The 114,971-nt window shown below is 38.9% G+C and overlaps 2 protein-coding genes and 1 pseudogene across 3 annotated transcripts; 2 read left to right on the top strand and 1 right to left on the bottom strand.

The window, feature by feature from the left end:
* The first annotated feature begins 438 nt into the window (after positions 1–438).
* Positions 439–76,537, top strand: NUP153 (nucleoporin 153). 2 transcript variants are annotated; one of them, XM_065885289.1, is made up of 22 exons: positions 439–599; positions 20,327–20,552; positions 29,969–30,217; positions 30,367–30,506; positions 30,588–30,716; positions 36,904–37,020; positions 37,107–37,151; positions 37,262–37,318; positions 39,829–39,975; positions 42,813–42,865; positions 43,129–43,255; positions 46,556–46,693; positions 47,336–47,434; positions 48,461–48,548; positions 59,921–60,046; positions 61,880–62,497; positions 65,298–65,492; positions 67,708–68,595; positions 70,531–70,887; positions 71,572–71,844; positions 74,825–74,993; positions 75,419–76,537. In XM_065885289.1, the coding sequence occupies exons 1-22, from the start codon at positions 489–491 to the stop codon at positions 75,498–75,500; spliced, it is 4,434 nt and encodes a 1,477-aa protein (XP_065741361.1). In that variant the 5' UTR covers positions 439–488; the 3' UTR covers positions 75,501–76,537. The 2 variants fall into 2 exon arrangements, with proteins under 2 accessions (XP_065741361.1, XP_065741362.1); XM_065885290.1 differs by lacking the exon at positions 59,921–60,046 and having other exon boundaries at positions 489–599; positions 75,419–75,500.
* Positions 76,538–82,254: 5,717 nt separating this feature from the next.
* Positions 82,255–88,302, bottom strand: FAM8A1 (family with sequence similarity 8 member A1). The gene is made up of 5 exons (XM_065886242.1): positions 87,523–88,302; positions 86,335–86,455; positions 84,606–84,729; positions 83,955–84,094; positions 82,255–82,467 (listed from the first exon to the last, which is right to left on the bottom strand). Exons 1-5 carry the CDS (start codon positions 88,247–88,249, stop codon positions 82,323–82,325), a joined length of 1,257 nt encoding a protein of 418 aa, XP_065742314.1. The 5' UTR covers positions 88,250–88,302; the 3' UTR covers positions 82,255–82,322.
* Positions 88,303–97,313: 9,011 nt separating this feature from the next.
* On the top strand, positions 97,314–98,690 carry LOC136129116 (small ribosomal subunit protein uS2-like; annotated as a pseudogene).
* Positions 98,691–114,971: the final 16,281 nt, after the last annotated feature.

Here is a 114,971-nt window from a genome sequence, read left to right on the forward strand (position 1 = left end):
GCAGCGGCAATAGACGCAACAACGGCGACTGCAGGGAAGACGACGACGGCTGGGCGGGCGCTGTGCGCAAAGGGGAGGGGTAGGCGGGCGGCGCCGGCGGCTTCAACTGCGGCAGCTACGGCTAGGGCGACGGAAGAAGAATCTCCAGCAGCCGGCGGTTGAGTTAGGCCTAAGCAGCGCCCGGAGCCGCCCGCACTGTCCTCTGCGGGGGAATCTACACAGAGACGGTGACATACACAGAGGCTGGGGTCCGCGGGAGGCTGCCGGACCGGAGCCAGCTACTCGGCCTCTGTCGCCGCCACCCCCTTCCCTGCCGCCAGCGCGCGTTCTCTCTCCGCTCCAGCTCGCAGCCCCGCGATTCCTGGTGTGCCTGTGCCCCGCTGTGTGGGCAGCGCGTGCGTACTTTTGGGCTGGGGCCGGGCGGGGGGGGCTCTAAGGCCGTCTCTGCCTCTCCCGCCCCGGAGGGGGAAGCCGCGGAGGCTCACGCCATGGCCTCGGGAGCTGGAGGCATAGGAGGGGGCGGTGGCGGCAAGATCCGGACTCGGCGTTGCCACCAGGGGCCAATTAAACCTTACCAGCAGGGGCGACAACAGCACCAGGTACGGGACGCGCCGTGGGGGCCTAGCGGGTCGGGAACTGGGCGGGAGTGGACGGGCGGCGAGGGGCCCCGGCGCCCCACGTGGAGCGGACGGGAGGGCCTGAGCGGAGGCCCGAGGGAGGCGGCGGGAGCTCTGGCCGCTGGGGCGGCGACGGGAAGTGGGCTGAGACGGGCCAATCCTGCGGCGCACACGTGTGGTTCGGCCGCCTCTCCCCAGCCCTCTCCGCCTGGGGCTTTCCCCCGACCAGCGCAGGGCGGGAACAGAAGTCCTAGGCCACGCTGGGCCTAGAATTCTTCCGTTTTCTGGCGGGGATTGGGGGTTTGGGGGTATTACTCACGTCCTCTCGAGGGAGAAAGAAAAAGATGTGGCTGGAGGCCCCTACGCCTGCTGTTTGCTAGTCTCCCGCGTCTTAGCGTGTGTGGGGAGGGGGCTGCCCGGAGGAATCTGCCTCCGGGGCACCCGGGGGTTGTCGGGGGCGCTGTTAGCGCGGAAAGTGAAATAACTTACAACGCGATTAATTAATTCTCCATCTCCCGGTGTCCCTCCCCGATCTGAGAGGACTGGCTTCGATTTTGTTTTGTTTGTTTGTTTCTTAACCGGTTTATAGTTAGTGGCACTGGGGCATTTTGAAAGTCCCTCTCCACACTTACGTCTCTTTTCCGTCGCGAGACTCTTTCCTCCCCACTTTTGTCCAATTCCCCCCCCCCCCGCCACCCCACCCCACCCCGCCTTTTATTTTGGAAGCTGGAATTGGCCATTCTGCACAGCTGACCGGGACTCCAGTTCTGATCTCACGCACAAACTATTTTAATGTTACGGGGCGTATTCTAGAAGTTTAGTTACTTTTGACATTCCAGGGATGTTGGTGGTCTTACAATCTAAGCACCCTGTGCACTCGTGGGTGTTTGAAATTATGAAAAGGAGTTTATCCTAATTGTAACTGAGACATTTGATTCTGAGACAACTCTTTTTAAAATTTTACTTGTTATGGGGATTGAGTAGGAATACGTTAAGAATATTCTAATAAACGTCACTTATAACACTTTTCAGGGATACTAAGGTAGGAGTAAGTGTGGGTCTTAAACTTATAAAAAACACAAAGGTATAGCAAAAGGGTCTGATACCGTGTAGCTTACTGTTAAGGGTAGACTTCCTAGATTGCATTGTTCTGGATGATGATGAATATTGAACACTTTAACGTGTTTGGTGCTGGTGTTAAATTGTATCCTTAAAAACAGAATTTTAAAAGATTTCAGAGAAATTTCTTAATAGTTAAAATTGTGGTTTATAATACTAGGTAGCTCTCTACTTACGGTTACAGGTCTTAGCCTTACTTTTACCTCCCACCGGTTTTCCCCCAGATATATACCAAAAAGAGCTTGGTTTTCAGATTCCTTTGTGAGGAGCAGGGGTACTTGCAGGCAGATTTAAGATTAGAATTCAGGTCACACGCCTGGCCATTTAACCTAATCCTTTGGTTGAGTGAAGTTAAACACACATGCTTTCTGTTTTTCCTGAAGATAAAAGTCTTTGAGTGCTTTCTAGATCTCCTCAAAAGAAAGTTACTACATAAAATAAAAGAAATTTGTAAATACAGATCATTGGATGGTCTGGGCAGAGTTTAGAAAGGAGCTCATATATTCTGAGTGGCAAAAGCCAAAAAATCACACCTTATTTTTAAAATGTACTTAGATAAAAATCTAATTTGGGGGAGATGATGCCTTAACAACGTAACACCTATGATCCAATTTGTCTTAGAGCTGGAATGATTTCAGACTGTGTGGTTTTGTTTTAAAGCCTGATAATTTCATTTCCCCCTATCTAAAGTACTTTCAGCTTTTTGCCCCACCCATTTAATTTAAAAAGAAAGTACATTTGTAGCTTTTGAATTGGATCAAAGGTGTTTGGGGGTTTCTTAATCAACACTGAAGGTATTAATATTGGCAGATACTACCAAAGAAAAGTATCCAGGAATATACAAAAGAATACTTAAAGGATTTTTTTTTTTAATCTTAAAATAAGGACTTTCTTTAATCCTTACTGGAACTTTTATGAACTTGTAGACTACCTGGTTGCTGTCAACTATCCTAGGCGGTCACCTCTCCGTTTTGCAGCAATTGCTGAGTCATCATGAATAGCAAGGAGCTTCATGACATGGCATGTTTTGTACTAATGTATTTTGGTTAAATGTCCAGTGGTTTCTGGGCAAAAATGAAGTTTTTGGGTTGTGTAGTAGAGGCTTGAAAGAAGAATGAGCGATCTGGCACTGTTAGTTAATGGATGTTTGCCATTGCTTGTCAGGCCAACCGGCTTGTGCAGTCATGCAGTACCTGTGACTTTCGCATGTGTTCAACTGACTTGTAATTTCCTGTTTTGACTTATTCTGGTTTAGCTCTGCTGAGGTATATCTAAAGTTCACATTTTTTTCCTGTTAACTTCTGATCTTTAAAATGGCATCTTGCTTCAAGTTGTGGAGACAAGAATCCATTGTCTTATTCAACTAACTGAAGGGTAGTAACTTAAGAATTGTAGAAGCAAAACTGAAGAACAGCACCAAATGATTAAGTTGATCATCTTCACTTGCCTTCTTTCCTACCCCCTAACTCTTAGCCCAGATGCATTTAGGAAATGGTATCATTCTTCTAGTGGGAGTGAACAGGTCAGTAAAGAGAATGTGCTTAGTTCTTGTCACCTGTTCAGTCTCCTTTCCCCTTTCCTTTTTGTGCAGATTGTCAGGCCCAGAAAGTCAGCTCTGGAGAGGTCAAGCTGCTTTTCTTAATAGCCACCACAAAAAACTTGAGCCCATGGGCAAACCAGAACCTTGCCTCTGGAAGAATCTACTGCCACCTCCTGGTGAGAAGGGAACTACTTATTTTTGCCCTTTTTTGGGGGGTGTGCTTCAGAGGTTTTGTCTTCTGGTTTGGAGCTAAGGGAATCCACTCATTTTATCTTCCTAGATACAGTTTGTCTTACAAGTCAGTTTCTGCATTTAGCTATTTTTAAAAAAGGGGAGGAAACCCCTTTATCTATTCAGTAGCTTAAATCAGGAGTCTGCAAACGTTTTCTGTAAAGGACCATATAGTAAATATTTTAGGTTTTGTTGCTGCAGGTTCTTTGTTTTGTTTTTATAACCCTTTAAAAAATGTAAAAATCATTCTTAGCTTGCCGCCTATATGAAAACAGGCTGAGGGCTGAATTTGGCCCACAGACCGTGGTTTGCCTAATCTTGGTTTATATGATAGTGTACTTTTTTTTTGTTGTTTTGGTAGCTTCTGTATGATACTTTGTCCCAAATAACTATGTCCTGCTTGGATTCTGATGGCAAAAGAGTGTTCTCAGTTTTGAAAAGGAGGGATATTTAATGGCTGAATACTTAACTCATTCCAGAAGTCTCTGAGTAGTTGTGACTTTTATTTTATCTTTATTTGCTTTATCCTAGATGTTTAATTAATACTGTTAGTGAAAATAGAAATGGAAATAGTTGATAGGAAAAAAATGTGCTGTAATACAGTCAGGGCCTCTGGATTTGAATCCCTATTCTGCCAGAACTTGGACAAGTTCTCTCTGCTTAATTTACTCATCTGTAAAGTGGAAATGGTTGGGAGGGGTTAAATGAGATAATATAAAGAAAGCTCTTAGAACAGAGCCTGGCATATAGAGTAAGGACTCATTTGAAATTGTTGTGATTAAGTAGAACCTTTTGATGTAAATGTTTTATCGTCTCTGAATTTTGCTGCCTCTTAGTAGAGGTATTTTTCTTTTATGTACCAAAGTTCAATCTTTTATAGGTTTGTACTAGATTTAAAAACTTGTTTTCTGAGTGATGAGGCCAAACCTTTAAACTACCTTAAACTACGTAAAAATACATTATTTTTAACATGTTCCTCATAGAAATGCCAGTCATTTAAGTGTATAGGAAAATAAATCCAAGTGTTAAATTATTTAATGCATAGTAGGTTTTTTTGTTTGTGATGAGAGGCCCTTGTGTGTGAAAGTTTATCAATTTACTCACCAGTTTTTCAGATAATGACAAAAAAGCCCAGGTGTTGTCTCCATTTCCTGGAAAGTCCTTTGATGAGGCAATTACCTATTACTTGAAGTAGAACGGTCTGATGTCACTAATTAAAACCATTTCATTAGACACAGAATATTATTGGAAAGATGTGATGAACTTGTATTTTCAAAAATGTTTTATTTGTAGCTACTTGGCTAATGGTCATGATTGTTTTATATATATATATATTTCCCTTTTAGATATCTGTTTTTGTTTTTTTAAGATATTTACTGGACTATAATTGCTTTACAATGTTGTGTTAGTTTCTGCTGTATAACAGGGTGAATCTGCTATATGTATACATATATCCCCATATCCCCTCCCTCTTGCGCCTCTTTCCCACCCTCCCTATCCCACCCCTCTAGGTGGTCACAAAGCACCGAACTGATTTCCCTGTGCTATGTGGCTGCTTCCCACTAGCTGTCTGTTTTACATTTGGTAGTGTATATGTCCATGACACTCTCTCACTTGGTTGCAGCTTCCCCTTCCCCCTCCACGTGTCTCAAGTCCATTCTCTACGTCTGCGTCTTTATTCCTGTCCTGCCCCTAGGTTCATCAGAACCTTTTTTTTTTAGATTCCATGTATATATGTTAGCGTACGGTATTTGTTTTTCTCTTTCTGACTTACTTCACTCTGTAAGACAGACTCTAGGTCCATCCACCTCACTACAAATAACTCAATTTCATTTCTTTTTATGGTTTAGTAATATTCCATTGTATATATGTGCCACATCTTCTTTATCCATTCATCTGTCAATGGACAATTAGGTTGCTTCCATGTCCTGGCTATTGTAAATAGTGCTGCAATGAACATTGTAGTACGTGACTCTTTGAATTATGGTTTTCTCAGGGTATATGCCCAGTAGTGGGATTGCAGGGTCATATGGTAGCTCTACTTTTAGTTTTTTAAGGAACCTCCATACTGTTCTCCAAAGTGGCTGTATCAATTTACATTCCCACCAACAGTGCAGGAGGATTCCCTTTTCTCCACACCCTCTCTAGCATTTATTGTTTGTAGATTTTTTGTTGATGGCCATTCTGACTGGTGTGAGGTGCTACCTCATTGTAGTTTTTTTTTTTTTTTTTTTTTTTTTTTTTGCGGTACGCGGGCCTCTCACTGTTGTGGCCTCTCCCGTTGCAGAGCACAGGCTCCGGACGCGCAGGCTCAGCGGCCATGGCTCACAGGCTCAGCCGCTTCGCGGCATGTGGGATCTTCCCGGACCGGGGCACGAACCCGTGTCCCCTGCATCGGCAGGTGGACTCTCAACCACTGCGCCACCAGGGAAGCCCCCTCATTGTAGTTTTGATCTGCATTTCTCTAGTGATTAGTGATGTTGAGCATCTTTTCATGTGTTTGTTGACAATCTATATCTTCTTTGGAGAAATGTCTGTTTAGGTCTTCTGCCCATTTTTGATTGGGTTGTTGTTTTTTTGATACTGAGCTGCATGAGCTGCTTGTATATTTTGGAGATTAGTCCTTTGTCAGTTGCTTCATTTGCAAATATTTTCTCCCATTCTGAGGGCTGTATTCATCTTGTTTATGGTTTCCTTTGCTGTGCAAAAGTTTTTAAGTTTCATTAGGTCCCATTTGTTGATTTATGTTTTTATTTCCATTTCTCTAGGAGGTGGGTCAAAAAGGATCTTGCTGTGATTTATGTCATAGAATGTTCTGCCTGTGTTTTCCTTTAACAGTTTTATAGTGTCTGGCCTTACATTTAGGTCTTTGATCCATTTTCAGTTTATTTTTGTGTATGGTGTTAGGAAATGTTCTAATTTCATTCTTTTACATGTAGTTGTCCAGTTTTCCCAGCACCACTTATTGAAGAGGCTGTCTTTTCTCCATTGTGTACTCTTGTCTCCTTTATCAAAGATAAGGTGACCATATGTGTGTGGGTTTATCTCTGGGCTTTCTTTCCTGTTCCATCGATCTATATTTCTGTTTTTGTGCCAGTACCATATTGTCTTGATTACTGTAGCTTTGTAGTATAGTCTGAAGTCCAGGAGCCTGATTCCTCCAGCTCCGTGTTTCTTTCTCAAGATTGCTTTGGCTCTTCGGGGTCTTTTGTGTTTCCATACAAATTGTGAAATTTTTTGTTCTAGTTCTGTGAAAAATAGCAGTGGTAATTTGATAGGGATTGCATTGAATCTGTAGAGTGCTTTGGGTAGTATAGTTATTTTCACAATGTTGATTCTTCCAATCCAGGAACATGGTATATCTCTCCATCTGTTTGTATCATCTTTAATTTTTTTCGTCAGTGTCTTATAGTTTTCTGCATACAGGTCTTTTATCTCCTTAGGTAGGTTTATTCCTAGGTATTTTATTCTTTTTGTTGCAGTGGTAAATGGGAGTGTTTCCTTAATTTCCTTTTCAGATTTTTCAACATTAGTGTATAGGAATGCAAGAGATTCTGTGCATTAATTTTTTTAATTAATTTATATTTTTGGCTGTGTTAGGTCTTCGTTGCTGCACGCGGGCTTTCTCTAGTTGTGGTGAGTGGAGGCTACTCTTCATTGTGGTGCGCGGGCTTCTCATTGTGGTGGCTTCTCTTGTTGCAGAGCATGGGCTCTAGAGCACAGGCTCAGTAGTTGTGACGCAGAGGCTTAGTTGGTCTGCAGCATGTGGGATCTTCCCGGACCAGGGCTTGAACCCGTGTCCCCTGCATTGGCAGGCAGGTTCTTAACCACTCTGCCACCAGGGAAGCCCCTGTGCTTTAATTTTGTATCCTGCTATTCTACCCTATTCATTGATTAGCTCTAGTAGTTTTCTGGTAGCATCTTTAGGATTCTCTATGTATAGTATCATGTCATCTGCAAACAGTGACAGTTTTACTTCTTCTTTCCTGATTTGGATTTCTTTTATTTCTTTTTCGTCTCTGATTGCTGTGGCTAAAACTTCCAAAACTATGTTGAATAATAATGGTGAGAGTGGGCAACCTTGTGTTGTTCCTGATCTTAGCAGAAATGGTTTCAGTGTTTCACCCTTGAGAACAATGTTGGCTGTGGGTTTGTCATATATGGCCTTTATTATGTTGACGTAGGTTCCCTCTATGCCTGCTTTCTGGAGAGTTTTTATCATAAATGGGTGTTGAATTTTGTCAAAAGCTTTTTCTGCATGTATTGAGATGATCGTATGGTTTTTATCCTTCAGTTTGTTAATATGCTGTATCACATTGATTGATTTGCGTATACTGAGGAATCCTTGCATTCCTGGGATAAACCCCACTTGATCATGGTGTATGATCCTTTTAATGTGCTGCTGTATTCTGTTTGCTAGTATTTTGTTGATGATATTTGCATCTATGTTCATCAGAGATTGGCCTGTAGTTTTCTTTCTTTGTAACATTTGTCTGGTTTTGGTATCACAGTGATGGTGGCCTCATAGAATGAGTTTGGGAGTGTTCCTCCCTCTGCTATATTTTGGAAGAGTTTGAGAAGGATAGGTGTTAGCTCTTCTCTAAATGTTTGATAGAATTTGCCTGTGAAGCCATCTGGTCCTGGGCTGTTGTTTGTTGGAAGTTTTTTTTTTTTTTTTTTTTTTTGCGTTACGCGGGCCTCTCACTGTTGTGGCCTCTCCCACTGCGGAGCACAGGCTCCGGAAGCGCAGGCTCAGCAGCCGTGGCTCAGGGGCCCAGCCATTCCATGGCATGTGGGATCCTCCCGGACCGGGGCATGAACATGTGTCCCCTGCATCGGCAGGCGGACTCTCAACCGCTGCGCCACCAGGGAAGCCCTGTTGGAAGATTTTAAATTACAGTTCCAATTTCAGTGCTTGTGATTGGTTTGTTTATATTTTCTATTTCTTCCTGGTTCACTTTTGGAGGGTTGTGCTTTTCTAGGAATTCCAGGTGGTCCATTTTATTGGCATATAGTTGCTTGTAGTAATCTCTCCTGATCCTTTGTATTTCTGCAGTGTCAGTTTTTACTCCCCCTTTTTCATTTCTAATTTTATTGATTTGAGTCTTCTCCCTTTTTTCTTGATGAGTCTGGCTAATGGTTTATCAGTTTTGTTTATCTTCTCAAAGAACCAGCTTTTAGTTTTATTCATCTTTGCTATTGTTTCCTTCATTTCTTTTTCATTTATTTCTGATCTGGTCTCCGTGATTTCTTTCCTTTTGCTAACTTTGGGCTGTTTTTGTTCTTGTTTCTCTAATTGCTTTAGGTGTAAGGTTAGGTTGTTTATTTGAGATTTTTCTTGTGGTAGGATTGTATTGCTATAAACTTCCCTCTTAGAACTGTTTTTGCTTCATTCCATAGGTTTTGGGTTGTCGTGTTTTTATTGTCATTTGTTTCTAGGTATTTTTTGATTTCCCCTTTGATCTCTTCAGTGATCTCTTGGTTATTTAATAATGTATTGTTTAGCCTCCATGTGTTTGTTACAGTTTTTTTCCTTCTATTGATAACTAGTCTCATAGCATTGTGGTCAGAAGAGAAACTTGATATGATTTCAGTTTTCTTAAATTTACCAAGGCTTGATTTGTGACCCAAGATATGATTTATCCTGGAGAATGTTCCATGAGCACTTGAGGAGAAAGTGTATTCTGTTATTTTTAGATGGAATGTCCTATAAATATCAATTAAGTCCATCTTGGTTAATGTATCATTTAAAGCCTGTGTTTTCTTATTTTCATTTTGGTTGATCTATTCATTGGTGAAAGTGGGGTGTTAAAGTCCCCTACTGTTATTGTGTTACTGTCGATTTTCCCTTTTATGGCTGTTAGCATTTGCCTTATATATTGAGGTGCTCCTATGTTGGGTGCATAAATATTTACAATTGTTACTCCTTCTTCTTGGATTGATCCCTTGATCATTATGTCGTATCCTTCTTTGTGTCTTGTAATGGTCTTTATTTTAAAGTCTATTTTGTCTGATGTGAGAATTGCTACTACAGCTTTCTTTTGATATCCATTTGCATGGAATACCTTTTCCATCCCCTCACTTTCAGTCTGTGTGTGTCCCTAGGTCTGAAGTGGGTCTCTTGTAGACAGCGTATGTATGGGGTTGTTTTTGTATCCATTCAGCCAGTCTGTGTCTTTTGGTTGGAGCATTTAATCCATTTATATTTAAGCTGGTTATTGATATGTATGTTCCTATTACCCTTTTCTTAATGTTTTGGGTTTGTTTTTTAAATCTTTTCCTTCTCTTGTGTTTCCTGCCTACAGAAGTTCCTTTAGCATTTGTTGTAGAGCTGGTTTGGTGGTGGTGAATTCTCTTAACTTTTGCTTATCTGTAAAGGTTTTAATTTCTCTGTGGAATCTGAATGAGATTCTTGCTGGGTAGAGTAATCTTGGTTGTAGGTTCTTCCCTTTCATCACTTTAAATATGTCCTGCCACTCCCTTCTGGCTTGCAGAGTTTCTGCTGAAAGATCAGCTGTTAACTTTATTGGGATTCCCTTGTATGTTATTTGTTGCTTTTTATTTGTTGCTCTTAATATTTTTTCTTTGTATTTAATTTTTGATAGTTTGATTAATATGTGTCTTGGCCTGCTTCTTCTTGGATTTATACTGTATGGGACCCTGCGCTTCCTGGACTTGATTGACTATTTCCTTTCCCATGTTAGGGAAGTTTTCAATTATAATCTCTTCAAGTATTTTCTCAGACCCTTTCTTTTCTTCTTCTGGGACCCCTATAATTTGAATGTTGGTTCGTTTAGTGTTGTCCCAGAGGTCTCTGAGACTGTCCTCAATTCTTTTCATTCTTTTTTTTTTTTTTTTTATTCTGCACTGCGGTAGTTATTTCTGCTCTTTTACCTTCCAGGTCACTTATCCGTTCTTCTGCCTCAGTTATTCTGCCTCAGTTATTCTGCTATTGGTTCCTTCTAGAGAATTTTTAATTTCATTTATTGTGTTGTTCATCAGTGTTTGTTTGCTCTTTTGTTTTTCTAGACCCTTGTTAAGTGTGTCTTGTATTTTCTCCATTCTGTTTCCAAGATTTTGGGTCATCTTTACTATCATTACTCTGAATTTTTTGGGGGAAGGTTGCCTATTTTGTGTTCATTTATTTGGTCTTGTAGGTTTTTACCTTGCTCCTTAGTCTGTAATATATTTTTTAGTCGTTTCTTTTTTTTTTTGGGTGGTGCTGTATTCCTGTCCTACTGGTTGTTTGGCCTGAGACATCTAGTGCTTGAGTTTGCAGGCAGTTGGATAGAGCCAGTTTTTGATGCTGAGATGAGGACTTCTGGGAGGCCTCACTCAGATTGATATTCCCTGGTGTCTGAGGTTCTCTGTTAGTCCAGTGGTTTGGACTCAGAGCTCCCAACCACAGGAGCTCAGCCCTAACCTCTGGCCTGGGAACCAAGATCCTGCAAGTTTTGTGGACGGTAAAAAAAAAAAAAAAGAGAGAGAGAGAAAAAGCAGTACAGTATCAAAGAATAAAAAAGAAAATAAAATTAGAAAGATAAATATATTAGGAAAAATAAAACTGTAGTTGAAACAACTGCAGCAAGTTAAAATAAAACTACAACAGAAAAAAAGGGGGGGCAACAAGCCAAAAGGGGAGAACAATAACAAGGTATAAAGAATAAAATAAAATTAGAAAAATAAAAGATTTATCAGGGAAAATATAAAAGAATCGGAACAATGAATCAAGAAGGTAAAGCAGAACCCCAATCTAAAAGAGGAAAAAAAAATTAAAAAGCCTTGGCTATGGGAGTCAAAAAAAGGCTTGGCGGAGTTTAAGCGGGGGTGGAACTGAGTCAGGAGCAGAGTTTAGCGTTGGGCAGGACCTAGGCAGGGTGACTGTTCAAGCGTGGGGCGGGGCCTCTGCTTAGGACCTGCTTGGAAGGGGTGAGGCAGCACCTCCAAAGGAGGGCCTCCAGAGTGTGGAGTTCCTAGGGCCCTGGTTGAGGGTGTGTGGGAGGGGTTTAGGCCCAGCGCATTGGAAGAGGTCTCAGAGTGGATCTCTGAGGGTAGAGGTGGGGCCCTGGGTGGGGGGGCAGGGGCGGGGCTTGGGCTCTGCGTGGCAGGAGGGAGGCTCCGAGGGCAGAGGATTAGGCCCGGGAGCCCAGCAGGTGTCCTGGTGCCCAAGTGGACAGGGAGAGCACGGGCCCTGTTCCCTTCCGTTCCTTTGTGCCCTTCCCCCACCTTCTCCCCTGTAGCCACTGGACCCCTAACCGGGGTGGATCCTGCTGCTGTAGAAACCCCTCCCTTCCCCTAGCCACACCTCAGGGGTGCCAGAGTTCCGGCCTTTACTTTTGCTCCCCCTTCCCTCCCTCCCAGTCCCTCAGGACCCATGCAGCTGGAGGGGCCCTTGGTGGGCAGAGGATCAGGCCCCGGATCTCAGCAGGCTCCCAGGGGCCCAAGTGGGCAGGGGAAACCTGGGCACGCTCCCTTTTGATCTTCTGCCCTCCCAGTGGTTCCCCAATTTACCCCTTCGGGCGTGGGATCCCTTCCCCTCCCCCAGCCGCCCCTCAGGGGCGCCAGTCCCGTCCAGCCTCCACTTCTCCTCTGCCTTCACTCTCCCCACGCCCCCTGTCCTACCTGGTCGCTGGGGGTTCTTCCCGTGTCTGTGGTTCCCACTGGTGCCTGGTAGGTGCCCTAGTGGTGAGGAGACGCGAATTCTGCGTCCTCCTAGTATGCCATCTTAACTCTGCCCTCTCTGTAATATATTTTTAAAGGATTCTTCTGTGTTGCTAAGCCCAGTTGAAAGTCTTGCCACCAGATACAATTTACTGTGTTTACTATTGGAAAAAGGATGGTAGAATGCCTCTTCCGTCTAAAGATATTTCAGTTTCCCTGCCCGTTTGCTTGTGACTTAAAGAATAAACTTTTACACCAATTTTCAAACAGATTGTGAAAGGAAAGTGACAGTATCTTATAGATAACTTTTAGTGGATTAAGTTGCTTTAGGCTTTTATTGTGTCTCCTATTGCTAGTTTGAAAGGTCTCTTAGGGACTCCTTTTCTTGTCCTTGTTGTTTGATTACTGTTAATTATCTATTAATACCATCTCTGTAATGTAGATCTCTAAAAATAAGAGACTAAGCCAGGTCATGTTTCTCCTTCCTGAATTAGTGTTAGTCTTAAAGGACGTTGAAAATTGTGGCCAGTTGTAATTTAAAATTTTCTTAGCTGCAATAACTATTATGCTCGTTTTGTTTTTTTTAATTAATTAATTAATTTTATTTTTGGCTGCGTTGGGTCTTTGTTGCAGCGAGCGGGGGCTACTCTTCATTGCGGTGGCTTCTCATTGTTGCAGAGCGTGGGCTCAGTAGTTGTGCCTTGTGGGCTCTAGAGCACAGGCTCAGTAGTTGTGGCACATGGGCTTAGTTGTTCCGCAGCATGTGGGATCTTTCCAGACTAGGACTCAAACCCATGTTCCCTACATCGGCAGGCAGATTCTTAACCGCTGTGCCACCAGGCAAGTCCCTATGCTCATGTTTTTTGAGTTAATCTCTTGATGTTGAGAAGAGAAATGAAAAGTATAAGGAATGGATTTTACGTGGCTAGAAAGATTTGGACTGGGTTAGGAGAAACTTGGCTGCTAAATGACTATCTGTAGGTTGTAAAATGTGACAAATAATAGCTTAGGTTAAATTCAGATTATTGAAACTAGATTCAGTATAACTGCATTAGAATTTGAATACTTTATAATAGAGATGCATTGTTAAAATAAGTAATGTTAGAATGGATATATAAAAAAGCTGAAACTAACTGAAAGATTAGAATGGCATCTAGGTTTTTAACTATTTAGTGTTTAAGATTTTTTTATATTTATAATTAGGTATTCTTTAAGTCTCATGTGAAGTCTTGGGTTCTTAGCCCTTGTTCTTCACTTGGGCTTGGATGGAGCAGGGGGAAAACTGATTAGGGAATCTATACGAAATGAGACTTCCAGAAAGTGTGGCGAGACTAGTGATACGGGAGTTGAGTGGGTAAGGAGAGAGTTCACAGACCCCTGTAAGAAAACTAAGGGTCAGTGACAAGCTTCAACAAAATAAAGGCAGCCGAAAGAACAGACAGAAATCAAAACAGCAGTGTATTCTGGGAGAATAGGGCTTCAGAACCTTAAAACTGAAGATGGGTTATGTTTGATATTTATAGTTAGCAATCCCGTAAAGTTTACATGAGAAAGATTTTATAATCTGAATACTACTATTTAGTAGAGGGTAATGTGAGGAAAGGAGAGTTGAGGGAATTCCCTGGTGGTCTAGTGGTAGGGCTCTGTGCTCTCACAGCTGAGGGCCTGGGTTCAGTCCCTGGTCAGGGAACTAAGATCCTGCAAGCGACACAGCGTGGTGCAGCCAAAACACAAACAAAAACACAGTTGAATAGAACTGAAGTCAAAACTCCAGTAAACTAATAGGGATAGAGAGCATTATAGAAGAAGAGGGAAGGCTGTATAATATTTATAAGGAGAGGTGTCTCTTGTTATTATGATATTACAAGTTGGTGAGACGATGTACAGGAATTTTTTTTCCGTTACAAATGAGTTCTGAGTTAGGATTGCAGAAGAGCCTTGCCCCACCTCAGCCTTTTTCATTAACCCTTGAACTCAGGTTAAATGAAATTTGAAAAGCTAATATATTCACAGTACCTTACAGATTGGATGTGCTTGATATGTGTATAGTATTGAATTTACTTCCGGCCCCCAAACTGAATATTTATTCTAGATCTCAGTGACATTTTGATAGTGTTTTTGTTGTGAGGTGTTTTGTTTTTGTTTTGTTTTTGCCATGTTTGCCAAATGAAGAACCCTTAGTTCTTGAGGAGAAAAAAAGTCCAATCATTTTACCCAGTCCAGGTTTAAAGATTCACTCCTGTAATCCTTGAATTTAACTTCATTACTTAGGATCATCTGGTGTAGACTTTGCTTTGGCTACGAGGAGTATTTTGAAGATTTTAATGCCCCATTTGTTTTGTTGCTTTTTCTGATAAGCCCTTCATTAATTTTTATTTCTTTGACTACTTTTCTGCTTCTCTTCATTTAGTTGGCTTTGTGTTATTTATCATTCCAGAGGATGGTTCAGTTTTCCCATGCTCTTGGCTAACTTCACAAGTTGTTTTTTGGAGGAAGGACTATTGGTGTGGCAACAAAAATAATATTTGTTTAAGTTGAAGCTGTTACATCGAGCAAATGTATTCTTTTTTTTTGAATTCTAGGATGATTGATGTCCTTTTTTGAAACTTGCCACGGCGTATTCATATGTGGGAATAAGAAGCTGGTTGACTAGTGCAGCTGTGGAAACCTAAAATCATGCACCAGCTAATCTGTGCACCGTACAGACCTGCTGCCTACCTGCACAGAGCTGATCCTCCGGGGAGGTGATAGACTGTGATTACCACCCCGTGTGACAGATTGCCTGTAGGAAGTACAGGGTGCTGTTGGTGCACTTAAGTGAGTGACTGTCCTAGACTTGGAGGATCAGAGAAGATTTTCTGTAGGAAAACTTAAACATCAAGTTATAATGATGGCAGTTATGCTTACCACTGAAGCCTGTGGAAGTGGAGAGAAAGCTATTCTGGTAAAGTAGGATTTGAGTATTCACTGCTTAGTAGACCTTTACTCAGTGTACCTCTTCCCCCTCATGGTTGGTTGGTTGGTTTGCTTGCTTATTTATTTATTTATTTATTTTTGCAGTACGAGGGCCTCTTACCGTTGTGGCCTCTCCCGTTGCGGGAGCACAGCCTCCGGACGTGCAGGCTCAGCGGCCATGGCTCACGGGCCCAGCCGCTCCGCGGCATGCGGGATCTTCCCGGCCCAGGGCACGAACCCGCGTTCCCTGCATTGGCAGGCAGACTCTCAACCACTGGGCCACCAGGGAAGCCCTGCTTGCTTATTTTTAATATCACAAAACATTCTTTCTTCAAGTCCATATAGGAAGCTGATTTGCCCCATTCCTGTAAAGACCTGAAGCATATTATCTCAATAACTCTTGAAAAGGTAGACCTTCTTTGGTGATTGTAAAAGGAACCTTTTCTTCCATAAGAAAACTATTTTTCCCCTTTTCTAGCTTCCTTCACTTTTTCTCAGTTTTCCATTAGTGGCTGAAGTACTTTGAAACTCATAAAAATTGCCCGCCAGGGAAGTACTTCTCCAAATCTATATGATAGACAGGGTCCCTTACATCTTCAGTCTACCCTGTTCTGTGCATAATCAGGAGATTCCTTTTCCCTAACAGCTTTTTAAACTTCTAATATCTGGCAGTTGGTTATTTACTACAAATAAGCATGTTAAGTCTTTAACTGGAAATAAAAGAGATTCAAAGGTAGCCTTTTATGTTTTACTTTTGTTTACTTCTATATTTGATTTTCAGAATTCATATTATAAAGTAGGTATTTATGAAAGTTGGTATAATGGTATGACATCTTTGATGAGATAATCTCGGAAACAGTTTATTTTGTAGTTAAGTTTATACTCAGGGTTATGTTTATCATGGCCTTAATTGGGAAACTTGTCAGAGTTTTTAGATGATTTTAGTACAGTGGTTCTCAGACTTTAATTTGCGTAAGAATCACCTTAAGAGCTTGTTAAAACAAATGTACATTTCTAACATGCTCTTAGGTGACACCAAACCAAGGCTGCTGGTCTGAAGATTCCAATTTGAGAACCACTTTTTTAGGCTTTTTTATAGTCACTAGATAAGCCACAGAACAAAAGGTTACACGTACATTCTCACACATACACGTACGTGCACACACACATGATTAAAGGGGAATTTTGAAGGATCGAAATAGTTATTTCAGGTCTATCAGATTTTGCATTTATTAACAGCGTTACGAGAAGCTTGGATGGCACGTGTTTCTCATTTCTCACTTTTTCAGGTCTTTGCATATATAAAATGACTATCCCCATTTTGCTTCCCTGCTTTATTGCTGCCCATAGCACTGAATCACCATATCATGTGTTACATATTATACTTATTTGTCTCCCTAACTTAGAATCTAAGCTCCAAGAGGGCAGGAACCTGTTCCCTGTTTTTTATCCCCAGTGTTCTTGCCTGACATGTAGTATGTGATCAATAAGTATAGATTAAATGAAGAAAAGCAATGTTTGCCTTTTACCTCTGTGAGCTAGATAAGATTTTAAAATATTCATCAGGGTAAGCCTCTTTCCTGGTCTGTTTATGTACTGTGTTACAGAGATAAAAGTTGGATGTAACTTTTGGATAGTGAGTGCTTCCCCAAGTGTGGTATATGTGTTCCATTGTTGCTAAAGAAGATGAATCTAACTGATACGTGGACTGACGTGGACTGACTTTTTATTTTTCATGTTAATTAGCAAACGAATTTAACAAGTACACTAAGGACCCAACAGGAAACAGTTCTCCAGATGGTTCAGCTGAAATATCTTTAAGAAAGAGTCTACTCAAAGATATGGTGGTGATTAAAGGAATACATGCAGGATAGCAGGATACCCAGAGACTAGCAACAGTGGGAAGCTGCTACCATCCCTAGGACTGGATGAATAAAGGGAAGAATCTGTGCAACTGGAGTGGAGGAAGGGCTACCTGGCTGGAGGTGTAGTTTTGGAGAAGGGGCGCTTGAGCAGAGGGAGCACAGGAAGAAAGACTTCTCTTTCCTCCCATACTCTAATATCTAATATCCTCCAGAATCTCTCATGAGCCAATCCAGAAGCCAGTTCGTTGAGACAGCCAGTCAGGAATGGTGTCAGGGCAGTGCAAGTGAAGACCAGTACAGCATCAAATTTGTGATTTGGAAGATTTTATTGTATAGGAAAAACTGTTTATTAAGAGAAATAAAATAAATAGATAGAAAGAAAACCATTAAATAACAGTACAGGTAAAAATCATGGCTACAGTTTGGGGAAATAGTTATTAATCCACATTGTATTCAGCACAGTCCACTATAAGATTTGTTTTTCTGATTCATTAAATAGCATTTTAGTATTATATATTTTAATTATTGTCTGACTAGTGCTCCACATGTATGTTTTCCAGATAACTGAATATTAAGATTTAAGTATACATAATTTTACTCATCTCTTGTAGAGGGATTTCTTCCCTGAAATGTATTGTGATTTCCTGAAATGTATCTAATTTCCTAATCTCTTTAATGAGATTGGTGGTTCTCAAACTATAGCATACATCAGATTCACTTGGGAAGGTTTGTGAAAACAGGTGAGCCCTATCTCCTGAATTTAGTAGGGTTGGGGTTGGGCCTTAGGTAATGCAGATATAAATGGTGAAGGGACTACATCTTGGGAACCACTAGTACTAGGGTATACTGAGCTTAATTTAACTTTTCTTGATGACTTAGGGTCATTTACCCTATAGAGGCATATTGAAGTAAGGGGATATTTCTTTTTAATAATGGTTCCAGGTCAATTTTAGCATCTGTATTTAATTTTGTTGTGAAGTGCATCATGCTGTCATTCATTGTGCCATTAGTAATTCCTCTCTCACTGTAATTTTTTAAAAAATTTATTTATTTAATTAATTTATTTTTGGCTACATTGGGTCTTCGTTGCTGCATGCAGGCTTTCTCTAGTTGAGGCAAGCGGGGGCTACCCTTTGCTGTGGTGCGGGGACTTCTCATTGTGGTGGCTTCTCTTGTTGCGGAGCACAGGCTCCAGGTGCACGGGCTTCAGTAGTTGTGGCCCATGGGCTCAGTACTTGTGGTGCACGGGCCTAGTTGCTCTGTGGCATGTGGGGTCTTTCCAGACCAGGGCTTGAACCCGTGTCCCCTGTATTGGCAGGCGGATTCTTACCTGCTGCGCCACCAGGGAAGCCCTCTCACTGTAATTTTGTACTAAGCTGCTCTGGGCTGAGACTAAATAAATTGGTTACATTTTAGTTTAGAAAAGAGAAGGTCTCCAAGCAAAATTCGTGAGTTTCAACGAAGGAGCTTTTTTTTTTTAAATCCATTTTGACTGTTCAATTTTTACTGATTATTCTCCACAATACCTAATGCTGCCACATAAGTGACCTTTGGTTAAGTACGGTGCTAATTTTAAGTTGTTCTCTATTTGCCTCCTTCAGTGACTAGAGATCACAGGAATCTCTGATACTTTTAGTAGCTAAACCCCTTAGAGGACGTCTACAAAAGATTTATTTTACACTAAGTTCTTGTTGTAGTGCCTTAACATCGCTTTGTATCAAAGTGTGTGTGTGTTTTTTTTTTTCTTATTTAAACTGTGTTATGTATTGAAAGCACTTTCAAGTCTTTTGGAATATGGGGAGGGGGTAAATATTTAAATATAAATAATTAGCAAAATAATAAACATGAATGTTTTTATAAATGTTAAATCTTGGAGTAGGTATAGAATCTTTCTTTCCAAAGAAACTAATACTGTGTAACATTGGCATAGAAAAGGGGAACAGTGAATTTGTGTTTTTCAGTAGTGAGTATTCTAGGGCTGCTGGCTTCATGTGTTGTTAGAGATCTTACACAATGTAGATCTGTTCAAAGTTTCTGTTTGGAGGAAAAGTAATTACTTTTTTCCCAGTTGTTACCTACAGCTTTTTAGATAATCAGGAAAATACTATTCAAGTGCTTATATCAGAGGTGTCTTCCATCTTTCCTATTGACAGAATTTTTCAAGGCCTCTTTGTCTTGGGTTTGCTTTCAGGGTTTATGTGTTCTGCCTTAACTTTACTGTTTTTTTTTTTGTACCTGCTGAGTCATTCTTCCCCTTCCGTGACTTTCTCCTATTCTGTGAAGGGAATTGTTGCCTAAAACTGATTACCTCACCCCAGCTTGTTTCTGCTAATTTTTTTTTCTCATTAGTAATAAAATTATCAGTGTATGTTTCTGTTAATATTTAGTAAATTGTGAAGTGCTTTCACATTACTTCATTTGATCTTCATTATAATTCCTATCAGGTAAAAGTAGGAGAGAGTGTTATTCTTATTTACCTAGAGTAAATCGTAGTACAGCCTGCCAACCCCGAAGTCAATGCTTTTACTCTATCCTAGATATACCACAGCAGTTGTGTTTGTACCTGGGCGAGTTACTTAACTTCATTGTCTCTCTTCATCTGTAAAGTGGCACGGTTAAAACCAATTTCATAAAATTATTGTGAGGATTAAATTGAATAATATGTTTAAACTGCTGAGAACAGTGTCTGTTCTATGATGAATGTTAATAATGCTGGTAGTTGTTATACCACATCTTCTTCTCCCTTTAAAAGTTACTGTAATAAAATTCTTGGTTTTCAGGCAACATTTGATATAACAAAATTTTACCATCAAAAAAAAATCTTAGATTATTTCTTGAGTTTATTATGTTGGATTAGTTGTCTTTTTGCGTTGAAAAAATTCTCATTTTTATTTGTCTAAATATTTGTTCTTAAAGAACGTGCAATAAAATACTTGAGGAAGCTGTTGAAGGTATTTATTGCTTCTTTTAATATGCTGGGATCAAGATGGATGCCTTTTGTCTGGGATTATAACATTTTAGTGCATATCTTATTACTAAATCTAAAATTTATATTGCTTAGTTGAAGACCTGTGAGTTTTTTAAAGATTAGAATAGTATGGCCATTTGGGACAATAATTGGCTCATGGACATATGCATATGAAAGAAAGAAAAAAGTAGGAATTTTATAAAGTATAGAATTTGTAAAATACATTACGTCAACATTAACTCACATAACTGAATTTTAGGAAACTTTGTTGGAAACAGTTGTGTTTTGCTTGGTATGGCTTTCTGTAAATAAGTACTTATTTAAATAAGATAAATTTCTAAAACTGCCTTACATGTTTTCCCCCCAGCAGGGCATTCTCAGCAGGGTTACAGAATCTGTTAAGAATATTGTGCCAGGATGGTTACAGAGATACTTCCACAAGAGTGAAGACGTATGTAGCTGCTCAACAGACACAAGAGAGGTGGCACAGTGGCCGGAAAATAGGGAAGATGACCATATAATATATGCTGATGAGGAGAACCCTAACATTCATGATGGGAGAATCACTCCTGAGCCAACAGTCAGTAATACAGAAGGTAAATGGAATGTGGATATTTTGTTGTGAATGATAGGTTTTCATGCCTTAATTTAAAATATGTTTATGTTACCTGGCTATGGTAAATCTAATTGTGTAGTACAGAAACGATGTTGGAGGAGGGTGATGATCACCTTCAAATTAGAAATCTTTTTTATTTATCAGCTTTTTTGTTTATTAAGGGAGGCTGAAATATATCAGTTGAGAGTGCAAGCTCTGCTGTTAGACTTTGGGTTTGAATTTTCATACCACCAATAGTTAGTCATGTGGCTTTGGTCAAGATAATCTTTGTTCTCCTCTGTACCTTCAGAAGTGGTTTTGAAAAAAGTAAAGTTGAAGCCCTTTGAGTAGGTCGTGGCACTAAAGGAGCAGCGTGGCAGTGCTTCCCACAGCACACGGACTTGGGTATGGTGTCACTGCAGTTGTCTTCCGTCCTCTGCAGCTAGTGCAGCTGGGCCACTTCATTAATCTTACCACTGAGTGACCCTGCGTTTTAAATGCTTTTTTGGATCCGTTTATGGCGTTTTTGTGGGGTTTACAAGTATTAAATAGCTTCAGTGTAACCCATGAATGTGACATATTTGGGAATATTACTCTTATCATTTCACTTTATATATTTTTTACAGCTTTAGTGAGATGTACTTCACATAACAATAGGACTCACCCACTTAAATTGTATAGTTTAGTGGTTTTTGGTATATACAGAGTTGTTCAGTCACCACAGTCAATTTTAGAACATTTTAATCACCATCCTTCCCTCCCCATCACCGCAAAATCCTATACCCATTAGTAGTCCCTCCCCATCCCTACCCCTCCAGCCCTAGGCAACCACCAATCTGTATACTGGACATTTCATATAAATGGAATCATAAAATATGTGGTCTTTTGTAACTGGCTTCTTTCACTTAGCATAATGTCTTCAAGGTTCATCCATGTCATAGCATGTATCAGAACTTCCTTTATATTGCCAGGTAATAGCTCATGGAATGGAGAAATTACATTTTATTTATCCATTCATCCGTTGATGGACATTTGTGTTGTTTCTACTTTTTGGGTATTATGAACAGTGCCAGTTTGAGTATTACTATGCACGTTTTTGTGTGGATATGTTTTCTCTTGGGTATATACCTAGGAGGAGAATTGCTGGGTCATCTGGTAATTTTACATTTTGAGGAAAAACTGTTTTTCTAAAGTGGCTACACCATCTTACCTTCCCACCAGCGGTGTATGAAGAATGCAGTTTCTTTACAACCTCACAAATACTAATTTTCCTTTTTTTAAAAAACATAAATTATACCTATTTTGGTAGACATGAAGTGGTATCTCATTGTGTTGATTTGCATCTCCCTGATGACTAATAATGAGCATCTTTTCATGCTTATTGGCCATTTATACATCTTTGGAGAAATGGCTATGCAGATCCCCCTTTTCCATTTTTAACTGGGTTATTTGTCTTTTTATAGTTGAATTGAAAGAGGTCTTCACATACTCTGGATATAAGCTCTGTATATGATTTGCAAGTATTTTCTCCTATTCTGGCTTCTTGATGGTGTCCTTTGAAGCACAAAATTTTAAATTTTGATGAAGTCCACTTTATCCCTCAAGTATATGTTTCTTTCAGTTTATATATTTTTTCTTTCACTACATGTTTTGACTTACGTATAATTATAAAAATGTTTTTGAACTCTGAAATCTTGTCTTGCCTAAATAATTGATGTGGATATGTGCCTATTAATTTTGGTATACTTAGTAACTTATTTTCCTGCCTGATTTGCTTATAAGGGAAAACTAGTGAGGGTGAAATGGGCTGAAAGAGTGATTCCTACTTGGGAGAAATGGCAAATCTAAGTTTTCTTAGTGATATTCAGTTTGGCTTAGTCTTCAAATCCTTGCTTATTTTTATTAGAGTAACTTAGGGAGTTTTAATATCTGTACTGTTCAAGATTTCTTTCTAATATATTACCAGCAACCATCTTGAGGTTTTATTTGGTAGATCTCTAAGGTGACTGCTTCTATATTGTTCTCTTTCCTGGACATCAAATGGGACCACAGCTGCTTTCTTTCTTTTGACTGGAGACTTTTAGTGTGCAGCAGCATATATCTACAGTGACTGAAACCTTCTTTTGCATCCTAATGAGTATGCTTGTGGGGATTAACTAACTTGAAGAATTTAATTCAGGTGTGAGATTAATGGCGTTTCTCATTTTATATCTGTAAAGTTCTTTTCTGTTTGTATTTTCATTGAAATTATGGAATTAATTCAGTGGTCTGCCAAGGTTAATTCCAACTTGGATTTTATTCATTATATTATTAGGTTTGTAAGGTAGCTTTTCTGTTATGTGTATATTACACACACCTTTGTGAATAACTTCTAAATTTAAATTATTGTGGAAATTTTCAAACTACAAAAGTAAGGAGGATAGTACAATGAACCTCCATGTACCTGTTACCCAGCTTCAAAGACAACGAGCTTATGGCTGACTTTGTTTTCTTTATTCCCACATCTATTCACCTACCTTCTCCGTCTAACTCCCCTGATTATTTAGAAGCAAATTGTGAACAGCTTTCTGATACTAACTTCAAAAACTTAATGGCATTTTTCCTCTGTCTTGTCTAAGAGCTGACTCCTGCTCCTATCTTAAAATCTGTATGTTCCAGGCAGTTCTCTTCTCACAATCTGCCTCCACCTTTCTCAAAGTATTTATTCAATAGTTGCAGTCACATAATGTGTGACTACAGTACTGTTGATAACTCCCCAGTATGGTGAATATAGATCTTACTAGATGTAGCAAATCAGTTTATGTTTACTCTGTGAAACATTACTCTTAAATTTGATAATGCATTCTCAGAACAACTTAGAGGGCTTCCCTGGTGGCGCAGTGGTTCAGAGTCCGCCTGCCGATGCGGGGGACACGGGTTTGTGCCCCGGTCTGGGAAGATCCCACATGCCGCGGAGCAGCTGGGCCCGTGAGCCATGGCCGCTGAGCCTGCGCGTCCGGAGCCTGTGCTCAGCAACAGGAGAGGCCACAACAGTGAGAGGCCCGCATACCACAAAAAAAACAAAAACAGAAAACAACTTAGATATACTTGCTTTTAAAGTAGTGTAAAATTATCAAAAGCTTAAAATAATTTAGATATAACAGTCCTGAGTGTTGTTTACTAAATAGTAATTTTACCACTGTAACTTTTGTATTAATAGTAACTGGAGCTGGAGAGTATAGGACATTCTTCAGATAGCACAGTGCAGTATGACAGTTATAGAATCTGTGGCCCCTTTCAGATCTGTTGTCTGCAACTGTCTGCTTATAGGTAACTCCTTGTACTGACTGTCTTAATGATGGTGAGCCATTAGGTGTCTAGATTTCTTCTGCTAGGGTAATGAAATGGATCAGTGAGAAGAGCCTCAAATAATGTACCTGTTAGATTTTTATTGATTCAGTAAGAGTTCAGGCCTCTGAGAGCCCCACAATGGCATGTTTAGTTTGCTAGTCAGCAGTAGATTGAAGTTGTAGACTACATTGGCTGATCGATACTATGTGATCATAGGTGTACTCTTAGAAACTGGGCATTTATGGCTGATGTGAATCTGTAGATGATGTGGCCTTATTTAGCCTTATTATCCCAAACTGCATCCTTTATTGGGCCTGATTTGGAGGTTAAGGAAGCTCTGTAAATATAAAAAACTGGCATTGCTATTAGCAGCATACCTTCCAGTAGAAGTATATCTTACTAGATTTCTTTTTTCTCTATAGCTTCTGTATATACTAGATTTAGTAAATGTCTGCCAATATCTAGAAAGTTGTCCTATCACTTTTATCCTATAGGATAAACTGCTGTAGGGATGAGAGAATGGGTAAGTAAAAAGCACTTTTAGGATATAACGTACTACAAAGTTAGAATACTTAATACTCTAAGAAACATTTCAGCCTGTATGTGTATGAATCCTGACTGCAGAGAAATTGAAATATGATAATCTTTAGATGCCAATAGGTTTAAATGCTGATACCAGTAGATTTCGAAGCTCCAGCCAGTTTCTGTCTTAACTTGAGCAAGCTTGATAAGAAATTATTACATATACATTAAATTCTAATTCCCCATTCCCCCTCCCCCCTGCCCCTGGCAAACACCACTGTAGTTTCTCTATGACTTTGACTACGTACCTTATATGAGCAGAATCATACAGTATTTAATCTTTTGTGACTGACTTATTTCGCTTAGCAGAATGTCTTCAAAGTTCATTCACATCATTGTAGCATATATCAGAATTTATTTCCGTTTTAAGGCTGAAGAACATTCACTGTATGTATTTACCACATTTATTTATTCATTCATCTGTTGATGGACGCTTAACGTTACTTCCACCTTTGGCTCTTGTGAATAATGCTGTTAGAAACATGGTTGTACACATCTCTTTGAGACTCTGCTTTCAGTTCTTTTGGATATATACCCAGAAGTGGAATTGCTGGGTCACATGGTAATTCTATTTTTAATTTTTTGAGGAACCACCATACTGTTTTCCACAATGACCACACCCATTTTACATTTCCTCTCAACAGTGCACAAGGTTTCTAGCTTCTCCACATCCATGCCGACATTACTTTCTTTTCTTCTGATAGTAGCCGTCCTAATGAGTGTGAAGTGATATCTCACTGTGGTTTTCATTTGCTTGTTTCTGATGATTAGTGGTGCTGAGCATCTTTTCGTATGCTTTTGGTTGTTTGTATATCATCTTTGGAGAAATGTCTGTTCAAGTCCTTTGCCCAGTTTTTAATCAGGTTATTTGATTTGTTGTTATTGAGTTATAGGAGTCTTTTATGTGTTCTAGATATTAACCCCTTATCATATATATGATTTGCAAACATTTTCTACCATTCTGTAAGTTGCCTTTTTATTCTTGATTGTGTCTTAGTGCACAAAAGTTTTAAAGTTTTATATAGTCCCACATGTCTTTTTTCTTTTGTTGCCTGTCATATCTAAGAAATCACTGCCAAGACTAATGTCTTGAAGCTTTTCTCTGTTTTTTTTCCTATAAGTTTTATAGTTTGGGGTCTTACGTTAGGTCTTTAAAACAGTTTGGGTTTATTTTTGTATATAGTGTAAGATAACGGTCCAGTTTCCTTCTTTTGCCTGTGGGTATCCAGTTTTCCCAAGATTATTTGTGGAAGAGACTGTCCTTTCCCCATTCATTGATTGGTCTTGGCACTGTGTCAAGGATCATTTGACCATGTATGCAAGGGTTTATTTCTGGGTTCTCTGTTCTTTTCCATTGGTCTGTCTGTCTTTATGCCAGCAGCATACTTTTGATTACTGTTTGAAAATAAGTTTTTGAAATGAGGAAGTGTGAGATCTCCAATGTTGTTCTTTTTCAAGATTATCTTGGTTATAAGTGGTCCCTTGAGATTCCATAAGAACTTTAGGATGAATTTTTCTATTTTGTCAAAAAAAGTCATTGGTTTTTTTAAAGGAATTGCATTGAATCTGCAGATCACTTTGGGTAGTATTGACATTTTAACATTAGGTCTTCCAACCTAAGAACGTGGAATGTCTTTCCATTTATTACATCTTCTTAAATTTCTTTCAGCAATGTTTTGTAGTTTTCATCATGCAAGTCTTTCACTTCCTTCCTTAGTTAATTCCTAAGTGTTTTATTCTTTTTGAAGCTATTAATAATGCAATCATTTTCTCTATTTACTTTTTAGATTGTTCATTGTTAGTGTATAGAAACAAAACTGATTTTTGTATGTTGATTTTTTTTTTTTTTTTTTTTTTTTTTTTGTGGTACGCGGGCCTCACTGTTATGGCCTCTCCCGTCGCGGAGCACAGGCGCTGGACGCGCAGGCTCAGTGGCCATGGCTCACGAGCCTAGCTGCTCCGCGGCATGTGGGATCTTCCCGGACCAGGGCACAAACCCGTGTCCCCTGCATTGGCAGGCGGACTCCCAACTACTGCGCCACCAGGGAAGCCCTGTATGTTGATTTTGTATTCTGCTACTTTGCCGAATTTGTTTATTCTAACACTTTTTTTTTTGGTGAATATTTAGGGATTTCTGTGTATAAGATATATCATTTGAAAACATAATTTTACTTCTTCCCGTCCAATTTGGATGAATTTAGTTTCTTTTTCTTGCCTTATTACTGTAGCTAGAGTTTCCAATCCTGTGTTAAATAGAAGTGGGGAATGCAGGCATTCTTATCTTATTCCTGGTCTTGGAGGAAAATCAGTCTTTCACCATTAGGTATGATGTTAGCTGTTAGTTTTTCATATATATGGCAAATCTATTGTTCTTTATTTCTACTTGGAATATGGAAACCACTGCTTAATATGTCAGTCATCCACAGGCCAGAAATCATGTGTCATGGTGAAACAATAGAAGCATTTTTTAAAATGTGATTTTTCAAGTGATTTTTGACTAAATTATTTTGTAGAATATGGATGGAGATTCTGGGTTCTGTTGTCTTCCTCTGAGAAGTATTGATTCTTGTTTCAGCAAGCAGTTGTTACTGAATGATCATTTTGAACTCTTATATAGTTTTATGTTTTATTAATGTCCATCTGTGGAAAATCTAAGGTGTGTGTTAAGTCCCCTAAGGTGGCAGGATTTAGCCTCCAAACTCTGTCTCCTCTGTGGCTTTTTCAAACTCTGTCTCCTCTGTGGTTTTTTAGGTGGGTTTACAGCAGGTCTTGTTCTAGGACATGGCCCTTAGTCTCAAGGGAAAGCTCTTCTGGTATCTCAGCTGAATGCCAGGGTTATTTAAGGAGGTGTTTATGGGGCCTCTAAATTCTGGCAGTCTTGGAACTTCACTGTCCTCAGCACTGCTTTTTTCCCCTAGCACTGATCAACCTTCTAGTAGCTGTTTTCTCAGTTTCATAGCAGCTGCTATTTGGTAAGCCTTAGGTGGTCTTGCTCTGCGTGTGTATAGCCCGTCCACGCTCTGGACACTCCTGTGTAGACTTCTGGAGGCCCCTTCCTGCGTAGTTTTCTACTGTTCAATGCCCTTAATTCTGATTTCTGCCTACTGTATTTTGCTTTGACTCCAACTCTCTCTGCCAGGTCTGGAAATGTTCCTAGACAGCTGGGTAGTGATAGGGCTCACTGTGAGTTTTTCTTGTCCGTTTTCTGTTGTCTGAAAGTTACTAACCTCATATATATTGTCCACTTTTATAGTTACTTACAGTAAGAAGGGCTAGTCTAGGGCCTCACTTATTCCAGCCTAACTGGAAGAGAGTCTTTTGGAAACTTCACAAATGATTCTAAAGTTCTTAAAAATACACCAGAAAATGAATAGAGAAATCCTGAAAAAGAGTAAGGGAAATGTGATGTAAGTCAGAGTAACTTTTACAGGTATTAAATGTGTTATAAAGCTATAGGATTTAAAACATTATGGTACTGGTATAGATATATATCGTTGGGGAAGGCCTCCTAGAATTTACTATGTGGTAGTGGTGGCTTCTCGATCAGTGAGGAAAAGATGGCTTACTTAAGAAGATTATTTTAGAATATAAACAGACTAACCATTTGGAAAACAATGAAGCTAAATCATTCCCTCAGTACTTCATCGTAACTGATTCCATATGGAATCAAGATTAAACATTATATTGAAATAAAAGCAATACTACCAAAAAGAAGAGAGTAAAATTTTTTATTTCTTAGTCTTGGAATGGTAGAAGTCTCTGTAAAAATACATATTATTTTCTGTATTACAAAGGACACCATCAAAAAAATAATGGTTTCAACCAACAGTGAAAAAAATTAGTTGTGATATTTCAGATCATGTCACACTAATCTTACTGATCAAAAAGAAACTAGTTTGGACTAGTTTTATTAGCAAGATAAACTATATCAATGAGCAGTTAACAGAAGAAATATAAATGACTAATGAATAGGGAAGGGTGCTCAATATGTCATTTAAATAAATGCAGATAGTAATGATGCCACTGGACACAGTAGATTGACAGAAATCAGAAAAGGTTATTATTATCCAGTATTGGAGAGCATGGGGGAAATATACATTGTCATTTACTATTTATGCAGTATAGCTTAACAGAAAACCTTTGGATCCACAGTATCTCTCATAAGCAAAAGTGAGCATGTACTCTGATCCAGTAGGACAGGGTGGTTCCACAAATTATTGTTTATCCATTGATTCTGAGGATACCTTGCAGTACTTAGGCTGCTTTATGGGCCCAATTTCAGACTTACTGAGTCAGATTTTTTGTGGGTCACTTAGGCATATTTCTTAAATAATTTCTCCTCATGTTTCTCTTACATATTTAAAGAACCATGGATTTATCCAAAAAGAATACAAAGTCTGCAAATATAAGTGCTTGTATGTTTGATAGAATATTGAGAAAACAATTACATAAATAATGATGCTAAATCAGTCTGATAAAATAGAATGTGGTCTTCACATGGAATGTGCTCTGTATGTGGAGACAAAATTATATGATAAATGAAAAAAACAAGTCACAGAACATAATGCATAAGCATGATTATGTGATTAGGGAAAATGTGTATGCATACAGAATGTCTGAGAGGATATACAAATTTTTTTGAGATATAATTGATTTACAGTATTATATGTTTCAGATGTACAACATAGTGATTCACAGTTTTTAAAGGTTATTCTCCCTTTATTGTTATTGTAAAATATCGCTTGTTTTCCCTGTGCTGTACAATAAATATGTCCTTGTAGCTTATACATTTATATGTAGTAGTTTGTATCTCTCACTATCCCTACCCCTGTCTGGTGCCCACCCACTTCTCTCTCTCCACTGGTAACTACTAGTTCGTTCTCTGTATTTGGGAGTCTGTTTCTTTTTTGTAATATTCATTAGTTCTATTTTTTAGATTCCTCATGTAAGTGATATCATACACTGCTTGCCATTTGCTGACTTATTTCACTAAGCATAATACTTTCTGATACTCTCCATGTCCATCCATGTTGATGCAAAATGGCAAAATTTCATTCTTTTTTCATTGACTGAATAGTATTCCATTAGAGGATATACAAATTTAATAGGGGTTGTTTCTGGAGGGATGGACTTACCTTTTTGTTTTATGACTTTCTTATATAGCTTCTTTGCTTTTATTTTTCCATGAGCAGATTTTATTGTTTTTTTCTTTTTTATTGAGCACATTTTATAATACCAATTCAAGGGAAATCAAGAAGCTTGTATTTTTAGAAGTGTATTTGATAATGAAGTATATTTTGACACTAGGTTAGGTAAATTTCAGTTAGTTGAAACTTTGTTTGGCTAAAGAATATTTTAAACTGGGCTTACGGGAGGCTTCAGTGTTTTGAATTGAAGCTATATTTATTATACAGTATATTTTCTTGAAACAAACACTGTTTTGTTTTGACAGTATATTGCTTTTTCTGAGTTGAGTATTCATAATATTAATGCTTTTCTTTTAAGAACCCTCAACAACTAGTACTGCTTCAAATTATCCAGATGTATTAACAAGGCCTTCTCTTCATCGGAGCCATCTGAATTTCTCCATGTTGGAATCTCCTGCGTTACACTGTCAGCCCTCCACATCTTCGGCATTCCCAATTGGCAGTTCTGGATTTTCCCTCGTAAAGGAAATTAAAGATTCTACCTCTCAGCATGATGATGATAACATCTCAACCACCAGTGGTTTTTCTTCAAGAGCTTCTGATAAAGGTATTCTTGGCATTTGGTAGTATATAATTTTGGTAGTAAAAATAAATTTCATGGGATAATTTTTTCTAACTTGGTTGTCATTTTCAATTTATAAAAATACAGGCCTTGTAATTAGTGGCATTACTATGAATTGCATATTTTTCTTTCAGATATAGCTGTTTCAAAGAACACTTCAGTGCCACCTCTGTGGTCCCCAGAGGCTGAACGTTCTCATTCACTCTCACAGCACACTGCCACCAGCTCAAAAAAACCAGCATTCAACTTGTCTGTCTTTGGAACACTTTCTCCTGTGAGTACCAATTTAATGTGATTTAACCATGTTAGTTTTGAGTGTTTATTGCTTATAATTTATCATTATGTTTTTGTGCAGTCACTTGGGAATTCTTCAGTTCTTAAAACAAGTCAGCTTGGAGATTCTCCTTTTTACCCTGGAAAAACGACCTATGGTGGGGCAGCAGCTGCTGTAAGACAGTCTAAACTACAAAACACACCCTATCAGGTTGGTTTGAATAGGAGGAGGATTCGTAACCATTTTTTTTTAATAATCAGTAAGTAACTTGGCACTCAAATAGAGTTTTGGTTTAGTTATTCTTTGGTGAACTGATAGAACTCTGGATTACATTCTTTTCATTTAGGGGTTATATTAATATTATTTGAGACCTAAGGGAACATTTTATACATTATTTGTGATTTATTTATTCATTCATTCACTCATTCATTCATTCATTCATTCATTTATGGCTGTGTTGGGTTTTTGTTGCTGCACGCGGGCTTTCTCTAGTTGCGGTATGTGGACTTCTCTTGTTGCGGAACATGGGTTCTATGTGCGTGGGCTTCAGTAGTTGCAGCACGTGGCCTCAGTAATTGTGGCATGTGGGCCCTAGAGTGTGCGGGTTTCTGTAGTTGTGGAATGCAGGCTCAGTAGTTGTGGCTTGCGGGCTCTAGAGTGCAGGCTCAGTAGTTGTGGTGCATGGGCTTAGGTGCTCTGTGGCATGTGGGATCTTCCCCAGCCAGGGAGCGAACCTGTGTCTGCCGCATTGGCAGGTGGATTCTTTTTTTTAAATTTATGTATTTTTTGGCTGCGTTTGGTCTTTGTTGCTGAGCGCGGGCTTTTTCTAGTTGCGGCGAGTGGGGGCTACTCTTGGTTGCGGTGCACGGGCTTCCCGCTGCGGTGGCTTCTCTTGTTGCAGAGCATGGGCTCTAGGCACGCGGGCTCAGTAGTTGTGACTCGCAGGCTCTAGAGTGCAGGCTCTGTAGTTGTGGCGCACAGGCTTAGATGCTCCATGGCATGTGGGATCTTCCCAGACCAGGGCTCAAACCTGTGTTGCCTGCATTATTAGCAGGCAGATCCTTAACCACTGCACCACCAGGGAAGTCTGTGTGTGTGTGTGTGTGTGTGTGTGTGTGTGTGTGTGTGTGTGTGTGTGTGTTTTAGGAAGTATGATGATTAATTCCTTTTTTAAAAAATTGAGGTATAATTTACATGTAAAATTTACCCTTTCCACAGTATTTGAATTTTAACTAAACACATACAGTTGAGTAACCACTTCTGCAATCAAAATACTGAATAAACATTTCCTTCACCCCAGAATATTACGTTGTGTATCTCTGTAGTCAGCCCTTCTTCCTACTCCTCTTCTTTTTCTTTTTTTTTTCTTTTCTATGCCTCACTCTCTCCCTTCGGCTCTTTCCGCGGCCCTTCGGGAGAGCCGTCTGCCTCTCTCCTCGTGTCGCCGCCTCCACCTCCCAGTTCCCCCTCCCACCTCGCCCTTCCTTCCGCCTCAGCCTCTTGGCACGTCCGGGCCCGAGCCGCCATTTTGTGTGAACTTCTGACTGCGGCGGGGGCTGGGAAGCCGGGGCACCAGGGGCGGGCAGGCAGACAGACAGACAGTCGGCCTGTCTCTGCGGCCCGTTTCCTTTTCCTAAATTCTTTTTTTTTTTTTTTAAATCGCCCTCGCACTCTCTCCTCTTTTCCCTTCCCCCCTCGCTTGCTCCATTGCGCGCGGCCCGCGCTAATTACACCGAACCACCCACCAGTGTCCGTGTCCCCCGGGTCTCCCACCCCCGGGCCCGCAGCGGTGTGTGTGGGGGGGTGCTCTCGCCCTGATGAGGGCCCCGCGCCTGTGAGCGAGTGACCCCAGGGGCGGGCTGCGGAGAAAGCAGGTGGTGAGCGGCCCGCTGAGGCCTAGGCCGCGCAGCCTAACGCGGAGGTCGGTGCACCCTTCTTCCTACTTCTACCTCTTGGCAACCACTGATCTGTTTTCTTTCCCTGTAGTTTTGTTTTTTCCCAGGATGTCATAAACTTAATCACATACTGTGTAGTTTTCTGAATGTGGCTTATTCAGCTTAGCATAATGTATTTAAGATCAGTCTCTGTATTTGCATATATCAATAGTTCCTTTTTATTGCTGAGTTATTGTTTATCTGCTCACCAGTGAAAGGATGCTTGGGTTGTTTCTAATTTTTGTCCATTGTGAGTAAAGCTGCTGTAAACATTAATTTTCATTTCTCTTGGGTAAATACCTAGAAGTTGGACTGCTGAGTCAGATGGTCAATATACATTAATTTTATAATAAACCATGAAAGTGTTTTCCAAAGTGGCTGCTACCACTTTGCATTCTCACCAGTGTTATAAGTGTGTTCTGGTCAGCATTTTTTATCATCAGTGTTTTGTTTATTTCAGGCATTCTAGTAGGCATGTAGTGATAACTCCAACTCACTGTGGTTTTGCATTTCCCTAATGATTAAATGATGTTGGGCATCTTCATGTGCTTATTTACCATCAGTATATCTTAGGTGAAGTACCTAATTCAAATCTTACTGCCCATTAAAAAAAAATCGAAAAACATTTTTCACTGAGTTATAATTAATATAGAATATTAGTTTTAGATGTGCAACATAGTGATTTGATATTTTTATACATTATGAAACAACTGCATTAAGACCAGTTACCATCCATCACCATACAAAGTTGTTAAAATATTACTGACTATATTCCCTGTGTGTACATTACATCCCTGTGACTTATTTATTTTATAGCTGAAGTGTACACCTATGAATCCCCTTCACCTATTTTGTCTGTCCCTTTTGCCCATTTTTAAAAAAATTTTTCTTATTAGTGAGTTTTGAGAGTTCATTATTCAGGATGTAAGTCCTTTATTAGGTATATGTTTTGCAAATATTTTCTCCCATTCTCTGGCTTGTCTGAACAATATCTTGTCAAGAGAAGTTTTTACTTTTGATGACATTCAGCATATTTTTTCTTCCTTTTATGGTTCATGCTTTTGGTATCATATCTAAGAAATTTTTGCCTAACCCAAGGTCACAGAGGCTTTCTTCTGTTTTCTTTTAGAAGCTTTATAGTTTTAGGTTTTAATTTAGATCTGTGATTCATTTTGAGGTAAAATGTTTGTGTGTGGTATGAGGTGTGGATCAAGATTCATTTTTTTAACATACAGGTTTTCATTTTTTCTAGTCCTGTTTGTTGATAAGACTGTTTTCTCCATTGAATTGCCTTTGCACCTTTTATGAAAATCAATTGACCATATATGTGGCTCTATTTCTGGACTTTGTGTTCTTTTCCATTGATGTGTGTGTGTGTCCGCGTGCACGTATATATATATACACCTATCTTTTGTCAACACTGTCCTTTTGTCTTGATTACTATACCTTTACATTAAGTCTTGAAATCAAGTAATCTGAGTCTTCCAAACCCCCCTGTCCCCGCCCAAGATTGTTTTGGCTTTCCTAGTTCCTTTATTTTTTCATAATTTTAGAATTACCTTATCAGTTTCCACAAATCTGCTGGGATTCTGATTGTGATTGCATTGAATCTAAAGATCAATTTGGGGAGAATATGCATCTTAACAAAATGGAGTCTTCCAGTCAGTGAACACAGTATGTCTCTCCATTATATAGGTCTTTTTATTTCTTTCATCAGCGTTTTGTAGTATTCACCACGCAGACCTTGCACATATTTTGTTGGATGTATACCTAAGTATTTTATGTTATTTGGTGTTAGTCAACAATAAATAGCCCAAATAGTCTATTCAGTAAATTGAATTCATAGTTAAAGTACTTTCCACCAAAGAAAACTTCAAGCCCAGATAGCTTCCCTGGAAAATTCTACCAAACATTTAAGAAAAAAATAATACCAATTTTATACAGACTTTTCCATACAATAGGAAGGCATACTTCCCAACACATTTATGAGGCCAACATTACCCTGATATGAAACCGGACAAAGACATTACAAGAACTCTACAAACCAGTATTTCTCTTGAATTACCTACACAAGGCACCCAGTATATATAAAAAGGATACTACATTATGATCAAGTGGGGTTTATCCTGGGAATGCAAGGTTGGCTCAACATTTGAAAATTAATGTGATCTACCATGGAAACAAACTAAAGAATAAAAACTGAATGAACATCTCCACAGATACATAAAACACATTTGACAAAATCGAACATCCATTCATGATAAAAATTTTCAGTGACCTGGGAATAGATGGGAACCTACTCAACCTGATAAATTTTGTCTACGGAAAATCTTCGGCTAGCATCGTACTCATGGTGAAAGCTTAGTATTTTCTTCCTAAGATCAGGAAGAGAACAAGGATGTCTGCTGTCACCGCTACTGATCAGTGTTGTGCTGCAAGACCTAGCCGCAGCAAGAATACAGAGATACAAGGCGCCCTGATTAGAAAGGAAGAAGTAAAAATGACTCCTGTTCATAGACAACGTGCTTATCTACATAGAAAACCTTAAGAAACGCCAAAAAAAAAGTGGTCAGAACTTACAGATGAGTTTAGCGAGGTCACAGAATAAAGGTCAACATACAAAATCAGCTGTATTTACATACATACATTAACAGAACAATTGGAAATTGATTGATTTTTTTAAAAACATCAATTTAAGGTAAATTGCATCATTCTGTGCTTTGTCCCAAGAGTTACTTGATCATAAAAGTCCAGTTTCACGTGTATGTTGTCATGGTGCTTACATTACAGGTTTTGACCTTTTAAAGGTGGAGGTGTAATAATACTTTAAGCCTGTAGGCTTTTGGTACTTTTGGAGAGGGAGATCCATTTGAAGATGACAATCCATGATACAGAAGTGACACAAAACAAGTATATATGAAGATTGTGTCTTGTCCTTAGGAGTAGTTTCTTTCCTAAGTAGAGGATGCTTCTATATGTAATTGACAGTAATTATGAGTCTTATTTCTGAGTGTGTTGTTCATGAAGGGCAATATTTTGTTACTTAAAGTGTTAACTGGATGTTGGAGTTACACAGGGAGTTTTTTCTAGAGCTTAAACTGGATCATATTACCCTTTTTCACAAAATTTTTACAGTTAAAATAGTTCAGCGTGTATTAGAAGATGAAGCATGCCTGTGATTCATGGAATAGTCCAAGTCAGAGTATATTTCTGCTACTTCCTCCTCTGTTCCTTGTATCAAATCCTATACTTTTTAATGCTGAGTCTTGACATACCCTTAGAATCCTTGTCAGCATGAGCTTCCAACTGTTCATCATTGATACTTGGGGTTAAATCTATTTCCTATTCCTTTCCTAGGGTGTTAGAGCTGGGAGGTATATTAAAGATTCTCTAATTCAGTTCCATTTTATTGATTTGTGAATTGAGGCCCTGAGAGGCCAGTGACCAGCAGAATCCAATGACAGACTGTTATGTTTTCCCCGAGGATTTTAATGTTACCTCATGTTTGCCAAAGCCTCTGGCCTGAACAGCAGTCCTAAACAGTGCACCAAGTTCTTAATAAAACTAACGTAGAATATTGCAGCTACTCTGAAAATAAAATGAATATTGGTATCAGAGAAACTTATTTAAAGTAGTTATTTTGATTCAAGTTTTCAGATATTATGAGCTATTTGTAGAAACTGAGTTATATTTTGATTGTGAGCATATATATTTTTTATATTAAGCATTTCCAGACTACATTTGTGGTAGTCACTTGGATGTTTTGTGGTAGTCATTTGGCTATTGGAATGTTATAATGCGTTCATGACAAAAGGAAGTGTTTCTGTTAGAATTTGTAAACATTGCTTGTGTGTTAAAGGGTACATGTTTATTCTTTAGAAGGATTTTTCCTTAACTCCAGTTTTAAGAACGTTTAAAAGTCATTTATTAAGAAATAGCCTGAGTATTTAAAATTTTTCTTATATTAAAATTTGAGAAACAAGTCAGTTTAAAATTTTTAATTTCCATTTCAATAAAAGTTTACAGTCTTGTTTAGCTATCTTGGATGTTACTATAGTTAGAAGTCATTTAATACCAAAAATAATTAATACTAATGCAGTTCTCATTAGTGTTTTTTGATTTAAATATCAGGGATAAATTGATCCAGGTGATACTATAACATTTTACCAGTTGTCTCATTTTTCACATTTAACATAGCTGACTGGTCTTTAGAGTAGCATGTGCTATTTTATCATTTTTATCTGATTGTAAAAGTAATTTCTCAGAGAATTGAATTTTCAATAAAGGCATAAAGAAAAAACGTTGAACATGAGCTTAATGATACCACCCAGAGATAAGTTGCTGTTAACAGTTAACCCTATTTCACTTCTCACATTCATTCTATTTTGTAAATATTTTCATTGCCTGAAATATGTGCTTTAGAGTTTATGGTTCCAACAAATAACTCAAGGTTTACATTATAGGCACCAGTCAGAAGACAGATGAAAGCTAAGCAACTGAACGCACAGTCCTACGGTGTGACTAGTTCAACAGCCCGGAGGATATTGCAGTCTTTAGAGAAGATGTCAAGCCCTCTAGTGGTAAATTTTTTAAATCACAAATTCAGGAGTGTAACAGAATTTGAGTTTAGTGAAAAATCTTAATTTTGTTATTTCACCATTAACAGGATGCAAAAAGAATTCCATCTGTTTTTTCTTCTCCTCTGAATTCCGTAAGTTGACTTTTAAATCTTTTTAGGAGATAATATTTTTATATATTGGTGATGAGAGTCATATTTTTTCAAAGTTTCCCATCTATTCTAATAGTGTTTTATTTTTTCAGCCTCTTGATAGGAGTGGGATAGATGCCACCACAAATTTTCAGGCCAGAAGGGAAAAGGTAAGACTTCTTTAGCATTTATCTAAGGTATTGGCAGTTTTGTTGTATTTATTTATTTATTGTGCATTACGCGGGCCTCTCACTGTTGTGGCCTCTCCCGTTGCGGAGCACAGGCTCCAGGACGCGCAGGCTCAGCGGCCATGGCTCTTTGATTTAAATATCAGGGATAAATTGATCCAGGTGATACTATAACTTTGGCCTAGCTGCTCCGCGGCACGTGGGATCTTCCCGGACCGGGGCACGAACCTGTGTCCCCTGCATCGGCAGGCGGAGTCTCAACCACTGCGCCACCAGGGAGGCCCTGTATTTATTTTTAAGTTGGGAAATATACAAATTGACTTTAATTGGTAGTCATTAGGGAACATATTTGAAAAAATAGATTTTTTACTTGGACGTTGTAGCCTCTTGTGAGGGCCTTACCACATGCTGTATATGTAGTAGATGCTCAGTGAATATTTCTTGGTTATTTGGCATTTCCATCTTCAGTATCCTGGCAGTCTTTTTTTTTTTTTAACATTTTAAAAATTTTTTGGGGGGTATAGGTGATTTACAATGTTTCGTTAGTTTCAGGTGTATAGCAAAGTGAATCAGTTATACATATGTCCACTCATTTTTTAGATTCTTTTCCCATATAGGCCATTACAGAGTATAGAGTAGAGTTCCCTGTGCTATACAGTAGGTTCTTATTAGTTATCTATTTTATATATTCCTGTCAGCCTTTATGAGTGACTCTTACCTTTTAATAAATGAAAGTAGGAGTGAACGGAGTTTGATGTTTTTATTAATTAGAAGTTCAGTGAACTAAAGCCCTCATTGAACATAGTTATCTTTGTAAATTTTCCTCATAAACAAACATTATGTCAAATTTGTTATGTGTGATGGGATTTCTAGTTGGCATATCTTCCGTCAGTCAGCCAATGTACTGTTCCAAGATAGCAGAGCTAATAAAAAATATAATATAGATTATACATTGATAACCTTTTTTAGTGTATTCTATTTGGTTAAAATTAGCTTTGGACGTTACTGTGGGGAAAAAAAAAGCTTGATAGTTAGAGTTAAAGAGGTATATTTTTTGTCAGTTATATTTGTGGCTAGTTAAATATCCTTCAGGGGAAGCAGATTCCCAGATCATTACTTGTGAAAGCAGTTATTATGATACCAAGTTCCCCCAGCAGTAATTGATTAAAATTATCATAAATCTCTGAATTAATTGTGGTAACTATATTCAATATATTGGTAAATTATAATATTGTTACTGAAATTCTGAAAGCTTAATTGAGTTTTTTCTTGGGATAGCATTGCTTCTCAGTTTTCCGTAGTACCCAGACATTTGTAATAAGGCAAGAGAGAATTCATTATTGGCTGCTGTGATGGGATTAATTTAAGCCATTAACTGCTTTTCTCAGACTCACTTATATCAGATTGCTTAAAAAGACGTAAAATTTAAAAATTGTGCCATAAGAGAAGTTCTCATCAATAAAAATTTTATTAATGGTTGAGTATAGTATCAGTAAAATTTTGGTAATGGGTGCTACGAAGTATAAAGACCAGAATACAGTATTGTAGTTCAGGTTTTACGGTTGTAATCAGAACAGTCTACAAAACAGACTTGTTCATTGAATTATAGGATCAGCACATTTGTGATGAGGATTTAGGGAAGAGCTAGTAACTATACAGGGGCTTTGCCCTGGAAACCAGTGTTGTTCACAGCTGCTGCTGGGTGAAAGGACTGTATTCATAGTATTAGTCTTCGGACAGAGTAGAAGCTCTTGGCTTTATAGTCGTCTTACGCCAACAGGATTTTTACTGTGTTTCAGTGTACCAAAAGAATGTTGACAAAACACTTGTGTACTTAGATAATGAAGTCAGTTCATCTTAAGATTTGGAATTCTTCACAGTGCTTTACTAATTAGACTTAAATTTTACGAGTTTTGATTTGGTTTTTAAATAACAAAGGAAGAAAATTTACTTGGAGAGAGATTTGCTCATTTTTTAGCAATTAAGATATTTTCATAGCTAGTTAAAAAATACAGCTGAAGAGAATGTAGATAGTAATTTGGGGAAAATGTGGCAAAATCAGTTTTATGTTTGAATAATATGTATGTTTATCAGTTTTATGTATGAATCAGTTCATATGTTTGAAATTCATCTTGTAAAAGATTATTCAAAATGCTCTGCAATAGTTTCCATTTTGTGTGTGTCACATGTGTGTGAAAAGGCATTAAGTCTAGAATAAAATAGTCTGTGAAACTGTTTTGAAATTATATGTGTATATGTAGGTATATGTCTAAATAAATAAGCACATACATAAATAATATAAATACCCCTACACACCCTTGGTTCTTTACTTTCAGTTTTTCCTCCTAGTATTTGTTTGCACCCACTGGGTATTTCTCTAGGAAGTACTCATAGTCTCTGGGTTACATTAGCTGTTGTCAAATAATTTTTAGATATGCATTGCTGATATATGAAAATAAAAGTTTGTCTTTTGATTTCTGCCTGTCTGTAAGGTGGACTCTCAACACCCCCCTGTTCAGAGACTCATGACCCCAAAGCCAGTTTCCATAGCAGCAAATCGAACTGTTTATTTTAAACCATCTCTGACCCCATCTGGTGAATTAAGGAAGACTAATCAAAGAATAGATAAAAAGCACAGTGTGAGTATGTGTTTATTTTCACTAGTCTTTGAATATCGATTAAAATGAATAAGAATAAGTAATGTAAAGTACCAGTAACTTACTACTGCAGTCTAGCAACTAGATAATGCATAAAGTTTGTGAATTAGTGATGATTACGAATTGGTATGGCTTTAAATGGTTGGCACCTTGGTCAAATCCTAAATTAGTGTTTACTAGTAAACACTAGTATATATTCATTGTTTAGATTAAATAATTTTGCCACACTAGCTTTATTTGTGTGTTTTGTTAATGTGATTGAACTATTTGAAAATAAATTTTAGATACCATGACTGTTCACCCCAAACTACTTTGGTATAGATCTCCTATGTTGTCATGTCTAAGCAAATTACTGTCAGTTCCTTCCTAATATTATCTAATATGTAGTTCATATTCATATGTTATTTATAGCTGTTTGGGGTTTTTTTGTTTGTTTTGCCATACCATGCATCTTGTGGGATCTTAGTTCCCCAACCAGAGATTGAACCCAGGGCCCAGGCAGTGAAAGCGCAGAGTCCTAACCACCGGACTGCAAGGGAATTAATTCCCTATGGCTGCTTTTGAGCCAGAATCCAAACAGGTTTCACATATTACTTTTGGTTTTGTCTTTCTAGACCTCAAATCTTCATGCTCACCACATTGTTTTTGTTTTTAAATAACTTCCTTATTGAGGTATAATTCTCATACCTTGCCATTCACCTATTTATTTAAAGTTTACAGTTCAGTGGTTTTAGTACATTCACAGTTGTTCATCTACCGCTACAGTCAATTTTAGAACATTTTCATCACCATCCCCTCCCCCTCACCCAAATCTCACATCCGTTAGTAGTCACTTTCCACCTCTACCCCTCAAGCCCTAGGCAACCACTAATCTGTCTCTATAGGTTTGCTTATCTGGACATTTCATATAAATGAAATCTTAAAATAAGTGGTCCTTGGTGTTTGGCTTATTTCACTTATGTTTTTGAGGTTCACATCATATATTAGAACTTCAGTCCTTTTTATGGCTGAATAATACTTCATTGTTTGGATATACCATGTTTATCCATTCATCAGTTGAGGGACATTTGGGTTGTTTTCACTTTTTAACTGTAATGAATAAATACTGCTGTGAACTTTTGTGTGCAAGTTTTTTGTGGACATAGGTATTCGTTTCTCTTGGGTCTTATAGCTTGGAGTGGAATTGTTAGGCACATTGGTATTTGAAAAGGCCAGGTCAGTTCTTATATGATGTGTCTCGTATCCTGGGTTTGTCTGTTTTCCTGTGTCATTTAAGTAAAGTGTATTTTTTTGTATTTACATAACATCTTCCTATTTGTGCCTTTGTTTATGTTTAATTTCATTCAATCTTCATTACTCAATTTCTTTAACATTTTCAAACTAAAGTTGAAAGGATAGTACAATATTTACCCGTTTCCTTTAACTTGACTCACCAATCTTTAACATTTTGTTATATTTGCTTTATCAAACTTTAAAAAAATGATTTGAGCATAATTTTGGACTTGCAAGAAAAATCTTAAGAGCTCCACATTTTACTACATTTCCTTCATGTTTTTCTGTGTTTTCTACAAACACATAACTGCAGAACAATTACTCAAACCAGAAAGAAACTTGACATCGGTACAGTACTATTATTTACAGATTTTATTTAGATGCCAGTTGTCCCAAAAGAAAGAAAATGCAAGATCATGTCTTGCACTTAGTTGTCATATCTCTTTATCTCATTTAGTCTAGAACAGGTTTTTAGGGTTTTTTATTTGTTTGTTTTTTGGTATTTCATAACATTTGATAGTTCTGAAGAGTAAAGTAAGCTGCGTGTTCGACGTCTCCTCATGATTAGACTCCAGTGTGGTACTTTTGGTAGTAATACCACAGAATAGAGTCTGAACTCTTCTCAGTGTGTCGTATTAGGAGGCACGCTCTACCAGCTTGTCCCACTCCTGACACTGTGATAACTAGTTAAGGTGGCGTCAGTGGGGTTTCTTCACTGTGAAGTTACTATTTTACCTTTCGTAATTAATAAGATAACTTTTAGAGGATAAGTATCTTTTTCACTCACCAGTGTTAGCATTATTGATGATATTTGCCTGAATCTATTATTTGTAGATGCCAAATGGTGGTTTTCTAATTACACTATTTCTTCTACCTTTATGAAGTTGGTTTTCTACTGTAGGAAGTTTTCTTTTCTCATTTTTGTGTGTATTTCTCTATTTAAGTCAGCGTGAATTCTTCATAAGATTATAATCTTTTATTAGCATTATTTATTTTGATGCTCATATTATCCCATATTTGGCCTTTGAACTGGCTCCTGTGTGTCCTTTTAATATTTCCCCATCATTTTTCAAGCACTTAGTTTCTTTTTGATACTATAAAACAACCCAGGCTCATCTTGTGAGTTTTCAGCCCCAGCCCTGTAATCAGCCATTTCTCCAAGGAACCCTGATTCCTTTAGATAGAGGAACTCTTAAGTTGCAGAGAATCATTTCAAAAGGAATATCCTTGTAAATTTGATTGCACATTTAATAGGCCATAATGAGAGATAAGTAAAAGTATTTTTGTGGTTGGTAAGTGTATTAAATTTGTACACTGCTGTTCTGTTGAAAGGACAGTTTGTGCTTAGTGACAGTTTATGTGTATAATCACACTGTAGCTCTTGGTCATCATTCAGGAGACAGGGTATAGGTTGCAGATTTTAGGATTCACTAACTAAAAAATCATCAAATTCCTGATTCCAAATATTAAAATTCACAGATAGAAGGGTGGTGTTAAGAAAATTAAATAAGCAAGCATGTAAATACATTGTGTTTATTCTTTCCTAGACTGGATATGAAAAAAATATGACACCAGGACAAAATAGAGAACAGCGAGAAAGGTAATGTCATCTTTATAGTGAAGCTTCTTTATACTTATTTGTAAGGTCTGTATTTGATTTGTATCTGCCTTTTTGAAGATTAAGAAGGTTAAAAAAACAGAAACCACACACACACACAAATCTGTCAGCTTTTAAAATGACATTCAGCTGAACATTTATTTTCTCAGTTGTTAGCAGTTCTAATTTTTTGGTGTTCAATTAGTTAACAAGTTATGGACCAGAGTAATACATCATTGGTTTTAATTTTCTTTTTCTTTGCCTAGCGGCTTTTCTTACCCAGATTTCAGTGTGTCTGCAGCCAATGGTTTGTCTTCTGGAGTAGGTGGTGGAGGTGGGAAGATGAGGCGAGAGAGGACACGCTTTGTGGCATCTGAACCTCAAGAAGAGGAGGTAGGGTTGTACTCTTTTTTTTTTTTTTTTTTTAAACATCTTTAGGGTTGTACTCTTAATGTGTTCTGAAGCATCGTAATACCTTGAAGTTTATTATTAAAAGCTTTGGTGTGGTGGTGAGGGGGAGACCTGGAGGTCCCCTGGAGGGGTGCGGTTTGGGGAGACACAGCACAAGAATAATCTGCCATTGAAACAGTTACTTAAAAGCGTGTGTGTGTATGTTAAGCTGTCAGGCTTTTTTTTTTTTTTTTTTTTTTTAAATTTTTGGCTGCGTTGGGTCTTTGTTGCTGCGCGGGCTTTCTCTAGTTGCGGTGAGCAAGGGCTACTCTTCATTGCAGTGCGCTGGCTTCTCATTGTGGTGACTTCTCATTGTGGTGGCTTCTCTTGTTGTGGAGCATGGACTCTAGGCGTGCAGGCTTCGGTAGTTGTGGCATGCGGGCTCAGTAGTTGTGGCTTGCGGGCTCTAGAGTGCAGGCTCAGTAGTTGTGGTGCACGGGCTTAGTTGCTCCATGGCATGTGGGGTCTTGGTTTCCCCAACCAGGGATCAAACTGGCATCCCCTGCATTGCAAGATGGATTCTTAACCACTGGACCACCAGGGAAGTCTGGAGAAATGTTTCCACCTGTGTAACCCAAACCCCTATCAAGCTGTCAAACATTTACATCACTCCAGAAAGTTCACTCATACACCTTCCCTGTCAGTGCCCATTGCCTCCTGCCCCAGGGACAGTCACTATTCTCATTTGTTCCATCATATATATATGGTTTTGCTGGTTCTAGAACTTCATATTGATAGTTAGTATGTATTCTTTTGTTCCTGACTATTGTGAATAAAGCTGCTGTGAACATTCTTGAACCTTCTTGTAGACATAGTTATTTCTCTTAAGGTAAATACTTCGAAGTGGAGTTATGAGGTTATATGATATGAATTTAACTTTTTAAGTAACTGACAAACTGTTTTCCCCAAAGTGATTGTAACATTTTACACTCCCACCAGCAGTGTGGGGCTTTTCTTAATCAAATACTCTTTTATCAGTAGTTGACTGTCATCCTTTAAATTTTAGCCATTCTGCTTTGTGTATGATGGTGTCTCGTAATTTTAATTTGCCTTTCCCTCTTGCTTAATAATGTGTTCTTCTTTATGTGTTTATTGGCCATAAAATCTTCCTTTGTGAAGTGTCAGTTAGATCTTTTGCTCTTTTAAAAATTGGATTGTCTTACTATCATCGAGTTGTAGGAACTCTATAAATTCTAGACCCAAGTACTTTGTCAGATACGTGTCTTACAAATATTTTCTCCCAGTTTGGCTTGCCTAATCCTTTTCTTAACAGTATTCTTTGATAAGCAGATGTTCTAACTTTGTGAAGTCTGAACTTAACCATTTTTTCCCATTATTTTTACTGTTCTTTGTGTCCTAAGAAACCTATCCCCAGGCTGCCAAAAAAGTCTCCTATGTTTTCTTCTAGGAGATTTATAGTACTGCTTTTATGTTTTTCCTAGTTTCCTTTTTGATTCCTTATATGATCTGTGGATTATTAAGAAGTGGATTTAGTCGTGATTTTAATGTTTTGAAATGTATTGAGACTTGTTTTGTAGCCCAGCACATGGTCTGCTTGATGAGTCTTGACGAATGTATATTCTGCGGTTGTTGGGTATAGTGTTCTCTAGATATCAGTTAGATAAGATGACTGATAGCATTTCTAAGATCTTTGTTCTTGCTGAATTTTGGAGGGAGTGGGGTGGGGAGATGTCTGTACTGTATTGTTGAGATATGAGTTAAAATTGTCAACTTTTATTTTGTGAATTTATCTTTTTCCCATTTATAATGTCAATTTTTGCTTACTTATTTTGAGGCCCTCATTGGTGCATACACCTTATATCTATTGTGGCTTCTCAGTGATTTGCCCCTTTTAATATTACTAAATGTCCTTTAAAAAAATCTTTGGAAATATTCTTTGTTTTGAAACCTGCTTTAGCCGGTGTTTAATAAAGCCAGTCACTTTATTACTGGAATTAGCCTTCTTATGTTTACTAACTGCAGGTTATATCTTTTTCCGTCCATTTACTTTCAATCTGTGCCTTTTCGTTTAACATAAGTCTCTTATAGACAGCATATAATTGAGTCTTGTCCTTTTATCTATTTTCTGCCTTTTAATTGGAATGTTTACTTATATTATTGGTACGGTTGGATTATGGTCTACCTTTTTTTAGATTTTCTATTTTTCCCACTTGTTTTTTGTTTCTCTCTTGTACCTTTTGAAAGCTGTCTTCTTTTAGGTTAAGTGGAAAAATTAAGAGGAAAAATGGATGTTTACCTCACACATTCTCCACTTCTTCCAGAAATCTGAATTTCCATTTGGTGTCATTTCCCTTCACCCTGAAGAACCTATAGAGCAGGTTTTATGGTGACAGATTCTTAGTTTTGTTTTCTCCAAGTGCCTTTATTACACACCTGTAGTTTACAGAGATTTGGTTTGCCAGAGATTTAGACAGTTTATATGCAGACTTGGGACTCCCCTTCTGTGGCTCTTCATTCCTGCATCTCCCCTTATTTTCTGCCTACTGTGATCACCCTTGTGTGTCCTTTGAATGCCTCAACCAACAGATTTGCAGTTTTCTTTCTGAATTTCAACTATCCAACTGGCATCAACTCAAAGAGAGCAGGAAGCTCACTCAGAAGAAGCCCGTCTCCTAAGTATCTTTTTCCCTACAGTATCTGCTTGCTTTTGGTTGCTTTGTAGTGTTTTCAGATGGATGTTTTTAATATATTGTCCGGAGTCTATAATTCTTATCTGTCAGAGCATTGGTCAGACACAAGCTCCTCCACCATTAGCAGAAGTGGAACTCTTTTTGTTTGTTCTCATCTGGGTCATTTGAGACTAGTGGTGGTCTTTGCTACATGGAGTTAAAAACCAAGGCAGTTCACCAGACTTACAGTGCTGACATTTATTAAATGCTTGTTTTACATGCCAAGACCAAAAGTGACTTTCTTTCGTATTAATACCACAACTATGGTATGGTTTTTTTTTTTCTCATTTTCACCAGTTAGGAAATTGGTACTGAGGACAGTTAGGTTCACAAAGTCTCATGGCTGACTGGTGGCACAGCTGGGATTCATATCTTGTTTATTTATTTATTTTTATTCAAGAGCTCACATTAACACTGCATAGTGCTACCGTATCCCTGTTTATTCTAGACTTACCTGTAACTATTGATATATCAATTCTACCTGAAAATAAGTAGAGTCAAAAGTATGACACGAAAGACGAAATATACCATTGTAAAACATGCTGTGTTTTAGGAAATAGAAGTCCCAGTATTACCGAAAATCTCTCTACCCATCACCAGTTCTTCACTGCCTACCTTCAATTTTAGTTCTTCTGTGATTACAACTTCCTCTCCATCACCCGCTACTCCTTCACAATCATTAACAAACCAGGTAAAAGACCATTGTACCAATAGAGGTGATTTTTGTTTTTTCTCATTCTTTATTTTTAAAAAAGCTAATCTGTTTAAAGCAATGATTAATTTTCACTATGGAAATTAACAACTCAGTAAGACGAGAAAAATGGAAATAGTGTTTTGCTTTTTTTTTTTTAATGTACATCATGATGGGAGCATTCTTCAATTCTTATGAATGCATTAGAGGAAGAGTTGATTATTAGTTTGTTTCCAAACAATGTTGCCAGTTAAAATACTTTTTTTTTTTTCAGTGAGAGTGGATTTATGTTTTTGTTTCTCAAGTAGTATTAACATTTTTAATATGCTCCTGAAATTTTTATGCTTTTTTCCCTTTTACATCTTCTGAACATATTTTTATAGATGTTATTTTTCCCCTTTAGATAAATATCTCCCTCTAAGGTAATGTATATTCCTCTTCCAAGAGGAAGCAAGATCTTATAGCAGTTAACTGTTAAGTAGTTTTCAGAAGTTAAAAAGTGATTTTTAAATTCAAAAGGGGAAAAAATGGCTTTTGGTTTCTTTGTAATAATTAATTTTGCTTAAGGTGTGTTTTTTTATTGTCAATTTCTTTTCTAAAAAACTATTTTTGTATCGTTTCTTTAATAATTTGGAAAACTAGGTACAAATGACCTCTCCAAACAGCACTGGCAGCCCCTTGTTTAGATTTTCATCTCCAATTGTAAAGTCTACTGAGGCAGATGTACTACCTCCATCATCTGTAAGTAACAAGCAAGGAATATTTCATATTTGTTGATTTCAAAGGCATACTGTATTTTTAAAATCAAATCTAAGATGCCATTGGTAGTCAGAAATACCACTTTTCTTACCAAAATAATTCCAATGTACAGAAAACTTTGAATGAACATCTATATATTTTTCACTATATATACATATATGCATATGCATTTTCTTATGTACCACTTGCAAGTTAGGATGCAGACATCTTGGTACCCTTAATACCTTTCCATGTATCCCCTAAAAAAAAGGATATTCCTTTGTATACCCACAATGCAGTTATCCTATCCAAGAAATGTAACATGATATAGTAGTAATAGTGTTCATGTTCAGATCTACCCATCAGCCCCAGACCGTCCTTTAATTGCTGTTTGTTTCTCTTGGTCCTGGATCCACTTACAATTAGGACTAATCTAAGTCATATTGAATTAGTTAACATGTCTCTTGAATTGACTTTAATCTAGAAAAGTTGGAAGTTCTTATGTCCCACAATATGTATTTGTTTCTTCATAATTAAGAATAAATATTTTGAGTAAGAAAATACATAAGTTTAATGTTCAAATTGCCCTACCTGTATTTGGCATGTGTATCATTTTAACATGTTACTTTCTGTTTTTACTGTGTCCTTGTTTTCTGTCACAACTAGATGTTCCAGATCATTTTGTAACTTCCCTGCCACATGCGTGAAATGCACTTGTTGGCCATAAAGTCTCATACTTTTTATTAGGAAATGGCATTTAGAAATCCAGAACTGGGCATTAGGAACACATTATTTTACGTATTGCTTTGAATGAAAAAATGCTTCAGAAATTTAAAATGCTCTTGTTAAACTGTGACACACCATTCATTATAAGCACACCAATTTTAGAGATTTAAAATAGGAGAAACTGTGAATCTTAGAACATGTGGTATTCAGTATATTTTTTTGACTTGGCATAAAATAGAGCTTCATATTTGATAATCATTTGAAGCTAAATGGACACTGAAAAGACACCTTCTCTTTCTACAGATTGGATTTACGTTTAGTGTGCCCGTGGCAAAGACAGCAGAACGTTGTGGCACTAGTGGTGCCTCAGAGCCACTTACAAGGAGTTCAGGTAAGGAACCATTTCCATAATATTTCACATAAAATTACGTTAGATTGATATTTTAAATTATCTTTTACCTTTGGCAGTTCTTGTAAATGGTTTCATTTGAATACAATTAGCTCTCTAAATGTGAATGGTTACAGTTTGGGTGTGAAAGGGATGGTCACAATAACAAATTTATCCACTGTCTTTGTTTAGTCAAAATAAAGTGATAGTTTATTATAAATGAAATCTTCCCTTTCTTTTTAACATCTTTATTGGAGTATAGTTGCTTTACAATGGTGTGTTAGTTTCTGCTGTACAACAAAGTGAATCAGCTATACGTACACGTATATCCCCATATCCACTCCCTCTTGCATCTCCCTCCTACCCTCCCTATCCCACCCTTCTAGGTGGTCACAAAGCACCGAGCTGATCTCCCTGTGCTATGCGGCTGCTTCCCACTAGCTATCTATTTTACATTTTGTAGTGTATATATGTCCGTGCCACTCTCTCAGTTTGTCCTAGCTTACCCTTACTCCCTTCTCTGAGTCCTCAAGTCCATTCTCTCGTCTGTGTCTTTTTTCCTTATTCCAGTCCTGCCCCTAGGCTCTTCAAAACCCTTTTTTTTTTTTTTTAAAGATTCCATATATATGTGTTAGCATATGATATTTGTTTTTCTCTTTCTGACTTCACTCTGTGTGACAGACTCTAGGTCCATCCACCTCCAAATAACTCAATTTCGTTTATTTTTATGGCTGAGTAATATTCCATTGTATATATCAATGGACACTTAGTTGCTTCCATGTCCTGGCTATTGTAAATAGTGCTGCAGTGAACATTGTGGTACATGACTCTTTGAATTATGGTTTTCTCAGGGGATATGCCCAGTAGTGGGATTGTGGGGTCATATGGTAGTTCTATTTTTAGTTTTTTAAGGAACCTCCATACTGTTCTCCAAAGTGGCTGGAGATTTACATTCCCACCAGCGGTGCAAGAGGGTTCTCTTTTCTCCACACCGTCTCCAACATTTATTGTTTGTAGGTTTTTTGATGATGGCCTTTCTGACTGGTGTGAGGTGATACCTCATTGTAGTTTTGATTTGCATTTCTCTAATGATTAGTAATGTTGAGCATCCTTTCATGTGTTTGTTGACAATCTGTATATCTTTGGAGAAATGTCTTATTTGGGTCTCCGCCCATTTTTGGATTGGGTTATTTTTTTTTTTTTGATATTGAGCTGCTTGTGTATTTTGGAGATTAGTCCTTTGTCAGTTGCTTCGTTTGCAAATATTTTCTCCCATTCTGAGGGTTGTCTTTTCGTCTTTTTTTATGGTTGCCTTTGCTGTGCAAAAGCCTTTAAGTTTCATTAGGTCCATTTGTTTATTTTTGGTTTTGTTTCATTTCTCTAGGAGGTGGGTCAAAAAGCATCTTGCTGTGATTTATTAGAGTGTTCTGCCTATAGTTTGATAGTGTCTGGCCTTGCATTTAGGTCTTTAATCCATTTTGAGTTTATTTTTGTGTATGATGTTACGGAGTGTGCTAATTTCATTCTTTTACATGTAGCTGTCCCGTTTTCCCAGCACCACTTACTGAAGAGGCTGTCTTTTCTCCATTGTATATATTCCTGCCTCCTTTATCAAAGATAAGGTGACCATATGTGCATAGGTTTATCTCTGGGCTTTCTATCCTGTTCTATCGATCTATATTTCTGTTTTTGTGCCAGTACCAGACTATCTTGATTACTGTAGCTTTGTAGTATAGTCTAAAGTCTGGAAGCCTGATTCCTCCAGCTCCATTTTTCTTTCTCAAGATTGCCTTGGCTATTTCGGGTCTGTTGTGTTTCCATACAAATTGTGAAATTTTTTTGTTCTAGTTCTGTGGAAAATGCCATTGGTAGTTTGATAGGGATTGCATCAAATCTGTACATTGCTTCGGGTGGTATAGCCATTTTCACAATGTTGATTCTTCCAATCCAAGAATACGGTATATCTCTCCATCTATATGTATCATGTTTTATTTCTTTCATCCGTGTCTTATAATTTTCTGCATACAGGTCTTTTATCTCCTTAGGTAGGTTTATTCATAGGTATTTTATTCTTTTTGTTGCAGTGGTAAATGGGAGTGTTTCCTTAATTTCTCTTTCAGATTTTTCATCATTAGTGTAGAGGAATGCCAGAGATTTCTGTGCATTAATTTTGTATCCTGCTACTTTACCAGATTTGTTGATTAGCTCTAGTAGTTTTCTGGTGGCATCTTTAGGATTCTCTATGTATAGTATCATGTCATCTGCAAACAGTGACAGTTTTACTTCTTCTTTTCTGATTTGGATTCCTTTTATTTCTTTTTCGTCTCTGATTGCTGTGGCTAAAACTTCCAAAGCTGTGTTGAATAGTAATGGTTAGAGTGGAAACCTTGTCTTGTTCCTGATCTTAGTGGAAGTGGTTTCAGTTTCTCACTATTGAGAACAATGTTGGCTGTGGGTTTGTCATATGTGGCCTTTATTATGTTGAGGTAGGTTCCCTCTGTGCCCACTTGCTGGAGAATTTTATCATAAATGGGTGTTGAATTTTGTCAAAAGCTTTTTCTGCATCTATTGAGATGATCATATGGTTTTTATCCTTCAGTCTCTTAATGTGATGTATCACATTCATTGATTTGCGTATATTGAAGAATCCTTGCATTCCTGGGATAAACCCCACTTGATCACGGTGTGTGATCTTTTTAGTATGCTGTTGGATTCTGTTTGCTAGTATTTTGTTGAGGATGTTTGCATCTATGTTCATCAGTGATATTGGCCTGTAGTTTTCTTTCTTTGTGACATCCATGTCTGGCTTTGGTGTCAGGGTGATGGTGGCCTCGTAGAATGAGTTTGGGAGTGTTCCTCCCTCTGCTATATTTTGGAAGAGTTTGAGAAGGATAGGTGTTAGCTCTTCTCTAAATGTTTGATAGAATTTGCCTGTGAATCCATCTGGTCCTGGGCTTTTGTTGGAAGATTTTTTTTTTTTTTTGCGGTACGCGGGCCTCTCACTCTTGTGGCCTCTCCCGTTGCGGAGCACAGGCTCCAGATGCACAGGCTCAGTGGCCATGGCTCATGGGCCCAGCCGCTCCACGGCATGTGGGATCTTCCCAGACCAGGGCACGAACCCCTGTCCCCTGCATCGGCAGGCAGACTCTCAACCACTGCGCCACCAGGGAAGCCCAAGTTGGAAGATTTTTAATCACAGGTCCAATTTCAGGGCTTGTGATTGGTCTGTTTATATTTTCTGTTTCTTCTTGGTTCGGTTTCAGAAGGTTGTGCTTTTCTAAGAATTCCAGATTGTCCATTTTATTGGCATATAGTTGCTTGTAGGAATCTCTCCTGATCCTTTGTATTTTTGCAGTGTCAGTTGTTACTTCTTTTTCATTTCTAATTCTATTGATTTGAGTCTTCTCCCTTTTTTTCTTGATGGGTCTGTCTAATGGTATATCAATTTTGTTTATCTTCTGAAAGAACCAGCTTTTAGTTTTATTCATCTTTGCTATCGTTTCCTTCATTTCTTTTTCATTTATTTCTGATCTGATCTTTATGATTTCTTTCCTTCTGTTAACTTTGGTGGGTTTTTTTGTTCTTTCTCTAATTGCTTTGGGTGTAAGGTTAGGTTGTTGGAGATTTTTCTTGTTTCTTGAGGTAGGATTGTATTGCTATAAACTTCTCTCTTAATACTGGTTTTGCTGCATCTCATAGGATTTGGGCTATCATGTTTTCATTGTCATTTGCTTCTAGGTATTTTTTATTTCCTCTTTGATTTCTTCAGTGATCCCTTGGTTATTTAGTAGCATATCATTTAGCCTCCATGTGTTTGTATTTTTTATAATTTTTTTCCTGTAATTGGTATCTAGTCGTATAGCGTTGTTGTCGGCAAAGATACTCGATATAATTTCAATTTTCTTAAATTTACCAAGGCTTGATTTGTGACCCAAGATATGATCTATCCTGGAGAATGTTCCATGAACACTTGAGAAGAAAGTATATTCTGTTGTTTTTGGATGGAGTGTCCTATAAAACCAATTAAGTCCATCTTGGTTAATGTATCTTTTAAAGCTTGTATTTCCTTATTTTTGTTTCGGTTGATCTATCCATTGGTGGAAGTGGGGTGTTAAAGTCCCCTACTGTTATTGTGTTACTGTCAATTTCCTCTTTTATGGCTGTTAGCATTTGCCTTATGTATTGAGGTGCTCCTATGTTGGTTGCATAAATATTTACAATTGTTATATCTTCTTGGACTGATCCCTTTGTCATTATATAGTATCCTTCTTTGTGTGTTGTAATAGTCTTTATTTTAAAGTCTATTTTGACTCATATGAGAATTGTTACTCCAACTTTCTTTTCATTTCCATTTGCATAGAATATCTTTTTCTATCCCCTCACTTTCAGTCTGCATGTGTCCCTAGGTCTGAAGTGGGTTTCTTGTAGACAGCATATATATGGGTCTTGCTTTTGTATCCATTCAGCCAGTCTGTGTCTTTTGGTTGGAGCATTTAATCCATTTACATTTAAGGTAGTTATCAATATGTATGTTGCTGTTACCATTTTCTTAATTGTTTTGGGTTTGTTATAGTAGGTCTTTTCCTTCTCTTGTATTTCCTGCCTACAGAAGTTCCTTTAGCATTTGTTGTAAAGCTGGTTTGGTAGTGCTGAATTCTCTTAGCTTTTGCTTGTCTGTAAAGGTTTTAATTTCTCTGTGGAATCTGAATGAGATCCTTGCTGGGTAGAGTAATCTTGGTTGTAGGTTTTTCCCTTTCATCACTTTAAATATGTCCTGCCACTCCCTTCTGGCTTTCAGAGTTTCTGTTGAAAGGTCAGCTGTTAACCTTATTGGGATTCCCTTGTATATTATTTGTTGCTTTTCCCTTGCTGCTGTTAATATTTTTTCTTTGTATTTAATTTTTGATAGTTTGATTAATATGTGTCTTGGCGTGTTTCTCCTTGGATTTATCCTGTACGGGACTCTGTGCTTCCTGGACTTGATTGAAAATTTCCCTAACATGGGAAAGGATATAGTCAACTATAATCTCTTCAGACATTTTCTCAGTCCCTTTCTTTTTCTCTTCTTCTTCTGGGACCCCTATAATTCGAATGTTGGTGTGTTTAATGTTGTACCAGAGATCTCTGAGACTCTCCTCAGTTCTTTTCATTCTTTTTTCTTTATTCTGCTCTGTGGTAGTTATTTGCACTATTTTATCTTCCAGGTCACTTATCCATTCTTCTGCCTCAGTTATTCTGCTATTGATTCCTTCTAGAGAATTTTTAATTTCATTAATTGTGTTGTTCATCGTTGTTTGTTTGCTCTTTAGTTCTTCTAGGTCCTTGTTAAATGTTTCTTGCATTTTGTCTATTCTATTTCCAAGATTTTTGGATCATCTTTACTATCATTACTCTGAATTCCTTTTCAGGTAGACTGCCTATTTCCTCTTCATTTGTTTGGTCTGGTGGGTTTTTTCCTTGCTCCTTCATCTGTTGCGTATTCTTCTGTCTTCTCATTTTACTTAAGTTACTGCATTTGGGGTCTTCTTTTCGCAGACTGCAGGTTCGTAGTTCCTGTTGTTTTTGGTGTCTTCCCCCAGTGGCTAAGGTTGGTTCAGTGGGTTGTGTAGGGTTCCTGGTGGAGGGGACTGGTGCCTGTGTTCTGGTGGATGAGGCTGGATCTTGTCTTTTTGGTGGGCAGGACTGTGTCTGGTGATGTGTTTTGGGGTGTCTGTGAACTTAGTATGACTTTAGGAAGCCTCTCTGCTGCTCATGGTTGGTGTTGTGTTCCTGTCTTGCTAGTTGTTTGGCATAGAGTGTCTAGCACTGGAGCTTGCTGGTCATTGAGTGGAGCTGGGTCTTAGCGTTGTGACGGAGATCTCTGGGAGAGCTGTCGCTGACTGATATTACGTGGAGCTGGGCGGTCTCTGGTCGTCCAATGTCCTGAACTCGGCTCTCCCACTTCAGAGGCTCAGGCATGGCACCTGGCTGGAGTACCGGGACCCTGTCGGCCACACGGCCAGGTATGTGGGGCGTTTCTTGCCTTTTGGGAGGTCTGAGGTCTTCTGCCGGCGTTCAGTAGGTGTTCTGTAGGAGTTGTTCCACGTGTAGATGTATTTCTGATGTATTTGTGGGGAAGATGGTGATTTTCACGTTTTACTCCTTTGCCATCTTGAAGGTCGCCCACTGTGTTTACTTTTGATTACAGCAGTTATTGTTACTCTTCTCTTGGTATCATATTTGATGTATTATTTCAGGAACATCCTGATGGTTATAAATTTGTCCTCCGTTGTGGGAACCAAGCAACAGGGAGCTGTGCTGTCGTTTGCTCCTGTCACTGGAACTACTCCTATTGCTGCAGCTTTGCTCCTAGGCCACCACTCACCAGATCTAGGCATGCTTCCAGGAGCCGTGACTGCTGGTTACTGATCCCAGGGCTGCCCACCAGGTCTCACAGAGGTGTCTGGTATTAACCTGTCTACCAGTGCTCTCAATACCAGACTCGCCTCTGTGCTAAGCAGATGTCGTCATCTGAGCAACAGGAGAGCTCCCTCAGCGGGTCTCTGGCCGTGGAAGCTCTATAAATGAAATGTTACAGGAAGTTCAAGGGTGGTCTACATTGTAATTACAGTGGATTCCATCTGTAGGTTTACTCTTGAGTTCACAAGCATTTTTATGCGTAAGGGTTATGCCAACCTCTGCAGATAGTGATATATAATTCCTAAACTCAAAAAAATGGGCATAATTGTGGGAAAGAAATGAATATTCAGACAATTAAACCATAGGCTTTTGCTGTGGTGGTGGTGGTTTTGTTTCAAGTATTGGGTGTTTGGGAAATGAAGAATAATCTGGGCTGAGTTACTCAGGTCAAGAATTCTGAGTAAGGGCATTTCTCACCCAGCAAACAGCCGAATGCAAGAGAACAAGAGGAAAAGCATGGCATACTTTGAAAATCGCAAATAATTTGTCATGAGATTGAGAGGTAGCTTTAAATTCTAAAAATTCTCCGAATGCTATGCTCAATAATTGGATTTTAATCTGAATGTAGTAGGAAAACATTGGGTGGTTTTTATAGGGGGTGAGATGGTGCCTTGGCGTAACAGCAGTGTGTTGAGTGGGCGTGTGGGTGAGAGTGGGGTGTCATATGCTGAGACACCAGTTAAGGGGCTGTTTCCTTATTCAGAAGTGTTTTGTTGACTATCTGCTGAGTTTGGGAATTTTTAAAAACTAGATCCTCCCTCAAAAGGTAGATTTAAAAAGCTATCAAAGAGCCAGGACCTATAAGCTAAGAAAGTCTTTGTCTTTGGATGATCTGGAAGACAAGAGCATAGGTTACAAGAGTGGCACAAAATAAGAATTTGACTGGTATGTTTTCAATCCTGATTTTTGTTGAATAAAACAGCCCTGTGTAAGAGAAAGTAATAAGCATATTTCAGGTGTACTTAACACATGGTTTTTTTTTCTTTAATGTTACTGTGAATTCAAGAAGAATAAACCAATTCAAATTTCATTTTCATGCCTGGTTATGAAGGAAAGGCATTGAAGTCCTTCAGTTTTTATTTAATGCTTTACTAATGGTAACAAATGAGTAATAGTTTGTTAAAACAACTTTGGTGTTTCATTACATCTGGGGAAATTATCCAGATTTTTCAGGAGTTTATTATGAGTGGCATATATAGAATTGTTCTTACATTGAGACCTCTGTTTCTCACCACTTCTGTCATTAAAAAGCTGATGAAAATGTGGAAGTCATGATTACGCTATGATAGGAGCTAATTTTCCCATTATCTTCATTTTCCATCTCTTTGAGTACACTTTAGGAAATCCTTAAAATTTACCTTAAGTTGCTAAAAGCAATTCAATTTTGATTATAAAAGAAGATAGAATGTGATAAAGTAATAAAAGCATTTTTCTTTGTTTTGACACAGTTGTAAGAGATAGGTATGGTGTTTTGTTTTTTGCACATTTTTATTAGGTGAAATTGACATAAGATAATCATTTACAGGGAACAATTCATTGGTATTTAATACAATCACAATGTTGATTGTGTCTAGTACAGTCACCACCTCTAACTAGTACCAAACATTTTTATCACTTCCAAAAGGAAACCTGTACCCATTAACCAGTTTTTCCCCATTTCCCCCCACCCCCCGCCCCCCAACTGCTGACAGCTACTAATCTGTGTTCTATGTATTTATCTATCCTGGAACCATACAGTGACTTTTTGTATCTGGCTTCTTTCACGTACCGTTTTCAAGGTTCATCTGTCTTGTAGTATGTATCATTACTTCATTGCTTTTGTGGCTGAATGATATTCCACCATATGGATACACCATAATTTATCTGTTTATTCGTTGATAGACATTTGAGTTGTTTCCACTTTTTGGCTATTGTGAATAGTGTTGCTGTGAATATGCATGTACTTGTATTTGTTTGAATACTAGTTTCAGTGCTTTGGAGTGTATACCTGGGAATGGAGTTGATGGATCAAATGATAGTCCTGTATTTAACTTCTTGAGGAACTACAAAACTTTCTCTCAGCAGCCGGCCCATTTTACATTCCCATCAGCAGGATTCACATTTCTCCATGTTCTCACCATGTTTACTATTTTCCAATTTTTGATGATAGCCGTCGTAGTGGGTATGAAGTGATACATCATTGTGGTTTTTGTTGTTGTTGTTTTTGCGGTACACGGGCCTCTCACTGCTGTGGCCTCTCCCGTTGCGGAGCACAGGCTCCAGACGCGCAGGCTCAGCGGCCATGGCTCACGGGCCTAGCTGCTCCGCGGCACGTGGGATCTTCCCGGACTGGAGCACGAACCCACGTCCCCTGCATCGGCAGGTGGACTCTCAACCACTGCACCACCAGGGAAGCCCTTCATTGTGGTTTTGATTTGCATTTATTTCCCTGAAGACTAATGGTGTTTAGTATCTTTTTTTTTTTTTGGAACAGAGAAAGGTTTATTGCAGGGCCAAGCAAGGAGAACAGGTGGCTTATGCTTAAAAAACCTGAACTCCTGTTTAGCATCTTCTCATGTGCTTTTTGGCCCTTTACATATCTTCTTGGGAGAAATGTCTGGTCAGGTCGTTTGCCCATTTTTAAATTGGTTTGTCTTCTTGTTGCTGAGTTGTAGCGTTTTTATGTAGTCTGGATACTAGATCTTTATCAGATGTGTGATTTGCAAATATTTTTTGCCATTCAGTCAGTTGTCACTTTCTTGATAATGTCCTTAGATGCACAAAGATTTCTAATTTTGGTGAAGTTCAGTTTTTTATTTACTTGTGCTTTTGGTGTCATATCTAAGAATTCATTGTCAAATCCATGGTCATGAAGATATACCTCCTAGGTTTTCTTTTAAGAGTTTTATGGTTTCAGTTCTTATGTTTAGGTCATTGATCCATTTTTTTGTTAAATTAATTTATTTATTTTTGTCTGCGTTAGGTCTTCGTTGCTGTGCACGGTCTTTCTCTAGTCGCGGCAAGTGGGGGCTACTCTTTGTTGCGGTGTGCGGGCTTCTCATTGCGGTGGCTTCTCTTGTTGCAGAGCACGGGCTCTAGGTGCACAGGCTTCAGTAGTTGTGGCTCGTGGGCTGTAGAGTGCAGGCTCAGTAGTAGTGGCGCACAGGCTTAGTTGCTCCGCGGCATGTGGGATCTTCCCAGACCAGGGCTCGAACCGGTGTCCCCGGCATTGGCAGGTGGATTCTTAACCACTGCGCCACCAGAGAAGTCCCCATTGATCCATTTTGAATTAATTTTTGTTTATGGTGTGAGGTAAGGGTAGGTAGGGTTTTTGAACTACTTTACCCACTGCTTTTAAATTGGCAAGCACTTTAGAAGAAAACCCTGATTATTTATATTTTATTATGGAAAATTTCTAACATTCCCAGAAGTGGAAGCGTAGACTGAGTCCCCATACACACTTTACTGAGCTTCAGCATTTGCCATTTTGTGACCAATCTTGTTTCTCTCTCCCTCCTTCCTTCCTTCTCCCCTCACACACACAAACACACCTATCAGGTATTTTGAAACAATCCCAAACATATTTCATCTGTAAACAGAAATATAATGACAAAATGATTATTGTACTCACAATATAGATCTCTTATTTTAAGTATAAGGATATGTTCGTTTTAGCAAGTTTGGGAACTATGAAAAGTAAAAATATCACTCTTTAGATATAAACAGTCAAAATCTTCTGGACTTTCTAACCTACTCTTTCCCATAACTATGCTTCTAAGAATGATTTTTTGTGGCTGCATAGCATTCCATCATGTCAGTGTTCTGTAATTTATGTAGCTAGCCCCTTTTATTAAGTATCATCCAGGTTTTCAATATAATAACTGAAAGATATTTTCAATCATAGGATGAATTTATAGAAATGAAATATTTGGCTTAATTAAACATTAATTTTTTTTAACATCTTTATTGGAGTATAATTGCTTTACAATGTTGTGTTATTTTCTGCTGTATAACAAAGTGAATCAGCTATACGTATACATATATCCCCATATCCACTCCCTCTTGTGTCTCCCTCCCACCCTCCCTATCCCACCCCTCTAGGTGGTCACAGAGCACTGACCTGATCTCCCTGTGCTATGTGTCTGCTTCCCAGTAGCTATCTGTTTTACATTTGGTAGTGTATATATGTACATGCCACTCTCTCACTTCATTCCAGCTTACCCTTCCCCCTCCCTATGTCCTCAAGTCCATTCTCTGTGTCTCCGTCTTTATTCCTGTCCTGCCCCTAGGTTCTTCAGAACCTTTTTTTTTTTTTTAGATTCCATATGTATGTTTTAGCATACGGTATTTGTTTTTCTCTCTCTGACTTATTCCACTCTGTGTGACAGACTCTAGGTCCATCCACCTCACTACAAATAACTCAATTTCATTCCGTTTTATGGCTGAGTAATATTTCAGTGTATATATGTGCCACGTCTTTATCCATTCATCTGTCTATGGACACTTAGGTTGCTTCCATAAACATTAATTTTTAAAGTTTTTTTTAAATCAGTGTTGTAAATTGCTGTTTAATCGAATACCTATTTCACACAGTGTTTGAACTCACCCCTGTTGCCATATCCTCTTCAGGGTTTCGGTCTGCTGAAACTGGTGAACTTATTGGTAACAATTACAGATTATATATAGTTTATATAATTTTTTGTCCTTCTGGAGGAGAGAGATGTACAGTATGGGAAATAGTATTTTTTGCTTCCTTGTAATGGCAAGTTAACCCTGTACTTTAAATCATTTGTTCATTATCTTTGAATTACAGTGACTTTTTTGGTGTTTTGTTTTTTTTTTTAAGATGTTGATTCAAATTGACTTTGAGAGATTTTTAATACATGTAACTTGCTTTTTCTTAGCATAATATCTCTTACAATTAAAAAAAATTACAGCTCAAGATATCACTGCAGTGAACAGTCCAAGCTGTAAGAAGAAACCAGATGAAGATTTCAAGGGCCCTTTCAAACCTGCAAAAACCCTGAAAGAAGGAAGTGTCCTAGATGTTCTGAAGAACCCTGGTAAGATAATGGCTGCCCTTGAGATAATCTAAAATCTTAATTGCAAAATCATGATCTCATCTTAATATCATTTGTTAATACTTTGTTGTACTTCAGGCTTTTAAAAAATGATGTCTAGTTTGATAGGAGATTGGCTTTTGAATGTAGATGTAATCACATGTAACTTTTTAGGTGCAAGACCTTAGAAACTATCTCTTTAGAATTTAAGGACTCTGCACTAAAATGGAATCTCTAAGGGGCAAGTATAGAAGGAGAAAATGTGAATTGCCTGTTAATTAGAGATGGGCCAGTAATTGGAAAAAAGTAAATAAACCTGATGATATACCTGGACATGTATCTCTCTGAGAGCATTGAACTGCCTTGTTCTCAGATTATTCCCCAGTTGTGGTATATATATAACAAAGCCAGGTGGAAGGGAAACATGCTGACTGTAACACGCACACACACACACAGGATAGTACTCACTTCAAATAAAATAAGATATGAATGTTAGTGGGTAAGAATTTGAAGATAATGAATAGAAGTCCTCAAATAGGAATAGGTTTTCAGTTTGAAAATCAAAGAGGATAGTATAATTCCAACTGGGATGTATACTATAAGAATATAAAAGTGTTTATAAGATAATCTAGTAGCTCAGAAAGAATTTAGATTTATCCAGCACATGTGTTCATGTATAACTGCATATGAGTTTCAATAATAAGGTTGGATGCTACAGCAAGATTTAGAGGGATTAGGTGTTTTTGGTGTAGCTCCCATTTTATAGATGGGTATTACTGCCTACTAGAGTCTCAATATGGACGGTTTTATGCAGTTATGGGCAGGACTCCAGAATGCCTGTGTTAGGGTGAACTAAGTGGTAGTCAGTCAGCATCAAATGCATATAGGTTATCTTCATAGAAGTTACACTTTGCATTCATAATGCCCACTCCTCCCCTCTTTTAAACTTTTTAAATAGCAAAAATTTGGAGAAGTTACATGTTCTCTTGAGGGAAATCAGGAAAATCCAAAAAAGTGGGAGGAAAAGAAAACTTGTAACACCTTGAAGCGGTTACTGTTAAAATTTTGCCAACCTTAGTGACTCAGGTTAATCATTAACAAAATAGTACATTTTCCTCCTTTGGGAGTAACTGAAGTATGTGGGATTGTTTTATCTTTAGGCAAAAAATAGCTCCAGGCTGGATTATTTCTTGGTACCACTAGAAAACCTCTTTAACAACCTTCTGTATCATCTTTCCCTCTGATTTTCTTTTCCCTTGATGGTAAAGGCTAGAGAAACGGGTGTTTTTTTGGTGTATGTAAAATAAAAGTTAATTGGTCCAGAGTAAAGGATTGAAAGGTCATTTCTACAAATACAGTGTAGTTTGAGTGAAACTCAACTGTTACCAGTTTTGATAGCACAAAGACTTTTCCTCATGGTTTTTTTCCTTATTTCATGGTTCTATGTGTATACCTTAATTAAGTCTCAAATTAGGTATTGGTTGAACTACAGTAAACAGATTCCTAGAGGAAGGTGATATACTATAAACCAAATATCTCTTGTAGACTTTTACCTAGGTCTGTCGCTTATTAAATATGTGATTAGTACTAGAAATATAGCTTAGGTGCAAAACTACTTTTAAGTAGTCCATCTTGGACTGTAATAACTCTGTAATTAAGGTAAAAATGTTTCCTCCCAGGAATAATATTTTTATCATTAACAGCTATTACTCTATAATTATTGTCTATATTAATATTATTAATATTTATTAATGATTAATAAATAATAGAGAGGCTTTCTAATCAAAACATGGACTGATCTTTTCCTTCCTGCTCCCCTCTTCCCCCGCACTGTAGGTTTCACATCACCAAAGGCAGATTCTCTTGCTGCTCAACCTACCACCACAAGCCTGGTAGTTTATTCAAGACCAGCAATAAGTAGCTTTTCTTCTAGTGGAATTGGGTTTGGGGAAAGTTTAAAACCTGGGTCATCGTGGCAGTGTGATACCTGTCTACTCCAGAACAAAGTTACAGACAACAAATGTGTAGCCTGTCAAGCAGCAAAATTGCCGCCAAAAGACACTGCTAAACAGACTGGAGCTGGGGCACCAAGTAAAAGTGGCAAACCAACTGTTTCTGCACCAGAGACAGGCTTTGGAGACAAATTTAAACCAGCAGTAGGAACTTGGGATTGCGATACCTGTTTAGTGCAAAATAAACCTGAAGCGATAAAATGTGTAGCTTGTGAAACACCGAAACCGGGAACTGGTGTTAAGCGAGTCCTTACGTTGCCAGTGGCTTCAGAAAGCGCTGTTACTGTGGCTGCTTCCTCCTCCAGCTGCACTGAGACCACTGGTGCCTTAGGATTTACAGATAAATTCAAAAGGCCCGTGGGATCTTGGGAGTGTCCAGTGTGCTGTGTTTCTAATAATGCAGAAGACAATAAATGTGTGTCCTGTATGTCTCAGAAACCAGGTACGTTTATGGCTGTTTGGAATAATTTTGTTCATTTCTTTACTAGAACATTTTAATTTATTCTCTGTAAAACAGCTAAGAATAACCTCAATATTTTAGATGTTTCAAGATGAGCATTTCCTCATATGTCTTAATTTTTCTGAACTGTCTTGAAATTAAAATGACTTGCTTGGGACTGGAACTGCATGTTCTCTTAGGAGAGGCTGTGTTAAAATCAGTCCAGCATTTACTTTGACCTCTTTTTTTGTATGTAGTTTTATCAGAAGCTTCTTGCTCTTCATGATCATTTTCAAAGTTGGCTAATATAGATGCAAAGGTCTTAGAACGGGGCAATCTTTCTCAAACCTTTACACAGAATAAAATATTCCTTTGTCTCTTTTCCTCTAAGTAGAAGTGAGCATGGCCAGTGGTCATTTACACAGCTGGTTTCATTGCATTATGAGAAGGCTGTGGCTGAATGTTAATGGTGATACCTGTACCTGTATGCGCTATCTGCCAGAGACACTGCAATGATCATAAATTACTGAATCATTAATGAAAAGTTCTATTAGGTAACCAGAAAAATGAAGTTAGAGTTGAGTTTTTCCTGTTTCTGTTCAATTTTGAAAGAGTTACTGAAGATTTACGTTGATCTTTAATTCATTTGGAATTAATTCATTTGACTCTGCTGTGTTTGTAATGCTATTATATAATTATTTGGTACAGATATATGGTAACATGGATACTAAATAAAACATGTTATGAGTATCCTGGGAATTATACTTCCTATTTTTATTGCATTATCATGGATGTGTGATTTTGTGTCTGCAATGGAAAGCTCTTGAGTTAATAGCCCACATCCCTCTCTTAACACCAGGGGTGAGCCATATTTCTGATTCCTGCTAGACATCTCTACAAGAATAAGATTTAAGAATCTTTTTTCCGAAATATTTTTCTCTTTCCATCTGGCATTCTTCCTCTTCCCCTTAACAAAAAAAAGAAAGAAAGCTCTTGATGCGTGTAGGAAACGAAAATTTATTCTGAGTTGATGGGTCAAACATATTTTTGATAAGTCACCTGGTGGCTTTTTGGAGGATAGATTTGAAGGCAGCAAAATTTGGAAACCAGAGGGCAGGTTAGGAAGCTGATCAATAATATAGGTAGAGATAGTAGTGATATGTACTAATAAAAGCAAACGGGGTATAGAATAACGTACGGTTGAAGATATGTTGATTTCAAGCTGCTGAAGTTGACAGATGTGTGTGAGGCCTTTGGATATACTGATAATGGACCCTCTGGACTGGAGATACAGATTTGGGAGTCATTAGCCCATAGTTTTCAAGCAAGTCATGGGAGTAGAGGTGGTGTGAGGTGAGTGAGCAGAGCACATAGAGCAGACAGCCTAAAACTGGACTCTGCCAGCTTCAGAGAGTAGCAAGAATAGAACTTCGGAGCAGTTAATCTTTTAAATGAATAGCCAGAGAGGAGAAGCAAAAACCACGTGGTACTAGTTGCTTTTTAGGAGGATGGATTTCAGGGGAACAAAACCAGAGGTCTCAATAACAAGGCTATTAAGCAAGAGATGAGGGGGCTTGAACCAGAAGAGCAGTAGAAGGGTCAGAGAAAGAGAAGGAAATAGATCGGAGAGGTGTATAAGGGAAGAGTTGTCATCTAGCCAAGGTAGCCAGGTGGATAGTGGAACTACCAACAGAGAGATACCACAGGGATGAAAGCCAGAAGTGTGGGCCTCAGGTATGGATGGGAAAGATTTTGTTGGTGGTTAAAATCATCAGAGTAGATGAGAGCTCATGAGAAGGGCAGTGGACCAAAGATGGCACAATTTTATTGGCAAGATGGAAGAGAACATACCAGTAAAACACAGATCAGGTAACTGGGGAAAGTGACAAGAGCTAGAGGACATTTAGAGAAGTGGGGTTACCAGAGTGAATGGCTCCCCTCTCAACACCGTATTTCTTCATGCAGCTGTGCCTTGCTGAGCCATCCTTCCTGTGCCGCCGCATCTGCCCACAAAATTGCTAGTTCTGCTTAAAAATGTAAATACCACCCCTGTGAATCCTTCTCCTATCCCATAGTAATTTCTTCTCCGTACTCTTGTCTAGATCATTTGTCACTCGCCGTCTTAGTGATGGTGCTGCTCTGCATTTATGTTCGTTTTGCTTTCCCCCCTTTTAGACCAGAAACACCTTTAGAAGTTAAGCAACATTTTATTCATCTCGATATCCCCAGAACCTAAGCACGGCATGGTGCTTAATAAACGTCTATTAAATGGCTGCCTTATAACAGAAATGCCACAAACATAGTAGGTAGTGTTGAGTTGAATTGCGAAGTGGATAAAAGAGCACTTCTGTGCAAAAATAGTCATTTCCAAGCCAGAGATCAGTGCTTTGAAATCTTGAAATGAATATTGCCTGGGCTGTGTGTTTTATGAGTCAGGCTGTTGCCTACAATTGAGAATGTGTGTTTTATAATCTGTGATGTGTAACACAATTGGATAGATTATTAAGGAAAATTCAGGCTTTTAGGCTCTGATTTGTGAGCATGGTTCTTAAAAACCATGGCTGTTCAAACTGGGGATTAAAAGGGGGCTCATCACTGAGCAAGGTGAGTGTGAGTTGCTCTTTTGTAAGATTAAAAGAAATCTGAGATGTCTGTACTGTTTTTAACAATGTGATGTTGAGATTTCTGGCATTTTCTCTTAATAGGAAACACATTAAAAACTGTACATTAGACTTAGTGGTGTCACTGAGATCTTGACATAATGTAAATCCGAATTTTCCTGTATTTCCCCATTATTTTTTAGGAAGTTCAATACCTGCTTCAAGTAGCAGCACTGTCTCTGTCTCTCTGTTGTCTGGAGGCTGCCTAGGATTGGACAAGTTCAAGAAACCTGAGGGAAGCTGGGACTGTGAAGTGTGCCTAGTGGAGAATAAAGCAGATTCTAACAAATGCGTAGCATGCGAGAGTGCAAAGCCGGGCACAAAGTCTGAGTTTACAGGTAAGGTGTTGGCAAAGTGCCTCCTTAGATTACCACTTTAACGTGAAATATTTACAAACAGCTTTGGTTTTAAAACTATTCATTCTCTGTTGAAAATTCATGTAAAATGAGCTGTTGTCCTGGACTTTTAGCTCATATCTGTCTCTGAATTATTATGCAGTTGAATTGTGTGCTAGTCTGCAGTGAAGATAAGTACATTTTCTATTTTATTTGTTTTCATTTGAGAAGGAAAATGCTGGTTGCAGCCCACTGAATTAATTAACATGGCTAAGGGGATACAACTGGTTTGAAAAACACTGCATTTGGGTTTTAGGAGATCACTAAAGCTCCTTATGTGGCTGCTACCTTATGGTCCCTTTCCCGTTTTCCCCACCTGTAGTACAGTAATCAGCATACCTTTAAACCTTCCTTTTGAGGCAGAAGTGCCTTTGAGATCCTTTGAGTCAGAGGTGATAACTAGTTAATTATTGTCTTTGGCACCTTTATTTTTAGCTTTCTGTCTAATATCACTTAAGGTATTTCAGAGACCGTGTGGATAGCCATTTGCTTTTGAGATTTTTTTTTTGGGTGCGTTGGGTCTTCGTTGCTGCATGTGGGCTTTCTCTAGTTGCGGCGAGCGGGGGCTACTCTTCGTTGTGGTGCGCGGGCTTCTCACTGCGGTGGCTTCTCTCGTTGTGGAGCACGGGCTCTAGGCGCGTGGGCTTCAGTAGTTGTGGCTCGTGGGCTCAGTAGTTGCAGCACGCGGGCTCTAGAGCACAGGCTCAGTAGTTGTGTGGTGCTTGGGCTTAGTGGCTCCTCGGCACGTGGGATCTTCCCAGACCAGGTATCAAACCCATGTCCTCTTCACTGGCAGGTGGATTCTTAACCACTGCGCCACCAGGGGAGTCCTGCTTTTGAGATTCTGATATAATTTTTCAAATAAGTTTCTTATGGAAAGAAAGTGGGGTGGGTAATCATTAAAGGGGGAAATCTGAAGACAAGCAATTTTTACAAGCCCTTGGCTGCCACTTGTCTTTATTTACATGTGGGTAAACAGAGTAATGGATGAATACCTTGGCACCGTTTAATGATTTTTGTGTTGAGCCAGTCATTCAAGTGCTTCATTTCTAGTTTATTCCACTACAGCGAAGAATTCTGAAACCAAGACTTTGTTCTTTTCAGTATAGTATTTTTATTTTTTAAAATATTGCTTCCAGGGCTTCCCTGGTGGCGCAGTGGTTGAGAGTCCGCCTGCCGATGCAGAGGCCACGGGTTTGTGCCCCTGTCCGGGAAGATCCCACATGCCGTGGAGCGGCTGGGCCCGTGGGCTGTGGCCGCTGAGCCTGTGCATCCGGAGCCTGTGCTCCGCAACGGGAGAGGCCACAACAGTGAGAGACCCGCGTACCGCAAAAAAAAAAAAATATTGCTTCCACTCATATAATTCTAGTTCTTTGGTGCTAAAAATCTTAATTCTTAAGTAAATAACACATGTGCTCACAGGATTTAAAAAGCAAATTATGACAGGATTCCCAGTGAAAAGTCTCTCTCTTGTCCCTATTGGCTCATTTTCCATCCTTCCTGCTCCACCAATGGTAATAGCTATCTGTGGTTAGGTTCTTGTAACTCTTTCAGTGTTTCTTTATGCACATCACAAGCAAATATACTTCTGTTCTCTCTATTCTTACTTCTCTCTCCCTTGTTAGAAAAGGTTGTATACCACACCGCCTTTTTGCACCCTTGACATTACCACAGATTAGCTTGGACTTTGTTCTTCCTTTACAGCTGCCTGGATTGCATATGGCATTCTGCATATCTTTGAGTTTATCATTCAAATAAAGACTCAGCTGTAGACTTGCTGGGTCAAAGGGTACATGTGTCTGTAATTTGGGGTAAATATTGGCAAGTTGCCCTCCACAAATTTTGTGCTGATTTACACATCCACCTGCCATGTCTGGAGTGTCTGTTACTCCTAGTCTCATCACCAGCACTGTGTTATCAAACTTGTTTGATGTCTGTCAGTCTGATAGATGAAATGTGGCACATCAGTGTAGTTATGAGTATCGAGATGCTGAATATGGGCAACTTGGTTCATGTTTACTGCCATTGTTAAACTAATACTCTTCGAAGTAGGCCTTTTCAGAGTTGTCCCATGTCCCTTTACTTTTCAAGGTTAACATTCTGTTTGAGAGCGTAATATTAATTCATTTTCTTTTTGGTGTTTCTTATATTTTTGAAGGCTTCAGCCCATCTTCCTCATCTTCGAACCCAGCAACCTCATCCTTCAAATTTGGTATTCCATCATCCTCTTCTGGGCCTTCTCAGACTTTAACAAACACTGGAAATTTTAAATTTGGAGATCAAGGAGGTTTCAAAATAGGTGTGTCACTAGATTCTGGGTCTGTAACCCCTTTGAGTGAAGGCTTTAAATTTTCTAAACCAATAGGAGATTTTAAATTTGGAGTTTCATCTGATTCTAAACCTGAAGAAGTTAAAAAAGATAGTAAAAATGATAATAATTTTAAGTTTGGACTTGCTTCTGGTTTAAGCAATCCGCCTTCTTTAGCTCCATTTCAGTTTGGGGTGTCTAGTCTTGGGCAGCAAGAAAAGAAAGAAGAACCGCCGAAATCTTCATCTGCAGGCTTTGGCTTTGGTTCCGGTGTCATTAACCCTCCCCTTGCTGCTACTGACACCACAGTGACCTCTGAGAGCAAGAGCAGCTTCAGTTTTGGAACCGTGGACACCAAGAGTGTCCCAGGGGCTCCTTTCACATGTCAGACGCCAGAAGCAAAAAAAGAAGAAACCCCTGCCTCCAAAGGAGGGTTCGCTTTTGGCAGCGTGGACCCTGCCCCCCTGCCATCTGCCTCGTTGTTTGTTTTGGGAAGGACAGAAGAGAAACAGCAAGAGCCTGTCACGTCTACATCTCTAGTGTTTGGGAAAAAAGCTGACAGTGAAGAGCCAAAGTGTCCACCAGTGTTTTCCTTTGGGAACTCAGAGCAAACCAAAGACGAGGGTTCTTCCAAGTCTTCGACCTTTAGTTTCAGTATGGCAAAGCCATCTGAGAAGGAATCTGAACAGCCAACGAAGGCCACTTTTGCTTTTGGAGCTCAAACCAGTACTACAGCTGGTAGGTATTAAACATTGTTGTGTTTTTTTTTTTTTTTTTTTTAACAAGGTGTCAACAAAGGTAGCAAGTCAAGGAATGGTTTATACTGGAAATAGTTGAGAGAGTACCAGTAATAGAACTCTCTGGGAAGCAGCCGAGGATTCGGCTCCTTCAGAATCCCCTCCGTGATTCTCATGAAGTTATCTGCATATCTAATTTTGAGAAACACAGCTCTAATGGAAAGCCCACAGTATTTGCACATTTGTCCATGACTTACTCTCTTCTCTTTGGGCTTTTATAATCAGAATTGACATATACTGTTCAGGAAAATAAGCATTTTTTTCTTAAGCTCATGAAATATTTTTTAACTAATAAAATCTTTATGTACAGGCCTTCATTTACAAATAGAGATAACCAGTCTTCATCTGGCATTTAAGGAACATAGACAACAAATATAAATCCCTGAGAAATAGAGGTGATTATGAAAACTAAGATCTGGAAGAAAAAAATGAAATAGTATTTTTAAAAGTTAAAGAAACATGGTTTGTGAAATAAAATCATTGTGTGGACTGAGGAGCAGGGGGCGGGGGAAAACAGCTGATAATTGGATTAGTGAACTGGAATTTCCCAGAACACAATGCAAAAGAACATGAACACTTTTGAATAATAAATTAGAAACACAAGAAAATGAAAAATTAACCTGAAAAAAAAAGTATGGAATTCCACACATAGGTGTGGGCAGTTTTTGTCTATAAAATTCTACTTAAATTTTAACACACCCTTCAAAGGAAACAAAAACTAAATTATACATTATTATTTAGAAAGGAATAAAAATGAGATAGGGTCTAATCGAATTTAATCCTGGTATCGCTATACTGTTTCCATTGAAATAGACATTTTTAACGTCCTGTTAAACCACCTGAAAGTGAGCTAACGTGTTCCATTTTCTGTAAGTTATACCAGTGCCCATACCACAATGTGACCAGCCCTGTCTAGTAAATAGTGTTGGAACTGAGATGTTATTGGAACAAGTTTAAAAAACAAGTCTTCTACTGAAGGTAGCTGGATTCAGGGTCACCATATAAAAAATCTTTCTCTTTTCTCCAAATCAAGAATAAATAGTTGGACAGCATTTCCCATTTGTATTTACTAACATTTCCAATTTGTATTTTATAATATCAGCAGAACCTGCAACATGCTAAAGAATTAAGAGAACATAAAAGGCGTGTTTTATACTTGCTCCTGAGTGAGAACATCCTTTACTCTCCACCTCACTCCCAATATAATTGCAGTTCTTAGAGGAATTTTTGTGGAGCTTGACAAGCTAAAATAATTCTAAAATTCATGTGGAAGGGAAAATATATAAGAAATTTTGGGGAGAAGGGTACACATACAGTCAGGTAGGTTTGCCCTACTAATATCAAACAATACTACAAAGTTACAATATTTAAAATAGTAACAGTAACTGTAGAGGTTTAGAAGTTTAATACGTGGTAAAAGGTAGAGTTACAAATTAGTGAGCAAAAGGGTACACCAGTCAATAAAGGCGGCAGAGAAAATTGGCCATTGTTCAGATAAATTGAAGTTACAATCCTGCTAACATAAATGGCGAAATCAAATTTATAAAACTGTAGCTATCTCCTATTGTCTGAATTTGTTATCCAAAGTATCCAGTTAGATTTGGATTTAAGGAATATTTTTTATTTTTATTAATCTGAATGCCAGAGGTTTTGCTATGTTAGACAAAATTCATAAGCCATAAAAGAAAAGATGGATATATTTGACTGTATCAGAATTTAACATAACAGATGTCCATTTGATGAATGAATCTATATTAAAAACTTAATGATTCTGTTTTCTAATGGACTCGTATTAGACTTTAGGCTAGGAAAAAATGCTTTCTGGTATTACTTGTTTTTAAAAGTTTTTGTTTATTTCTTAATTTCTGTCTTATAGATCAAGGTACAGCAAAGCCAGTTTTCAGTTTCTTGAACAACAGTTCCTCTAATTCAAGTACACCAGCCACTTCAGCTGGTGGTGGCATATTTGGTAGTTCCACCTCATCCTCCAGTGCGCCTGCGGCTGCCTTTGTGTTTGGACAGGCCAACAGTCCTGTGAGCAGCTCTGCCTTTGGGAACTCTGCCGAATCCAGTACATCTCAGTCTTTGCTATTTTCTCGAGAGAGCAAACCAGCAACCACGTCGAGCGCGGGCACAGCCGTCGCCCCATTTGTCTTTGGTCCGGGTGCCAGCAGCAGTGATACTGCCGCCTCTGGTTTCAGCTTTGGAGCTCCCACCACATCAAGCTCTGCAGGTACTTTTAAAAAAGAAGAGACATGTTAGTTTGAATGGCTTTCATTGTAAGCAGATGAACTCTTAGCAGATAATACCACAAAAGAGCATGGCCGCTTTTAGGTCATCTCTACCCAGCGTGTTGTAGTTATTCACTCTGTGGAATGATGTGCATTTTGTGTATAGTTTAAGTAACTCTTGGAAGCAATATTTCTAATCTCATTAGGAGTATAATCTTTAGTTTTTTCAAGTGTTTCTTGTCTTTTTGGGGGGTTTTGTTTTGTTTTTCTTTGCAATGTTAATTTGTAAATAGCCAGACGCTGAAGATTATTTTAATAGACATTAGTCCTCATTATGCAACGGATACATAGTCACAGCATTAGCTGATTTCTGCAGTGTGTCACACTTCTGATGGCAGATCAGTTGTCTTCTTAGATTTATCTCTTTAAAGACCTAAAAATTTTGGGCTGTTAAGATAGGAGTCTTGTTAATGAAGTTTTTGTTTATTTGGATTTTATATGGTTTTACTAAATAATGGTAGAATTGTATTCTTAATCAGTATTCAAAACTTGTCTTGATAAGATCTGTTCAGCAAGGTAAGAGTCTGGAAAGAAGCTTGAAATGTGCTTTTCAGTTTATAGCGATTTCTTGAGGCTTATCTCATTTTAACCATCATGGTAATTTCAGTATTTCTGTGGGCCTCTAGGATCCTCCTTTGTATTCGGCACTGGACCTTCAGCACCATCTGCCAGTCCAGCGTTCGGTGCTAACCAGACCCCAGCATTTGGACAAAACCAAGGTGCCAGCCAGCCTAACCCCCCAGGCTTTGGGTCTCTGTCATCTTCAGCAGCATTATTTTCTGCTGGCTCTCAGCCTGCGGCACCTACTTTTGGGACAGTGTCGAGCAGCAGCCAGCCTCCTGTGTTTGGACAGCAGCCTAGTCAGTCTGCATTTGGCTCAGGAACAGCTCCTAATTCCAGTAAGTATGTAGTACTCATGTCCTTTGTTTCCGCATTTGGGTTCTGTATGTCTTAAATACAATGTTTTTCTTTGAACTTTGAAACCATGCATGTCTTTTTTTTGTTTGTTTTTGTCCCTTGTACTTGGCAGAACAGAGATGTGTATTACCTATAAACAGCATTCCCAACTTTCACACAGTTAAGCACTTCTTTTTGGCTGCATTGGGTTTTCGTTGCTGTGCGCGGGCTTTCTCTAGTTGCGGTGAGCAAGGGCCACTGTTCGTTGTGGTGCGTGGGCTTCTCATTGTGGTGGCTTCTTCTGTTGCGGAGCACGGGCTCTAGGTGCGTGGGCTTCAGTAGTTGCGGGACGTGGACCCTAGAGCACGTGGGCTTCAGTAGTTGTGACGCACGGGCTTAGCTGCTCCGCGGCATGTGGAATCTTCCCGGACCAGGGCTCGAACCCGTGTCCCCTGCATTGGCAGGCGGATTCTTAACCATTGCACCACCAGGGAAGTCCCCCTCAATTTACTTTTTTTTTTTTTTTTTTTTTTTTTTGCGGTATGTGAGCCTCTCACTGATGTGACCTCTCCCGTTGCGGAGCACAGGCTCCGGACGCGCAGGCCTAGCGGCCATGGCTCACAGGCCCAGCTGCTCCACGGCATGTGGGATCTTCCCGGACCGGGACACGAACCCGTGTCCCCTGCATCGGCAGGCGGACTCTCAACCACTGTGCCACCAGGGAAGCCCTCAATTTACTTTTAAACACACCTGTTGAGATTTTACTTCTACTTGTATTACTTTTTAACTTCCGAGTGGTCCTCTTTGTTCTGTGGATGTCTCCTTTTTATATCCTTCTGCTTTTGTTTTAGAAGCGTTTTCTATTGATCTCTTGAAGATATTAATGATGCAGAGGTTTTTTTCCCCCTTCTTAAAGCGTTTGCTTAGTCAGTTTTCTCCAAATTGCTTTTCTTTATTATTGTTTTGGTCTCAGTGTTTCTTATGAAATACTTTCCTCACGTGTTTGGTGCTTCTTGCCTCTCCACTTGCAGTGTCTGGGGTTTGTTTTAATTGTAGTAAGCGTGTTTAACGTGAGCTCTGTCTACTCTTTCAGCAGAGTAAGTGCGCGGCGCAGTGTCGTTACCTCGGCTCAGTATTGTACAGCAGAGTTCTAGGATGTACGCGTCTTGCATGACTGACACTCTATAACCTTTTGAATAGCAGCTCCTCGTTTCTTCCCACTCCCAAGCCCTCCTCTGCAGCCACCATTCTTTTAGCTTCTGTGAATTTGCTTATTTTAGATTCCTCACAGAAGTGAAGTCATGTAGTACTTGTTCTTCTGTGATTGGCTTATTTCACTTATGTCCTCCAGATGCATGCATATTTTCCCATATTGCAAGATTAACATTCCATTTTATGTATATATGTCATTTCCTTTATCTGTGTATCTGTCTATGGATATTTAGGTTGTTTCTACATCTTGGTCATTGTGAATAATGCTGCAGTGAATGAGAGAGTCCAGCTATCTTTTTGAGAGCCTAGTTTCAAGGCTTTTGGGTAAATACCTAGAATGGGATTGCTGGATCATATGGTGGTTCTGTCTTTAACTTTTTGAGGAACTTCCATACTGTTTTCCATAGTGGCTGCAGCGGTTTACATTTCTACCCACAGTTCACAAGGGCTCCCTTTTCTCCACGTCCTTGCCAACACTTGTTATTTCTTACCTTTTTGATAATAGACAGTCTAAGAGGTGTGAGCTGATATCTCCTAGTGGTTTTGATTTGCATTCCCCCCGATGGTTAGTGAGGTTGAGCATCTTTTTATATTTACCCGTGTGTTGTCTCTGGAGAAATGTCTATTCAGGTTCTTTGCCCGTTTTTTAAATTAGGTTATTTGAGGGGTTTTTTGGTTTGGTTTTGGTTTTTGTTTGTTGGTGGGGGGGGAGGTTTGCTCTTGAGTTGTAGGAGTTCCTATGTATTTTGGATATCAGCCCTTTATCAGATATATGGTTTGTGAATATTTTCTTCCATTCTACTTATAACTTTATGAGTGCAGGACACCTAAATACCACTCAATAATTCATTGTATGTGGTTAGGGCTTACAGATCTTGAATATCATTGTAGGTTTATCTAATAACTGGCTTGTCCTCTTGGGAAGAACTGGATGCTAGTACAATATCTTTAGGTCTTTCCTTTCAGACTGCCAGATTTCCCAGAGAAGATTCTTCCGGTCTCCTTCCTGAAGGGTATATATACTCCTGATTGCCAGTGGTATGGGAGCTGAGTCAGGGCAGAAGGCTGCCGCTCTCAATATTCATTGTGTCAACCTATTCTGAATGCTTCTGTTTTCAATATGGTATCTTTGCCTTTATGTGTGATGTCCCCTGGTCCAGAGGCCTCTCCAGAGACTAAAGTTCTATTCTTCTGCTGGGTAGAGGAGATTTATTATCCTGTTTGGTGCTGGGGAGGGATTGATCTAGGTATCTGCTTCTTAAACAGATACTCTTACCATTCTGCTGGGGTGTTTTCAGTCACACCTTCATTCTCACTTCCGGAAGTACCTGGAACCTAAGCCTTTTGGGTATGTTTAGTATAAATGGAAAGACTTCTGTGCTTTCCTTTGCTGCTAGTTTAGTACTTGGCTCCAGTTAGCCTTCCAGCTTCAAAATTTTGTTGTGTTGTCTCCTCTCTCCATTTATTGTAAAATTCCCTTTACTGTTATGTTAACGTAATTTTGAAGAAGATAGAGGTAAGTATGTTTGTTGATTCCACGGTCTTAGCGAAAAGTCCACTTTGCCCTTTTTTCCTTGGTCATGGGTGAGTTAGGTCACTTGTTTGAGGGTGTCAGGTATATATTGTGTGAGTGGAGAAAATACTTAATTTTCTTTAAGTGACCATAAGAGCTTTAACCCTTTACAGGTTTTTGTATGTAAAGGTCAGAGTCATTACTAGAGGAACCATCATTTTTACCTTAATAAAGCTTTTCTGCTTCATCTATTGCAGGTTCTGTTTTCCAGTTTGGCAGCAGCGCTACAAATTTCAACTTCACAAACAATAATCCATCAGGAGTGTTCACGTTCGGGGCAAATGCCAGCACACCTGCAGCCTCAGCCCAGCCCTCTGGCTCGGGGGGCTTTCAGTTTAGCCAGTCTCCAGCGGCGTTTTCTGTGGGGTAAGAGAGCTTTTTGTTGAAATGGAGAATTTAACATAGTGAGGGTGTGTGTTTGTGTGTACGTGTATAGGATCACCAAGGTGCGGTATGGTTGAGGTAAAATCTATGTTCTCCATCAGTTTACCATATTACAATTTTGGAGGATCATGGCCTAAGAAAACTAGCAGGAGGGAGGGAGAGAGAGAGAGGGAGTGTGTGTGTGTGTGTGTGTGTGGGTGTGTGTGTGTGTGTGTGTCTGTCTGTCTCGGGTATGAGGTGTAGCAGAAAGTAGCAGGGGGTGTGTGTGTGTGCGCGTGTCTCTCTCGAGGGTATGAGGTGTAGCAGAAAGCAGTGTCCCCCACCCCATCACCAGTCACATTTAGTGTTAGGATTGTGAACTTGCATCTGAGCATCATGTCACATTACAGAGTTTTTGTTTTTCACAGGTCAAATGGGAAAAACTCATTCTCTCCTGGAACTGCAGTTTCTGGTCGCAAGATAAAGACTGCTGTTAGACGCAGGAAATAAAGATCTTGATGGTGTTATACACACTGTTTTAACAACAGCTGGTGCCCTACTTTCAGATTCTGGATTGTACTACGTGCTGGGTTATCTGAGGTCAGATCTTTAATTTTGGAATTTTCCTCCTTTTTTCTTTACAGAAGCCCCAACCTCACCTCTCCCACCCCCTTTTAAAAAAATAATAGCTAGACTGGTGACTTATTCTTCAGCAAAAATGTTTTATGATCCAGCAAATTATTCACTGGTTTGGCATAGGCTGGCTGAACCCAGGAATCAAGCCCGCTCAAGAGAATGGCTTTGTATACAACCTCTTTTTCTGCACCACCATGTGCGTTGATATGCGTTTTATGGAACGCATTGAAATTGTAATTATATCTGAGGAATTCTGTATAGATTAGAGGATGTTGAAATGAATGATTTCTATGCTGAGTTTGTGCTGGTGTGTGTGTGAAGTGAGTGAGTTGGGTGTATTGTGCACTAAAATTTTCTGATAGAGGAAAAGCCTGATTAAAGAATGGTCCATGCTAAGGAGTTGCTAGATCTAGTTCTTTCTCCATTTAATAATTATATGCTATTTCTATATTGGCATTCTTCTGACTATCACCTGTCTTGCCTTTTTCATTATTTTATTATGAAACTTGTGTAAATACAATTTTGTTTCTGTACTTTTTTGGCATAACCTAAATCTGTGAACTTGAAATTTTAATTTTGTGTTAGAAAGTTTTTTTTGTTGTTTAGTCTTGTCTCAGATTTTATTATGTAAATCCCATTATTCAAAGTTGCCTAAATCCATTTGGAAATCTTTAAAAAAAAAAAAATTGGGGATTCTTAAAGTGAGTTTATTGGCTTTTCTGATCCAGTTTTTGTTTGGACCAAAAAACAGTATTGTACAAAGTATTAAGCATATATTTTTATATTTACTGAAATGGACTGTGGTGACTTTGGATAATAAGGAAAAGTTTAATATTAAAGCCATGTTTATTACAGTATAATTAACATGTTAAACCATGGGATAAATGCCATCAATAAAAAGTTATGAAATACGTTTTGTTCTAGTGTTAAATCCTAGTGAAGGTATGAGTGTTAGTGGAAGGGAACCTTTTTATGAAGGTTAACAATGGTCAGTTAGAAGAAAAATTCTGAAGAATACATTGAAGTGATTTGGACAACTCCTAACTGAAGGGGAAGTGTCTGAAGATAACCCTGCTTTATGTCTGGTGCTAGGAATCGCACCTACTTTGCATATAAATTGATACCTTTTTAAAAGTTGAAAATAAACACACGCAGCCATTTCTGTTTGTATCTTCCTTGATAGGTGGCTAGACAGTGTTTTATTGATAGAGTTCTTGGAGATGCATGCCCAGAATAGCCCACAAAAACTTCAGTGGTCATTTTGTGGAATTTCTTTTGGATTATTTTATCGATTTTTTTTAAACTAGATTTCTTTCCTATGGTCCATAAAAGTGCTCTTGGGACAGCGTTTGATGATTGTATTCTTCAATCTGTACATATGATGATTCTGTGGCGACTTTTACTTTGCTGAACTTGTGGTTAAATTCAGTACTTTAAAATGTTTAAGAGCTTTTCTGTGTTTCCAGTGACATGGCTTCTCTTACTGAAAATGTCTTAGGCCATCATCAAATGCTGGTTTCGGAGTAGGAATTTTGTGTTTATAATTCTCACCTTATTAAATAATATACATTTGACATGAACCTCTTCTGGGGGCAGATGATGGTGAATGCTAAAAGAAGTAAACTGGAAACCTGTGGGGTGTTGATGCTGAGAAGTTAATGCCTAACTAAACTGCATGTTCGTTCACTCTTAGCCATTCTTTAGGTCGATATGGATGGGAATATTAGACTTTCTATTCTGGGAAAGATTTTTCATTAAAAATGTGCTGGAAATATTTCATTTTATTTAGTAATTTTTTTTTAAAAAGCAAGTAACTGAAAACCAAACTTAGGGTGGCTTATTTTATAAATGAAATCTGGCCCCCAGAACTGAGATCTCTAGGGCTAGAGTATTTGGGACTTAGGTAGGACTTGTCTTTTCATGTCAACTGCTTTAACTCTCAGGCTGCACATGGCAGCTGTAGAAAACATTCGTGGTAGCAGCTCCAGCCTCAAATCAGTCCCTGCTTAAGCCCAGCAGAGGTATCTCTTCGTCGGACTGGTACAGGCTGTAGACCCACCCCTGTGGCTGTAATAGCAGCCTTGGGTTCCATGCTCCACACACAAATGAAAGTCAAGCGCTGTTTGTGGAAGAAGGGGAAACGTTATGGAAAGAAAACAATAAAAGCCCACATCTCGTGCTGGATCAATGAGGAATTGTTTTTAACTGAAAATAATCTCTGAAGGTAAGAAAGGCATATGCAGAAAGATGGAATCATCAGGTATGTTTATATAATTTGATTTACAAGAGGGTCCGTTGTTCTCACTGAATGTACATCAACATGCTCGGTGGGGTGGGCCAAATGTATATCCTGGGACCTGCTCACCAGAGACTGATGCATCACTGGGTCCAGGTAGGGCCCCAAATCATTACATGAGCACCTGGAAGACTTCTGATGCATGAGGTCCAGGCAGGCCACTCTCAAGTGGTAGGTTGGTTTTTTAGTAATTTACAGTTTGGGGCACCAAGAAGTACAATTCAGACCACTGAAATAAGTCTTTAGTTATTTGTTACAAATTTCTCTTGGAATTATTCACGGAATTAGGATTTTATTACTTGAAATAAGTGTTGGACTAATTTTAGGAATTTGTAACCAGGCCATAAACTTCCTGGTTGAGCCTGGGGAAAAAACTTATGTTTTCTTTAATTGTATCACTATGTCGTCATGTGCTGGGCCTGTTTGGAAACTGGCGAATTTGGTACAGTAAAATTGATAAAAATGGGTGTGTTGGGTCTAGCTACACACACCAGCTATAGGTACCACGTCAGAGCTTTCATTTCCTTGTAATATGGGGCAATTTTTATATGCTTACCTCAGACATCCACTGTGGTTTCCAGAATGTGCAGTAGTTCATGGCTGAGGTCCTGACAGCACATTGTCTACAGGATTCAGACCACGCCACAGTTTAACTACATTTAAGTTTATCCTTTATTATCTTTGTGTTTCTCGAGGAACCTGTTGTGTGTCCTGTCCTAGTTTTGTTTGCAAAGGTCTGAATAGGGAACGCTTTCAAGACCAGACTAGGATTAAATTGCCCAGCTCAGTCTTCTACTAGCTACGAGACTCTGACTGCTGGTTCCTCATTTGTAATGTGGGTCCTTAGTATCTTGCACTGCGGTTGGAATGGTTAACAACTGTAAGGAACGGACAGGATTAGTTTAACATTAAAAGCTTAGTCATCTACAGCTAACTTCTGAGTGACTTGCTAAAAGAATATACCTCAAAGTGGATGATTTTTTTTTTTTTGATAGACCTCTATTTCTGAAAGCATTCATCTCCTGAAGGCAGAGAATGCTAGAGCAGCTGTATTTGGAAGCAAGAGATTCTGGAGCAAACCTCAAAGAAACAGGCAAAACACAAAAGCATTGGTGACCAGGTATTTATTGAGACAAAGAATACAAATTGGTGGCAAATTATTAAAAACAGAATGTTGAATTTTCATTTATAGGCAGGCCATCAGATACTGTTTGTGGATCAAGCCATACTATAATGAACTGCAAAGAAATACGCACACAGCTTGAGATGAGGAACTTTACCCAGGCAAGCACGTATTGCAAACATTTTGGCCTTTGGTATGGGCTGGAGGGTGGGAAATGGCAAGTAACTGAAGTATTTGCCAGATTTTAGGAATACTGCTATTATTTAGGAATATTCTTTAAAAGGAACAACAGCCTGTTTTCATAGGGGTAAGTGTAGAATAAAAAAAGTTAATACATTCCCATCAAAAAGCCCTTTATTCCCAAGTAGTTTAATTTTCAACTCCTGTCTTCCTTTTGCTGGAAGTATTTATGCCTAAGTGAAACGCCCAAACAAGTCACTTAAGGGAAAAAAAATCCTTCTTTTAGTTAGAACAATTTTTACCATCATTTGAAACATTAAAGACTTTTATAAATTTAGACAAAGCCCTCAAATATAATGTTTTTTCAATCCTAAATATTTGGGAGAAACTTAGGTGACTGTTTAGGGAGAAAGAAGTAACTTCTGAAGCAGTGCCACGTGAGTACCACACAGGTGCTTTCTCTCTAGCCAGACTCCCTAAAAGCACAGCTTGCTTGCCGCTGCTCCCTCACCTAGCTCAGCCCAGCGTGCATTCAGTATGTCAGACTTTTCTCAAGGTGCAGGAGCCACTCGGGCTGCACATTTCGTAACAGGTAGAGTTTCTAGATGCCTAAATTAACCGCATGACCTGTGGTTTTATATACGGTATGTTCACTGAAATAGTATTCTCAGCATAACAACTCCTAATTTTTGTTCCCTTATTATCTTGTAAAAGTGATGAATAATGTTAATACTATGAAGACAACTTTCTTTTTGCCTTTTTAGGCTGTAGAGCTTCAGTATGAGAATTCTATCTTGACACAGAAAATTCAGCATTTCTGTAAATGAAATAAAGTATACTGAAAATAGGGAGGCCCCAGCCCCAAGAGAAAAACACGTGGCTCCCCCTTCTTCCCCATTTTGTCATTTTCCCCCCCAACTTGGGAATCAGAAATCTCCCTAAAAGTGCTGCATTCATAAACAGACTTGGATTTTGTTGTAAAGGCAGACAAAGTAACACTTTTTACTTGATAGGGCTACATAGTGTAACTTGAATCCTGAGAAATGCATCTACATAGATATTAAAGTATAAAACAAACTGGACTACATATTTCCTTTTGTTTTACTGTATAAAAATAGCCTAAGTGGTGAACCATCGAGGAAATTATACATTAAAGGTGTATTCCAGAGCTACACGTCGGAAGGGTACGTTTCAACTCCAGTTCCCAGTCAGGGGCAAAGGGGGTGTATACTCTGATGCTAATGTATACACTACTAATTGGTAAGTTTATGTAATATTTCCTAATAATTTCTCCTCTAATCTAAGAAGTTAGTGGATGGTTTGGGTTTGTTTACTGTGAAGGACCATAACACTTTCTCTTCCCAGAAACAGGTGAATGAATACAAAATACTAAACGATCTGTTTAGTATTTTGACACATTTAACTAATAGGCTTTCTGTGATGGATTTACTATAAAGTTATTTTGAAAAGCATTGTTTATGAAAACCATGGTTCATGGTTTATGAAATTTTACAATAAGAAAAGGCATTAAGGACACTGTTACGGTTTCTAAAAACAAATTGAAAATATTCACGTTTTAAATGTCCAAAAAAAGCCCACTTTAACAACTGATATAGTAATAGCAAATGTATTTGCTGTTAAGACCAAAATAAAGCCTAGACTGATCCTGTAAGCACCCTAGCTATGAACTGTTCAACACAGTTTAGTATTTTGGGGGAAAATAACAGAGATGCAGAAAATGACTAAGAAGCAAAACTTTTAGTTCAGATATACCTCAGCACAGCTAACTGGGCCATCTAACAAAAAGCACATACACACACTTAAAACTCTACAACTATGCAATCGAAGAATAAATTTAAATGGCAATACACAAAGTGTTACTTAACATTTCCCTCAAAAACATCATCCCTGGCAGGCCCCAAATGAGCTGTTGGCCCACAGAACCAAAGAACTTGGAATAACATCTGGAAATGCTACTCTTCCTTGTCACAGAGAACAGTCCCTAACGGGAAAATTGGTAAGTATTTCACAGGTTACTAGTATTTAATCATGAAATGCTAAGATTATTTAATTCCTTGAACAATATAATAAAAGGAAACTAGTATGTGGATATCCTGTATATAAAGAGAAGTTATATTCAGAACACTGAAAAGGCACTAATACGTTCTTCATGCTGCGCACATACTGGGAATATTGTTTTACAGTAAATATGCAACAGTTTGATGGGACTGCTTTTCCCCACATATTTATGGTTTGGTTTAGGGCACTGAAAACACTTGCACATGAGTTTCAATTTAAATTTACAGTGAAAACTTACCCCTCCCCCCAACCCCATTAAAAGCAATCACTAACTTACCTTTTTCTTTAAAAAAAACAAAAAAAAAAAATCAAGGATAAGATAGCAATATGACTTAATACTTTTTCATCATCATGCAAGATCTGCCCCCAAATACATGTTTGGGCATTAAGAATAGTTATAAAGTTACATCATTCCTGCAGTAAACTGCAGTACAGATTTTAAAATTTCAAGTCAGAGAACTGCTAGGCCGGCCTCACTTTCCCCTCTCTCTTGCAGCTAACTCACCAGCTCCTGGGATGGGCGCTAAGTGGCTTATCAAATGTGTGTCCCCACTCCCTCCCCACAAAAAGCAAAGACAAAAGTTTCCTTAAGAAGTGTTAACTAAAAGATGAGTGTGTTCACAAAACACAACTGGACATTTTCCATCATTTTGGGATAAACCAAAATAAGCTTTTAAAGTTTCATTTGGAGATTTCAAAGCTGAAAATGCTTTCAGCAAGTTCTAATACCTTAGATCTTAAGTATATACTGTCCGTTGTTGATTATGACACTACTTGCCTTCGGTTCAATCTAAAAATTTTAACACTTGAACTTAACAGGTTTTTCTGCTGGAGAAGTTCTTTCTTTGACATTCAAGTAAAATCAATACGTTCAGCATAGTCACCTGCATCACACTGGAGCGACTGCTTTAATTTCTAAATCATCAGTTAATGTAACCCAGGGATACTGATGGCCTTGATATATAGTTTAGTCTTGTCATTATTCCAGAGAGTATGGAATTCAGGGCTTTTGGGGGCATCATCTGACCCCATTTCTTTTTACCACAATGGTTCCTGCTACAATGTCATAGGCTGTTCGATTATGCTGAAAAAACAGCAGTGTGATGAAAGCAGGGAAAAAAGAAGCAATAGAAAAATTCTTGATCAAAGCTCGTATAGTGGACCTAAAAAATTAAAGCAAAAAAAACCAAAAAACAGATAAGTCGTATACCAACTACATATAGATTAATAGTATTCTATCAAGTTCAAGATGTATTTAAAACATTCAGAGTATAATTAACAGAGTTTTAACCTTTGATAACTGAATTACTTTCAAGCAGCAAAGTATGATCAAACCACCAGGACTAGTTCTAAAGACTTTGTAACATAAAAGTTAGTTCGACTTTAGAACTTACACATGAAAAGCAATAATATGTCTTAGAATGTGAACTAAAAGTTTACAGTATTTCCTAGTATTCTGACAGAAGACTAGAATAACTATTCCCTTTACTGCCCTTTCTATAGTCACTCAGTACCTCTATACTTTTAGTGTGTTTTCACCATCTTCTAAACTGAGTACACTTAGGCAGTCCCATTTTCTACCTTCTGTGAAGAGCACCAGCATTTCAAATTACTGTATTTGTTTACCAGATCTTTCTCTGTGGGCTTCTGTGATTAAGGAAAGCTTTCAACAGTAGCTCAGAATGGAGAATTGTCCTACTAACATTAGATTTCTGCCTTTCGGTGCACTGAACGGTTATAGGATAACACAGCAGCTGAATGTGGGCTCTGAATCCAGACTGCTTGGTTTCAGATTCATTTTCTACCAACTACTAGTTGTGTTACGCATCTGTAATAAGAGGGTAATAGTACCTATAGTACCTAACTTTAAATTAGTTAATACATATGCAATGTTTTTAAAACAGTGCCTGGTTTATGAGGTGCTCAGTAAATATTAGCCATTATTGACTCATTAAAAGTAATAGCCAGGATTATTAGAATCACAAAAATGTAAGGAAATTTTGAAGATGTGAGCAAATTCAAGGCTTTTTCTAGAGTCTCTTGTTTAAACAACCCAACTCTGAATCATTCTGGCAGCAATTCCAGCCAGTATCCTGTTTTGCTCAACTGATTACCACCTACTCACCTCCACAACTTCCATTATCACTATCTGTACCTTCCCCCAGAGCCAGATGCCAACAGCTAGCCATGAGTACTGGAAGTATTACAAGCTCTATCACTTAGGAGCAGGATGCACGCATGTATAGCTGTCAAAATTCTTATTGCCTATTCAAGATGGGATAATGACAGGTATTACCAAATGGAAGCTTCAAGGCACAGCAGTAACTAAACTCCAATATCCACAGATCTAGAGAATAATAAAGCTAGGCCTGGAGCACTGATATAGAGAGTAGCCACGCCCAAATCCTCCTCATTATTGTGACCTACAGTTCATAAAATGCTTACCTTTGAAGATATATACTGAAGAGAAGTCGATAATCATTGAAAACTTTGTTTTAAACTTAATAATGTAAGCCTATTATATGCCATGAAGAACCAACATCCAAAAATACTTTTATCAAATGGTATAACTTGTGAAAATAATTTTTAAGTACAGTAATCAATACAATTCGTAAGTACATAATACATTAAGCTAAAAAAAAGAACTTACGTTGTAATGCTAACATTTGAGGAAGGAATCACTAAAACCCGACTTGGCGCAATAAGCACTGACGTATCGCATGTCACAACTCGAAGCCCTAGCAGGAACTTCCCTGGGGTGGCTCCACCTGCTCCCCAAATGCAAATTATCTAAGGAAAGAAGGATAATTTTATAATAATTTACTGGCTCAACTATACCAATTTTAAAGGTAAATTTTCCTGCTGTATGATTCATGTTTTAAATTTTTCACGTTGGAAAAATTTCATAGAATACTTAAGGGTTAACCTTTTAATGCATTTCTGCAGGTCTCTAACATCTTCAATACCACAGGATATCTACTGTAATATTTCTCTATGACCCATTGTATTTTTTAGCAAGTTGCTTCTATGGAAAGATGGATTTCAAGTTCCACAACCAACTTACAATATATTTTTGGACAAGACTGAAATGTATTATAAAGAAATGTATTACAAATGAAAAATGTCTCCATTCTGAAAGTTCTAACTTGGAAAGTATTATGTTAAAGGAAATTTAGAAAAAATAAAGACATTTGACAAATACATGATTAAAAATAAAAATCTCCACTACTTTTTTGTCTTGGGCTGATAATCTAAAATTAGATTGTTAAAATATTAATATTTGCTGAAGTCAGTAGCTTACCTCATAGAAACAAACTAATAATCTGTATATAAGCGCCACAACCATCATTTTCTGCAAGTCTTCCATTGATGTGTCTTCATCTATTTCTTCTATTATATAATGCATAGCAAACTTAGAGATATCCCTACAAAAAAATAGTTTTCGGTTACAAAGAATTAGTTACCAGAGCAGTTGCATTGATTTCTTTTTCATTAGTGTAAATCAAAAACTTTAATTGAAATTATAAACTAATCTTTAGGTTTCAAACACAAAACATTCATTAGCTTATTCAACAAATAAGCAGCACGACCCTGAGCAGGCGCTGTACTGGCCTCGGGGATAAAATGGCAAGTGAGTTCAGCATGGTCTCTGCTTTCACAGAGTTGCTAATCCAGCAGGTAAAGCAGAATAACTAATAATGAAGTGGGAAAAGGGCTATAGTAGAGAACCATTGGGTACTTGGAGACACGTACCAGGCACACTTAACTTAGTGGAGCCTTCCCAAAAATGACATTTAAGGTGAGATCTGAAGGATGAAGAGAAGTTGGCCAGACTAAGAAGGGAGAAATTTCAGAGAGAGGGACTAACAAGAGAGAAAGCCTTTAAGCAAGAGTATGATGGAAGCTGTAGGCAGTTCAGTGTGGCTCAAATAACTGTGACAGGTGAGTGATTAAGAAATAAGGGTATTTGTTAAAATATATGAGGACATTAATAAGACTTACCCTGATGGCAATGAGAAACTACTGAAGGATTTTAAGGCAGGAGAGTGGCAGAATCAGAATTTATGATCTCTTTGGTTTTCTATCAGAGACTGAATTGAGATAAAACAGGAGACAGTAAACTGAGATACCAGTTAGAAGACTTGTGTTATAATCCAAGCAAGTGATGGCAGTGACTGGACTAGGGAGAAGCAATGATGAAAAATGAAATTCTGACAGTGAAAAGGAAATGGTATGGGTTGAAGGTTATTCAAGAGACTGAACAGAGTTAGTTGGTACTTGATTGGATGTGTAGGGCATAAGGGAGGGAGAGACAGGGAAGAATCATAGTAACATTCAGGCTCCTGGCAGGGGCCCTGAAATTTAATTACCAGGGTCTGAACTTGACTGTCGCTTACTGCCTTTGTAAATTCTGGGCTTAACTTTTTGTAAGCCCAAATTTCAATCTCTATAAAATGGAGATATTAACCTCTACTCTACAGTGGTGGCAAGGTTAAGAATCCATACAAAGGCTAGCACATGGGAAGTGCTCAGCAAGTGATAACCGCTATTATGATTGTTAATCTGAAAGGAAGATTATGCAAATAAATAGCTCACTTTGCAGTTCACTTGGAACTTGCCTGACAGTATATGCAACCCCATTTGGAAATGCCATCTAGCTGATTATTAATAGTTCATCTACCAAAACCTCTTGATGCCTTTGTGTTTAGATACTCCACTCTGAAAATGACTAAGAGAAAAATTTGCAACTGGCCTAAGAAAATAGTGAATAAAATCAAACCAGGATTGGAGGTTCCTTTCACCTACTTTTGATAGGTGAAATTCCCCACATCTTGCAGAATTAAGTATTTTTCTCTCTTTTGTAGTTATTTTTTAAAACCAACAAGAAAGCAAATCCAACAAAGCTCCTATAAAGAAATCACTGACACTGGCACACAGATTATCCATAAAGTCACTTGCAGGCATGAAAAAAAAATTAAAGATCTCTAGACAGTGGACATTAAAACCTTCTGCAAATGGCCTTAACTTACTTTATTCCACTGAGGTGCATAATGCTTAAGACAATGGTTGCTTTTATAAAGAAGAGAATAAAGAAATCCACCATCTCTGCCATGAATCTGTGGGCCAAGGATGGAATAACATACTCTCTACCTGTAAATTAAAAAAAAAAAAAGTTAGGAAACTAATCGTTACACATAGGCCTTGGAACCCAAGCTAGGTAATGAATGTAAAGTCAAGGTACAACTTGCTGATAAAAAAAATTTTATAACTGCAACAATTATTGACTTCAATAGGGCATGTTATTAAAACAGCAACGCTACTTCACGATTTACTGAGCAGTTTAAAGCTTGTTTTCACCCCCTTAATGTTTAGAAGTGATTTCACAGATAAATTTATTTCAAGTACTCAATACATTTCACTAGGGATTCAAATGAGGAGACTCCAGGTGATTACAAGCCTATGACACAAAATTAAACTTTTTAAGCAAAATATCAAGTGTAGACAGTACGAAGTAAATCCCTGAGCCCCTCATCTCACCCCTTAGTTTGTCTTTCTATGTAACAAATCCAGGGATTATCAAGCTGCCATCCTAAATTTTGAATCAAATTCAGGCAACTAGGTCTTGTCCCATATTATCTGTGGCTGGATAAAGTAAACAAAAAGTCTATAAATAATACACTAAAAAGTGTAAGTGACTCAGAATATTCTAATTCCCAGACAGAAGTAAACAGACAACACACAAGATGAAGCCAAGGCCCAAAGGTTCATAACTCCATTTGCATTCCTGAAAAATCTCCTTTAATATCCGTCAGTTTCACTGTCCCTAATTCATAAAACAGTTATATTAACTATAGATAATATAGTTAATACATCCATGCCTGGATGCTTTCCAGCATCACCAGTCAAAACTTCCCCTTCCCCCAAGCCGGGTTTGCCGTCTGAGAGTGAATTAAGCTTCGGATCTCACTCCACACCGTGGAGACGAAGGCTAAGAGGACGCTTTGAGGAGCAAAGACTTCTTTGCGCATGGAAACCACCAGACCGGGGGGCCAGGGAACCGATTTGGAGCGCTAGGTCTAAGGGGAGGCGCTCGCAGGGCCGCGCTGTACCCCCTGCGAGCTGACAGACGCGCAGAAGCCGCGGCGAGCGCGGCGGCGGTGACAGCGAGAGGGGCCCGCCGGCCCCGCCTCCAGGTCGCTCCCCGAAGAGCCTCTCACCTGCCTGCCGCCCGGTCTCGCTCGGAGCTCGCGAGGCAGCGGCGGGTCCTACCCTCGTCGCGGGGGCTGCCCGGGCCGGCGGCTGCACGTGAGGCGCGCGGGCTCCCGGGCCGGCGACCGGAGCCGAGGCGGTGAGGCCGGCGGAGGCCGGCGGCTCGGGCCCGGCGGCCGCGGCGCTCAGGAAGTAGAAGGGGTTGTAATAGCCCAGCTGCAGGGGCGGCGGCCCGGAGGCCGGGGCGGCGGCGGCGCCGGCGCCCGCGAGGTAGCTGGGCGCAGGCGGCTGGGGGCTGCAGTAGGCGGGGAAGGCGGCCAGGCCGCTGTGCCAGGTGAGGTAGCCGCAGTAGGACTGCCACAGCCACTCGTGCACCTGCCGGGAGTACTCTCGGGCGCTCAGCCGCGCCGGCTTCTCCCGCGGCGCCGCCGCCTCGGGCGCCTCGCAGCCTGCCGGTGCCTGCGAGCCAGAGCCGGGGCCGGAGCCAGAGCCGGAGCCCGCCTCCCTGCCACTCTCGGGCTCGCGCGGCGGCTCCGACTCCTCGGTGGCGGCCGCGGGGCGACCGAGGCCCAGGGCTGGGGGCCGGCCCGGAGCCTGGGGTTCGGCCTGCGGCCCGTCCCGGGGCCGTGGGGCGGCGGCGGGAAGGCCTCTTCGGGAAGGAACGGGCTCGTGGTCCCCTCCGCCGTCGTCCTGCCCGGGAGGGCGGCCTCGGGCTTTCTCCGGCCCCTCCGCCATCGTCGCCTCAGCAGCACGCTCGGGCGGTCCTGTCACTGCGCCTGTCTCACTCCCCCACTGGCCCCTCCCCAACCGCCCGGTAGCCACCGCTGCAGCCGCAAGCGTCAACAATTCGCCACCGGAAGCGGAAACCCACCCCCTCGTCGGCGTCGCCGGCGCGGGGCGGAGCCAGGAGGCGGGGCGTGAGAGTGGGCCTTGGTGCTCAGAGCCTTGGGAGGCAGGAGGACTCCTCCTCGGCTGGGCGTGGGCTTATCGCTTGAGGGGCCCAGACTACCACCCGTCCCCCAGACACACACCTCTTGTGGTTTTAATGAAGTTGGAGGCCCGAGGCTTCTCCAGATAATCTCACGGGATGTGGACTCAGGCTGCTCCGGGAGAAAGAGCTGATGGAAGAAGAAGATTTCAGAGAGAGGTCCCAGGGCTCGGCGCCGCCTTTTCTGTTTGGGACCGCGACAGTTTTGGTCTCTAGGCACAGGGCTTGTTACTTGTTTCCGCCTGCGTTCATTCCAGTTAACTGGTCCTCGCCCATCTGTACTCAAGGTGATATGAGGCATATCCCCTTAGAGGATAAGAAATTAATAACCAAACCATACTGGGATCTATCAAGATAGTATGGCTCAACGGCAGAGATCTTGATTGTAAGAGAAAAGAGGAGTTATGTTGATTTAAGAGCTAGACTCTGTCCTTATCCTGGAGCTGACCTGTGTCCATAATATCTTACTCTCCACTGCTGCAGACACAAGCCTACTTCAGCAAAATTGTGCCTTTCCTCAGACCCGTTATCTCAACCTTTGGTGCCTGCCTTTTATTTTCTGTTAAGGCAAGGCCCCGTTCATATCCCAGGGCTTTGGAGCCTCCTCTGAGTACAGAAGCCCAGGCACGATTTCCCCTTCCTCTGAATTATATATGGCACCTTACATATGTATAGTTTAATACACCTTCCTATGTCCTTAAGTTGGTTAAGTGACAGGAATATATCTTTGTATCCCCAGTCCCATACAGGAGATCTACAGGGGCCAGGTATCGTGGGTTATACTTGTTAACAATGATTCCCATAATCACTCTTGACTTTGCTCTGGGAGATGAAAGTAAAAGGCTTAACTTTTGCCCTGAAGGAGCTAATGATTTGGTTAAAGGGAAAGACTTTCATGAAACACTCGAAGACCTATTTAAGACAATACCAATATAATATGAGTCCAAAATAAGGGAAAGATAATGGTGGCCCATTGCTAGAAAGGTTACCCTTAGAGATGTGATTTTAAAAATCAACTCCGGGACTTCCCTGGTGGTGCAGCAGTTAAGAATTTGCCTGTCAATGCAGGGGACATGGGTTGGATCCCTGGTCCGGGAAGATCCCATATGCCGTGGAGCAATGAAGCCCACGAGCCGCAACTACTGAGCCCACGCACTGCAATTACTGAACCTGGCACTTCTAGAGGCCGTGCTCCACAACAAGAGAAGCCACCGCAATGAGAAGCCCACGCACTGCAATGAAGAGTAGCCCCTGCTCACCGCAACTAGAGAAAGCCTACACGCAGCAACGAAGACCCAACACAGCCAAAAATTAAAAAAAAAAAATCAACTGTGAAAAAGTTGTAACATTTAAACATGCATTTGGGAAGGGGAGGAAGGAGAAGCAGGAACAAATAAATGAAGACGGCATGGAATGAGTGTAAAATATTGTGGTTATTGGAGACACTGGTCTTTGTTTTGCATACCACTGATTAGGTAGCACCTGGCATAGTGCCGCTCACATAGCAGACATTTATATTTATCAGTATTCTTTGCTGCAGTTATCAGAAATCCAATTGTAACTGATTTAAGAGAGAAAAAGTAAATGAATTTATTGACTTGCATAGAAAGTTCAGGAGTAGTTTAGATTTCAAGGATATCTAGTTACAGATAATCATAACAGCTTCAGGAATCACCTGTTTTTCTCTTTCTTTGACTTCGCTTTTGAGAAAGTAAGAGTGTTTCTGTTTCAGTGATAAACCTAATTCTAACTGGCTTAAGCAAAAATAAAATTATTGCCTTTTGTAATCAACAAATTCAGAGGTTCTACATAATATAAGAAGGTTCAACAGTACATCTAATAGACATTCCAAAAGAGAGAAAAAGAAATAATGGCCAATAATTTTCTAGAATTGAAGGAAGATGACTCTTTACATTGAAGAAGCACATCAAGTCTTAGGAAAATAATATATACATATAACACATATATGATGAATATAAGCAAAGAGAAAAATAATGATCTTAACTAGCAGCAGTTAAAACGTAACCTGACTAGAAAGAAATGACATTTAGACTGGAAGCCATATTGTCAAAAGTAAAAATATGCCAAAGATAGTGGAACATATATAGTACAGAGTATATAAATATATATATATATATATATATATATATATATAAATAACCTGGACAACGTAGTAAATCATCACTCAAGAATGAGGATGTGATGTAATGCACCACTGCTAATCCAAACAACACCCTGATCAACCCTAGTCCTTTCCCATCATACTCAGCCAAGGACTGAAGTCTCAGGGATATAAAAAGGGAAGTATTCATGAGTCAAAAATATAAATGGATTCTGGAAAGAGGGCAGTACATGAATCTTGAATCTCCATGAATCACCACATCAAAACAGACTGTATAGTGAAACCAAAAATGCATGAGGCAACATTTACAACTAAACTAGGTAACAGATAACTCCACAAACCCCAAAATACAAGTGTGGGATCAAACCACAAATGCAAAGTTGCATAGTGTTAATGCTGAAAAAAATCAGATAAAAACTGTGAAGATATTAAGAAAATTATATAAGACATGAAAGAAAAATCAGAATAGGGACTTCCCTGGTGGTCCAGTGGTTAAGACTCCATGCTCCCAATGCAGGGTGCACGGGTTCCATCCCTGGTCAGGGAACTAAGGTCCCGCATGACGCGGCCAAAAAAAAAAAAAAATCAGAATTAAAAATACCTCAGAAATAAAGTAACAACTTGGGAAAGAATTAGAAGAGAAAAAGTGGTTTCAGAAAATACTGAACTAGAAGGAACATAGGAGTAAATACAGATGGTGCCCAAGAGAACTAGAATTTGAAAATGAGATTTTAAATAAATATAGAAACAGAAATGATTTTAGAGAAAAGATAAATATTGAAGATAGGTAAAGAAGATCCAGTGTACGGATTAAGAGTTCTTGATAAAGAAAACCAAAGCTAGCTAACAGAATACAACGCATAATTCAAGAGAACTTTTCCTGAAGTAAAATACATATATTCTATTTATATATATTCACATATATATTCACATTTACATATATATTCGAAACCTCACACTGAAAGAGTATACTGTGTGCCCCTGAAAGCACTGAGCATGAACAAGATGTATTCTAGTCAGTAAAATTACTAGACTTTACGTTTTGAAAAATGGTCATTTAGGCCAAAAAAAATTTATGAGAGAAAATTGGATTACCATAAGACTTCAACATTAACACTTTATGTGAGGAGAAAATGGTGAAACATTTAAAATATTCAAAGAAAGAAAATGAGAACCAAGTACCCTGTATCCATCAAAACTGACTTGAAAGTATAAAAGCCTTGGGGCTTCCCTGGTAACGCAGGGGTTGAGAGTCTGCCTGCCGATGCAGAGGACACGGGTTCGTGCCCCGGTCCGGGAAGATCCCACATGCCGCGGAGCGGCTGGGCCCGTGAGCCATGGCCGCTGAGCCTGCGCGTCCGGAGCATGTGCTCCGCAACGGGAGAGGCAACAGCAGTGAGAGGCCCGCGTACCACCAAAAAAAAAAAAAAGTATAAAAGCCTATTGGTTATCAAAATGAAAGGGCTCAGACTGTTACTTGAGTGCTTCCTGAGGGGTGAAGCTTGGCAACAAAATTACTGACAGTGACAGAAAGACAGTTAGTGAAACTTTCAATATTACTTATAGAACTAAGACTAAATGAGGCTTTGTTTCAGTCAGGGTCAAGAGAAAGAAACTACACAATAATTTGAACAGAGGACATTTACTATGAATATTAATGGAATTGGAATAAAGGGAGGCTGACTAGCAAAAGGCAAAGAGAATTCTTACCATATAGGAACAGTAGATACAGGGAACAGCCACCACTCCTGAACTGAAATAGAATGGCCAAGAAGCACCCTTGCCCCCATGCCCCATCCACCTCGTTGTTGGAGAGGGCATGACTGTGGCTCCCTGCTGTGGCCTCAGTGCGCCCCGTTAGAAATCCTCTCTGGAGTTCTTGGAGAACTAGCCACAGCAAGGTGACTTTATCAGAATTCACCGCAGAATGCCCAGAGAAGCCACTTACAGGAAGGTGCTATACCAGCAGCACACCACTTCATGAAGCCATCTAAAAACGGTGTACTGGGGGAAGCTGCCCTGGGAAGCTGCCGCTTGTTGTTGGCTACTGGGCGCTGCTGAAAGGAACCACACACTCTGCAGGAGCCCAGGGAGATAAAGTACAGGAGAATCAGAAAGAGAAGCCTCTTCCTCCTCCAGTGCCTCCCTGCCCCTACTCCGGCCCCGCCCCCTCCTTGCAACAGTACCTTCTGCTAACAAAGCCTAACATTAAACCAGCTGATATGGGAGAAGTATTTATAGAGTTCAGCTCCATTATTGCACAGCAAACAAAGATTTGGAGCTGAGAGCCACAAAAAGTATAATCTGAGATGGATTTGTATTCTGAAATATTGGTACAAAATTACTGTAAAACTGGAAAGGAGTTTGGGAGGAGCATCAACAAAAATTTAACTTTTCAGTATATTGATGGTGGCAATATTAGTATTTTGAGAATGTATGTTTAATATGGGGTAAAATGAGTAATTATCATTAGTATGAACTATCTAGTTTCCTGCATCTTTTCAGTAGCAGTGCTCATTCTTATCATCTGGAGTGTGGTTTTGAAATACCAAGTCCCACTTAAAGAAACAAAGGCTACTTGGAGAAATGGGTGATTCTTGATCTGGGGTAGGAAATGTATAGAATGAGCATAAAATATCTTGACATACTGAAGAGCAGAGGAACTATTAAAGACTTCTAGGGTCATGTCCAAAGGACCCAGGAGCCAACTTGAAGAGGCTCCCCATTGGCCAAAGATGGGACAATTTGAGTTTCAATAAGGGTAATAATTAGAATGGACTGAAACCCATTAAATAAGTCTAAATACATAAATTCATAATAATAATGTAGTCTTACCAGAGGGATTAAACCTGAATCTGATCAAGTTGAATCTGATCAACTGCCAATTTACAGGAAATAGAGGACAAAGACACATTGAAAACACCATGAGTCTGCAATCTGCAAAATCCAGACTGTGGGGAACCCTGCAATCAGACAGAGGAGTTCAACAGATAAATTGTAAGAAAAAGAAGGGAGAGAACCAATAGATTAAAGGAGACTTAAAAGACATCAAATTATCCTAAATGATACATTAGAACAGTTAGACTAATTGATATTTTCAGGACACTAAAATCTGTAACAAGACAAGGATGCCCACTCTCACCACTTCTATTCAACATAGTATTGGAAGTCCTAGCCACAGCAATCAGGAAAAGAAATAAAAGGCATCCACGTTGGAAGGGAAGAGGTAAATTTGTCATTATATGCAGATGACAGGATACGATATATAGAAAACCTTAAGACGCCACACAGACACTACTAGAACTGATAAACGAATTCATCAAGGTAGGAGGATACAAGGTTAACATATAGAAATCAGTTGCAGTTCTTTACATTAACAATGAAATATCAGAAAGGGAATGTAAAAAACCAATCCCTTTTAAAATCGCGTCAAAAAATAAAATACTTAGGAGTAAACCTGACCAAGGAGGTGAAAGACATATTATGCTGAGAACTATAAAATATTAATAAAGGAAATTGAAGATGACTCAAAGAAATGGAAAGATATCCTATGCTCTTGTATTGGAAGAATTAATATTGTTGAAATGGCCATACTACCCAAAGCAATCTACAGATTTAGTGTGATTCTTACCAAATTACCCATGACATTTTTCACAGATCTAGCAAAAATAATCCTGGGCTTCCCTGGTGGCACAGTGGTTGAGAGTCCGCCTGCTGATGCAGGGGACACGGGTTCGTGTCCCAGTCTGGGAAGATCCCACATGCCGCAGAGCGGCTAGGCCCATGAGCCATGGCCACTGAGCCTGCGCGTCCGGAGCCTGTGCTCCGCAATGGGAGAGGCCACAACAGTGAGAGGCCCGAGTATCACAAAAAAATAAATAAATAAAAATAATAATCCTAAAACTTATATGGAACCATAAAAGACCCAGATTCGCCAAAGCAATCCTGAGGAAAAAGAAAAAAGCAGGAGGCATAACCCTCCCAGACTTTAGACAATATTACAAAGCTAACAGTAACCAAAACAGCATGGTATTGGTACAAAAACAGATACATGGATAAATGGAACAGAATAGAGAGCCCCAAAACAAACACACACACACACATATAGTCCATTACTTTGACAAAGGAGGCAAGAATACACAAAGGAGAAGAGATAGTCTCTTCAGCAAGTGGTGTTGGAAAAGTTGGACAGCCACATGTAAATCAATGACATTAGAACACACCCTCCTCCCACCATACACAAAAATAAACTCTAAATGGCTTAAAGACTTAAATATAAGACACGACACCATAAAACTCCTAGAAGAGAACATAGGCAAAACATTCTCTGACATAGATCGTACCATTATTTTCTTAGGTCAGTCTCCCAAGACAATAGAAATAGAAACAAAAATTTTAAAAATGGGACCTAATCAAACTTACAAGCTTTTGCACAGCAAAGGAAACCATAAATTAAATGAAAAGACAACCTACAGGCTGGGAGAAAATATTTGCAAATGATGCGACTGACAAGGGCTTAATTTCCAAAATATTTAAAGCGCTCATCTGACTATCAAAAAACAAACAACCCAATCAAAAAATGGGCAGAAAACCTAAATAGACATTTTTCCAAAGAAGACATACAGATGGACAACAGGCACATGAAAAGATGCTTAACGTCACTAATTATTAGAGAAATGCAAATCAAAACTACAAGGAGGTACCATCTCACAGGGTCAGAATGGCCATTATTAAAAAGTCTACATATATGAAATTCTGGACAGGGTGCAGGGAAAAGGAAACCCTCCTATACTGTTGGTGGGAATGTAAATGGGTGCAGCAGCCACTATGGAAAACAGTATGGAAGTTCCTCAAAAGGCTAAAAATAGAGTTACCATATGATCCAGCAATTCCACTCCTGGGCGTATATCTGGACAAAGCTATAATTCAAAAAGAAACATGCACCCCAATGTTCATAGCAGCACTGTTCACTATAGCCAAGACATGGAAACAACCTAAATGTCCATTGACAGATGAGTGGACGAAGATGTGGTACATATACACAATGGAATACTACTCCCCCTTGTGGTTGCCAAGGGGAAGGGTGTGTAGGGGAGGGAAGGAACGGGAGTTTGGGACGAGCAGATGAGAACTATTATGTATGTAGGATGGATAAACAACAGTGTCTGTATAGCATAGGGAACTGTATTCAATATCCTGTGATAAAACATAATGGAAAAGAATACGAAAAAGAATATATATATATGTCTAACTAATAACTGAATCATTTTGCTGTACAGTAGAAATTAACACATTATAAATCAACTATACTTCAATTAAGTATTTTTTAAAAGACATCAAATTAAAGAGTAAGACTATATTACAGTGTCTAGAGGTACACTTAAAGACATTTTTAAAAGTGGTGATTGTCGGGCTTCCCTGGTGGCGCAGTGGTTGAGAGTCCGCCTGCCGATGCAGGGGATGCGGGTTCGTGCCCCGGTCTGGGAGGATCCCACGTGCCGCGGAGCGGCTGGGCCCGTGAGCCATGGCCGCTGAGCCTGCGCGTCCGGAGCCTGTGCTCCGCAACGGGAGAGGCCACAACGGTGAGAGGCCCGCGTACCGCAAAAAAAAAAAAAAAAAGTGGTGATTGTCAAAGTCAAGATACTGATTACTTTTGGGGGAGGCAGGGGGTTTGTGATTGTAATGGAGAACACAGGCTTCTGCTGTGACTGACAAAACTCTTGATTTGGGAAGCGAATACAAGTGTGTTCACCTTGTAATCAACCATCTGTTTATTAACCAAGATGTTAATGAAACATTTTAACCAAGCTGTTAATGAAAGTGACAAAAATGGAGAATTTTTCACTCAAACACCTAAACTCTAAAGGGTATATACTTTAGTAAGAGGGAAATGGAACTCAAAAGCAAGGAATGAGATGCAAAAAGAAATGACTTTGAGTAAATTAGATCATGAAAGAATATAATTCCTGAGTTAAATGAATTTGAGAAAGAGAGTCTGGAAAAGCATAGTGAATTGACCACATTCACTCATTTTCTTTCCAAAACACCCACTGAAGTGAAACAAAGGAATAGTTATAAATGACAAGGTGGCTGCAGTTTTGCAAGACAGTAGGTCATTGATTTGAGGAAAGGCTCAGAACTTGAAGGTATAAGGTACTTTGGGAAGTGGAAAGTGCTTACAGGAAGCTGATGAGTAAAAATCTGTATGATGAATAGTGACTCCTTATCCCCCATTTTTTTCCCATTCCTCTTTTTGAAATTCCATCAGCCAAAGCCATGCCTCCTAAACTAGATATTGGAGTATTATTCTTTCGAGAAACTGAATGGTCCCAGAGAAAGCCTTCTATATGTTGCCATTTGGAGGCCCAAGAGCAAAAAGTTTGGTTTACCAGCTTATCACTCTCACCTGAAACCTATTAGTATATAAGTGTAGAAAGAAGTCACCCCAAACAAACCTATTAGTCCCCCAAACAAAAGTGAAATCTATAAATATGAATTGCAGAGAATAATATTGATGAGTATTTGACAATTAAAAAAATAGTTGGATAGGTATACAGAAAACCAAACAAATTTTTAAAAGAAAGGCAATCATTAATACCGGGAAAAGCTAGCCTTTCTGTGTTACCCTAAAAGGGGTCCATATGGCATTGTTCTGAGTTCCCATCTTAACTCAAAAGGAAACTATCACAATGTCCAGAGCCCCCGATAGCCTGAAAATGGAGGAGGGTGTCCTCAAATTCCTTGCAGCAGGAACCTACCTTGGTGGCATCAACCTTGACTTCCGAATGGAATACAGCATCTGTTACCGAATCGGGTTCATTTTGCGGGACGTGCAGCAAGCCGAAACGCTGAGACACTGCAGTTTGCAGCCAAGAGAGGGTTTATTCACAGGGCAACCAAGTGAGAATACGAGGATATGGGCGGACAAATCTCAAAACCGCCTCCCTGAAGGGGAGCAGGGCGGTCTGAGGCGTGGGGAGAGTCGGGAAAGGTGATTAGAAAAAGGTGCGGTAATCGTCGTTCTGCGCAGGCGTAATAAGCTACAGGCCTCCCCACGTTCCAATGAGGAGGCACTCAGCACAATCTGAGGGTGGAGTCTTCAGCCCTCTGATGTCAAAGGTCACCGAGGGGGCACTCGTGCATGCCCTGTTGGAGGGTGGGTGGTCCTAACCAGGTTTAATCAGCTCAGATGGAACTAGACACAGCTGACTCCAAGTCCCAAGTTAGGCTACCTGCTGCTTGGAGGACATGCAATTAAAATAACCTTGATTAGTGAAGGCAGATGAAATGTATTTAACTTATGATTACCTGTGGTTTCCCATCTACGTCATAAATCTGAAGAGAACCTGGGAGAAGCTTCTCCTGGCAGCTTTTGCTGTTGTTGCCATTGAAAACCTGGCTGATGTCAGTGTCACGTGAAATACTCCAGGAGTACCGGCCAGTGAGCTGTGCTGAAGTTTGCTGCTGCCACCGGAGCCACTCCGCTTCCTGGCTGCTTCACTCCCGGGACCTTCACTGGCCAGATGCGAGTGGCTTTCTGACTTCTAGTGGTTACTGATCCCAGGGTTGACCACCAGCCTCTCACAGAGGCGTCTTATGTTAACCTGCCTACCACTGCTCTGTATAACAGACACTCCTCTGTGCTGTGTGGACACGGCCGCACCGCGCACCAGCGGGAGAACTCACTCAGCTCGTCTGATGTAGTGGATGCTGCTTCAGGAAGTTCTGCACATGTACGGCACCATCTCCTGTGACCACCCCTGGGAAGTCAGGCCCGATCATTACTTCTACAGAGATCCTGAGGAGAGTGAAAAGGAAGAGCAGGCTGCTGCTGAAAAGGCCGGGACCCAGGGAGAATTTCAGGGGGAATGGACCGCTCCAGACTCTGAGTTGACTGCTACTCAACCTGAGGTCACAGACTGGTCTGAAGGAGCACAGGTGCCCCCGAGTCTGTCCAGCAGTTTCCTGCTGAGGACTGGAGCGCTCAGCTGGCCACCAAAGACTGGTCTGCAGCTCCCACCACTCAGACCACTGAATGGGAAGGAGCAACCACTGAGGGGTCTTAAGGTGTTCTACAGACCAGCTTAAGACTATTTCTTAAATAGAAAATGGAAATAAGGGTGATGGAAAATAAACAGCTAAATAACAGAATAGCAAAAAAAAAAAAAAAGGCCCTGGAAAGGAAACATTAATCATAATTACGACTTGGCTTATAATTGAATAATATTTACAGAGTCATAATAATATCAATACTATTATTTTAACCAAAATTTGTGATGTATTTACTATGAGAGAACAGAGGAAGAGAGAGAATAGAGGAAGTGGGGGAAGAGATAAGTCGGCTAAATGCTGATCTCCTTATTAATACAAGTCAATAGTTGACATCTAAAACTGATATATAAAAAAATCAGGGGCTTCCCTGGTGGCACAGTGGTTGAGAGTCCGCCTTCCGATGCAGGGGACGCGGATTCGTGCCCAGGTCTGGGAAGATCCCACATGCTACGGAGCTGCTGGGCCTGTGAGCCATGGCCGCTGAGCCTGCGCATCCGGAGCCTGTGCTCTGCAACGGGAGAGGCCACAACAGTGAGAGGCCAGCGTACCGCAATTAAAAAAAAAAAAAAAAAGTGAAAAAATCAAAGTAAAAAAAAAATCAAAGTAAACATATTCTTTAGAAATACGGAAGCAATGAGGTACCACATCACACCAATCAGAATGGCCATCATTAAAAATCTATAAATAACAAATGCTGTAGAGGGTGTAGAAAAGGGGACCCTCCTACATTGTTGATGGGAATGTAAGTTGGTACAGCCACTATGGAAAACAGTATGGAGGTTCCTCAGAAAACTAAAAATAGAATTACCATATGATCCAGCAATCCCACTCCTGGGCATATACCCAGACAAAACTATAATTCAAAAAGATACACGCACCCTTATGTTCATGGCAACACTACTCACAATAGCTAAGACATGGAAACAACCTTAATGCCCATCAACAGATGAATGGATAAAGAAGATGTGGTATATATATATATACGATGGAATATTACTCAGCCATAAAAAAGAACAAAATAATGCCATTTGCTGCAACATGGTTGGACCTAGAGATTATCATACTAAATGAAGTCAGAAAGAGGACAAATACCATATGTTATCACTTATAAGTGGAATCTAAAATATGCCACAAATGAACCTTTCTACAAAACAGAAACAGAATCATGGACATAGAGAACAGACTGGTGGTTGCCAAGTGGGAGGGGATTGGAGGAGGGATGGAGTGGGAGGTTGAGGTGAGCAGATGTAAGCTTTTATATGTAGAATGGATAAATGACAAGGTCCAACTGTATAGCACAGAGAACTATATTCAATATCCTACGATAAACCATAATGGAAAAGAATATTTAAAAAGGAATGTATATGTATGTATAACTGAATCACTTTGCTGTACAGTAGTAATTAACACAACACTGCAAATCAACTATACTGCAAAAAATTTTTTTAAATACAGACGCAAACGTCAGATGAAATAGCTAAAAGAATGGAAGGTACATAGGGTCACCTTCGTGGAAACTAAATGAAGGGCCCCCTTCTCCAAGACACATAAACCTGTAAGAAAGTTATTTTAATATCTTGATTTTGTAAAAGCAAAACCAAAAACGCTATCGGACTTCCCTTGTGGTCCAGTGGTTAAGACTCCACGGGGGCTGTGGGTTCGATCCCTGGTTGGGGAAGTTCTGCATGGCACGCAGTGCGGCCAAAAAGGAAAAACAAACAAAACACACAGACAAAAAATCACTGCCAATTGCAAGAAAATAATGTCTGTGCTGTTAATACACCTGCAAGGGTTACGCAGTGAACTCTCTCCACAGCAACAAGCCTGCTTCCAGGGAGCAGAATGGGGTCTGCAGTGGGGAAAGGTGGGGCAGAATATTTCCAGTTTTCGTCTACAGTTTGATTTTTTTAAACTATGTATATCTATTACTCTGATGGGGAAGAAAGAAAAAGTGAAGGGAGGGGCTGGCTTCAGGTATGGCTAAATAGAGAGGATTCAAGTAATGTCACCAGGATCTGGATTCTCTCAGCAATGCAAGCGCTCCTGTTAGGATCAAAAGATTGCTTCAGCCTTCACTTTCTCTCTGTGTTCCTAGTCTTGAGAAGGAGTGAGCTTTCTAGGGGTGAAAAGTTGTGGGTCGATACATGGAGCCTGGACCAGTTAAGTGGCAGGGAAGTCACTGAGAACAAGACAACAGCAGCAGGAAAGAACATTAACAGAGTCAAGTAGGAAGAGAAGATTCAAAAAAAGGAGAACGTTTAAAATATAGCAGAAAAGTCGAGGAAAAGGAAGATGGAGAAAAGACCACGACATTGACGAAGACATTGCTGACTTTGAGAGGATAGTTCCATGGTGCAGTGGCAGCCCAGTCATTTTGTTACAGTGGTTTTCAAAGTCTGGTTCCTGGACCAGCAAACAATAGCCACACCACCTGGGAACTTGTTAGAAATGCAAATTCTTGGGTCCCACATCAGACCTTCTGAATCAGAGACTCTGGGCCCGGGCCCCACCAAGCTGTGTTTTAATAAGACCTCCAGTTGCACACTGAAGTTTGTTGGCGGTGTGAATTGGTAAAATCTCGATATAGGACAATTTAACAATATTGGTCATAATTAGAAATGCATATACCCTCTAGCTCAGGGTTTTCACTTATAGCAATGTGCCCTACAGTTATCTGCCTGCAGACAAAATGACATATACAAGGTTGTAGCATTATTGATTGGAAACTAAATGTCCATCAATGGGGACTGGTAAAATCTACAGTGCTGCAGCTATTCTATACAATGCTATGTAGCTATAATAAAAATGAGGAAACTCTTCACGCACTGATGTCCCCCAGATAGATTATACCCATATCTCCAGATTAAGCTGCAAAAACAAGGTGCAAAATAGAATGCGTGGTGTGCTGTCATTTGTGTAAAATAAGAAAGGAACAAAATTATCTATCTATCTATATAATGCAATGACTATGTATGTTGACAAAACCTCTGGAAGGACAAATAGGAAATAATATGGTTATCTACTGAGGGGGATGGAAACTAGGTTATAAGCAAAAGGGTGAGAGAGTGCTTGAACTGTGAGACTTTATCACTTAATCAAAAAACATTTATTTTGAAATTCTCCAATGAATTCATCTCTGTATTACTCTACAGCAGGTTATCATCAATTTTATTTTTTTGGCCGAGCCTCATAGAGTGTGGTGGGGTCTTAGTTCCCCCACCAGGGATCGAACCTGGCCCAGGCAGTGAAAGCACCGAGTCCTAACCACTGGACCACCAGGGAATTCCCATCATCAATTTTAGTGCAGACGCTACAGCACTGCCTACAATGGCCTCCCGGCCTCCAGGGTTCTCTAGTCTTGACTTGCTCCAATTCATTTCCTACACAGTTATAGGAAATGTTATATCTGCCTCTAAATCCAGATAATCAGTCAAGAGAAAGACAGAGTCTTTGATACCTTACCCGAGTCCAGCAAATCCTCTTCCCGAGGTGATCCATGCTGGAAAAGATGAATCCCCATCCAAGGTGAGCAGGTCTCTGTACAGATCACACATGTGGAACCTCAACAATATAACTGCATTAGAAGGCGGCACAGAGCTACACACATAAAGTATCAAGGGGGCCATTTTATTTCTTCTTCTGTAATTGTTATCAAATATTTCGAATTTCAGATCCAAACTAGAAAATTTTACTTTAAACACATTTGATATTTGTAGTTAATATGTAACAAGATCACAGAAAATAGGCTTTATATCTTTACCTAACCCTTCTTACTCTGACATCTGAGGTTTGGGAGCAGAGGGAGAGGAGAACAGCTAGTGTTTGGTTGTGTAGTGACAGCTTCTGTGTGTGTGTGTGCGTGTGCGTGTGTGTGTTAAGAACACTTAACGTGAGATCTACCCTCTGAACATTGTAAGTGTACGATACGATATTGTGAACTATAAGCCCGATGTTGTACAGCAAATCTCTAGAACTCTAGTCTTACACAACTGTCTGTTCTACCTGCAAGAAGTGTGGATCCAGAGGGCTTTCTATAGGAGGTGATTTTGAGCTGAGTTGAGTCATATAGTTATTTATTATAAGGACATAGTAGGGAAGGTTACTCCAGGGAGAGGGAGGAACAAGGATAAAATCGTGCAGAGAGCTAAGCTGATACTATGGTCTGGAGTAAAGGTAACTCTGGAAAAGTAGGGACGGGCTGGATTATGAAGGGCTTTAATCCCTTAGGAGGGAGTTTGGACTTTATCCTGTAGACAACAGAAGCTGTTGAAGACTTTTTTTTTTTTTTACAGTGAAATATGCAGATCTTTATTATACAGTGCAGTGAGTTTGGGCAACTGTGTACACCAAAGTAACTACCACCCCAGTCAAAGTACAAAGCATTTCAACCCAGAAAAGTCTCCTGGGTCCAGTGGTGTGCAGGAGATAGCTCCCACACAGGCAATTCCAGACATCTCATCCCCATATCCTGTTGTTATCTTAAAGAAGGCCATGATGGGAAATCAGCAAATACTACACACCAGAGATTGCCCCATGCCCCCCTGCCCCCGAGAGCCAGTTTTCCAGCAAACTGTAGCTCATGTCCCTTCTCAGTCAATCCTCCATGCCCAGAGAGGCAAATCAACATAGGTTTACTTCTGCTTGTTCTTGAACTTCACGCAAATGGAATAACATTTTGTATCTTGTTTTCTTCCATCAAAATGATGTCTGTGAGATTCATCAGTGTTGTGATTTATTAGTAATTTGTTCCCTTTCTGTTGCTAAGCACCATTCCAATGTACAAATAAACTGTATTTTTTCTAATTTCTTGTTGAAGGACATTCATTTGTTTCCAATTTGGAACTATTAATTTTTATTTATTTTTTTCACCTTTATGGAGGAGTAATTGACAAATAAAATTTTTATACTTTAAGTGTATAACTTGATGATTTGATGTACATATGCATTGTGAAATGATTACCAAATTCAAGTCAATTAACAGCCATCAGCTCACATAGTTAACTCTTTTTCGTGTGTGTGCTGAGAACACATACAGTCTACTCTCAGCAAATTCCAAGTGTACAATTCCATATTATTAACTATAGTTACCATGCTGTACATTAGATCCTCAGAATGTATTTATCTTATAACTGGAAGTTTGTACCCAATTTTTAAAAAGCTACTGTAGGGCTTCCCTGGTGGCGCAGTGGTTGAGAGTCCGCCTGTCGACGCAGGGGACACGGGTTCATGCCCCAGTCCTGGAAAATCCCACATGCTGCGGAGCGGCTGGGCCCGTGAGCCATGGCCGCTGACCCTGTGTGTCTGGAGCCTGTGCTCCGCAACGGAAGAGGCCACAACAGTGAGAGGCCCACGTACCGCAAAAAAAAAAAAAGCTCCTGTAGACATTCTTGTGCAAGTATTTTCATGATCATATGTTTTCATTTATCTTGGGCAAATACCCAGAAGTGGAATTTATGGGTCATAGAATAGGTTTATTTTTAACTTTGTAAGAAAGTGCCAGAAAGTTTTCCAAAGGGGTCGTGGTGCACAAGCAATGTATGAGAGTTCTGGTGGCTCCAGATACTTGCCAGCATTTGATGTCACAATGCCTTTTTACATTTAACCATTCCAATGTGTATGAAGTAATATCACTTCATAGGATTTTGATCTGCATTTCCCTGAAGGCTAATTATATCACACATATTTTTGTGGGCTTGTTAGCTATTCCTTTATCTTCTTTGGTATTGTGTCTGATAGAATTTTGCAGAGTATTTGATAGAATTCATCAGCAAAATGATCTGGGCTTGGAGTTGTCTTTGGGGAAGGTTTTTGATAATGAATTAATATCTTTAGTAGATATTCACGTTTTGTAATTCATTTTATTAGTTTTGGTAAGTTGTGTTTTTCAAGGAATTTGTCCATTTTTTTCTAAGTTGTGGAATTTATTAGCCTAATGCTTTACTTTTCATAATATTCCCTTATTATCCTTTTTAAAATTTTTTTTATTTACTTTTTTATACAGCAGGTTCTTATTAGTCATCAATTTTATACACATCAGTGTAAACAAGTCAATCCCAATCGCCCAATTCATCACACCACCATCCCCACCCCATCACGTCTTCCCCCCCTTGGTGTCCATACGTTTGCTCTCTACATCTGTGTCTCAACTTCTGCCCTGCAAACCGGTTCATCTGTACCATTTTTCTAGGTTCCACATACATGCATTAATATACGATATTTGTTTTCCTCTTTCTGACTTACTTCACTCTGTATGATAGTCTCTAGATCCATCCACGTCTCAACAAATGACCCAATTTCGTTCCTTTTTATGGCTGAGTAATATTCCATTGTATATATGTACCACAACTTCTTTATCCATTGGTTATAGGATTTGATTTTACTGTGATTGCATCCCTCCTACCGTCTCATTGTGGCTTCTCCTTTGTCTTTGGATGTGGGGCACCCTTTCTGGTGAGCTCCAGTGTTCTCCTGTCGATGATTGTCCAGCAGCTAGCTGTGACTCTGGCATTCTCACAAGAGGGAGTGAGAGCATATCCTTCTACTCCGCCATCTTGGTTCTGTGTGAGCTGTTGAAGACTTTTAATCAGGGAGATAAACCTGGTCATATTTGTCTTTTATAAATATCTCTCTGGTAGTTGTGTGGAAGATGGGGTGGAGAGGTGCCAAATTGGAGACTGGGACTCCAGTTGGGAGGCCACAGTCTAGATAAGATGAAGAGAACCTTGAACCAAGTCACTAGTGATGGGGCTGTAAAGGAAGGGGGCATTGGAGTGAAATTAAGAAAGCCCAATTTGCGAAATTTGGTGACTGAATGGATCTGGGGAGATAGAGAGAGAAGCATCACATAGTTTCTGACTTGGATGCCTGAGTGAATGCGCTGTGATGCCCTTTGTGGAAATGAGAGATGGCAGAAGGAAGTGCAAGATGGCAGAAGGGAGGAGCAGTAAGGTGCCTGTGAGATAGCCAAGGGGTACTGGCTGTTGAATATATTGTGTCTGTAAAGATACAGATAGAAGAGTCATAACCATTTACAGGTGGTCCTTGGAGTGACGACTAGATGGAAAACTCTATGAAATGAAAAGAAAACCAAGGACAAATACCAGGGAAATATTGAAGAAGAAGACAAAAAGACTGACAAGAATAGCTAGTGAGGTGGAAAGGAAACTAGGATTGAGTGCCAGGAAAGATTTTCCATAAGAAAGGACTCTACCTGGTGTCAAAACCATAAATAAATTAAGGAGGGTGAAAACTGTGGTGGGCATTTTTCTTTTTTGACCATCCTACCTCATTTTCCCTCTTTTGATAAGAGCACCCCAATTTCCTCTTACTGAATAACCTTCTCTCAACATGTGCAGCTGTGGTAGAACTTTCAGGGCATTCTGCTCTGTCATTCTAAGCCATGGGATTGGTGTGTGACCTAAGCTCATCTAATTGGACATGCTGACCTGGGACTTGGACACTTGAACCAAGTGATCCAGGAGAGATCCTTGATAAGATGGTTGATTAGCTCTTGCTATCTACACATTTTTCTTTAATTTCAGAGACTGTGATATCCTTCCAGTAAGTTCCTCTGATGTGGAAGTTAGCAAGTGCTGGTTTATGATCCTTCTAACTAAAGAACCTTAATTGGATTCAGCCATTAAGAGGTCACTGATGGCTTTACCTGAGTAGTTTCTTGAGGTGAAGGGTGAAAGGTTGATTGAAGAGGGAATGGAAGGTGAGGAAGTAGACATAGTAATTGTATACTAAACTTCTGGGAGTTTATTTTGGAAGAGAAGGTGTTAGGGAAATAGCTAATAATTTTAAGCCATGTTTGAAGCTGCGTTTTGCTAAGATAACTGAAAAGAGAGTTCCTAAAAATCAGGCAGCTATGAAACTGTGGTTTTAGTGTTGATTTCTCTAATTTTTAGTGATATTTAACTTATCAACATATTTCAACTGTTCTTATTAGTAATATTGACAAACCCACACCTGATGTCAAATTGCTTTTTAAAGTGTACTTTAGAATAAAGGTTTGTCTGATCTGATACATTGATAGAAAACAATTTGAAAAAAAAAAGTATAACCACTGCCATAGGTGTCATCTGAAAAGATGTCCAATGCACCAAATAAAAGATTAAATTTTAAGATAATTTGATTTCTAACTTTTAGAAATACACATAAAATAAGGCATCTTTTCCGACTCTAGCCAAACTTGGAGTGAGTTGCTCTATGTTTTTCTGCCCGCCAGTGGTTGTCAAAGAGCATTAAGAAATTTATCAGGTTTAAAAATATTGTATATTATAAGAATACATTTTCTTCAAAACAGACTTTTTTATTTTAGGAATTCAAAGTGATTTATAAATGTGTCAGCATTCACTAGAGGCACGTGCTATTCTTGAAAATGGGCGGACTCATAAAGCAACATGAATCTCAGCGTAAACTGACTTCAGACAACCAGTAGGTGGAGGAATTTCCAAAGCTAAGAACCACAGCACTCCCCAAACCCGCCTTCAGAATCTGAGAATCTTAAAAGTCATCCATCCAGTCTTTTCCATTTTATCCTAACAGAAACCACGGACTGTTGACTAGCTTCACGTTATGTACGTTGACTAGCTTTGAGTTACATATACACATAGGGCCCAGGAAATTCCAGTAAAAGGAAAGACTATTTTAGGTTAGGATTAGATTTTACTGGTGAAATATGAGCATTGGAGGTAAGGTGAAAGCTTTTAGGTATGTATAGCATGAGATAAAAAGCTGAAAATAAGTAGGGTGTATGAAGAAAATGACTATGACATAAGGGAGGAAAGAGGCCAGATAGAGATAGCCTTGATGAGATGTTGGAAAGTGTTAGGATTTGCATAAAGGTCAAGGAAGGAGGCTGAGTTTGGCTTTGGTCCAGGCAACAATGGAAAACTGTTAAGAAAGACAAAGAACAAATATTTTAAGCTATCGAGTGTCGGTACATCATGATGAACGTGAAAAGAATTGATTTGCCTCTGTCGGCTTCTCCTTTATTTAACAACACCGGAAGCAACCAATCCAGGGGGAAAAGCCACTGAACCTTTTGAGCACGCAGGTCAATTTAGTCCGCATCTTCCTAACTCAGATTCTACCCTTGGAACTTCCTCCTTGACCTTGGCACATCCTACCACGCTTCTTCCTAAACTCCCTCCAAGACCCCATTATTATTTACTTTATTTACATGATTTTTTCTTATCATTATGATAAAGCGGGGTCCCCTGCCAGGCCAGTCTGGAGTTGTAACATGTAGGACATTAACTGAAACTTCAAATCAGCTCCATCCAGTGCCCACTCTGTTCTTGGCCCCCCTCACTCTTGCGGTCAAAAGAATGAAAAATTCCACAATTCTGCTGGTTTCTTCTCCATTTTCTCTTATCATAGAGTTTTGTTGACCTGTATACTCTTTTCTAAATTTAATACCCTGGCTCAGTTTATTCTCACTAGCTAACCATGATAACGTACCTGCTTTTTATACACTAGCCTGCCCCACTCCCACCCCATCAGTTCTGTGCATTGAAAGGCCGTATCATGTTTTTGCCTATTGGACTGGAAACATTACTGATGGTACCCAGTGTTGATGAGGTATGGAGAAACAGGTTCACTCACAGTTTGTGGAAATGGAAGTCTGCACAACTTTTTAAAAGGACAATTTGGCAGCATCCATCAACATTAAAAAATATCAGACTTGTGACTCTTTAATCCCCCTTTTAGGAATCTACCTTATAGACATAAGAGCACTAGGGTAAAAAGATGCAAGTCAAGCATATTTTCTGTAGGATTATTTATAAGAGTAAAACAATAAAAAGAAATGAGCTAGTCATCAAAAATTAAAAGATTAGAAAGTAGAATGATAGTATAACTTGTCAACAAATCCAATAACTAGCTCTTTGAAGAAAAAACAATACATAAAATTCTGGCAATGTTAATTAAGAAAAAAGAAGAAATTATAGCTATAGGACATTAAGAATGAGAAAGAACATATAATTTATAATACTGAAACAATTAAAAAAATAAACAGAATACGATGTTCAATTTCATTCCAACAAATTTGAAAACCCAGAAGAAACGGATTATTTCCTAGAAAAGATAGATTGCCAAAATTAACTAAAGAAGACAATATCCAGTAAGGGAACCTCAGTCTTACAACCTCAAGGAATTGAAGACTGACTGGCATCTTGATTTGATTTCGGTCTGTGAGACCCTGACCAGAGCACTCAAATACATCATGCTCAGACTTCAGACTGCATAAACTAGAGATAGTAATGGCCATTACGTTTGTAGTAATGTGTTATGCAGCAATAAAAACTAACACATACACATAAGGAGTTTTTCTGAGAGTTATATTTTCAGTGTGAATTACACTCTTCATTATAAAACAAACTTTATTGTTCTAATATATTTACTTTGAATTTTATTGTATTATATATATTATTAGTATTGTGACTCCTGCTTTCTTGTTGTTTGCATTTATTTAATATCCCTTTGCCCATCCTTTTAGCTGTAATATTTTGAGATGCTTTGTTTTAGATCTGGCTTTTAAAAAGTGTATATAACTGTTGAATCAAGTTTTTCTATTCTCATGATATAATTTGTCACATTTATACCTATTTTTATACTATCTTTGGTCTATTTTTTCTCTTGCTCTATTTTTACTTTTTCATTCGTCCTTTTATTTTCTGCACTTTGTATATAATAATTATTATTATTTTTTGCTGCTCTGAGACGGTATTTATTGGCTCCCTATATAATTATTTTTTGTGTTTTCTCTTTTCTAGTGTTTTAGAAAGTATGCATTTATCTTTAAAATAATTTTTAAGAAATTGAAAATAAAATGTAAGTTTCTTTAAAGAATTCTTCAAACTATAATTTTGCTCAAAGCAGGGACCATGACTCTTGCCCCTTGTATCCTTAGTACCAATTACATAGAAGTACTTAAAAAATGTTTAACTTGCTGAATTGAAATCACTAGGTTCTAAACACTTGTGCTGTTAGATTTTACCACTCTTTCTGTAAAATAAACATTTAAAAATATCATTTGATTTTGCCATTCAGACTATGTTTTTCAAGTTGATTATAAAACATTTTCTTCATGTATACTCTTTTGAAACGAAAACCTATAATCTGAATCAGATAAAATAAATTGATGAAAAGGTAATTCTCTTCTTTTGAATATATTTTTTAAATTATTGAATGTTTAGTAATCACTAAGAATTATGAGAAATTTAATAACCAAATGCTCATGTTTACTCCGACAAATTCAAACAATAAGAAGAATCAAAAGTGGAAAGATTCTTTCCTCCAACCCCATACTCTGAATATAGCCTTTGTTGCCGTTTTAGTGTGTATCTTTCTATATTTTTCTCTATGCTATAATGATGATGATAATAATAGTAACTAAAGCTTCTATGACCTGTACTGTGTGCTGTGAGTATATTTATTTACTCCCTAAAACAACCCAACAGCTAAGTACTATTATTATTATAGCTATGTTAAAGATGAACAAACCAAAGTGTAAAGAAGTGATTTTTTTCCTCCCAAATCATACAGCCAGTAAGTGATAAAACTAGGATCCAAGCTCTCAACCACTAAACTATACTAAACTGTCTCTCATCAAATATATATTTACATCTTTATATACAAATATAGTTCTTTAAATTACATACACTTTAATAAAAATTTTCTTACAATCTGTTTTTCTGATACGTGCTCATTTTAATGTACTCTGCACATCTTTCAAACTCTTTAGAGGTATTTCTAATGACTGAATCAGTAAATCAGGGGTTTCTGGATAGCATATTAGTTTTGGTAGACTAGCCTTCTCTGATAACTAAATCCAAATATGTAACAGTTTAATCACAAGGTAATTTTATTTCCCATGTAACTACCTAAAGCAGGTCAGGTCAGTGAGTGGCTGTCTTCCATATTGTAACTCAGGTACCCAGGCTCCTTCTAACTTATTATTCTTGCATAACAAGAGCATATTGTCATCTGCATGATTGAGGCTGGTGGCCACATCCAGGATCTGGCTGGTGGAAGGGAAAGGGAACATGAGAAAATATGCTCTCTTAAAAGACTAAGTCCTGAAGTGGGATTTACATTACTTAATACTTACATTCCCTCAAGGAGCATCCAGTCACATGGCCAACAGACTGCAGTGGAGACTGGGAAATGCAGCCTAGTAAGGAAAGAAGAATAGATCTTGGTGGTCAACTAGTGACTCTGCCACAGGCAGTTTTGTTGTATATTTGAAAAACATTTTAACACACTGATCTCATTTTAAAAGAATTACATGTCTTTAAAGGTGTCACAGGCATTTGTCAAATGGGCACATCTCTGGTTTGTGGCCGATCCAGAATGAAAACCGTATCTTCTGATTCCCCGCCAAAGTTCTTTCTGATTAATGCAAGACTTATTTTACTTTTTAGAGGAGTTAATGAAGTGTGAGCTTTTTTCCCCGAAGATAAATTCTATTGGAAATATGTCTGTCTGGTAGATGAAGAGAGACTTATTTCTGTAAACTAAAGAGTATGGAATTAATTTGAGAAAATAGTTGTCTAGCCAGTTGGTAGAAACAGCCTGCAGAATGTAGACGATATTGTTGGTGGAATTATTTTAGATGTTAACAAAGGAGAGAACATTTTGATAACTCTCTAGAGAACCAGATTTTAGTTGTTAATGATGGGACATCACTCCCTGAATTCCACATCCACTGAATGGGCTTATATTAAAATATTCTTTTTATTCAGACAATTACACATGACCTGTGAATGAGCATATAGTAAAATATTGACCACTTAATCAGGTAATTTGGATACCTTAGGTTTTCAAATACTATTTCTTTTTCAATAGGCATATACAATTAATTTCTTTTTGCCTAAGTTAGTTAGATAAATATAAAAATCTGCTTTGATTTGCCATTACAGTCAGAGGTAAAGAAGTGAGATTCACAATGGTGGAGGAAACTCCCGGTTTTTTTAATCCAATTTTTCTCTATCCCAGGATATGGAGAATATATACAACTTACAACTCCTTTAAATATCCTATTGCCATAAACTTATATCATTTTCCTGAAGACACATACGATACATGGTTCTTGTACAATATTTCTCTGGACCCCTATACATCTTTTAGTAATGCTACAGGATGATGTCTTTAAATATCCATAAAGGATCAAAGATTTTATCATGTTTGATTGCAGAAGGCAATTGCTCCCCCCTGGAACTAACTGTCTGCACCTGCCTAACTCTGATATTTTCTCTATAGCTTTTAAGCTGAAGAGGAATACCTGAAGCACGGGGTGTCATAATATCAGCTGCACGCAGGGAAGGCTGCTGGGGAACATGTGTCATTAGCTCATCCCTGCTAGGAATGTGTACCATTCATTATATGTGGGCGTGATTATGCCCTATAGGGATCATGAGCAGGAAAGTACAGTCTTCCCGAACAGATCTCATCTCACCAAACAAATCTACAGAACTGTTATGTTCATGGGAAGGCTTCCTATTATAAGTTTCTTGGCTTATGAGTTGAAATGAGGCCATAGAGTTATTATTAAAAATAACAAAAAATTTTTAAACGTGTACCTTCTGATTAGTTTCTAAGATGAATTACTGACACCATGGAAAATTACTAATTGAATTTTAATGAAAAAACCCTTGTGATATTGGTGAATGAAATTTAATAATTAGTATCATGGTTTAGTAAGTGTGGTCAGTGATGTATTTCTTTCATCTGGATCTTCATTTCAGCATGAAGTATCAGTTCTTAACTATGATGATCCTAAAAAGCAAGATATTAAAATAAAAGTTGACTTAGAACTCAAATATTCAAATTTGTAGTTTTAGGCAAGAATTATCTTTAAATATAAGTACCTAGTACTGGAGGGAAACCTGAAAAAAATTCTCTACCAACAGGCAAACATTATCCTTCATTAGTTACATATTCTTTGCCACGTTACTAGACAGTACAAGAACAAAAAACATTTGGAGAAATGTGGATGAATTATCAAGGGCTAATCTGAGTTGGTTTATTTTTCGCTTGTAGCATAGATATAAGCTTCATCATACACAGAAACATTAAAACAGTTAAACTTGCAAAAGATATCTGTGAAAGACTATAAAATCAGCTTTTCTCAGCTGAGGCAATTAAAGTCTTTAAAATTATATCTGTATCTCAAGTGGTGCAGAAAGTGCCAATGGTTTAAAATAATTCTTTTGAAATGAACATGTTTAATGAAAGTTATTTAAAAAAATATTATACTTTTGAAATGATTCTTAAGGATTTGGTATCAGACATAATGAAAAGACTCCAGACCCATATCCAACCACCGATTCTCCATTTCCAATTAAGTGTCACAAAGATGCTCTGAGCTAAACATGTTCAAGACTGAACCATGGATCCCTCCAGATCCTGGTTCTATTTCACTGTCTCCTATCACAGGAAAGAGCTGATTTTACATCTATGATGAAAGGTATGAGGAGGCTACGACTGAAACTAGAAATGCAGATGAGGAAAATATGGTATGTGTGGGCAATGTGCATTAATTTTAGCCATGTTGAATGAAGTTGGGACAGGCAGGTTGAAATACTCTGTGGACACTTGGAGTTAAGAATCTGGGAAGGGACTTCCCTGGTGGCGCAGTGGTTAAGAATCCACCTGCCAATGCAGGGGACACAGGTTTGAGCCCTGGTCCTGAAAGATTTCACATGCCGCGGAGCGACTAAGCCCATGCACCACAACTACTGAGCCGCGTGCCACAACTACTGAAGCCCACACACCTACAGCCCATGCTCCGCAAGAATAGAAGCCACTGCAACAAAGAGTAGACCCTGCTCACCGAAACTAGAGAAAGCTCGTGTGCAGCAACAAAGACCCAATGCAGCCCAAAATTAAAAAAAAAAAAAAAGATTCTTGGGAGATGGATTTGAGCTGGAGAGTCATCTACATAGAGGTGATAGATGAAGTTAAGGGAATGAGCACTTGAGACAGGGGGGAAGGTAGAAGAGACAAGAGTCAGAGAAGTCTATTGTGTATCACAAAATCTAAGGAAGTTTAATGAGAAACAAGAAGCATCAAGAATCTCAATGGATGAGGAATGAGATAAAGCCACTGGATTTAATGACCTTTGAGAGTTTCTGAAACTTGGTGAGACTCGAAGCCGCATTACAAGAGTGATAAAAAGGTGTGTGTGTGTGTGTGTGTGTGTGTGCTCACGCACTCCACTCCTTGCTCTATCTCTAACTGGCTGCTTGTCTTTATACAAGTTAATGTCACTGGACCTCAGTTTATCTTTAAAACGAGGGGATTCCCTTGATAAACACGTCTAGATTCTAGGAAGTTGAGGTAGATATTTTCAATGAATGAAAGAGTAAAAAAAACTAAGTGTATTTCCTACCAGTTCTAGAAATAATTTTCATAGATAAGGAGAAGTGGTTAGTACTGACTACTCATTTCAAGACATCTTGCTGTGAAAGCAAGTCTATCAGTAATAGATTAGCTAATGGAGACAGTATTATCAAGGAAAATATTTTCAAGGCAGCGAGGACTCTTTTGGATTATTTCATCGTTTTGATCATCTAAAATGATACTTTGTATTATTACAAAGAGAGATAGGAGACCCTTGGCATTTAATTTTTCTGACATATTTTTGTTTTGACTTTTTGTGAATGTGTACAACATGCAATTCTGCAAAGTATGGATTTCTTACTCCTTTGACAATATTTATTAGGTCATAGCATTGGTAACACTGGAATTCAACAAAGTACAAGAAAAAAACATATTGGAAATGCAGTGTTGTCTTTGGTAACTGTTTTCCTATACATTGCCAAAGGTTTTGTTTTTGTTTTTCTCTTTTTCTTTTTCAATAAATCCAACCTACTCAAAAAGCCAGTAGGTGTTTTAAGGCATCAAGGCTGGTAAAATAATTCTGTGAACCTCAAATGCAGATTTTCAATATCTTCAATGAAGTATTTTGAAAGGTTGATGCCAAGTCCAAAGCTGGTTGAGAGATTCCAAGAATTTTGAGTGAACTTATTTCTCAGTATAAAATTATTACTATGTAATAGGTATATAGCAGTTTTTAAAAATAGTCTTTTCTTGCCACTTAAATTGTTTTCCTCCAGAAATTTATAAATTTATTCTAAAAGTTATTTATATTATATATTTAATTATATAGTATATATAATACTCTATTACATTTATAAACTACATTTATTTTCTGGGATGTTTACATTAACAAAGATCAGTGAAGGGGATTCTCTCAGTGAAGAGGCCTTGAATTATAAAACTGG

This window comes from Phocoena phocoena, chromosome 10 (assembly GCF_963924675.1).
Source record: "Phocoena phocoena chromosome 10, mPhoPho1.1, whole genome shotgun sequence".
In the NCBI taxonomy this organism is placed as follows: domain Eukaryota; kingdom Metazoa; phylum Chordata; class Mammalia; order Artiodactyla; family Phocoenidae; genus Phocoena; species Phocoena phocoena.

Bases quoted from the DNA above. Each gene is read 5' to 3' on its own strand.
- NUP153 (XM_065885289.1), top strand. From the start codon at position 489: ATGGCCTCGGGAGCTGGAGGCATAGGAGGGGGCGGTGGCGGCAAGATC. The intron at 42,866-43,128 runs GTAATGTCATCT...TTCTTTGCCTAG, and splicing joins AATAGAGAACAGCGAGAAAG to CGGCTTTTCTTACCCAGATT. The intron at 48,549-59,920 runs GTAAGGAACCAT...AAAAAATTACAG, and splicing joins GCCACTTACAAGGAGTTCAG to CTCAAGATATCACTGCAGTG.
- FAM8A1 (XM_065886242.1), bottom strand. From the start codon at position 88,249: ATGGCGGAGGGGCCGGAGAAAGCCCGAGGCCGCCCTCCCGGGCAGGAC. The intron at 84,730-86,334 runs GTAAGTTAAGGC...ATTTTTTTGTAG, and splicing joins ATGCACCTCAGTGGAATAAA to GGATATCTCTAAGTTTGCTA. The intron at 84,095-84,605 runs GTAAGCTACTGA...TTCTTTCCTTAG, and splicing joins TATTAGTTTGTTTCTATGAG to ATAATTTGCATTTGGGGAGC.